The 144,179-nt window shown below is 35.3% G+C and overlaps 1 protein-coding gene across 1 annotated transcript; it reads left to right on the top strand.

Annotated features, from left to right (window-relative positions):
- The first annotated feature begins 35,146 nt into the window (after positions 1-35,146).
- Positions 35,147-116,435, top strand: LOC123563024 (alpha-(1,6)-fucosyltransferase-like). The gene is made up of 9 exons (XM_045355583.1): positions 35,147-35,505; positions 40,603-40,725; positions 53,431-53,533; positions 53,673-53,724; positions 79,182-79,364; positions 81,489-81,723; positions 82,351-82,530; positions 107,910-108,063; positions 115,618-116,435. The coding sequence occupies exons 1-9, from the start codon at positions 35,498-35,500 to the stop codon at positions 115,771-115,773; spliced, it is 1,194 nt and encodes a 397-aa protein (XP_045211518.1). The 5' UTR covers positions 35,147-35,497; the 3' UTR covers positions 115,774-116,435.
- Positions 116,436-144,179: the final 27,744 nt, after the last annotated feature.

Genomic DNA, 144,179 nt, shown 5'->3' with positions numbered 1-144,179 from the left:
TAACGAATCAAAATTATTTGAACAATCGTGGTAAAGAGTCACACAAGGACCATTTGTTCAAAATTATTCTAAAATCGGGCCAGTAGTTTCAAATAGAAAGATTTTAAAAATTTCCACTGTATACATATAGCATGTCCAGAAATGAGACCATGTTTTGAAGAGTATTGTCCCTTGATTATGAAGCCAGATCGGTTAAATTTGGTTGTTTCCCTTTATACCATCTTAACGCGAGTATCGACTTTATTGTTAATCTCTCTTATCTTGATAATCTTGACCTTACACTGGTTTTGTTAATTAGGGGTATTGCGACAGCATTGTGAAACTTTTTACACAAGCGGAGTTTATACCTTGCCCGAGGCAATTTGCAGTGTATTCCTCAAATTGGTGATTTTGAATGATAATCGGGTTTTTGTTTCAAATTTGTGAGCCGGGAAGGATGTTCCATTTTAGATATGTATATAAACTTTTGATTATATCTTTCGGGGGCAAAATATATGTGAATCATAAATTAAAAGTTAATTAATTAAAAAATATTTTTTGAAATTTAAATATTTTTATTCAAACATGTAATTTGAAATAACAGTTTTAACCTAATTTGACAAAGACGGAATTAGATTGACGTACATGTCTATCACCTGATATACATAGCATTCTTATTTCTTCAAATTGGTGATTTTGAATGATAATCTGGAAAGTCTTTAAAAATTGTTAGGAAGCATATAATTCCCGTTACGCAACGTGGCCTATAAAAGCATTTTACCTTACAATAATGTGAATTTGGATTTTGAACGGTAAGATAAATTATCACAATTGATAACTCAATATCCATAATTTAGATTTTAACTTTAAGGTGTTTATGCAAGAGCCGTAATAATTGTCCCTTTAGGCCGCGGGGCATGTCAGACAAACAGATACTAATCCAATTAGTAACGGTAATAAACAGAAATATGTCAGCATTCGGTTAACTTACTGTCAAACACGTTATTTGACTTTATCATACGTATGTAATCATTACAAAAAGATAAGATAAGAAATTTTTAACAACAATATTATAATACTTACAAACAAGACACATGAAATTTACACCCGACCCAATGGACTTGTTATATTTACATGTACAATATTCAAGTTTGAATATGAACATGTAGTTCTATATGTTAATCAATTTTATGTTATGTTACGTTTTAATGCAATAAATAATTATAGTTGTGAAAATGGTATTAAATGAATTAAAAAATGGAATATTTTTATTTAAATATGTAATTTAAAATATCTTTATTTTTATTTAATCTGACAAAGTAATGACATTAAACACGGAATTAGACTGACACACATGTCTATCTAATTCAGTTTATCTGGTGTCATCAGTATACGTGTACTGTGACGGGCAAAATTTTCCAAGTTAGTAAAATCAGTGATATTCAAACCTTTAGGGAAGCAAGAAGACATAAAAATAATTTAAAAATAAACTTATTGAAAGAGAGATTAACTTTTCTAGTTTACTTCAATAACTTAATAAATGTTGTGAGATGATTATAAATATCAGAATAAATCATTCTAAAAGACCATGTAAAGCTTAAAATCTGTCATTTCCTACAGAAATCAATGGGACTCGGGATCAAAATTAGTTACTTATTTCAAACGCTTAGGGAAGCAAGAAGATCATATTTTATTTTATTAAAAATTGTATTGAAAGAAAGTGCAAATATTGCAGATTACTTCAATAACTTAATAAATATTGTCAGATGATGCTTTTGGTGTCATTTGATGTGTTAAGGTTTTTCTCCTTCTATATTTCAATAGGCGTAAATTGACCGATAATGGCTAATCGATACACTCGATAACTTATTTTCAAGGGGGACAATTTTGCCAATAAGCCAGCAAATTGGCTTAGATTTCTGGGTATGGGAAAAAATACCACGCCCACCAAGTAGCCATGTTTATGTATAATTTGAACAACCTGGGTAGAGGATGACATAAGGACCATTCGTGTGAAATTATTTCAAAAATCGGTTTAGGAGATGTCGTTTGAACACTTTTATACTTTTAGCTCTGGCGATCCCTATGTGCAATCAAGCGGAACTGTTTGAATACCATTTTGTTAGACGACCATCAAAAAAAACATTCATGCCAAGTTTCATCAAAATTAATTCGGTGGTTATGGAGCATACAGCTTTTAAACACAATTGTTAACGATGAAAGGACGCACGCATGACGGACTTAACGTGATCATACCTCACCATGAGAACTTTGTGCTCAGGTGAGCTAAAAGTAACAGAAAAACAAACCAGCAACTATTAACAATAACAAAATTTAATTCACAAAAGTAACAATCTAATGTGCAAACATAGTCCAAATCCTGTCCAGGTCAAATTATCAATCAAAGAGTAATAATTCCGAAGTATTCGCAAATCAAAACTGCATATAAAGAATTAGTTTGATTTCCAATAAGCGACCCAATGTGCCGTCGATCTTCCGTATCGTGCATAGACCTAACTGTATCATAGAAATATATACAAAATGTCCGTCATATTAAATAATTAACTTCAAAGGATTTTTTCTTTCATCCCAATGCTTAGCTCAATGCACTGGGGACAGATATGCAGATCCTAGATTCGAACCTCTGGTGCATGGAGATAAGTTGGCAGTTATGTTTTATAATGCAAAGGAGACCAATGACTGACTAGGTTGACTATGATATTATTTAAAAACGGCGTTTTTCACTGTAAACAAACAGAATCTTTTTCTCTTTACCTTTTATGAAACATGTACTTATAACTGTTTTAGCGAAGCAGTTCATGACTTATGTTGTATCTTTGATAGGTCTCTAATATTTGGAAAAATATATTATATGGTATATATAAATTATCTGTATCTATTCGTACTGTTTAACAGCTAACTTTGTAAGCTTTAACTTCTTTGCAGAGGATTATGTTAGCCATGTCACTAGAAAAATAAACTTTTTCAGAGCAACAGCCCCTATACTATAAATTTCCTATTTCACGCGGTTATACTATACGGATTGAGCATTTTATCAAAAAAGAAGATTTCAAACTACTTTTCAACGTTAAATCGAGTATGTCCAAAATATTATCATTGTTAAAACGTTCATGGTTATTCGTAAATATTTAGTGACATCAGGTTTTACTTAAAAATTTTCTGTAGTTATATGTACTTCGGCAAAACTTTTCTTTCCCGCGTTATGTGATATGTTAAAGTAATATTCATCATTTTCACATATAATACGCTTTTCATATGTGCTCATGACGGCTTAAATCAGCAGTATTTGTTTCGAAAGACCGATTGGTTCGAAATGACAAATATATGAACGACTGAAATATACTTAAAAGTAAAAGAAAGTGTGCACATTTTAAATTTGATTATTCTCAGATCTAAAAGAAGTATCAGTCTACAATTTGCAACATACTTTTCTGGAATCATGTACTTCTGATCTTCCTTCAATTTTTCGATAAAAACTGGGTGGAGTCAAGATAATTAGCGATAGTGAACTTTTGCACAATTAGCATGTGCTGCTGTAAGAAACATTCATGTCTACAAAAACATGTTTTACTGATTTCTTTTACCTTTGTTGAAAGGAAAAACACATAAGATTTCAAATCTGTGCTGTAATAAAATGCCACAACTTAGTGAAAATCAGCGAATTAATAATGCTTCAACGGGGTGACAACGTTATTTACGTCAACAGAACTTTTAGGTGCCCAAGTAATGTAATAATTCTTTTGCACCAGCAATTAAAGCAAACTGGTTGAGTTGCTGTACAACATAGATCTAGCAGACCTTTGATGACAGCCGAATAACATTCCCCGTGACGTCATTCTACTGTTACTTAGGCCTAATCGTTGCCATATCAATGCTTGAATAAACACTAGAGGTGGTCACATTTAAACGAAATGGTGATTGAGGACAGGCATAATTTTTATCATCTGACAAGAAAGAGATTTATAACTTCCGTTGTTAACCACTGCTGACTTTGAATAGCCAAGGATCCCTAGAAATGGCAAAATTTTGAAAATATTTGAACAACATCAAATATGCGACACAAAGCATTGAATTTTGGTACCAAACATAATATACTTTTAGACAAAATAATCTACTTCGGACAACATAATCTCTTTCAGTTGACAAAAACCTGAGTGCACACTTTCTTTTGCGTTTGAGTGCATAAGTGACTTACATATAGGCAAACATTTATTTGCCTGCATGTTTTAGATATGTAAACTGTAAAGACAATTTTATGAAACAGTTTCACGCATAGATAACAAATACGAAATAGCCTGTGGTGGGAGTTTATACAGGTACTTGATAATGCCATTTAGATATATAGGATTTATTTCTCGCTTTCATATCTGTTTAGGAAAATATGTACAAAGTCATGTGCATAGATACGTGTTTTTTCATGTATTATGATTAAGTTGCAAGAAATATTTCAATCTGATTAAAGGAAGTATAAAGGACCCTATCAATTTAATTCTACAATGATAGTTAGTATTGATTTCGAGGCCTGAGAAATCTCATTGCACTACGCACTTTCGTGATCTGTGGTAGTAGCGTTATGTATTTCTGTAATCGGTGGTAGCGAACGTAATTCAATGCAATAGTGACGGTAAATATGAAAATCTGAGCTCTACACTGAAATAATTTCGCGTCGCGTAGCACAGTTTTAGGGAATTTTTGAATTTAAATCATTTCCGAAAGTTTGTTTAAAAAACGAGATTTTAGAAAATACTAAATTACGTAACTGGAAATGATAGGTAGGCAGATAATAGTTGTAGTGCAATGTATTTGTACAATGGCCCTACAATTTTATGCATTCAATCACCAGAAAGAAAACATTTTTATCATTTTTGTTATTTTTTCTTTATTAGCTTACGGCCCCTTAGAAATGCGTGTCTAATAGGCCTCTTTAAAGATTTGTATGTGTGTCTATTTACATAAAAGTGTAAACATGTCTAAATTGATTATCATATTGAACATCATGTTAACTTAAGACCACCGTTTTGTATTGAATTAAAATATCTCTATATATTTTTCGGATTTCTATGAATATACTGAAATTTATACCCTTAATTGTTACTTCAATGGTTCAAATTTGTCCCGATTATGTTACTCTAGTTGGTATATATTCTTGATTTAAGATGGTACAATGAAAACGTTAAATTGCAAACCTTTTATTCATTATAAATGCAGAAGTTGTAAAATTTTGACTTGTCTCAAATATTCATACGTCCTTGCACCCACAAAAAAAAAACAAGGAAGAATATCCAACAGGGAAAGCCACGTTCAAAACACGCAGCCTCCCCAAAGACACACACGAACAACCCTCGCACACAACACAGAAAATGAAACACCAAAGGACAAAACAAACAAATATAGGAACACAGTGGGGCACCGCCTTAGAACGGTCAGTGGCAAGACCACCACTGGGGAGTTTAAACCGGTTTATAGTGCACCAAACCTCACTCTTACCCCCACCATGTTCCCAAGTCACAAGAGTGTAAATGAAAACAATCCCCGCCAGGTGAAACCCTAACATACGTAAAGGCAACAGCAGGTATGTAAAACACAAAGATGCTCTAACTTGTAGATATAATATAACAAGAGCTCGTCGAACACGAAATGCCAATTTAAATTTGTTAAAACGAAACAATATTCCGATGAAACGAGGCAACCGATATCTGTATTTAATGGGGAAATATCAGAATATAAAAGCTACAATACAGTGACTATAAATACTACGATAAATCTGATAATAAAGAATTAAACAATTTTAGTTATGTAAGGGACATTTATCTTTATTATTACGAGTAATTGCTAGCTAATTTATAGGCTGTGGTAAGACAAAGCTTTTAAAAGAACTTCTTTTAGCAAATACTAGAGACAGTTTACTGTAAGCTTAAGCTTACAATACCCATAAAGCAACATTTATTCATTAAAAAATCTTAGTGGAACGAAAACAGATTATTACATTGCTGCGATGTCAAACAAAGAACGATACTATTGTTTTCCTGTTGTGACTGTTACGTATGTAGGGATTCACACTGTAGAGATGAGATTTGTTTTTTCGGAGATTAATTGGACATATGTCGGCTTTCCAGGGCACCCGGGTTGAATCATCAACCTTCCGTAAGTCAGTTTAATGACTTCTTCACATGAAAAATTCAACGTCCCGAAAGAGACACGAACCAACATCGGTGAGTGGCAAATTATTCAATATATGACCTAGCCTAACTTTTTCTCTAACTCAATCACTACAGAAGGACACTTACCTAATATTTATTTATTTAACAAAATATGTAACCTGTCGTCCGCAACATACACTGCCAAAAAAGAGTTAATATACGGGAGTGTACGGGATCCCGTATATTACCCGTATACGGGAAGAAATACGGGAACACTAAAATACGGGCGTGTACAGGGCTTGCATATTTAAAAGTCCGTATACTGATAAAATACGGATTTCCGTATACTATGAAATACGGAATTCTTAGTATACGATATCCCGTATATTATTGAAATACGGGAAATTCTAAAAAGGGCTATTCTGATCGTATACAACACCGTTTATTCCCGTATATGCCTGGTGTACGGGAATACATAAATCCGTATATTACGAAAATACGGGACGTATATTTCCCGTATATGTTTCATATACAACCCCGTATATTTCCTGTATATTCTGGATATACAGGATATGTATAGTTTGTATATTTCGAAAATACAGGGATTAAATTTCCCTAATATTCTTCGTATACAACTCCGTATATTTCCCGTATATGCCGGAAATACGGGATTTAAATAATTTGTATATTTCGAAAATACGATACGTATATGTCCCGTATATACTTCGTATACGACTCCGTATTATTCCCGTATATGCCAGAAATACGGAATTTAAATAATTTGTATATTTTGAAAATACGGGACTTATATTTCCCGTATATTCTTTGTATACAACTCCGTATATTTCCCGTATATTCTGGATATACAAAGATACGTAATAGTTTTGTATATTTCGAAAATACAGGGATTAAATTTCCTGTATATTCTTCGTATACAACCCCTATATTTTGTGTATATGCCGGGAAATACGGGATTTAAATAATTTGTATATTTCGAAAATACGGGACGTATATGTCCCGTATATGCTTGGTATACAACTCCGTATATTTTCCGTATATGCCGGAAATACGGGATTTAGATAATTCAAAGAATACGGGATGCAATCAATATGTGTAGTGAAAATTATATTCTCCGGCCATTTCAAAAGTCAAACGTTTTGCATGTTTTCGAACTTGTACTTTGCCGTATGTGGCGGAAATACGGGATTCAGAAATGTGTATATAATCATACATAGTAATGTTTGGCAAAAATATAAATGATTATAATCTGGTCATTAAAAGGTTAAAGCAATAAAAGGAAATTCTGTTCTCCAAGTTTTTGCTAGTGTTATATGACACTTTTAGGCTAAAATTGCAGCAAAGATTCATGGGTTTATGATACATTGTTGTTTTATATACATTATGATAGAGCTTTTGAAAATCTATATATACTTTGAATTAAAGCACAAGTGTGACCTTGATCTTGAAGCGAGCAATCCGAAACATGCGCTCTGCACGTCGTCTCGATGTTGTTGACATTTATGCTAAATTTCTTTAAATCCTTCAAGCAGTTCAAGAGTAGTTATATTTACAGAGCGGGCGTGAAACAATATTATATAACTTTTGACCTCTATGTATGACCTTAATATTGAAGCGAGCCATTAAAACGTTGTTTCGATATGGTGAACATTTGTGGCAAGATTTCTTCGAAATCCTTGAAGGGTTCAAGAGTTACAGAGCGGTTACAGAAAAGCTAACGGACAGACGGACACCAGCGTCATGTCATTACACGCACCCTTTGGGCGTATAAAAATCAACGACATTGATTAATTCATCCTTCCTTCCATGTTTCGAACTTTCTACAATGTACAATATATATTCCTTCGTGTTTTCATAATTTCTACATTCAGTGTATACAGACAAAGAATCCAGTCCCGATATTCACTAAATTTTTCATTCATAACCTTTATTAGACTGAACACGTTTCTCACGGGGTACCAAAGGTAAACTGCGTTAATTATAAAACTTTATTTAAGCGGTCGTACAAATTCCTCCGTGGTGTGCTGGTGAAGATGTTTAGGGGCTTTATATTGCCTAGACAATCCGGGTTCGATTCCCAACTCATAAATATCTTTTGCTTTGTTTAACATTCTTTTAATAAAAAAAGTGTGCAAAGAATAGCTTGTTCTAATGTTCATAATATGACCAATTTTCATTTTTAAAGAAAGATCACATTAGCTAAAATCTGGTGTCAAGGCCCTTTAATATTGATAGAAGATGATGGATTTCTTGTAGTAAACTCGTTCAAAAAATGCCTAACTGTTATCATGGTTTGGTAACAACAGGACGAGCATGTTTTATATCAGTATAAGAGATGCATATGTTCTGGCTGTTGTTGTGGTTCGATAATAACTGCTGGATGACTGTAAATATGAGTACTACAGATAACCATGCCCTAACTGTTTTCATGGTTTGGTATCAACAGGAAGAGCATGGTATATATCAGTATTACAGATAACCATGTTCTGGGTTTTTTTTCTTCAGTAACAGCAGTGGGAGCATGATAAATATGAATACTGTAGATAATCATGCTCCAACTGTTGTCATGGTTTGGTAACAACAGGAAGATTATGGTATATATCAGTATTACAGATGACCATGTTCTGTCTGTTGTTGTGGTTCAGTAACAACAGTCGGAGCATGGTAAATATGAGTACTATACAGAACCATGACCCAATTGTTCCCATGGTTTGGTAGCAACAGGAAGAGCATGGTATATATAAGTATTACAGATGACGATGTTCTGGCTGTTGTTGTGGTTCAGTAACAACAGAGAGATTATAGTAAATATGAGTACTGTAGATAACCATGCTCTAAATGTTTTCATGGTTTGGTAACAACAGGAAGAGCATGTTATATATCAGTATTACAGATGAACATGTTCTGGCTGTTGTTGTGGTTCAGCAACAACAGTGGAAGCATGGTAAATATTAGTACTTTAGATAACCATGCCCCAACTGTTGCCATGGTTTGGTATAAACAGGAAGAGCATGGTATATATCAGTATTACAGATGACCATGTTTTGGCTGTTGTTGTGGTTAAGTAACAACAGTGGGAGCATGGTAAATATGAGTACTATAGATAACCATGACCCAACTGTTGTCATGGATTTGTAACAACAGGAAGAGCATGGTATATATAAGTATCACAGATGACAATTTGCTGGCTGTTGTTGTGGTTCAGTAACAACAGAGGGATCATGGTAAATATGAGTACTGAAGATAACTATGCTCCAACTGTTGTCATGGATTGGTAACAACAGGAAGAGCATGGTATATATCAGTATTACAGATGACCATGTACTGGCATTTTTTTGTGGTTCAAGAGCGATAATGTAACTTGGTAAAATAATGACTACTATAATAACCATGCCCCAACAGTTGTCCATGGTTTGGTAACAACAGAATAGCATGGGTAAATAGCAGTATTACAGATGACCATGTTCTGGGCTGTTGTTCTTGTTCAGTAACAACAGAGGAAACATGGTTAATATGAGTACTGGTAGATAGTCATGCTCCAACGGTTGTCATGGTTTGGTAACAACATGAAGAGCATGGTATATATCAATAACAACAGATGACCAGTTCTGCATGTTGTTGGTGGTTCAGTAACAAAAGGGGAGCATTGTAAATATGCGTATTATAGATAACAAGGACCCAAACTTGGTCTTGGTTTGTAACAACAGGTAAGCATGGTAATATTTGTTTTACAGATGACGATGTTCGGACTGTTGTTGTGGTTCAGTAACAACAGAGGATCATGGGATATATGACACTGTAGATAATCATGCTCACTAGTGTGTCAAAGGTATTGGTAACAACAGGAAGAGCATGGTATATATCAGTATTACAGATGACAATGTTCTGGCTGTGTTGTGGTTCAGTAAAATCAGAGGTATCATGGTAAATATGAGCACTGTAGATACCATGCTCGCAACTGTGTTCATGTTTGGTAACAACAGTAAGCATGGTATATATATTTTTACAGGATGACGATTTCTGAACTGTTTGTGTCAATTAACACAATGGAAGCATTGTAAATATGAGTACTAATAGATAACCAGGACCACAACTGTTGTCATGGGTTTGGTACAACAGGAGAGAGCATGAAATATAATTAAGTACTAAAGATGACGATGTTCTGGCTGTTGTTGTGGTTCAGTAACAACAGAGGGATCATGGTATTATGAGCACTGTAGATAACCATGCTCACGACAACTGTGTCATGTTGTAATCAAAACAAAAGCATGGTATATATCAGTATTACAGATGACCACGTTCTTGCAGTTTTTGTGGTTCAGGAACAATAGTGGAACCTTGGTAAATATGAACAATATAGATAACAATGCCCCAACTGTTGTCATCGTTGTGGTAACAACAGGAAGAGCAAGGTAAATATCAGTATTAGAGATGACCATGTTCTGACTGTTCTTCTGGTTCAGTAACAAAAGTGGGAGCATGAGTAGTATAGATAAACATGCCCCAACTGTTGCCATGTTTTTGTATCTACAGGAAGAGCACGGTATATATCAGAATTACATATGACCATGTTCTGGCTGATGTTGTGGTTAAGTAACAACAGTGGGAGCATGGTAAATATGAGTTCTTTAGACAACATGCCCCAACAGTTATAATGGTTCTGTAAAAAAAAGAAAGAGGATGGTATATATAAGTATTGCAGATAACGATATTCTGGCTGTTGTTGTGGTTCAGTAACAACAGACGGATCATGGCAAATAGGAATATTTCTGTAGATAATCCATGCTCAACTGTGCAGGGTTTGATAGCAAACAGGAAGAGCACGTATAATCAGTATTTACAGATAACCATGGTTCGGGCTGGGTTGGGTGGGTTTCAGGAACAACAGTGGACACTGGTAAATATAAATACTATAGATAACCATGCCCCAACCGTATCATGAGGTTTAGTAACAACTAGGACGAGCATGGTATAAATCAGTATTACAGATGACCATGTTCTGCTGGCTGTGTTGTGGTTCAGTAACATTATTGGAAGCTTGTTAAATATGAGTACTATAGATAACCATGCCCCAACATGTTGCCATGGTTTGTTATCAACAGGAAGATCATGGTATATATCCAGTATTACATGATGACCATGTCTGGCTGTTTTTTGTTGGTCGATAACAACTTGCTGGATCACGTAAATATGAGTACTTATAGATAAACAATACCCTAACTATGTCATGGTTTGGGAACAACAAGATGAGCATGGTAATTATAAGTATTACAGATGACGAATGTTCTGGCTGTTGTGTGGTTCGATAACAATGCTGGCTCACGGTAAAACTGAGTGGCTATAGATAACCATACCCTTAACAGTTATCAGTTTAGTAACAACTGGACGAGCATGGTAAATATAGGTGTTTATAGAGGAGCGATTGTTCTTGGCTGTTGTTGTGGGTTCCAGTAAAACAGACCGGAGCATGTAAATATGAGAACTAATAGATAACCATGACCCAACTGTTTGTACAAGGTTGTAACAACAGAAGAGCAATGTATATATCATATTACAGATAACCATGTTCTGGCTGTTTTTTGGTTCAGGAACAATAGTGGAAACTTGGTAAATATGAATACCATAGATACCGCATGTGCCCCAACAGTTATCATGGTTTAGTAACAACAGGACGAGCATGTATATATTTATTATTACAGATGACCATGTCTGGCTGTTGTGTGGTCAGTAACAATAGTGAAGCATGGTAAATTTGAGTACTATAAGATAACCATGCCCCAACTGTTGCCATGGTTGGGGTAAGCAACAGGAAAGAGCATGATATAGATCATATTACAGATGACCATGTTCTGGCTGTTTTGTTGTTCGATAACAACATCTGATCACGTAAAGATAGTACTATAATAAACATACCCTAACTGTTGTCATGGTTGGTAACAACAGGAAGAGCAAGGTAAATATCAAGTATAGAGTGACGAATGTTTCTGGCAGTTTGTGGTTCGATAACATACTTCCTGGGATCACGGTAAAATTGAGTGCAATAAGATAACCATACCCTAACAGTTATCATGGTTTAGTAACAACAGTCGAGCATGTGGCATATATCAAGTATTACAGATGACCATTTCTGGCTTTGTTGTGGTTCATAATCAATATGAAGCATGGTAAATATGAAGTACTATAGATAACCATGCCCCAACTGATGCCATGGTTGATATCAACGAGAAGAGCATTGTATATATCATTATTACAGATGAACCATGTTCTGGCTGTTGTTTTTGTTAGAGTAACAACAGTGGAGCATTGTAAATATAATACTATAATAATCCATGACCCTACTGTTGTCAAGGTTTGGGTAACAACAGGAAGAGCAAGTATATAATACTATTACAGATGACTGATGTCTGGCTGTTGTTGTGGTTCAGGTCAACAACAAGGGATCATGGTAATTATGAGTTCTGCAGATAACCATGCTCCAACGGTTGTCATGGTTTGAAACCACATGAAGAGCAATGGTTTTATCAGTATTACATATGACCATTTTCATTGCTTTTTTGTGTTCAGGACAATAGTGTAACTTGGTAAATATGAATACAATATAAAGACCAAGCCCCAACGTGTCAATGGTTTGGTAAACAACAGGAAGAGCATAATAAATATCAGTTTTACAGATGACCAATGTTTATGGCTGTTGTTCTGGTTACGTAACAACTGTGAGGGCATGGTAAATAAGAGTACTTTAGATAACAATGGCAACAGTATCTTGATTTAGTAACAACCGGACGAGCAATGGTAGATATCAGTATTACAATATGACCATTTCTGCAGTTGTTGTGATTCGTAACAACAATGGAGCAGGTAAATGGGTTCTATAGATTACCATGACCCTACTGTTTCTTGGTTGGTAACAACAGGGTAGAGCATGTATATATATGTTGTAAGACCAGGTGACGAATGTTTCTGACAACTGTTTGATGAGGTTCAGTAACAACAAGGGATCATGGTAAATAGGAGAACTGTAGATAATCACATGCACCAACTGTTGTCATTGTTTGTAACAACAGATGAGCATGTATATAGTCAGATTACAGATGACCTGTTCTTGGCTGTTGTTTGATTCATAACAACAGTGGAGCATGTCAATATGGGTACTATAATAACCAAGACCAACTGTTGTCATGGTTTGGTAACAACAGTAGAGCTGTAATATATATGTTTTACAGATGACGATGTTCTGACTGTTGTTGAGGTTCAGTAACAACAGAGGGGTCATGATAAATAGATGACTGGGGTAAAACATGCTCCGACTGTTTCATGGTTTGGTACAACAGGAAGAGCAATGTATACACAGTATTACAGAATTGACCTGTTTTCTGGCTGTCTTGTTTTTGATTCAGTTACAACAGTTGGCAAGCAATGTAAATAATGAGTACTATAGATAACCATGACCCAACTGTTGTCAGGGTTTGGTACAAAAGGAAAAGCATGGTATAAATCAGTATTACTAAGATACCACGTCTGGCAGTTTTTGTTGTTCAGAACAATAGTGGAACTTGTAAATATATATATATAGATAACAATGCCCAACTGTTTTGTCATGGTTTGGTAACACCAAAAGCATGGTAAATATCATTAATACAGATGACCATGTTCTGCAGGTTGTTTCTGGTTCAGTAACAAAAGTGGGAGATGAAGTAGTATAATAACGCCGACGCCCCAACTGTTGCCAAATTTTGGTATCTACAGAAAGCACGTATATATCAAATTACAGATGACCATGTTCCTGGCTGTTGTTGTGTTAAGTAACAACAGTGTAGCATGGTAAATAAGAGTACTTTAACAACCATGCCCCAACACTATAATGGTTTCTGTAAACAACAGGAGAAGATGAATATATATAAGTATTAACAGATGGACGATGTTCTGGCTGTGTGTGGTTCAGTCACCACAGACGGATCATGTAAATAGGATACTGGTGATAATCATGCTCCAACTGTTGCCATGGGTTTGATAACAACAGGAAGAGCACGTATATTCATATTACAGATAACCATGTTCTGGCTGTTTTGTGGTTCAGTAACAACAGTTGGGAGCATGGTAAATATAAGTACAATAGATAACCATGACGCCAACTGTTGTCATGTTTTGGTAACAACAGGAAGAGCTTTTATATATCAGAATTACCAGATAACCATGTGCAGGCTGTTTTTATATGGTTCAGGAACAATAGTGGAACTTGTAAATATGAATACTATAGATAACAATTGCCCAACAGTTATCATGGTTTAGTAACTACAGGAAGAGCATGGTATATATCAGTATTTCAGATGACCATGTTCTGGTTGTTTTTGTTGTTCGATAACAACTGCTGGATCACGGTAAATATGAGTACTATAGATAAACATACCCTAACTGTTGTCATGGTTTGGTAACAACAGGAAGAGCATGGTAAATATCAGTATTACAGATGACGATGTTCTGGCTGTTGTTGTGGTTCGATAACAACTGCTGGATCACTGTAAAAGCTAGTGCTATAGATAACCAGCCCTATCTGGTTGTCATTGTTTGGTAACAACAGGGAAGAGCATGGTTAATCATAATACAGATGAATATGTTCTAGCTGTTGTTTGTGGTTCGATATATATGAGTTCTATTAATAAAAAGCTCTAAACTGTTTGCTGACAACAGCTGGAGGATGGTATATATCAGTACTATAGATTATCATGACCACCAAGAGCAACAATTGGAACATGATTTACATGAATGATATAAATAACCATGCACCGTGCTGTAGTTATGGTTCGGTAGCAGCAACTGTAACATGATATATGAGTACTATAGGAAGAGAGTATTATTATCGTACTTATTTAAACATGACCCAACTGTAGTTGTGGTTCGTAAGCAAAGAGAATTGAGTACGGTATATATGATTAATATATATAACCATGGCTCGACCTGTTGCATGGTTTGGGTTAAACCGGAAGAGCATGGGATTATATCAGTATTTCCGATGACTATTTCTGGCTGTTTTTTGGTTCGATAATCACTGCTTGATCAAGGTAAATATAAGTACTATAGATAACCTGCCCTAACTGTTGACCCATGGTTTAATGAACAGGAAGAGCACGGTATATATCGTATTACAAAATAGCCTTGTTCTGGCTGTTGTTTTTCTTCAATAAAGAGCTTTGGTAAACGGATGAATCCCAAAAATGCTAAGATAAAAAGGGACATGAATTTATTATTTACCAGATTTTTAAATCGCTCTTTTCATCTATAAAATAAACGTCATCCAAACGCGGTACAAACTGCATATCACAGAATGATATGGACATACAATACAAACTCGACACGAAAAATATATCAACAATAAGAAGGTATTTAGCCAGAATCAGGTTTAACTCTGCATTTTAATTGTTACTAGATATTTTAAAGAGCAATAAACAATAGGAAAATAAGTTCATTGCAAAGATTGTTTTTCAGTGAAAAGTGATTTCAATAAGACCTTGAAGAAAAGTGTGTTTTCAATGATCGTTTTGAAAGCATCCAAGCTTTTAGCATCTCTAATGGTAGCCGGAAAGCATTCCAATAACTCGGTGCATGAGAAAAACCTACTACCACACCGAATCTCACAGTTGGGGGGGGCGGTGTGGAACAACTAGTTGTTTTTGAGTTGTTCTTGGATCTCAAATTTCTTGCTGGCTGAAATAGTTTCCAGCAAGTCTTTAACATAGATCGGGATTGTCAGAGGCAGGGTGGTCGGGTATGTCAGTGAACTAGAATCTTAAGTCCACTCTATGATTAACCTGATTTTAAATCTCACACGATTTGCGCACATAAAAGTGGAAAAACTATAAGAAGTTCGGAAAATTACAGAAGGTTAACCTGAAATGAATATATTTTCTATGACCTACATTTCCACTGTAAAAACTGAAATCATCAGGAAAAGCACATTCTATTAAATCTGAATATAACGCCGATCTTCAATGCAAAACTGTCTTGCCAGTTATATAAGAAAGAAGGACAAGGTTTAATCAGCGGATGGTGCTGATGGAACGCATATCTTCGAATTCCATCATATATCAAGAATATTCTTTCTGAAAAGCAGCCAGAGACTGCCTATCCAGAACAACATGTTGGAAGTAATGTGATAACTCTGAGATTGAATAGTTGTTATAAAGTACAAAACAGTTTTAAGAGTACTATATACTAGAAACACGGAATACGTTTTTTTACTTATCTAGAATGGACTGTTAAAACTGTGGTGTACTTGTTATACAATTAAACATAAATCAGTAATTTATACACCTTTTACTCAACATTCTATTTGTACTAAGTGCACCTATTCCTTTGTCTTTGTAAATCATGTCATAGTGTTTTGATAGTTTTTTTTATTTTATTTTTTGTTTATTTTTTTTGTTATAAGAGCACTTGTACAGTATGTCATCCAAGAAAATCAACTCTTCTTGCAATTTTTTAGAGTACTGAGTGCACTAAACCACATTTGAACCTTCGAAATTATTTTGCATTTTTGTTTGTATGCCCAGATTGAGTTAAGTACAGTTTCAAACTTAAAACAATTTAATTTGTGAGAAGTCCTTTTATAGTCTTCCTATATTATAACAACAAATTGACAATAATAATAACTAAATCATAACCTAAATATTCCCATTTCAAATAAAAAGTTTTATGTGTCCTAAAACCTTCTTTTTGCGTTTCATTCCACTATATGAAAAATGACTAATACCGTTCTGGTTTTAACCCCTCGATATCAGATACAAGATAAACATGTTCTGGCTGTTGTGTGTGGTTCGGTAACAACAGCTGGAGCAAGGTATTTATGAGTACTATAAGATAACCATCACCGACTTTTAAATGGTTCGGTAATAACATCTACAGCATGGTATGATTCTGATACAGACAATGCCTCCCAGCTGTTGTAATCACAACCAGACAACCAGTTGGTGCCTAATTATCTTTATTTCTGAAACAGGATGCTCCGGGCGGTTTGTACCGGACCATGACAACATTCCATAGCATGTTAATCTATAGTACTGACACAAACAATGATCTAATTGTTGTTACACAACCATGCGAATAGTTGGGTCCTGAGTATCTATGTTATTGATACAGACCGTACTTCTAGCTGCTGTTACACAAACATGACAACAGTTGCGGGCCTGTTTATCTATAGTACTAATATAGACGATACTCTAGATCTTGTAACACAACCATGAAGGAAACCATGCTCTATCTGTTGTTACTGGTCAATGACACCAGTTGGAGCAGTTAATCTATTGACTGATACAGAACATGCTCTAGCATTTGCGCTACGCGGACATGACAAGTCCGAAGGAGTTTATTTACTGATACAAACCATGCTGTAGCTGTTATTCACAACCACGACAAAGTTGGGAACTTGGTTATCTACCAATACTAATAAATATGCAATCATGCTGTAGATCTGTGTTACTGGACCATGACAACACCGAGAATATTATATATAGTACTGTACATACAATGCTCCGCCAGCTGTTTGTAACGGCAACCTTGTCAATAGTTTTGGGCCCTGTTTATCCTATAGTACTTTATACAGACCATGCTCTAACCTGTTCTTACACAAACCATGAGAACAGTTTGGGACCAGTTATCTTAAGCAATGAATACTGACCATGCTCCGTCTATTGTTCGGACCATGACAACAGTCAGAGCATGTTAACCTATATACCGGATACAGATCATGCTTTTACTTTATTTACTTATTTTGTTGGTTTAACGTCGCACAGACACAATTAATAGTCATATGGCGACTTTCGCTTTTTGATGGTGAGGAAGACCCAAGTTGCCCTTCCGCTGCATTAATCATCACAGCGGGGACCTGGTAGAACCATCGATCTTACCGTACGCCAGCTTGATGGCTTTCCCGTCACATGAAGAATTCAAACGGCCCCGCTTTAGGCTCGAACCCACCATCGACCATGCTCTACTGATGTTTCACAACCATGACAACCGTTAGGGCCTTGTTTATCCCACGTAGGATGCAGAACATGCTCCACCTGTAGTATCACACCAGCGACCATACTTGGGCCTTGTTAGCTATAGTACTGTACAGAAGGATCTCCAAAAGATTGTTGTAATAGAACCATGAAAACAGTTGGGCCCCTGGTTACATTTAGTGCTGATACAAACCATGCCTAGCTTTTGTTCCATAGCCAAGAAAACATTCCGGTCCTGGTTATTTATAGTACTGATACAAACAATACTCTGTCTGTTTTACCAGGTACCCTGACACAGCCGGGGCAAACCTTTAACTATTGTACAGATATAGACCTTGCTCAAGCTCGTGATTGCTTCGGACAATGACAACAGCCTTAGCAGGTTATTGTACTGATACAGATCAGTCCCTCTGGCTGTTGAAACACAAACCATGGGGGAAGTTGGGTCCCTCGGTATCTACAGTACTAATACAGACCATGTTGTAATTGTAGCTGTATGTAACCGGACCATGACCACAGCCGTAGCTTGTTCATTCTATAGTACTATACAGACCATGCTCCAGCCTGTTGTTTCCAGGATCATGACAAACAGCCGGTGCATGATAACTATAGTACTGAAACCTATTATGCTACATGCCTGTTTAACGCAACCTTGACAAATGATGGGGACCTGTTCTTCTACAGTACAAATACAAACAGAAAAAAAGACCATGCTCTATCTGTTCTTACACAACCTGCGATCAGTTAGGACCAGGTTATCGTTAGTCTGATACCCCCCAAGGATTATTTTATGCTCCGGATCTTGGTACCAGACCATGACCACAGTAAGAGCATGTTTACTTACAGAACTCACACAGAACATGCTCTAACTATGTTACCCAACCATGACAGACAGTTGGGTCTAGTTATCTATAGTACAGAATACAGACAATACTTCAGCGTGTTTAACACAACCATGACAACATTTGGGTCTGGTTTATCAACGTAATGATACAGACCATAATGTAGCTGGTTGCAAACAACCATGACAGCAGTTGGGGCCTGTATCTAGAGTACTGATACAGACCATACTAAATCGGTTGTCCCACAACCAATGGCAATAGTTTGGGGCCTTGTTATCTAAGTACTGATTCCGTGAGAACATGCTGCTCCAGCGTTGTACAACAACCATAACAACAGCTGGGCCAGGGTAATCTAATGTACAGATACGGACCATGATGTAGCAGTTGTAAAACCACCATAACAAAAGTTTGGGCATGGTTTATCTAAAGTACTGATAAAGACAATGCTCCAGCTGTTGTAACACAACCCTGAAAGCCGTTTGGGGCCTGGTTTTATATAGTACAGATACAAGATCATTCCTTTAGCTGTTTTACACAACCATGACAAACAGTAGGGACTCTTGTTTTCCTACTGGATAGTACGTGATACATACCGTGCTCTTTCGTTTGTAACCGAATCATGACAACAGCTGAGCAGTTTAACCTAGTACTGATATTATAACCATACTCCAGCTGTTGTATCACAACCATGAAAAGCAGTTGGGGCCTGTTATCTAAGTACAGATAAATGACCATCATCTAGCTGTTGTAACACAACCGTGACAATCAGTTGGGACAAGGTTTATCGATAGTACTATAACAGAATATTTTCCCGGCTATTGTTACCGGACCATGCCACAGTCAGATCCTGTTAATATATAAATACTGCTACAGACCACTTCCCTAACTATAGTTACACAATCATGACAACAGTTCCTGGGGTCTTGATTATCTATAGTACTAAGATACAGGCCATGCGTTAGCTGTTGTAACCGGACCATGACCACAGCCGGAGCATGGTCATCTATAGGGGCTAATACAGACCAAGCACCAGTTGTTGTTACACAACCTGACAACAGTTGGGGCCGATGTGAATTTATAGTACTAAATACAGACCATCTGCCATCTGTTATTACCGTTCCAGGACAACTGCGGAGCATTTTATCTTTTGCAACTGATATAGACCATGTTCTAGCTGTTTTTCTACCGGACCATGACACCCGCTGTAAACATGTTTATCTATTTACTGATGGGAGGCCATGCTCTAGCTGTTGGAACACAACCATGACAATAGTTGGGTCCTGGAGTACTAAACAGACAATGCTCAGTTGTTGTTACACAACTATGAGAATAGTTGGGACCTGGTTACTACATAACTGATGCAGACCATGCTGTAGCTGTTGGGTTTGGGTGACAATGACAACTCCGTAACCTGTTTTCTATAGTACTAATACAGACCATGCTCCCAGCTGTTGTAACACCACCCCTGACAAAAAGTTGGGGCCAGGTTATCGTTAGTACTAATACAGATTATTCCCGGCTATTGTTTACCGGACAATGGGCCCCAGTCAGAGCCTGTTTACCTATATTACTGCTACAGACCATGCCCTAACTATTTTTACACAATCATGACAACAGTTGGGGTCTGATATCCCATAGTACTGATACAGATCATGCTGTAGCTTTTGTAACACAACTATGCAACAGTTGGGGTCTGGTTTTCTAAAGTAAGAGCAGACCATGTTTTTACCTGTTGTAACACAACCATGACAATAATGGGGTCTGGATATCTAAAGAACTGGTAAGAGCACGATGTAGCTGTTGTAAAAACAACCATGACAAAAATTTGGGGAAAGGTTATCTAAAGTACTGATACAGACAATGCCCCCAGCTGTTGTAACACAACCAGACAAATTTTTGGGCATGGTTATCTAAAGTACTGATGCGACAATGTTCCAGCTGTTGAAACACAACCATGAAAGCAGTTGGGCCTGGTTATATTTAGTACAGATAACAGATCATGCCTAGCTGTTGTTACCAACCATGAGAATTTGTTTGGTCTTGTTATCTACATTATTGATTCAGACCATGCTGTAGCTGTTTAATAACCGGACACTGACATCAGCCGGAGCATGTTTATCTATACTATGATACAGACCATGCTCCAGCCGCTGTACCGATACATGACAACAGCCGGGGCATTCTATCTTTTGCAATGATATAGAACCTGCTACTACCTGTTGTTTCGGATCCATGAGAACAGCCGGAGCATGTTCATCTTAGTACTGATTACAACCAGCTCCAGCTATTGTTTTCCGGATTCATTACAACACCGGAGCATTGTTTATCTATGGTAATGATACATAATCATGCTCCAGCTAGTGTAACGCAACCTTGACAAATGTTGGGGCCTCTGTTTATCATAGTACTAATACAGACAATGTTCTAGCTATTGTAACACAACCATAACGTCAGTTTAATAGGGTCAGGTTATCATTAGTACTGAAACAGATTATGCTCCAGCAGTTGGTACCAGACCATGGCCAAAGTCAGAGAATGTTTACCTATAGTACTTTTTCAGAACATGTCTTACTATTGTAACCAACCATAACAACATTGGGGTCGGGTTATCTATAGTACTGATGCAGAACAATGCTGCAGCGTTGTAACACAAACCATGTGACAACATTTGGGGTCTGATTATCCTAAAGTAATGATGCAGACAATGATGTTGCCTGATTATATTTAGTAATACTGATACAGGACCATGCTCTAAGATTTTGTTACCGATTCAATGGAAAACGCCGCAGCATGTTTATCTATTGGAATGATTATAGACTATGCTCTAGCTATTGCTACGACAATGACGGACAGCCTTAGTATGTTAAAAAAATCTATTGTACTGATACAGACCATGTTTAGCTGTTATAACACAGCCATGAAGAAAAAGTTGAGTCGTTTGGTATCTATAGTATCTAATAAGGACCATGCTCTAGCTGTTGTGAAACAACCATGAGAATAGTTGTTGGGCCTTGTTACATTACTGATTAATAGACCATGCTGTAGCTGTTTTAACGGGCCATGACAACTGCAGGTGCATGTTTTCTATAGTACTAATTACAGGACAATCTGTTGTTACCAGTCAATGACAACAACTGGAGATTTAAACTTTTGTACACTGATATAGACCATGTTCTAGCTGTTGTTACCGGACCATGACAACAGCGGAGCTTGTTTATCTATTGTACTGATTTATACCATACTCCAGCTGTTTATAACAAAACATATGACAAAGTTGGGGTCTGGTTAAATCTATATGGTACATACCATGCTCTAGCTGTGTTACCGGTAATGACACCAGCCGCAGATGTTTATCTATTGTAGTGATATAAGACTATGATGTAGCTGTTGCTACCGGACAATGACTGAGAGCCTAGCAGGTTTATTCAATTGTACTGAACGACCATGTTTATGCTGTTGTTACCGGCCATGACACCAGCGGAGATTGTTAATATATTGTACTGATTTATACCATACTCAGCTGTTGTAACACAACCATGGTAAAACAGTTGGGGTTGGTTACTATCGTACTAATTACCAGACCCATGCTGTAGCTTTTGTTAAAACAACCCATTGGCACAACAGTTGGGGTCTGGTTAATCTATACTGGTACATACCATGCTTAGCTGTTCTTAAGGACAATGGCAACAGCGGGCAGCTGGCCTTATCTATTACCAAGATTCAGACCATGCTTCTAGGCCTTTGTAACACAACAAGCACAACAGCAGGACCAGGTTTTCGTTAGATCTAATACAGATATTCTCCGGCTATTGTTACCGGACCATGACCACGTCAGGAGGCTGTTTACATTATAGTAATGCTACAGACATGCCCTAACTGCTGTTCACACAATCATGACACAGTTTCAAATATGATTACTATAGTACTGGTTACAGGACATTGCCTGTAGCTTTTGTAAACAACCATGAAAGCAGTTGGACCTGGTTATATTTAGTATAGATACAGATCATGCTTTAGCTTTTGTTAAACCAAATCATGACACCAGCCGGAGCATGTTAGCTATTGTATGGATTTATACCATACTCCAACTGTTGTAAACACAACCATGGAATCAGTTGGGGTCTGGTTTTTCTATAGTAATGATTACAGACATGCTCTAGCTGTTGTTACCGGTCAATGACACCAGTCGCAGCCATGTTTATCTATTTGGTTTTTAAAATGGAATATAGACTATGCTTTAGCTGTTGCTACCGGACCAATGACTGGGCTGAGCATGTTTATCTTTGTATGATACAGACCATTGTGCTTGCTGTTGTTACGGACCATGACAACAGCGGAGATGTTATTCTATTGTACTGATTTATCACCATACTCCAGCTGTAGTAACACAACCATGAAAACAGTTGGGGTCTGGTTAACTATAGTACTAATACAGACCATTGCTGTAGCTTTTGTAACACAACCATGGGCAACAGTTGGGGTCCTGGTTATCTAAAGCTAATGATGTAGACCATGCTGTTCTGTTTGTAACACAGCCATGACAATAACTGGGATCTTGTGTTATCTAAAGTCCTGATACAGACAATGATGTAGTTCTATAACACAACCATGACAATTTTTGGGCATGGTTTCTAAAGAAAATATGATACAGCAATTGTTCCAGTGTTGTAAACAGCACCTTGAAGAATTTGGGACCTGGTTTATATTTAGCACAGATACAGATCATGCTCTAGCGTATTGTTAAGCCGGTTTCAAATGAAACAGCCCGAAGCATTTTATCTATTGTAATGGATATAGACCAAGTTTAGCTGTTGCTACCGGCCATGGACAAGAGCCAGAGCGTGTTTAATCTATTGTACTGATTATACCATACTCCAGCTGTTGTAGCACAACCATGAAAACAGTTGGGTTTGGTTATCTATAGTACTGATACAGACCATGCTCCAGCTGTTGTCGCGGTAATGACAACTGTGATGCATGTTTATCTAATGTATTGATTATAAGCACCATGTTCTAGCTGTTGCACCGGACCCTGACTAGAGCAGGTGCATGTTTAGTATTGTTACTGATTTTATACCATATCAGCTGTTGTAACAAACCATGAGAAAACAGTTGGGGTTTGGTTACTCTATAGTACTGATATAGGACTATGCTTAGCTGTTGCTTACCAGTCAATGAAACAGCCGCAGCATGTTTGCTATTGTAATGATTATAGAACTATGCTTAGTGTTTATAACACTTCCATAAGAATAGTTTGGTCGTTGGTATCTCATCAGTACTTATACACAACATGCTCTAAGTTGTTGTTACAAAACCATGACAACAGTTGGGCTGGTTATCTAATAGTACTGTACAGACCTACTTAAGATGGTGTTTCCGGACAATGTCATCAGTTGGAGCCTATTTATCTGTATTTATGATACAGATCTTGCTCTGGACCATGTACAAAACATGGGTGCATGGCTAAAGTGTAATTTTCAAAACAGTCAAATAACGGTTGTAGAAAAGAAATGAATGCAAATAATGATCACATTTTGCACAGTTAATTTTTGTGTTTTTTCCTATTCGAGATGCCATTATTATTTCAAATGGTTTGACCCGTGCGTAGTAAAGATTGTAGAGACCTTATATTCATATATTGTCAAACTAGTGAAGCAGCCATTTCTATGTATGTTGCCACCAAAAAGGAAAACTAAAGTCTTATAATACCGCGTTTTTAGCCTCGTAATGACTTACAGGCTGCTCCGTGAGGGGATATGTATGGGTTGAAAAAAAATTTACAGCGTGACCTTGGACTTGAACCCGGGGCATTTTGGTTAACAGGACCGAACTCTTTTGGAGACAGAGCTGTGCGGTCCCTTACACATTTTTATCCGCTCCAAAACATTAGTTTGAAATTTTAGAGAACGCGCATTCATTTTTCTCGTTAGTTATCACAAGGGCTGTGACTGTGAAAGGCTGCAATAACTAAAAAGGGATATGTAAAAAATAAGAATTTTAACAAATAAACTCACATTTAGGTTCAGGAAAAAACATGCTGTTTTGCTTCCTCTAAGTGCATGTCTAACTAAACAATTTAACGTGAATGCAATGATGTCTACAATAGGAAACACTAAGTTTACAGGGATGTTTTGTTGCATATGTTTTATATTGAATATTATTTTAAATGTTATGCCTGGCGATTTTTGTTTAATTTGTATGTATGTCTACTTGCATTTATATGAATTAAATATTTGGTAGGACATACTCAAAAACTTTCTTATTTTCAAGGTAATTAACTATTTTGAACAAAATAGCATTAAACGTTGCAGTTTTCATGGGGTATGTATATAAGAAAAAATATACGAATTCAATTTGCACTAACCAGTTCAGTTAAATGAAATTACTACATTGTTATTTCATCCGCAGACGTGTCCACTTGATAGTTTTCAAGGCCACATTAACCCAAATAAATGAGACATATCAGGCTAATAATCATTCTGTTGTATGTTACAAAACGTTGACAACCCTGCTAAGTCATACTGTACGGTAGGATACGTCACAATATGGAACTTAAATGATATGTAAATGTTGGAATTTCCGACATCTATAAAAAGTAACTAATTGACGCATGCGCAATTGCAACCATGCGCGGCCTGTTGTCGTTATCCCTCTACCCCTTAAAGGAGCATTATTCCGCATGTGAGTAAGAATATTGGTTAAGGAAGCAGTTGGGGCCTGGTATCTAGAGTACTGATACAGACCATTCTATATCGGTTGTCACACAACCATGGCAATAGTTGGGGCCTTGTTATCTAAAGTACTGATTCCGTGAGAACATGCTCCAGCTGTTGTAAAACAACCATAACAACAGCTGGGGCCAGGGTATCTAATGTACTGATACAGACCATGATGTAGCTGTTGTAAAACAACCATAACAAAAGTTTGGGCATGGTTATCTAAAGTACTGATAAAGACAATGCTCCAGCTGTTGTAACACAACCATGAAAGCAGTTGGGGCCTGGTTTTATATAGTACAGATACAGATCATTCTTTAGCTGTTGTTACACAACCATGACAACAGTTGGGACCTTGTTTTCTACTGTATAGTACTGATACAAACCGTGCTCTTTCTGTTGTAACCGAATCATGACAACAGCTGGAGCATTTTAACCATAGTACTGATTTATACCATACTCCAGCTGTTGTATCACAACCATGAAAGCAGTTGGGGCCTTGTTATCTATAGTACTGATAAAGACAATGCTCTAGTTGTTGTAACACAACAGTGACAACAGTTGGGACCAGGTTATCGATAGTACTAAAACAGATTATTTTCCGGCTATTGTTACCGGACCATGGCCACAGTCAGAGCCTGTTTATATATAATACTGCTACAGACTATTCCCTAACTATTGTTACACAATCATGACAACAGTTGGGGTCTGGTTATCTAAAGTAATGATGCAGACCATGTTGTACCTGTTGTAACACAACCATGACAATAATTGGGGTCTGGATATCTAAAGAACTGGTACAGAGCACGATGTAGCTGTTGTAACACAACCATGACAAATATTTGGGCATGGTTATCTAAAGTACTGATACAGACAATGCTCCAGCTGTTGTAACACAACCAGGACAAATTTTTGGGCATGGTTATCTAAAGTACTGATACAGACAATGTTCCAGCTGTTGTAACACAACCATGAAAGCAGTTGGGCCTGGTTATATTTAGTACAGATACAGATCATGTTCTAGCTGTTGTTACACAACCATGAGAATAGTTTGGGTCTTGTTATCTACATTATTGATTCAGACCATGCTGTAGCTGTTTTAACCGGACACTGACATCAGCCGGAGCATGTTTATCTATACTACTGATACAGACCATGCTCCAGCTGCTGTTACCGATACATGACAACAGCCGGGGCATTCTATCTTTTGCAATGATATAGACCATGCTCTACCTGTTGTTTCCGGATCATGAGAACAGCCGGAGCATGTTCATCTATAGTACTGATACAGACCATGCTCCAGCTATTGTTTCCGGATCATTACAACAACCGGAGCATGTTTATCTATGGTACTGATACATATCATGCTCCAGCTAGTGTAACGCAACCTTGACAATTGTTGGGGCCTGTTTATCTATAGTACTAATACAGACCATGTTCTAGCTGTTGTAACACAACCATAACATCAGTTTAATAGGGTCAGGTTATCATTAGTACTGAAACAGATTATGCTCCAGCTGTTGGTACCAGACCATGGCCACAGTCAGAGAATGTTTACCTATAGTACTTATACAGAACATGCTCTAACTATTGTAACCCAACCATAACAACAGTTGGGGTCTGGTTATCTATAGTACTGATGCAGACAATGCTGCAGCTGTTGTAACACAACCATGACAACATTTGGGGTCTGGTTATCTAAAGTAATGATGCAGACCATGATGTAGCCTGATTATATTTAGTACTGATACAGACCATGCTCTAGATTTTGTTACCGATCAATGACAACAGCCGCAGCATGTTTATCTATTGGAATGATATAGACTATGCTCTAGCTATTGCTACCGGACAATGACGACAGCCTTAGTATGTTTATCTATTGTACTGATACAGACCATGTTCTAGCTGTTATAACACAGCCATGAGAAAAGTTGAGTCGTTGGTATCTATAGTACTAATACAGACCATGCTGTAGCTGTTGTAACACAACCATGAGAATAGTTGGGGCCTTGTTACATTACTGATATAGACCATGCTGTAGCTGTTTTAACCGGACCATGACAACTGCCGGAGCATGTTCATCTATAGTACTAATACAGACCATCTGTTGTTACCAGTCAATGACAACAACTGGAGCATTTAACTTTTGCACTGATATAGACCATGTTCTAGCTGTTGTTACCGGACCATGACAACAGCCGGAGTATGTTTATCTATTGTACTGATTTATACCATACTCCAGCTGTTGTAACACAACAATGACAACAGTTGGGGTCTGGTTATATCTATACTGGTACATACCATGCTCTAGCTGTTGTTACCGGTCAATGACAACAGCCGCAGCATGTTTATCTATTGTAGTGATATAGACCATGCTCTAGCTGTTGCTACCGGACAATGGCAACAGCCGGAGCTGGCTTATCTATTGCAATGATACAGACCATGCTCTAGCCTTTGTAACACAACCACGACAACAGCTGGGACCAGGTTATCGTTAGTACTAATACAGATTATTCTCCGGCTATTGTTACCGGACCATGACCACAGTCAGAGCCTGTTTACATTATAGTACTGCTACAGACCATGCCCTAACTGCTGTTACACAATCATGACAACAGTTCAAATCTGATTATCTATAGTACTGATACAGACCATGCTGTAGCTTTTGTAACACAACCATGAAAGCAGTTGGGACCTGGTTATATTTAGTATAGATACAGATCATGCTTTAGCTGTTGTAACCAAATCATGACACCAGCCGGAGCATGTTTAGCTATTGTATGGATTTATACCATACTCCAACTGTTGTAACACAACCATGAAAACAGTTGGGGTCTGGTTTTCTATAGTACTGATACAGACCATGCTCTAGCTGTTGTTACCGGTCAATGACAACAGTCGCAGCATGTTTATCTATTGTAATGATATAGACTATGCTGTAGCTGTTGCTACCGGACAATGACTGAGCCTGAGCAGGTTTATCTATTGTACTGATACAGACCATGTTCTAGCTGTTGTTACCGGACCATGACAACAGCCGGAGCATGTTTATCTATTGTACTGATTTATACCATACTCCAGCTGTTGTAACACAACCATGAAAACAGTTGGGGTCTGGTTAACTATAGTACTAATACAGACCATGCTGTAGCTTTTGTAACACAACCATGACAACAGTTGGGGTCTGGTTATCTAAAGTAATGATGCAGACCATGCTGTTCCTGTTGTAACACAGCCATGACAATAACTGGGGTCTGTGTATCTAAAGTACTGATACAGACCATGATGTAGCTTCTGTAACACAACCATGACAAATTTTTGGGCATGGTTATCTAAAGTACTGATACAGACAATGTTCCAGCTGTTGTAACACAACCATGAAAGCATTTGGGACCTGGTTAAATTTAGCACAGATACAGATCATGCTCTAGCTGTTGTAACCGGTCAATGACAACAGCCGAAGCATGTTTATCTATTGTAATGATATAGACCATGTTCTAGCTGTTGCTACCGGACCATGACAAGAGCCAGAGCATGTTTATCTATTGTACTGATTTATACCATACTCCAGCTGTTGTAGCATAACCATGAAAACAGTTGGGGTTTGGTTATCTATAGTACTGATACAGACCATGCTCCAGCTGTTGTCACCGGTTAATGACAACAGCTGAAGCATGTTTATCTATTGTAATGATATAGACCATGTTCTAGCTGTTGCTACCGGACCATGACAAGAGCCGGAGCATGTTTATCTATTGTACTGATTTATACCATACTCCAGCTGTTGTAACACAACCATGAAAACAGTTGGGGTTTGGTTATCTATAGTACTGATATAGACTATGCTCTAGCTGTTGTTACCAGTCAATGACAACAGCCGCAGCATGTTTGTCTATTGTAATGATATAGACTATGCTCTAGCTATTGCTACCGGACAATGACAACAGCCGGAGCAGATTTGTCTATTGTACTGATACAGACCATGCTCTAGCTGTTATAACACAGCCATAAGAAAAGTTTGGTCGTTGGTATCTATAGTACTTATACACACCATGCTCTAAGTGTTGTTACACAACCATGACAACAGTTGGGGCCTGGTTATCTATAGTACTTGTACAGACCTACTTTAGATGTTGTTACCGGACCATGACATCAGTTGGAGCCTATTTATCTGTATTTATGATACAGATCTTGCTCTGACCATGACAACATGGGTGCATGGCTAAAGTAATTTCAAAACAGTACAAATAACGGTTGTAGAAAAAAAAATGATGCAAATATGATCAAATTTTGCACAGTTAACTTTTGTGTTTTTTCCCTATTCGATATAGCATTAATATTTCAAATGGTGCGTGCCGTAGAAAGAATTGTGAGACCTTATCTTCATATATATGTCAAATAGTGAAGCAGCCATTTCTATGTATGTTGCCACAAAAAGAAAACTAAAGTCTTATAATACCGCGTTTTTTGCCTCGTATATGACTTACAGGCTGCTCCGTGAGGGATATGTCACTGGGTGAAAAAAAAATGTACAGCGTGACCAGGACTCGAACCCGGGGCATTTTGGTTACAGGACGAACTCTTTTGACAGAGCTGTGCGGTCCCTTACACATTTTATCCGCTCCAAACATAGTTTGAATTTTAGAGAACGGCATTCATTTTTCTCGTTAGTTATCACAAGGGCTGTGACTGTGAAAGGCTGCAATAACTCAAAAAGGGATATGTAAAATAAGAATTTTAATCAAATAAACATCACAATTAGGTTCAGGAAAAACATGCTGTTTTGCTTCCTCTGAAGTGCATGTCTAACTAACAATTTTAACGTGAAAGCAATGATGTCTACAAAAGGAAACACTAAGTTACAGGATGTTTTGTTGCATATGTTTTATATTGAAATATTATTTTAAATGTTCTGCTGGCGATTTTTGTTTATTTGTATGTCTGTCTACTTGCTTTATATGAATTAAATATTTTGAGACATACCTCAAAACTTTCTATTTCAAGGTAATTAACTATTTTGAACAAAATTGCATTAAACGTTGCAGTTTCATGGGGTATGTATATAAGAAAAAATATACGAATTCAAATTGCACTAACCAGTTCCAGTTAAATGAAATTACTACATTGTTATTTCATCCGCAGACGTGTCCACTTGATAGTTTTCAAGGCCACATTAACCCAAATAAATGAGACATATCAGGCTAATAATCATTCTGTTGTATGTTACAAAACGTTGACAACCCTGCTAAGTCATACTGTACGGTAGGATACGTCACAATATGGAACTTAAATGATATGTAAATGTTGGAATTTCCGACATCTATGAAAAGTAACTAATTGACGCATGCGCATTTTGCAACCATGCGCGGCCTGTTGTCGTTATCCCTCTACCCCTTAAAGGAGCATTATTCCGCATGTGAGTAAGAATATTGGTTAAGGAACTGATAATAACATTGTGCAATTTTTTTGTAAGAAAAAAAAATGTTCATAATTTCTAGGTGGGTGGGGTAATGAAAAAATACTTTTGTGGGTGGAGTGAATATTTTTTATTTTTCTTCAAAACAAGCACGGGTTGATATTATTTTTTTGGTTTAGATTTTTTTGTCTTAGTTCTAGCTTACATAATATAAAACATGGAAAAATTCTGTCCGCTAGACTTTTCATATCAATAAGAAATACTTCGTGTTTTTCTCAATTTCAGATACATTCGACATCTGTCAAGAGTAATTTTTCTGAGTTAATATATCTATATGTTGACATTTTATGCATAGATATAGTGATGTTATAAATTCGGATGCATAAACAGTAACATCAGAGTGAAACGTTGAATAAATAATTGTTTGCAGTAGTTTTATTATGACATGTATGTACTGTTTCTTCAGACAAAAATACCGATTTGGTGTTCTTGATAAACTTTGAATATTGAAAAAAGAAGCACGGGTACCTATTATTTTTATTTTTTTATTTTAACTTGTCATACATCAATCTATAAATATGCAAAGTTACAAAAAATTCTGTCCGCTAGAAATAATTGTGAAAAACATCTTTAATATTTATTTCTTAAAACTGCAATATAAAAAAAGTCTGAAATATGGGATATATTGGTTTATCATTATCAAAAACGCAACACGTTTTGGCCTAGGATATTTCGGCCAGGCAAACTTTCTCGATAATATATTTTGGCCAAACATAAGTTGTGGTTCCATACCGTGTAAAATATGGAGATTATTCTAAAGAATGTTATAATATAATTGAACAAATGAAACTGGTGATAAAAAATAATCGGTAAGGATTGATTTCTCGGAAGCACAGATCACCACAAACACAGCCTCAGAGCCACAAAAGAAGCTGGAACGGAAAAATGTTACGAACGTGTTTCTTCAAAAATACAAGTACATTTTAAGTTCGTGCAAAAAATAGATAGAGGGGAGAAAGGGATAGGGGTAGCTAATGGGGGAGGGAGAGGTTGAAGGGGAACAAGGACGAATAAGCAAACAGGAATGCTACGTTCCTTAATTACAGTTACACTATAACGTGAACTACAGTAGCACAAAACTAATGTACAAAGGACAAACACACCCACAACTAACTTACATAGACAAACATACAAGCAAAATATAACTGTAGGCACAGCCCAAGACACACTGACGAATAAGCACACAAACACACACACAAGCCGGAAAGAAACAAAACAATCGAACACCGCCTTAGGATTCGGTAGCCAAAATTGAAGTGGACTTGATACCTTACTCATAGTTAAAGGGGAGGGAATGCCAAAACAAGGGAGCGCAGTTGCAAGGGGAAAGGATAGGGCAATAAAGGAAGTGAGGAGAACAAAGGAAAGGAAACGCTAACAACAAACAATACAACACAAAATACAAGACAGACAGAAAACAGGTTGAAAATAGGGTACGGTCAGTAACCTGTATAAAACCGACTCATGTTATTTCTTTTTATTTTTAAGTATTTACATGTATTTACTTTATAAGCACTGGTTGACCATATCAGATGTTACAAATAATTTGATAGCACCTGTTTATATTTATCAGTAAATAATTACAACATTCAATTTATTTCCCTTAAGAACTTTTAACTACCGATAATGATTTTCATATTACTTTATTCTTTTAGCGTAATACACATGTAACATTTTATTGACATCTATATATACCCTGAAATCCCGAAAATAAGCTGCGGCTTTTTTTAAAGATTTCTTAAGTATTTGGTGGCTTAATTTAAATCCGGTGAACTTTTGAGTACATATATTCGGCAACGGTTTAAAAACCGGCGTATTATCTAGTACCAAAATACTGCAGAGACGGATGTCATATTGCTTTTTAGTAAAAACATAGACTTCGGTAAATGCTTATACTTCGGACATACCTATTTTGTTTACAATTTCTTAATGAAAATAATCCGATACTAACATATTAACTCGTTAAAAAGTTTTGTCTGGCCTAACAAACAAATACACCTATGATTTAATCGCCCAAAAATTGACTCAACGTGAACAAACAAGTCGTGTGTAGTTGCATAATTTAAAAATTTTTGAACGATTTTTTTATAAGACGGCACTTTCATTTGAAAACAAGTCGGTAGGTTGGTGGTAAAAACATTTGACGCATAACAATTGACAGCTTAATTTTGAGTGCGGCTAATTTATGAGCCCTTTTTGTATTTAGTGAAATGATGGCTTATTTTTTAAACCGGCTTATTTTCAAAACCGGCTTATTTTCGGGATTCCAGGGAATGTATTTTATTGCCATTTTAATACAGAGAAATGTGTTTGGAGACTTGTTACTATTTTAACGCGGATCATTCCTACACTTATTCACATTGGACAGTATCAATATAAAAGGTATTATTAATATGCTGTCAGCTTATTATACTTTTTATGATGATACTGTTTACTAGTAACTTCTGTTTATTATAGTCGGTAGCTTGACCCCCGAAAGGGGCGACTTGGGTATTCCTACATCCTCAAAGATGGAAAAACGAAATTATGACCTATAATTGTGTCAGTGCAATGCTAAACCCAAAAAGACAAACATGTATTTTATTGCCATTTCAATATAAAGAAATGTGTTTGGAGACTTGTGTTAGCTGACTTCTATTTTAACGCGGATCATTCCTACACTAGTTTATTATAGTCGGTAGCGTGAATCCCGGGTAGGGGAGACTAGGGTTTTCCTCCATCCTCAAAGCTGGAAAAACAAAATATGACATATAATTGTGTCAGTGCAATGTTAAACCCAAAGAGACAAAAGAAAACCTCCTTAAAGGCCTAGATCCACTACTATATTAGTGCCCCCCCCCCCATCCAAATCCAATAAGCAACTCCCATCTTATCTGCTGCTTATCAGCGATTACGTAACAGTAGCTGATAAGAGGGCAATTAGCACAACAGGGTCCCAACTACATCATGAAGATTTGTGCAGTGGCGTTTAAAGAAATTAATATTCCTTCAGTGAATGTGGAATAATAATAATAATTATTATCATTTTGATATTAAATAGATAATAATTTTTGTTATTTTCATTTTATTATCATTATTATATGTATTACAAATGAAATAATAAGAAATACATTAACAATATTAAAAATAATAATGACGATAAAACACATGTATAGTGAAAACTCAATGATTTCTTTGTGTTGAATATTCAATATTTTTCAATATCATAACTATTATGCAAAAAAGGGCATATTGATGAAGGTGATCCTTCCATTATATTTATAAAGAATTCTTACAATAAGAATGGAAATTGATTCTCTCATATTCATGCAATCACCATTATTTGAATATAATATTACTAGGTAAAATCAAATTATTGTGTTCCACCTATTCTGAATTTTCAATTTCAGTAAGTTACCAAAAGTGTACTTTTTTCAAGCTTTACTTTGTAACACAGAAATGCAAATTCGGTTTTCAATCTTAGACAAATGTTATTTACAATATTCTGCAACCTTTAAACAAAACTTTTAGATGAGTGAAAGTTTTCTGAAATATCACACGTCTCCTGATAGAATTTGAAAAAAAAAGAGAATAAAAACTTGCTTTTTTCCTAAAATAAAGTTTCTTATCATTTTATTATTGTGTTTGATCAACAAATATTTTTTTCATTACATAAAAATGCCAAAAAAGGGTTTAACTTTAAAAGTTAACAATATTTATGTTTCCCCTTTTCACTAATTGATACACTTGTAAAGTAGACTGACTCCCCAATAAACAATGACTTTATTGGAACCATACTGTGATAGTCATTAGCCCCCAAAATTGCTGGTGAAGACACTGCCCACTGCAAAGATCTAGGCCTTTTAGCCCCAATCTAGATGTAATGTTGTTTTTACCATATCACACATGATATATAAAACTCAAACGTGTTTACCATGAATGTAGACATTACAATGAAATGAAGTATCACTAAGGTATTGATATAGTAGAATTCTTAAATATGCTAAGACCTGGACAATTGTATTACTCATATGATACAAGAGTGCGTGATTCAACGAACATGATAAAGGTTGTTTAAATGTGCTAAAATCTGGAAAGTGATATTACGGATTTGTTTCAACAGTGTGCTATACTTCTGTACGAGATGTGTAAAATATTAACAGTAATACATTTAATTTGTTATATGCTTAAACACAGCGACTTCATAAATGCGAGTTTTTATGTTATATTCGTGATCGTTTATAAATTATTCTCAGATTTATCAAAATGGATAATAACTGTTGAAGATAATAGTGATCAATTATTCAGGAATTAAAAGAGGTCACTGCCAATGAACAGGTAAGTTAACAAAATATTTTTACATGTAAATAACAACTTCCATTTGCTGTCACAATGTTAGTGACTATTGTATTAAAACATAAAATATAATAATATTATTAATTTGAATTCATGACGCACTTATCGAATTAAATAAACTATCGCTTAATATTAATTATCGTCAGTTATATGTATTCAAATGAAAGCAGGTTTGCATAGTCAATTTTCGTTTTGAAAGGTAATATCTTATGCAATAAAACAACTTTCATTAACAAGTTCGTGATATTGCCAGCAAGACTATGAAAATTACCGAAGTTATACATGGATACACATCGACAAGAGTGTTATATATTTCAACAAATACATGACTTTTTATGCAAACATTACAGTCCTCTAATTGACGAATTAATCAACTAGAACTGAAAGCGATTCTACTTTAGAATGCTTCAGCCAACTTTGTTGCATTCTTTGCTTCCAAAGGATCTTTTTTACAGATTTTATTAACTATCACAACAGCAATCTTTAAGTGCCGTGTGGCGGCTGTAAAATGTCTCCCCGTACTTGTTGTTATATTTTCTGGTCTTTTGGGATCATGGAGTTCATTCAACATATGTGTAATAGAGTTCCGCTCAAGCCGGTGCTAGGGGGCGTGAGAGGTGTTGCACATTTCACAATCTGACTAAAGTACATATCCTATTACGCTACGCATAGGTTAGAAGATCAAGTACTTTAGTCAGATTGGCACATTTCATTACCTCTCATGAACAGACTCAATCAAATCGAGTCTGCTATTATTCTTCTTGGTTGCATTCTTTGCTTCCAAGGATCTTATTTACAGATTTTATTAACTATCACAACAGCAATCTTTAAGTGCCGTGTGGCTGCTGTAAAATGTCTCCCCGTACTTGGATCCAGTGTTGTTATATTTTCTGGTCTTTTGGAATCATGGTGTTCATTCAACATATGTGTAATAGAGTTCCGCTCAAGCCGGTGCTAGGGGGCGTGAGAGGTGTTGCACATTTCATTACCTCTCATGAGCAGACTCAATCAAACCGAGTCTGCTATTATTCTTCTTGGTTGCATTCTTTGCTTCCAAAGGATCTTTTTACAGATTTTATTTACAAACATCAGAATACCTTCTTAACAGAAAAGACGATCACATCTCGAAAAGTTTCATCAACATCTTTACATTCTTACTGATATTATTTGATTACGATCATGGATGATAAATTCTCCTGCGCTATATACAATACAGTGTCTTTATGATCAAAACAATATTTCATACTGCAACAAAGGACGAATGTATACCGTTTGACTTCGGGCGAATATTGGCTTCCAGCCTCTGCACTTGAATAACGGAATTCTAGGAGGAAGTTTTAATGAATTCGCTTTGTTACAGTCGGATTTCGCAACTGGCATTCATTTATTTATTTAAATGGTGCTCTACCCTAGCGTTTTCTTAGTTGTGCTCGAAAGCCCGATGTGCGCCTGACACTGATTTACTTTAAAGCAGTGTCTATAATTAAGACAATTTTAAATTTAAGGCATTTGTTTTTTAATTTCTCGTATTTAGGGTATTTCTGCAGGTTTGGATTAAAATCTTTTCTACACTGTAGAATTAAATTAAACTCTGATTTTTCAAAACTTCAGAATATACCTAGACGATTCAGCAAATAAAAAGGATAGGGTCGTGTGCTTGATTTTTTTGCTTGACTGATTTGAAAAATATGGACCTCACGCAATATCTCATAATGGGAGTCTATGGGAAAATCATAACTTTCACAACATTTGCACGAATATAAATTTTTCTACAATGTAGATTTTGATGAAACTTCTCATATTTGTATATAAAGACATGGTCTATAATTTGATGAAATAAAATGTATAGGTCCGTGTGCTTATTTTTAAGACATTTGACCATGATTAAAATGAATCGGACATTTCACGAAAATTTTAAGATATTATTTTAAATTATTTAGCATGTAATATGTTTTAACACCATATTTTGACTTTAGAAATATAGCAACAGTATCACTGTAATAAAATTACTCACAGGTTCCGATTAATTCATAAAATAATTTTCATTTCCATACGTCGTATCCAGGATTTATTCTACATTTCCCGGATAAATGGACGTTACGCCATCACTTCCGGTTAGTCAAACGTGCAGAACTACCTTAAAGGCAATCATGGTTATAGATCCATACAAACTCGAACCTCTCTTTATGTTATTTGTTGCGGTTCACATCAATTTAATCAATATACTAATTTAAGTAATTTGATAAACACTCATTAGGTAGGTTTAGATAATAGTGTCGTTAATATGCCTTTTGTTGGATACTAAAAAATGAAAAAGATCGAAATCTATTACATCTGAACGAGGTGCAGCATAAAAAGAGATTTAAATGCTTTTACCAAAAATAAAAAGAAAAACAAACAGGCGACGATTCAAATGAACAAAAAATAAAGAAATGCATTATATTGGCGCCTGCTGCAAACTATTAATCCTTAACGATGATCCCTGCCAACTATGCATTGCGGTTTTCATGTTAATTGGACATTTTTGACACGAATCGCATTTCACCTGTTGCAAACTGATAATCCGTACTGCGAACCCCACCCTGCCAATTATATTCTTGTTAACACGCACTAAACAAACACAACAGAACAAACGTTTAATTTTGCCTAAGTAGCGCGCTTAGATTGCTAAAATTCAATGACAACAAATATGCACTAATTTACGAATTTGATTTTCACATTCGAATATCCGTCCCCATTTAGCAAGAGCGCTGGGGTATGTAATGTTCTTTCAACACAGTTTTAAGCATAACAAGCAATAAATCGGGTCATTCTAGGGAGAAATATTTTTAAAGAATATACTTAGTATTAGACGGAATTCGATGAGCAATAATTTCAAACTTACACGTTATGATATGACCGGTCGTTTGATAATACTAGTAATATTAGATTCGTTTCAATTACAGCTGACTGAAATATTAAGCCTTATATTTAAATCCGATGTAATTTTATTATAATTAAATATTTCGTTTGTAACGGATCCCCTGTGCTTCTCAAAGTAGTTAGGACAAATCTACAGTTTTTGGTCTCTGATAATACTAGTAAAATCAATAAAAATACCTCTTCTTTTATTTAGGAAACATAATTTGTGTTGCCTTATATCTCTGAATTATACATATATGAAACTACCAGTATAATACAGACGGTGAATTGTATGTCTGTATGTACTTTTCATGTTCTGGTGAAAGAAATACTGCGTCATAATGTAGAGGTAGCACTATTTAATAAAATGTTAAAATGTCTATCAGAAGAATAGACCGCAAATATCATATTCAGTTCGATTGAGTTGAAGTATGCAACCTCATCCAACCCTTCCGCGGAGTTTAATTAGGAAACAAGAGCTGTCTCCATAGGATGACACATGTCCCCGATGGCACTTTGAATGAATAGTTATGGCCGATGTTAGAGTTTAGGACCTTTGACCTACGGACCTGGGTCTTGCGCGCGACACGTCGTCTTACTGTGGTACACATTCATGCGTAGTTATTTTAAATTCCATGCATGAATGACAAAGATATGGACCGGACACGCCCATCATTGCACTATCATGAAATATGACCTTTAACGTCTAAGGCTGACCTTGACTTTTGAGCTACGGGTCTGGGTTTTGCGCGCGACACGTCGTCTTACTGTTGTACACATTCATGCCCAATAATTTTAAAATCCATGCATGAATGACAAAGATATGGACCGGACACGCCCATCAATGCACTATCATGAAATATGACCTCTAACGTCTAACTGTGACCTTGACCTTTGAGCTACGGACCTGGGTCTTGCGCGCAACACATCGTCTTACTGTGGTACACATTCATGCCAAGTTATTTGAAAATCCATCCATGGATGACAAAGATATGGACCGGACACGAATGCACTATCATGAAAAGTGACCTTTAACGTCTAAGTGTGACCTTGACCTTTGAGCTACGGACCTGGGTCTTGCGCACGAAACGTCGTCTTACTGTGGTACACATTCATGCCAAGTTATTTGAAAATCCATCCATGGATGACAAAGATATGGACCGGACACGAAAATTGCGGACCGACCGACAGACCAACAGACCGACAGACTGACAGATGGTTCAAAAACTATATGCCTCCCTTCGGGGGCATAAAAATAGACTTCCTGATCCTAAAAACACCTGAAAAGTTAACAGCAGAGAGTCTAAGTTAGGAGATATTCTCACAACTATCACATGGCATTTAAAGACTATTGTAACGATAGGTAATGAAGCATACAATGTAATCAAGAAAGCGTGGACTGGGTTATACAGTGATAGTTCACGACTGGTATATTGGTCTGACACAAATATGAAAAAAATACAATTACAAGATGTTAGCATCATCTGACTTTATGATATACATATTAAAGGGTGGTTAATCAAATTGGATGTTTGATGGTTCAACAAAAGATCATGTTCACTTATTTCTGTTCACTACTTAAAATCTTATTTTGCTGTCCTGGTTGCCCAATTAAGATTGAATTATCTTAACATATCTGCGAATTAGGTAAACAAAATTAGCCAAATGAATGTTGAAATATAAGAACTACAGTAAAATCAATTATTTGGACTGCACTATATTTTTCACATGTTGTTTCAGTAAATCGTTTATTCAGTGCCTTCATAAACCAAATAATAATGTGCCAAAAATGATATGGATTCCAACTGCTTTAAATGTTAGATATGTACTTTCGATGAAAATATTACATATGGTGATCACTCGGTGAAATATGTAATGATCTTACATTGAAAAAATATCCTCTTTTTATTCAAACAACGCATTAATGAAATTACGTGTTTGCCCAACTGGTAGGAATTCCAGGATTTTACTTTAATGACGTATCGTTAATCATACTCTCTTAATAAAAATACATCAAGAGAAAGTCACCATATTGTAACATCAGTTTATTATCAGTATTTCTATATTTCAAGGTTTTTTACTCTTTTGTTTTTGCAATGTTTATGTTAGATGACAACAAAAATGACTTGTTTCGTTGATTTTGGTATAGAAATAGATACCATTTTCATATTTTTATAGGCTTAACAAATACACTTTCATCCTAATATTTCTGCTACTTGTTGCTGGTATATGGCAGGGGCAATACGCTGGACGATTTACACACGATGCTATGAAAGGATTTCTTAAAAGTCTAGAAATAATGTAAGTATGACGTTGGTTGAATAACAATCATTTGCGAAACACACATACATTAGATAAGTGCGTGGGATAGGGGTTAGGGGAGGGCAAAGGAATGCTAAAGGGTTAATTTTCTAAAAGCAGATAACACAAAAACTACAGCGGGAGCTTCACATAACAATGTAGGCTCGCCGAAAGAAAACGCATTGTAGAAAAATATAGCAGCAAAGCGGCCTTTAGTTGTAGGATTTCGAATTGTATAACTGATTGGCTATGTACACGTTGTTGTCATAACACATTTCGTTGTCTTATCTTTTCGCGCGCAAACTTGAAGTATCGAACTTTTGGAAGTTTTGTTGTGAGGTTTTCATGTGTGCAGCAAGGCGACAAGCGAAAACATGTACGCACTATAATAGAAAATTAGCACAACAGAACATATCATTTTTATTTCTTTAAGACGTATCAAACAGTTTTGCATTTTCACGCGCATCATGACTAAATAAAATGTTATTTTATTAAATCGCATTGACATGCATACCAACGCGAAACATTATTTAGTTTGTCTTCGTTCGTGCGCCAGAGCGACAACAAAGAGTTTGTTCTCTCAAACATAAAAACAATTTGTTTCTGTAGAATTCAATGTTTCGCCGCTGCTTATTGATAATTTCGTTTTCTTGCACTGGGTCTTAAGTGAATAGGACTAAAGAACTTCCAAAAGTTCTTTCTGGTGCGTTGAAATACGCGCAAGAGCGCCAAACCGAAATTTGCTATATAAGACGAATGAACGACAATGAAACATAATGAGGTTTCCGTAATCGGCCATCATTATTGATAATAGTAATATACCCTCTTTGTTTGGATGCATTTGGAAAATCAACTCGGGATATCATATACAGCTGAATATCCCAAAGGAGGTCCTAAAGTGATTTACTAACCATGCTGGATTTCATTTTACAAACAATGAGAACTCAGTCAGATTACACAACTATTTATATATTTTTCACTGTCTGGAAAATCATCTTTGTCTGGAATTCATCCTTTAGTATGAAGATATGGCCATGAGTTTAGATTATTAGACTAAATGAGCACATAATTTAGGCTTTAATTTTCGGATGTATGGCCATTTTATTTCAAAATTCGTGTTTCTCTACAAATGACCGTAGTTTCGTAGGAATCGTGTCACTTATCGTGAAAATAAAACCCTTTTAGTCATTTACTTCATTCTTTTATTTGAATTCTTATCCATTGAGTTATATAAGTATCTAAAATAACACTGACGTCTGATAAACTATTCCGATATTGGAATGTAAAACAGTAGTAATATACATTTCAATTACAATGAAATAAATGAAAATGGTAAGAAATATCACAATGACTAAAACGACAATTTACGATATGTATAAAGCGGGACTAGAAAAATCAAGACCACTTTTTAAAAACATAAGTGATCTTTGTAAATGGAAATACTAATTTAACCTCCCGCACAGCTATACTTTAAAATTAATAATCAATTCTAATGCTGAATCATAATTAAACTCCTCACAGATTTTATTGAATATTTCAGGATTAATTCACTGCTTTTATACGACTTTTATATCATGATGATAAACGTTTTTGAGAGATAGAGATTCGTGGCGAATTTCTGAGAATAGAATGCTCTGTTACGTTCCTTTACAGCAAAGTGTGCTTCCCTCATAGACGGTTTAAGACGGACACCAACATTTCGATGTGTTGTAATTGTATCATAAAATGGTTTCATGTCGAACGTTTCTCGTTATCATAAATGGCCAACATAGATAGATTCGTCAAGTAAACTTTAATGAGGGGTGTTTTAGGTGTATGCAAACGAAAGGTTTGTTTGCTCTTACATACATATTTCGTATTTGTTTTTAAATGGCACTGTTACGAGCGCACAATTGGCAATACCGATATATTTATTTTGGACAAAATAAAATGTTCCTCCTGTATCATAAATTACAAAACATAATCAAGGTTTGATCTAATCGAAGATAATAATGTTTTAAAAGGCTGTGGTTATTTCCGGATTCGTATTGCAAAATAATAGCTTAAAATGAAGAGAAGTGAAAGCTTGACTCTAAGTTAGTTTGTAAATAGTAAAGAAACGTGTCTAATTCTACCACATCAACTAAACATTTTTGTACCGTCTAGATAAATGAGTAATAATATGGTTCCATTCACAAACATTAAAGCATTGAGGTTTCTGTATGAAACACTGAAAGCAAAACCAGTAACCTAAATTGGTAGCGTTGTTTGATTTTACACTATAATTAATTTAAAATCACATCAAAGCTAATAGACATTTTAACGTTACCGAGTTAATACTAAAGTCTGTCCCATTCCATCGGTTGACATCAACTTAGATGCACGGTGACAAAACTGGTGCAGCTATCGGTAAAGTAAGTAGCGTTAACTGGACTACAAAAAAGTCACCTTCGAGAATTTCAAGGATTTTTCTCTAAGTACTCGAATTGCTAAATGAATGCCACATATATTTTTCCAACGGCATCTCACTGTTGTAAAAAGTCGGCCGCCATTGGCGCTTATTCTCTAAAAAGGAGGAGAGTATGACAGGTCACGTGAATTACTTGGGGAGCAACTCAAAATGGATTTTAAAATGAATAATCATCCTTTTGTACTGAAATACCTTGAAAGATCAATAGGTTTAATAGTTCGTATATTCAAAACAAATTTCAAATGCAAGGAAGACAAATTTACTTACTTGCAACTTGCAAATTCCAAGTTAACTGTATGCTGTATCCCAAATTCCAATTTACAAATTAATCACTTTCCCATTAATGTTTCCACCGTCCAATCGGAATACAACATCATATTTTGTTCGAAAACCACACTCAGTCAATGGCTCTCTAGATGATATTCAGGCACCAATTGCACCATACATATGAAACAATCCCTTGATTACACCAGTTTTCATACGCATGGTTAAAAAAATAACCTGTATTCTACGATTTAAAAAATCCTTCCTTCCCATTGAATTTATTTCAAAGAATTATCCTCGATATGTCACCCTTTCCAAAATTAGTTTCCATAAAACTACTGCTTTGAAAACACACTACACTTTTCTATCGCGTCCGATTTGAAAGTGACATCACAAATGACATAACACTGAATGACGTCACAGTAGACTTGCCTTGCTGTTCATCCACCTATAAATCCGTAATGTTCAGAGCGTGACTTGCGGATCAAATGCTATAGAGCCAGATCTAGTTTTAATATTGTCAATTGTTTTCCTGCTAAAAATCGCTCTAAAATCACAATTTCGAAAACTTTTAATTTTACCAATATGTTTTAATTGAGCAGAAAGTTTGTTTTTATGGTAAAAATGATGAGCTTAAAATAAGTTCACCTAGATTTTATATCACAGTGGTCACTGTTTTGTTAGGACAATACGATCATTTCTATATGTCCAACTGGGATAGTTTTGGTTTGTTAAAAGTTGCGTGACGTCGCATGAGACTATGTAATGAGCCTTTGAAAACAATTTATTGATGGTACGTACATGCGCAGATCCAGAGGGTAGGGTCCTGGAGTCCGGACCCTCCTAGAAAATCCTAAAATAGGAAAAAGAGATGGAAAGAAAATGGTTTTTCGAAAAGGCAACATTAGGGACCGCATTCAAAGTGTATATGGCTGCTCTACTGAGAGCGCTTATTCATATTCATGTTAATTATCTCAAAGATACAAATAATTTTACCTCTTAAGGTGAAATAGCACTTTGTATTTTTTTTACAACCCGCATATGATTTTGATATCATATTAAAGTAGAAGTTATCCCCGGCAAGAATGTGTAACTGTTTTTTTTTTGTTATTAGTGAAACGTTTTAGCTATGACGTCGCAAACATTACCATGCACGTCTGTTTTGGCGCCACGTTAAAAAGCGATAAAAAATCGGTTTATTTTCTCTCATTTGTTTTATTTTTCAATTTACGGCAATGAAATTTACATCTTTATGTGTGTTATACAAAGGTCTACGGCGCTGGATAGTAGTTGTCACTTTTGTTTTCAAAACGATGGAAAAAATGAAGAAAAACGACATTCTCAAAATTTTAGTTTTATTGAAAAAATCGCACACTCGTTAAATTAACGGGAAAACGGCTCGAAATTTTTTTGCCAAAATTTTATATATTTAAGATAAAATTATGTTTAATAAAATTTCAAAAAATTGAAAACTTTTACCATCTAGTATTCTTTTTAATCACTGATTTTGTCCCCTATCCGACGAACAAAAAGTGACGTCAAAGTGCATTCTTAGATACAACGCGGGTATGGTTTCTTAAGAATAATCTATATACTTAAAAAGGCATGTATGCACTGAATATTCCCCTATAAATGTGCTTCATTTTTATCAATTCTTAATTGTTTTATAATAAAAATCTTTCGTGTATGAATTTCATAACAATTCTGTTTCAAGATCTTATTAAATCTGGCAAAAATGTGCCGTCATGTAGGCAATCAGTCATCTATAAATACACCAATTTTTTATTTTTTACGAAAAGAAAATTGTTTGAAAATTTTAATAGCTGAAGAATGTAAAAGCTGAAGAACGTTAAAGAAGGATCTCGGGCCCGCCCGCCCGCTTCGCTCAGTAGTGATAGCGCAGATCTGCGGATCGCGGGTTCGTGAGTTCGAGCCCTGAGCGAGGCGTACGTTCTCCGTGACGATATGATACACGGCTACTAAACGCTAGCGCCACCACCAAATTGTGGTGATAAGGAAAAGAGCTATCGACATTTCCGTGGTGCAGCTATCGCCCGTTTCTACTTGTAAACACGTGAGTAAAATTTATATTTGATCTTATATTTTTACTGATAGAACTTTTTTCGAAATTCGGGGAATGTAGTTCCGTGTAACAACACTTTTACTAGAGGTTGGCTGTAATTTCATTAAAATATTATGCAAATTGTGGTGCCAGGAGCTTTTCTCCTGAATTTGACAGTGGCATATTTTCATATATGCTAGTATTCGAACACCGTTCCGATGATAAGACACACTGTTAAAACATACCTACACATGCAAATCGTATAGAACTGAATAACACGTATTCCAGTACACCAAAGAATTACGAAAAACACAGTTAAAAAGTTAAAACACGACTATTTTTAAAAATGGTGGCGCTATCACCCAAGTGGTGGCGCTATACAGTAGTGGTGGCGCTGTTGTATATGATTAGTGGCTGATATATTCAATTTTAAAATATGAAAATGTCTGACTGCAAGCCGCGGAAATTTCTACAATTATTGATGTTACCAACCTATCCCACACTATACCCAAATTACGTTACTCAACAAAATACATGTAGTAACCTGTACATGATCGCAAAATAATCTACATGTATATGGATTCAGATTGTGCATCTAAGCTGTATTGATTAATTATATTTAATCGATTGGAATTGAAAATGTACTATCGACATTTCTGTAATTTTAGAAAGAATTGTGAAAGTATGGTCTTTCGTTTACAATGCATGCTAACGACGTAAAAATACAAAGGCAAGTAACTTTCAGAATCTAAATATAACAAATAAATTCTACACAAATCTTTGTTTGAAATAAAAGTATTGCTACTATTTTTCATGACCTGAATTTAAAGTACACTTACGTTTGTATTTAGGTAGAATATTTAAAGGTTAGAAAATAATTCTACATTAACATTTTAAACAAAGGAAATTTACTTTGACTACAAGAGTCCCAAGGGTCTGTGAGTATTTTGTTCTTTTTTTTTCTTGGATAGAGAATGTTTCATAAAGATAAATAAACTATGATCGTGTTTTTCTTTCTTTAATAACATGATTCCTTGCAGGAATATTATCAGTTAGAGAATGTTGGTGTTTGTTTGGTTACGGATGCGTCAGCAGTTCGTATTACTGAATGCCGTAACAGCGCCACCACTACTGTATAGTGCCATCACTAGAGTTATAGCGCCACCACTTTTAAAAATCCTGGAATATTTCTTCTAACCCGAGATTCTATTATTCATGGTGTGTGCCTATATAGTTATTTATCATTTCTACACTATTTGCATGCGCAGGTATGTTCTTACAGTGTGTCCATTAATCGAAATGGTGTTCGAATACTGGCCGATATGAAAATGTGCGATTGTCAGATTCGGGAGAATAGCTCCTGACACCACAATTTGCATATTATTTTAATAAAATCACAGCCAACCGCTAGTTAAAGTGTTGTTACACGGAACTACATTCTCCGATTTTTGAAAAAAGTTCTATCAATAAAAATATAAGATAAAATATAAATTTTACTCACGTGTTTACATTTTCAAACTGGCGATAGCTGCACCACGGAAATATCGATAGCTCTTTTCCTTATCACCACAATTTGGTGGTGGCGCTAGCGTTTAGTAGCCGTGTGATAAAAGACAGTGTCGGAAATCATTCTTCCACACCTTCGATTCATGGGGCGAAGTTGGCAGCTACTTAGCGGAGAACATGTTTGTACTGGTACAGAATCCAGGAAGACTGTTTGGTCAACTGTCCACCGTTACATGACTGAAATACTGTTGAAAAACCCAAGACAAACAAACAAAAGAAGAATCTCATGACAACAGTGAGGTCACATGAACATATGACATAACAGATTCAATCAAGTGTAGTGATAAAAACAATGTCTTACAGGAAGCCTTTTCCGCAGGTAAATTATCTTTTTTTCTTAAATGTGGTAGTGTTTGACAATACCTTGTTTTCCTTTAAATTATAAAACTTTGCAGTGATAGATATATACATGTTTAGATTTTATACATGTACTTTTACCTTTGCCAGTAACTTAAGTAAGAGCTCGTGCTTTATTTTGTTGAGCGCCAGAGTTTTGATCATTTCAGTTTCAGTTCACGCTTATTATTACATTGATAAATAAAATTCAGACGTAAGTATACATTTGTGATTAAAAACTTTTTCAAGCGGATGTACTACGGATATACTACGGTAGTATGTTTAGGACATGCATCTATTTTTTTGAAGGTTAAATTATTTCGCGCGCACGACATCTTATCTCGTGGTCACGACAACTTATCTCGTGTGCAAGAAATATTATCTGGAGAGCACGACATTTTGGCATTTTAAAATTAGCATGGCGCACCGGCCTTCCGCAGTCTCATTACTATACTACTAAAAACGAAACCCGCTTCCAAAATGATTAAAATGGAATTGCTAAATAATAAATTATAGCCTGATATATAAAAGATTAGCCGCTGTGCCATTTAGTGATTTGGCCTATCATCACCAACCCTCCTACCCAACCCCTCCGTCCTCTCCCCCAACTCCAAAAAAAAAAAAAAAAAACAAAGATAAAAAGCATTGTTTCAAGTTTGGCCTTCCGGAATAACAAAATACGATTGTATTAATCAAACCTGAGATAAAAAGTGATGAAATTAATGAATAGTTATGATATATTTGTCTGTCGCCGACGAAATATTACTACTATATCCCCACTTACCTGACCCCCACCCCATATCCTTCAGTCCATCGGTGAGTCCAACAGTGACACGACGTGTGACTTTTAAATAGCAAACTTTTTCATGTCATATAGATACAGGGAAATATTCATGCGTGAGTGCATGCAAGCGTGTGTACGTGCGTGCATACGTCCGTCCGTCCAGCTAATTTGTGTCCAGATCATAACATCATGCGGCGTCGTATATTTTGAAAATACTTTATGCTTTACTCAGTGAGATCGATTCTCGGGAGCAAACATAGGACCTCTATCTCTAAGGTAAATGTAACACTTGACTGAGGGTGTTAGACAAAGGTTGTGCTCGCAAAAATCATCACACTGAAGCAAGCATGTAGCATTTTCCCAATGTGGAGCAACAAAAATTAAACAGACAGATGTTGAGAATTACGTCACACCGACACAATTTTAGTCTTATAGCGGCTTTCCAGCTTTTGATGATGGAGGAGACCCCATGTTCCCGTCTGTGCATTATTCAAGGGAAGAGATAAGATGTCATGCGCAGGAGATTATATGCGCGCATGACACACAAAATAAGATGTCATGCGTGAGCAGGGAATACGCATAATATTAACTGAGAAGGTCGGAAAAAGTGCTAGTGTAACTAACAGATCATAAATAATGAACTCATTGTCATTATATTTTGATAGGAAATGAAAATGTAATGTGCAATTTTAATGTACGTTTCAGCGCTATTGTAAGTGCACATATACGAGTAGCATTTCATTTCCAAATTTCGTACTTTTTTAAACTCCCAGTTGTTGAAATTCAGAATAGGACAGCTTGTGCAATTTCATTGTACACGCTTAAAATGCACCCGTAAAACATAAATCTGATAAGTATGGAAGCTCTGGGGGGCAAAAGTTAGAAGTCAGAAATGGGAAGTACGGAAATCAATTGTCCCTCCATAGGCTTCCATAGATAAGTTATACTTTTAACTATGTGTAGCGGGCAAAACGATAGAATTTATTTGTAAAAATTGTGCAATTTTTTTTTAACATCCAAAGAAGTTAACTGCACGTACGTGTAACAGTTTGGGATCGATGCATTGCGTGGAACAACCTATATCGAATGTTTAATCAAATGCAATAATTCTATAAGACTATATGTCTTTCATTCTTATCCTTTCCTAATTATCTTGTTCAAACTATGATGTATGTATTTAATTTGTATATGTATTACTGGGAATAAAATATGTTTAAACTAAATGCAATAATACATTTTTCCCAACTGTTATGAAAATGAGTTAATGCAGATACTGCTTGAGTTCTTTTCATTCGATAGCCATTTTTGATTTATTCTAAAAAAGTTGTGATTTGTAAGACATTTTTCACTTATGTTCAGTGGTTTATTTCTCCTATAAGATGATTTGTTTTCCAGTAAAAAAATTTCTGAATAAAAAACAGAATAGAATTTTATTATTACCTCCACACAGGAAGAGTATGTAATATGTCACGTTATACATGCATAAATACACTTAACATAAAGTAACTTTTTAAAGAACAATACATAATGCAAAAATACTTGAAGCTTGATACTTTGCTATTTCTGTCATATGCACATACAAACAAATCGTGAGTGAAAACGTATTGTATCTGTTCATCCATATTATTCTACTGACGCAACATTAATTAGATAGAGTTTATATTTTGACGTCACATTTTACTGACGTATATGTTTAATAAATCATTAATTAAAAAATAACTGGATGGTAAAAGTACTTAATTTTTTAATATTCTATCAAACATAAATTTATCTTGAAAATATAAAAATTTGGCAAAAAAATTTCAAGCCGTTTATCCGTTAATTTGACAAGTGTGCCATTTTTTTCTAAAAACTAAAAAATTGAGATTGTCGTTTTTCTTCATTTTTTTCATAATTTTGAAAATAGAAGTGACAAATACTGTCTAGCGCCGTAGACCTTTGTATATCACACATAAAGATATAAGTTTCATTGCTGTAAATAGAAAAATAAATAAATGAGAGAAAATGAACCGATTTTTATCGCATTTTAACGTGGCGCCAAAACAGACGTGCATGGTAATGTTTGCGCCGTCATAGCTAAAACGTTTCACTAGTAACTAAGGAAACAGTTACACATTCACGCCGGGGATAACTTCTACTTTAATCTGATATCAAAATCATATGCGGGTTGTAAAAAAATTACAAAGTGCTATTCCACCTTAATTTAACAGGTGAGCTCATAAAAATGTGAAAATAAGGGTTAGGGTTAGGGATGTTTTAAATGCTCCTAAAATGTCCCAGAATGCCGGAAATGAAGCGCTGAATTTCAAAATATTCAGGGGGAACATGACCCGCTATTTTATCTTTCAGCCTGTTCAACAAATACTTATTGACAACTCTTTACTTGTAAACGGCTAACATCCACTTAAATAACCTCAAATTATTAAGTATATACAGACACATGTTTGTCATAGTAAGGGTTCGGTTGGAACACCACTTGGGGAAAATGGCTGGATCCGCGCATGATGTCTACGCACGGTGTCCCGGTAGGGACATCGCCGCATAACGTACGTGAGCTCGAAACAACGTAAGAACGAGACTACGATGTTTAAAAGTCGAAACCACGAAACTATGATGCTAAAAGTTGAAATCATTTCGTATTTTCACCATCGTGGTTTCGCGGTTTAGACTTTTTAGCATCTTAGTTGCGACTTCCCACTATCGTAGTTTTGAGTTTTCACCGTCATAGTTTCGAGTTTTCATCATCATATTTTCGACTTTTCACAATTGTAGGTTCGGCTTTTCATCATCAAAGTCTTTACATTTCAACATCGTGTACCGCTTTCCTGATACCCATGCACACAGGTTTACAAGGTAATCGGGTTCGTTTGAATATGAAGGATTATTTTTGTACATGCATTAATATGCAATTGTTTAGGTAGATATTTCGACCTTCATGAATTGGAGACTGAATAGAACTATAAAACATATATGTATCTAAAGTCACATTTACGAACCAACATTACACATGCAGTGGTAATCCGTGTTTTATCTCTCCATGATTTCAAAAAGGAGGCAATCTTTATGTAATAGAAGTAAAACAAGTTATAAAACACAAATGAGTAATATTTTGGCAAGAACTTAGGTATAACAGTTACTATCATAATAATGAACTTTCAGACCTCTATTGACGTTATGAAAGATCCTCAGTTTTCAATTTGGCAGTGGCTAGGTAGCCGGTTCTACCGGAACCTTTAATCTAAAGGTCTAGGTAGCCGGCTCCATATCTACATATCATACATGAACACAAGTCAATAATCTTGATTGGTTCTTATTGTTTGTTTGAACAAAATAATTAACTCTTTATTCTAAGGCAATTATACTGTGAAAGATAATTTCAAAAGACCTAATTCTACTGTGAAAGAAAATTTCAAAAGACCTAATTCTAAAGGATCGCCGATAATTGACATCATCTATCAAAGATGTTTTTCAACATATAACAAACTACAAAAATTTATTAAAAACTTTATTTTAGGGGGCTATAAACATGCCGATGACGATAACGACACTCTGATCATTTGTTGATAAGTAAACAAAAAATATCGGCCGATATGATATGAGCGAGTAAATACGGCGAAATAAACAGGTAAATCACGAAAAGACCCTAAATAATTAATCACAAGAAATGTAATTTATTTAACTAATATAATGATCCTTTATAATACAGTTTATCAAAGCCGGCTACCTTTACTAACATATTCATATACAAAATGTATATATCTAGAGCCGGCTACCTAGCCACTGCCTTTCAAGCATTGTAGTTCTATGGATTACATCCCGAAAATAAACCGATAAAAAAATATTTTTGGGAGAAATGAAAAACATGCCCAGAGATATGGACCTGCATTATATAAAAACGTATGTTGGGCATCATAACGCATATCATTACTTTAAAAATGATTTAACCAGATTGGTTGGACAGACTTTAGGTTGAGATTTAAGCTTACCAGATCACAAAGTGTTCAAGGTAAGCTATTGTAATCATTCACCATCAGTCCGCAAATCACATGTTTGTAAACCATTTCTGCAAACGACATTATCTTAAAAGGATCGGCTGGTATTCATGAATTTTTTCCTGATGTTCAATAATCTCTTTTTATGCTGTTCAAAACGCTCCTTTGGTAAGTTGCTCTCAGATCCAGGGTGAATAATAAGAAAATCATCTAATCCGAAAACGATGGTTAATTGTAAAATATTTTTTTTTAAAAAAAAATACAACATCATGATTTTCAGACAACTCTGGTCTGATTTTAAAATAATTGCATCTAAATATTTCAGGGACAACCTTCTCTCAAGAGTTCTTGTCCAGTTTCGAACTTCAGTTTAGGTGATCTTAACCTAGATTGTTCTTGATTCAGATTTATAAACACGTGACTGTTTTTCTAGGTGTATAATATGTGAGGCCTGGTCAAAACACTGATCTGACTTTAGAGTTTTAACAATCATGAAGCATGATCATTTGTCCGTATATGATTACATTGTAAAGTTTTTAAGTCTTCTTGTCAGAAACTTTATTCCTGATATAATAGTCGGGTGATATTTGAACAAAACTCTTTATATTATTTCTAGTTTTAGATACGTGGTCACATCTCTTTGTTTTGTCAGAAATGTTTCGTGTCAAAATTCTTCAAACCGTGTAATGTGTTGAATGATAAAGTGCCATCATATGAAATCGTATGAAGTCTGCACGTATATCAATAAAGGCATAAACTATTCTTATGTATATATTCATAGTTAATGTTAACATAATGAAATGGTGCATGTGTATTCGATACATTGATGTACGGTTCTTTGTCAGAATTATAAATTCTACCCTAAAAGATATTGGTACTCTATCCGTAAATTATATTTCAATCTTTTCTGTTGAATTAAAATAATTATTTTTAACTTTGTTATTGCAAATTAAATTGATACAGAAAGCATGTAGGTAAACTTAACTAGAACAAATGTTTAAACATTCCATTTACAAGCCATCCATACTGACAGGCTAACGTAACTGCTACACACGCATTAAAAATATGAATTAATGATGAACATATTTATTCCATCTCACATTGAACGAAAACAATGTCCAACAGGAAAGCAACATTGAAAGAACGTTGATGCCAATAGAAAACAAGTTTTTGTGAATCGGATTTTAACATTTTATTATGTTTCTATCATTAGTATAAGATACCTCATTTGACAAATTTTCTTATTTTTCAGTTTGAAAAAAAGTGATGATGACTTGCATAAAACTACGAATGAGAGTGTAGACGAATACAAGAAAATAGCAGAGCTTGTACAAAAAAGGATTAATGAGTTGCAGGTGTTATTTTCAAAAGTATTTTACATATCTGCATTATCCTATTTTCAAAACTGTTTTTTTTTATTATTACAACACATTTTTGTTATTAACTACTCTGTTATGTTTGTTATAATTCTTCTAAGTCATTTTTTTTTTTCAGAATCCTGTAAAATGTGAGTCTGCAAGGAAAGTTGTCTGCGACCTCCCACCAAGTAAGATGAATTTCATAAAAAAAAAGAAATTGAGATACTATACATATAATAATAAGATAATTATCATGACTATATAATCGTTATGTTTGATGCATTATTTCTCTGGTAACAACATTACTTAGCTGACACATAAGATATCGGTCTACCTAATCAAATTAGCATTGATGTGTTCTACCATTTAAAACTGGGAGCTTTCTTAACAACCAACATTTTATTTCGTGACATTAATTATCATACTAACTTATATATTCAGTAAAGTTATATACAGTAATTGAGGATTTTTTACATTTGAAGTAAATGCCAAAAGACAAAAAAAAAATAATGAATGATAGGCGCATATCTTTAAAGTAATATGCTAGTAAAACGAACAATGTTGAATGACTTCTTAATTCTAAAACTTGTATGTCGAAATTGAGTATATAGGTTTTACTGCACATCGAATACAACTGTCGGAGAATTGTGTGGTTATAACGTAAGAATAAAGCGTTGTGTACCAAGTTCGACCTTTTATTTACTCTTTGTATACAAACTGATGACGACTGACGTTATTGACGTTAAAACGTATAAGTGACCATGACGCGCCAAATAAGAGTGCAGTAATAGCACGCCAGTTCACGACATACTGGGGGCCGCAAAAGTAACATTTCACATGAACACTTAAAGTACTTAATTATAGTAGTAACTATGATCACTTGTAAATTCTTAGTAAAATTCAATGAAAGGATTAAAGGTAATGAAGTTATTACTCTCTATAGCGAAATCACACAGTCTCTAATTAATCATCACTTAGTCTCTTTCTCTGAACCTATGAAATTCATCACAACTTACAGTCTCTGTCTCTATATTCATCTGAAATTGTATTTGACACAACCTTAAAAGTCTCTATCGTATATTTGAAATACTTCGCGACTTAAACTGTTTAAGAGTCTCTATCTCAGAATATTCGCTCACTTTAAATATATTCACATAAAGCACGTGTAAATTACAGTCCATCAAATTAATTACCGACAAATAGAATAAAGACACAGTTTATTCATTTTCGGAGTCACGAATAACTTTAAGGGGATAAAACTTCACCACTGGTCTGGTTGAACTTCCATTTTTTGGGTCCGAATTTTGGCTGCACGGGTAATTCCATCATTTCCCGGAAGTAATTCCTCGACCACAGCTAATTTCCAACGAGTCCTTGGGCAATCGCCGTGGATCTGCACAATGTCTCCTACTTTGCTACTTTGGGAGTTACGTCCGGTGGTTTGGTAGTGTTCACGAAGTGAGGTGAGGTATTCCGATTTCCATCTTTTCCAGAAATGTTGAATAGCCGTCGCTACGACTTTCGCCCGCTTGTTGAAATTAATATTTCCCATGTTGATTTGATGACTACTGAAGTCATTATCTTAGTCGGAATACGGCAATGATGTTATTCTTCGGCCATACAAGAGATGTGCCGGAGTTAATGATTCCGGGTCGTCGAAGTTGGATGAAATGTTAGTTAAGGGACGGTCATTCATGATCGCTTCTATTTCTGTGACGATAGTTTGAAGTGTTTCAAAGCTTTCCCTAGTATCTTTTTCAATGTAGTTTTTGTAACACCAATTAAGCGCTCCCAAAAACCTCCGTACCACGGTGCTTTGCATGGGATGAATTTCCATTCAATTCCTCTCCTATTAAGCATAACCATCACGGAAGAATATTCAAACAGACGCTTCAAGTAGTTTGATTCAGACAAATATGTTGCGGCGTTATCTGAGATAATAACTTCGGCATCGACTTCCGGCTGGCGAATCGGCGAAATGGTTGTATAAAGGAATCCTCTGATAAGTTAGGAACTACTTCCAGATGTACAGCTCTAGTTACAGCACATGTGAAAAGGCATATGTAGACGTTGATTTCACTTCCGGTATTGTCTTTGACGTAAAGAGCGCCTGTGAAATCAACCCCTGTGACACTGAATGGCGGCGACTCTTTCACTCTTATCTTCGGTAGTGGTGGTGTATCTGGTGCTGTGTAAGGTCTCCAAGTAACTCGGCGGCAAATTACGCATTTACGCAAAACTGACTTAGTGCATTGTCTTATGGCGGGTATCCAGTATTTCTGTCGAAGTAGCGTAGAATTAATTCCTGAATGCAATTGATTTTCATGAGCATCAGTTACAATCAAGCGGGTCAGTGGATGCTTCTTTGGTAAAAGGTACGAGAACTTTGTGACGTCGGCCAATGAGGCATTATGTATTCTTCCATTGCAGCGAATAAGTCCATAGTCGTCTAAGAAAAGCCTTAAGTGCCTGATTATGGGTGACCTACACGTCATTTTGGACTGTATCTCCGATATTTCCGAAGAATATGTTACAGCTTAGCATGATAACAACCATTTGTTTTCTGCATCGCAAAGTTCTCTCACTGACAAAGTACTTACCTGTCTGTCACTTAGTAGTTTCTTGCAGTTTGAAATAAATCTCAGAACATAAGCTGTAACACGGAGTAGTTTACGGTAACTGCTGTATCTTTCTATGTTCATAACATCGTGAATTCCTTGCTGAATTGTACACTGTAGATTGGCTATATTTGTTGGCGGTAATCTGTCATCTTCTGTAAATGTCGTCTACTCGATCTCTGGCGTTTGTAAATTTGAAGGGGCATGTTCCCATCTTGGCCAGCGAGATTTCTCGAGAATCCAAGTCGGTCCTGTCTCCCAGAGATTATTGCTGATAAACTGATCTGTAGAAATCCCGCGTGTAAGAAGATCGGCAGGATTATCACATGTGGGACAGTATTTCCATTCATATTGTTGGGTAAGGCTTTGTATTTCAATGACGCGATTTTGGACGAATCTTTGAAGTGGCTTGTTTGTGTTTAACCAGTAAAGCACAATTTGACTATCTGACCAAAATGTTACTTAGCTAGACGTGCGCCAACTAATGTTGCCATAAGCTCAAGTTGCGGTAATGTAAGCGATTTTAGTGGCGCTACTCGATTTTTTGCCATCACCAGTTTTGAATCAGATTTGTTGCAGATGTATGCTGTGGCCCAATCGGATTTTGTGATGACGTCAACAAAAATGTGCAAATATGTGTCACATTCTGTCGTATTTCTTTTTTCAGTGTCAGAAGGATCGATTAAGAGCTTCCTTGAAAACTTGACATCTGTAACTGTATTTAAGTCGTTTGCAAGGACTGTCCAGGTTTGCTGAATATGTGAAGGCAATGGTATGTCCCAGTCGTAATTTAACTTCCACAATTCTTGAAGCAGCAGTTTTGCGCGTACCATCACTGGACTAAGTAGCCCAAGGATGTCATAAATGCGTGATGAATATCGCAAAATGGTTCTCTTAGTAACAGTCTCTAACAATGGGATTTCTCGTCTGACAAATGACACCTGGTCGGCAACTGGTTCCCAGCGCATACCAAGTACTTTAGTAACCTCATCATTGTCCAATACTCCTTCCGCTGCAGCTTGAGACCTAAGGGCGGCACTATTTGATGTCCACGAACGAAGATTCATTCCGGCTTTCGACATAAGACTCCGTGCTTCTCCGAAATAGGTAAGTAAATCAACTTGTAGTTGGAAACTTGAAAGAACATTGTCAACGTATAAGTCTCTCTGCATGGTTTCAGCGGCTTTGACAGATTCGTGTAACTTCAGATGTTTTAAGAGCGTAGCATTTAGTATAAATGGGGAGCACGTTGCGCCAAATAATACTGCTTTAAACCGGTATGTACACAGTGGACTGTCGGGGTTGGCGCGGTCATTAAGCTATAGGAATCGTGTCACGTCACGATCATTCGGATGAAGGCCTACATGTAGAAATGCCTTTTCTATATCTGTACAAACAGCATATTTGTGCATGCGAAATCTCACTAAGATGGATGTCAATTCGTTCATAATAGGTGGCGTGGATTATAAACAGTCATTCAGGCTTAGATGGTTACGGGACTGGCGACAGCTGCAATCATATACGATCCGAATGGGTGTTGTGGAGGAGTCCTTCTTGACTGGGTGGGGAATGTAATGCACTTGCGACGGGGTATCAGCTAAATTATCTATCTTCTCAATGAATCCTCTTTGTTCTTGATCCGCAATGATGTCTCCATATTTCTTCAGAATATGAGGTTGACTACTTAGTCTTCTAATAGTATTTTCTGCCCTTTTCCTGGTAATATCATAATGTGTCGGCAATGGCGGGTGATCGTCTTTCCATGGAAGTTTTGCAGAATATCTACCATCAGTGAATTCTATCGATGTTTGCTGGCACTGTTCTAAGTGAGCAGTGAACTTCTGGTTCACCGGGTCAGTTGTAATACCCATACTCTCTAGGTTCCAGAATAGTTCCAAATCACTTTCTTCCGCACGATGTGATGTTATAACATTAAAGATGTGGTCTATGTGCTCACGCGTGTCAGCTTCGATTATCGGTCCGGATAACAGATAACCGATTTTCGATATTACGGCAGTCGGTCCATTTCCGCGGATAATGTGATCCTCTACTACGCCCCAGTAAAAATCTGCACCAATCAACATTGAGACTGAGAATGGACTATCATCTGTGACGGTATGGGCTAACTTTAAACCCTGAAAATATGGTAATTTGCTTGCAGCATAATGAGCGCGATTACTGCTAGGTGTCGCTATTGTCGGCACAATCAATACACGTATCGGTATTTTCTGGTGAGAGTCGGCGACCAAATACACAGTTGCGCAGTCTAAATACTGTATCTTGTTACTTGTACTTTCGAAAGATGACAAATTCAGTGCTTCTGTAGACTCACAGCGTACATGTAGTTTCTGTGCTAAGTCCTCTGTGATGAAGGAACGTTGCGCCCCTTCGTCGAAAAGAATAATGGCATCCATATATGTATCCATAGAGTTCACTGCGGTGACAGCCGTTTTCAGTAATACACCAGAGCTTGTATGACGTGACGATGAATGTAGCACGGTTGTTTCCGGTTCTGTTTCATGTACTTCCGGTGTTGAACTGTTAAGACTTGTAACTGTCTGTTTGTTACATATACTGATATGATGCTTTTTTGACAGTAGCGACATCTATGTTTTGAATGACACATTGACACTTGATGTTTTCCGAGACAATTAAAGCAAAGTCTTCTCTGTTTAACTATTCTCATCCTAGCATTAACATCAATAAACTTCTAACATTCGATTGAGCTATGGCTTTTCTCACAAAATGCACATCGAATAGGATTTTTGTGAACATGATTAAAGTTTACCCGTTTGGTGCTGTTCGATTTGTTCTTCTTTGTAAAATGACGCTGTTGGTCCAAATGCATCAACATTTGCTGTACTTAATGAATCACCGGCTTCCATTATGTTAATTTCTTTATTGATTGCATGCCTAAGTTCGTCGAGCTGCCAGTTGTTTTCACCATGTTCGCGAGCTATATGCTTTCTCATTTCAACTGGTAACTTATCAGTAATAATCGGCACTAATAAACTGCCATATGTCTCTTGAAATTGACCTAGGGATTCCAAACCACGAATATATGTCTCCATTTCATCATAGAAATGTCTAAGACTATACAATGTATTGGAAGGCGCAGGTAATTGGAGCAATGCTTGCATGGTTGCATGAGTGATTTTATGTTGCTGTCCGAACCTCTGTTTTAGAAGTTCGATGGCACGAGTGTAATTTGCATTTGTCATTGCGAATCCATCAATAGCTCTGGCTGCAGTATGCTCAAGTTGAGATTTTAGATAACTAAATTTTTGAACATCGGTGAGATTAACATTGTAATGTATTGTCGACTCAAAGGAGTCCCAAAATGTCTGCCATTCTAAGATGCTGCCACTAAATGTTGGAAGTGAAAGCTTCGGCAGTCTGTGGTATTGGGAATTCGAAGGAATATCAGACTGGTTGTAAATCTGCAACCCTTGGTTGGCTGGTGTTACGTTATCTACTTCACTGAAGTGTGGCTGGTTATCTTGGGGATGTTGTGGTGGCGGATGCCTCTCGGTTCTCAATTCCCCTTGATCATCATGAAAAGCTCTCAGTTGTCGCAGGTTGATTTCCATGTCTAAAGAAAACTTTTCTGCTTGAACTATTTCTTCTTTTATCCCAATATCGCGTCGAACTCTGTCGCGCTGATCTCTCGTTTGCATCCTCGATTTTTGTAATATAATTTCTGATGACTCTCTTATGACCTTCTCTCAGCGACTAAAGTTTTTGAAGATTCATGGTTTTGTCACGACACCAATAATGTCGGAGAATTGTGTGGTTATAACGTAAGAATAAAGCGTTGTGTACCAAGTTCGACCTTTTATTTACTCTTTGTATACAAACTGATGTCGTCTGACGTTATGACGTTAAAACGTATAAGTGACCATGGCGCGCCAAATAAGAGTGCAGTAATAGCACGCCAATTCACGACATAACACCTAACTCGGTTTCGTGTAAACGTCTGGTGCCGTATTCATAAAGCATCTTAAGTATAAGTACAAGAAATTGATTATTTACTTAAGTATTACTTAAGTAAGAAATTTATTTTACTTAAGTATATTTGTTATTCATAAAACAACTTAATAAGTAATTCTTGGCTTTTATTGTGGACGAAAACATTAAAAACAACAACATTAATTTCAGACAGATACAACATGCACAATTATGTTTTAAGTGCTTTTATCTGAAAAACAACACTTTAATCGTACTCACGACACTATTTTGTTTTCTGACTTAAGTCATTTCTTACGTATCTTAAGTTTAAGGAGGTAGGTTACCTTAATATTTGTATGTGCGCATGCCCAACAGGAAGCTATCGTGACGATTTACGACGACGTTTACGACAAACTAAATGTGTTTGTATATCCATTTTTCTGAATACAAATCCTGAACCTGTCTCCGATCTGATGCTTAATCGTTTAATAAGGCAGAAATAATGAATGAATTGCTACAGAAACGCTTCAAAACATTGTTGTCATCAAATGACGTCATTGACGTCATGACGTTACGTGTCAGTTACCGCGTAAAAATTGATAGCTTTTATTTTGAAAGTACGTAATTCTGTGTATTTTCTTTATCTGAAATATTTTTAAACAGCCACCATTTGCTGAAATATTTTTATGAGTCTTTCGCTCTGAATAATGATCAATATTTTGTTTCTTTTATGTAGTTATATTGAAATGTTATGCAGAATGTAAGAAAATGGATGATGGTAACTGATGTTATTGGGAATATAGCTGGGTGGAAAGTTACTTTTTACGGCCATTTTTAAATAACAATCGGGCAGTTTGATTTGTAATACATATTTTTCAGTTTCCGTTGATAATTTTTTACCTATATACTAAATCTAAAGTCTGAAATTGTTCAAATTTCAGTAGAAAATTATGGTTTCTTGAATTAAATTGATGTTACTATGGAAACGAAGCCTGTGACCTATATTTCTAAATGTAAAATTCAAACAGGGTTGAAACTGGTCTATTTAAGGAACACAGCTTGGGCTTTTTATTTTCATTTCAACAATATCCATGAGAATAATAGCAACGTGCAGAACGAATGTTTCATAAAAAATGCCAGACGATGGGTACTGCTGTAAGTATTTTAAGCTTTGAAATTTGTTTAAGTATGTGCAAATAACACGAAAATATTATGTACGTTAGAAATAAGATGTTTTAAAGCTACATTAACAAGAAAGATTATTTTATTTAATATTTTTATACGAAATTACGATAAAAATTAAGATATAAGCTATTTTAAACATCTCTGTTGCCCTGGTTACTTCAAACTTTAAGAAAAATAGGGTACCATGTAAAGTGCTTGGTATTTTGCTAATCATATTATCCAGATATTCCATGTTGGTCAGAAACAGACTGTCACTAAAGCCGTCGAAAAACCCGTTTTCATACGCAGTTGTTTAAAAAATGAGAGAAAATGCGTTGCCATGGAAACACGAGCCCCGCGACATATACATTTTAAGCTTATATTAGAAAGCTAACGCGCATACTAGTAAAATTATCAATTATGCAGATTTCTACGGATAACAATGAAACCAAAATACACGAAAAAGTGTTAAATATCCGTACTTTCCTTCTTCTTTCAATATAATATACCTTTGGAGAGTCATGTACTTCAAACCTTGATAAAAACTGTACATGAAGGGACAGACATAAACGAAATTGAGATTGTAGCAGTTAAAACATTAAATTACACGAAATACAAAAAATTGCTGTGGTTCAACTAATTTGAATTTACCCTGGTAACAAGGTAGCCTACGTCCTTAAGCTGTTTTATGAATAAGACTGAAAAACAACACTTTAATCGTACTCATGACGCTATTTTGTTTTCTGACTTAAGTCATTTCTTACGTATCTTACGTTTAAGCTGTTTTATGAATAAGACTTAAGTTTTTACTTAGACTTAAGCTGAAATCACAACAAACTTAAGTAAAATCTTCAACTTAAGTCAAAACTTATACTTAAGATGCTTTATGAATACGGCCCCTGGTCTGATTGTGAGCCAATATGGACTGTTGTGGAAGTGCAAGCTATCGTCCACGCCCTCTAGCCCCGGGTTAAAACTTATTTTTTGTGACTTAAGTAGTTTTCATCAAAACTAATAAAAGAAATTAGAAAACATTGATTTATGCAAACTTAACGAAAGCATCACGATGAAGGAACAAGTTGTTTACGTCATTGTAATTTGATCACCGTGCGAATGGTTCGTGCAAATGACTGTTTCCGAGGAGGTGTTATACCTGATAGTATGGTCATAATCATGTCAAATTTGCAGCGCATTTAACAAAAATATTTCGAATCATGGTTGTATATTTCTTGTTTTGCTTAAAAAATCCTTCATTTTGAACAGCCCTCTTGCATGTTAAAAGTAAAAAATAATATTAAGAGACATCCACAGATGTGTTAATACTGCGGTGTACATGGGCCATTTAATGATGCACAGAGCGCAATTCCATGAAAAGAGGCGTATGTCTCCGTTAAAATAATGGAATTGAACTTAACGATAAAATAATAAGCGGGACGAAACAAAGTGGAATTTAGAGAGAGAAATTTAGGGAGAGAATCCAAGGATTTAGAGCATATAAATCACATAAACTGCCAAAAGATAAAGTTAAAGATCTATCGGCATTTATACTTTGCACGAGGCTAACGGGGCAGTTTTATCCACAAAGGCTAAAATGTGAGAACTAAAAGATTAAACAGTACATCAACAATATGTAAATTTCGTGCTGACGTATCTGGAGAAATCAAAATATATCAACTCTGACTACGGGGGCATTTTACGATCACCACACTGCTGTAATAATAAAATAGAAAAGAGGAAAACCACAGGTCGCACAAAACTACAACAATGAAAATCTTGAACGCTCGGTCTGATTGAGCCTGTTATTGGACTTTAATGGAAGAGCAAGATAGAGGCCACACCCTCTAGCAACCAGTTGACCAATACGCAGCATTTACACATGTTAAAAGTACAAAATAAAATTAAAAGACATCCGCAGATGTATTCATATAGCGGTGAACATTTGACATTCAATGATGCACAGAGTGAAATTCCGTGAAAAGCGGCATATGATCCTGGTTTAAAATAATGGGTTCACCCTATACGAGAAAACAATAAGTGGACTTACACAAACTGGAATATAGAGGGAGGAACCGAGGTTAAGGAGCCCGCATATCACAAAAACTGCCAAAAGAGAAAATGAAAATTTGTTTGTTTGTTTGTTTTGGGTTTAACGCCGTTTTGTTTTCAACAGTATTTCAGTCATGTAACGGCGGGCAGTTTACCTAACCAGTGTTCCTGGATTCTGTACCAGTACAAACCTGTTCTCCGCAAGTAACTGCAAACTTCCCCACATAAATCAGAGGTGATGGACGAATGATTTAAGACACAATGTCTTTTATCAAATCGTCACGGAGAACACATGCCCCGCCCAAGAATCGAACTCACGACCCCGCGATCCGTAGACCGACTCTCTCCCTATTGAGCTAAGTGGGTGGAAAAAATGAAAAGGTAGGCACCATATCCAAGGGTATATTACACAATACCCAATATTGATAAAGCCGAAATACCCAAGCTGAAAAATTAATCAGGTCATTTACACTACATTAATGTCGTGTTGAACTATCTGGAGGGGGTTTCGTTTGAATATACGGAGAGACATTTTACGACCGCCACCGACTAAAAGAACCCTATCGTGATAATAAAATAGACCAACACATTGAAGACCTATGGTCGCTTAACATGACAAAAATGATAACGCTGAAGGCTCATTTTTATTTACCACGCCATTTAGCCACGTGTTTAGCAGAACGCAACATTATAAAAGTGCAAACAACACATTTTGAGAATCCCCATATGTGTTTATACGGCGGTTTACACTGAGTTCCAAGTTAAAATAATGGGTTTTCCAAGACTAAACAAACTTGAATTTAAACCGGGAATCCAGGGATCCAATGTTATCGCGCCTGCATATCACAGAATCTTCCAAAAGGCAAAGCAGGTATCATATCAAAGGGGTTGTCTGCATTTCTCTCACTTCTTTGTGCGTGAAGTACAAATATTTAACCTTGAAAAATGCGCACGTCACTACATATGAAGATGAAGTGTTCAACGTTTCAATGTTAATCGGCGCTGATTACTATTGGCAGATCGTAGAAGACCACATTATTCGCGTCAACGGATCGACAGCTGTTAAATCTAAGCATGGTTATCTCCTGTCCCGACCAGTACCTTACCGTTTAGTCTAACGAGTCATAGAGAGTTTGAGATTTCAACCTTCGCCTTCCCCTTCAACATCTCTCATATATATTGGGGTAAAACGTCACCGATATGCGTGTATTTAATTTATATCAGATGTTGCTACTAAAGTTTTCCATGTAATATCAAGTAAGTCTAAGACTTCTCTTTATTACTATGTGAAATAAAAAGCTTAATTTCAGGATTTCTGCTCATTAAGTTATCCGATTATCCATATGTAAAATTAGACTAAATTTGATGTGAAACACTTCCAATAAGTATGGGAATAATGGAGTTTTGTATGGATAATGATTTTAACTAAATACATTGAATTGAACCTGGACGTATGAAGTTATCAACTGATTATGAGAAACTTTGAGATTTTGTTCAAACTTTAACTTCTACGGCATATTTGTGTCCTCAGGCGGCATCGATTATACAAGATGGGCCTTTTTGTCGTATGAAGTAAAGTTTTAAACGTCCGAAGATGTGATATAACAAAAGTCAAAACTTCAGTCTTTTTACATCTACTCTGTCCACATACTCGGCATCAAAGACTGAAATATGTATGGAGGCACATGGCATGACAGTCATTTTACTTGAAAATTGAATAATAACGCGCGATTATCATTTGGGGCAACATTTTATTTTCACTCCCAAATAAAATCAATCCGTTTCTGTCGGACACTTAATACGACAATTGCAATTTAATTATAACCATAAAATGGTACTAGTAAGACGAAAAATTCTTCTGAAGTATCAGACAATTTCAGATCTATGATATGATGATGCGAGAAGTTTCCTGTTAGCCGTCAGACATGGTGTTAATCGTAATCAGTAATCGTAATCGATTGTAATCAAATACATTTTGTCAAATACTCGACTGTAATCAGTAATTAAAGTCCATTTCGATTACTTGTAATCGTAATTTAATCGATTGCAGACCTAAAATTTGGTTTATCAGTGATTACATTTTCGATTACTTTCGATTACATCTATGTATTTTATTTAACTAACCCCACAAAATACAATGTCCTTGTTCTTATTATTGTCTTGAAACAAAAACATACCCAAAACAATTAATCTTATCTTTCCATGACGTATCATGAGAGAAGTTCTATGTCACTTTTGTTAAGAGTTTGGTAGTACATGAATCAGTTTCTGAATGTGGAGAAAGCTCTGAAATGTTACCATGTCGTTGAAAAATCATTACAATATTCCAGAGCAGTTTCCTTCTGGAGGAACAGTGAAACTAAAACTTGCTAAGAGATTTTTGATAGTACTGGCTACATCTGCCCCTGTTGAGAGGTTGTTTTCCATTGCTGAAAAAAAATCAGCCAGGAGGGTGTAGATTGGATGACTCAACCTTTAAAAAACTAATGATGATAAAGTGTAAATCGAACAAATGAAATAATGGACTGCAACAATCTTGATTACGTGCACAGCGTGATCCAGAAACTTTGCTACTTTATATAAGTAAAAGCACAATGTACATAATAACATTTATGTTCTATTTTGCATATATAATTGTAATTTACATGTATACTGTCATGTTTATATGTTTCCTAGTTGAATAAATTCGAGTAATCGAATGTAATCATTTTGTAATCATGATTACTTTACTCAAAGTAATTGAAAGTAATCGATTAAAGACTCCAATGAAAGTAATTGACTGATAATTGATTACACCAAATATGTCCATGTAATCAATTAATAATCGATTACACATGTCAGTAATTGACCACCATGTCTGTTAGCCGTATGGGATTACTCCATTCTTTACATGCACGGACCCACAGCCTGGCAAAGGGGCATTGTGGGTCAATCCCCCCTTTGATTCTTACATTTTACAAAGAAAATAGGTCTTGAAACTCGGTGTGACCCACTCCCCCACCTCCCCACCCTCAATGAAATGGGTGACCCCCCTATTTAATGTTAGTGTCCCTCTAACCAAAATTCCTTGATCTGCACATGATTTACTTATGAAATAGTGTATTCAAACAACTACGTGTATATGCCCACCTGTTATTTTGTGCGACAATTTTCGTCTCCATCTAACATTTCTTGATTGTTTCGCTAGACAATTGGTGACTTCGCACGATTATATTGTGCTGTCTGAGAGCTTGGCATTATACAGAGTCATACAGAGTGTCATGCTGCCAAAACGTATGATATCACGAGAGTATCTTACATTTGTTTCAAAGCTTGTTAAATGTTACTTTAATGTATTCATAAATTGTGTATATTGGCTCATGTTATCAACGCATCTTTTAAAGAATTCGATGTACAAGGTACCAATTCAAAGTAAAAATAACCTTTAAGAAAAACTATGAAATACTAGTCAACATCATGACGCATTAATATGTCCTTTATATTTTGTGGTCATGCATTTTGTGTTTGCTTTATCGCATATATTAAACTTAACTTCAAAGTATATCGAGGAATGCAATTATAATAGTTGGTGTCTCATGTTTTCGTTTAAAAAATGATAACTGTATTATCTTTCAAGAACACCATCAACAATAGAATACGTTGATATGATTATCATTTTTATTTCGTACGACGGCATGCTGTAAGAATTAAGTGAGCGAAATGTTGCACTGTAAATCGTTCATATCATATAAAACCTAAATGTTCGGAGCAACACCGTTGCATTGTTCACATTTTTTTTTTGTTTTTTGTTGTTTTTTTTTATCTATCGTAATCGCACTAATATCCATGCGATGGTTATATTAACTGAAATGTTTTTATTTAATTTTCATTTTTAAAACCTCTTGTAAAAGTCCTGCCCTTTCGGACAATTGATATCAAAATGCACGAAAAAAAAAATCATAATTACGGATAAATTGAATGTGCGGATTAAAAGAAATAAGGTTCATTCTAAAGTTTGAAATCTCAAGGAATTTTAATCGAACTTCAACTTCATACGTTAACTTCGCAAGAGACGTTGAAGGGGAAGGCGAAGGTTGAAATCTCAAACTCTCTATTATGTGTGTTATCACTTCATGCGCATCAGACGAACTTGCGCTGGAGCTTTAAGGTATGGAAATCGTACCCTATTCATATATTCAGGCTGACGGTCACATACAGAAATAAAACAATACTTCAATCTCATATGATAATGGTAAATATGTTGCTATGTTGCCGTGGAAACATGAGCAAGCGCCTCTCCCATCCGACTACACCGTTACGCACAGAGAATACCGAAAGAAGACTCCTAAAGACCCGAATGCTTTTGACATACACTAAGAACATTGAAGAACCAGAAAGACGAGGTATTATTGAAAAGTTTCCGACGAAGGCATTTCCGATTCTCGGTGAGTTCATTATAAACCTCATCACTACGTCAGTAAAGACTCATCGACAACACTAGTGAGGATCGTTTACGATTGCAGGTGCTGACAGTCACGAGATCATACCAGTCTCAACGATTGTTAAAATCAACCCCACCTGCTCCGAACGACATTACATCACATTTAGTACGATTCAAACTAAATAAATTTGCAGTTACCACGGAAAGAGAAAAGACATTTTTGAATATCGTACTTCACTAGAAACACCGAAACGTTATGCCTTTCTCTGTATAAACAATCCAAGTGATGAAAAAAGCATCTGATAACAAATCGTTTCAAAGCAATTCGATTTGGTGCTACGTGCTCTCCATTCATTCTGAGGGCAACAATCAGCAACTATTCTGAACTAAATAGAGAAGTGAAAGCAGCCGGAATCCTATCACGTGATCTATACGTTGACAACGCCTTGCCGAGTTTTAATACGGAAACAGAACTGCTTACGTAGTACCAAGAAGCAAGAAAACTTATAGAAACCGGAAGTGAATCTAACAACGTTCTACTACACGTATTCGTAGATGCAAGCGTTATATCATACGGTGCTGCAGCCTACATCCTGAATCATAAGGAAACACGACTTGTCATGGCAAAAATAAAAAAAAAGAATAGAATCGCACCAGTCAAGAAGCTCACACTTTCCCTAGCTAGAATTAATGGCAGCAGTTATCGGAGCTCGACTCTACGACCATTTACAGATGACAGTTGAAGTAAAGAACGTTACCTCCTGGTCAAACAGTCAGATTGTACTACACTTATTGGAAACAACTTACTCGCTTCGTTAGAAACAGAGTAGAAGATATAAACTGACAACTACACATACATGGAGATACTGCCTGAAATGTTAGCCAGCTGACTCTCTGAAAAGAGGTATCTCGGCATGTAAATTCAGGAGAAGGGATTCAGAACCCTCATGGTTAAATAAACTGAAGAAAATTGGCCAGTCTGGGACGGCAAAATCTCCTCTGAGAAACTTGAAACTACTACAGACGACACCCGATACCAGTGTACAGTGCTTTGCAAACGACGCGGTTACAACAAAAATACTGAGTAACGTAATCCATATCCAGCACTACAGTAAATACCACAGTAATATGTAACAGCGTTGTTACTCACATAAACACCATCGACTGAGAGACCTTACCGGCACCTTACTGCACGTGAAATTGACATTGCACGGTTGAAATGAATGAAAATTGTGAAGTAAGCTACATATCAAATTGGCCTGCAAGATTTAAAGTTCTAAGTTATAACAGGCAGTTATACGGCAATTCCGACTTTTCTTTGATAGCGACAATTTCATACGCTGTGGCGGCATAATTTTTAACCCGCAGATACCGGTAGTTGGGAAATTTCCTTACGTACTACGTGACAAACATAACTTCACAAAGCTATTGATGCAGGCGACACACGAGAGACTACTTCATGTTAGAATCGCATCAGTTCTAACACATTTACGACAACTGTAATGGATGCCAGGAATCGGTCGCTGCGTAAATTCCGAATGATGCACCGGACTCTACACCAGTTCCTTAATACAGGTTGAAGATGTAATCCCATTTCGAATTACAGACGTTGACTTCACTTGTCACCGATACGTTTGTGGACAAGGTGGCAGAAAATCTTAAGCATATTTTTGCTTGTTTACATGCGCTTTTACTCGTGCACTCCACCTAGAAGTAGTCTTTGACATGTCTATAATGTTCAGATATTCGTTACCGGGAATAATGGATTCAGACAACTATACCACGTTTGAGACAACGTCTCAAGAGATCCGTTGTTTATTCAGCTCACGTAATCTAAACGATTCACTGTCGAACAAAGGCACGGAATGGCGATTTATCGCGAGAAAAACTCCATGGTACGGCGGCTGGTGGGAGTGGTTAATAAACATGGCGAAAGAGCATTGGAGAAAGTACTAGGTCGTTCGTACACTTCAAATATTTTTTATTTATTTTCACAGTTTGTGATTTTGAAGACTATTAATATTTTTTGTAGAGACTCATATTTATCTATATCAAAATATGCTTCTTATATATTTAACTAACCATACTTGTATTAAATTAGTGAATGGATTACTTTTGCCAACCCCCAGAATGTCGATGTTTTACGTAGTTATTTTGTACTAACGTCCTCGTTTATGCAACGATACTTAATATAAACAAAAGTAAATAGATATTGATCCTGGGAAACGCTTAATTATTCCTTTCCACAGTATGATCCTGACAGGGATAATCAAATAATACCAAAGGTTATTAAACGGAGTATTGGAACCAACTTGGCCGAACTTTGCAACCTGAGAAATTACAAAATACTGAAAGATAACATTATACCTCTGGTTGAATGAACAAGTAGAAGCTTTTTGACTGCCGCACGGCACAAACAACGATGCTGTGATATTAAAATAGAACAAAAATGTAAGGCACAGGTCGCAGAAAACAACACAATTAAAAACGCTGCAGGCTAAGTTTGATCGAGCCTTTTCAAGGAAGATCGGGCTACCCTCCAGGTCATCTCGACATGGGTTGAGCAGAAAGCAACATGTACACTTGCCGAAATTACGAAATACGATATATATTTATTTTTACGTAGGAGTACTTGCACCTTCAATGTTACACATTAATGCAATTCCATGAAGGGCAGCAAATGCTCATTACATAAAACAACGGGATTTTCCTAAACGGAAAAATAATGAGTGGAACTAAACAGACGTGAATTTAGAGAGAGGATCTGGGGTTGCATATCACCGAATCGACCAAAAGAAAACAAAAGGAAAACTCAGACATCAATATCAAAAGCTAATAAAGCGGGTATATTTGAAAAATCCAGGCCGAAATGGTTGGGCTGAAAATTTAAACAAAACTTTAACACAATAAAAAATGTTGTGGTGAACGATCTGAAGGGATCGAAATATATCAGCTTTGATTTAATGATCGATGAGTCTTTAACGACCGTCATATGGCACAAACAACGCTGCTGTGATGATAAAATGGAAAATAAATTCAAAACCACAGGTCACCTTTCAATACAAAAATGAATATGTTGCAGGCTCTGTTTTGTTGAACCTGATCAAAGATAGTAGTGAAAGTGCAAACTACCTTCCATAACCTCTAGCCATGGGTTTAGCAGAACTAAACATTCATTCATGTTAAAAGTACAAAATACAATTTAGAGACATCAGCAGACTTAATCGTATGGCAGAGTACATAGAACCTACACTGATACTCAGAATCAATTCAAGAAATGCGGCGTTTAGTCCTCAGTTAAAATAATGTGCTTGTACTAAACGAGGAAACAATATGCGAAAGTAAAATAACTGGAATTCCGAAAGGGTATCCGAGGTTTGGGATACCCGCTTTCACTGAATCTCTCGAAATATAAGAGTTGATTAAACAATAGATTATGTTAAAAAGGCGAGGGATTGCAACCAAACCAAAATCGTTCAGCTAAAAAATTAAACAGTGCATTAACACAACATAAATGTCATGCTGAACGATCTGAAGAGATCGAAATATTACGGCTTAAATTAAAAGTTCAGGGAGACAATTAACGGCCTTTACACGTCATAAACAAAGCTGATGTGATTATAAAATAGAAAATAAAAAACAGGTCACACAATACGACAGTATGAAAATGTTGCAGGCTTAGTTAAAGCAAATCTCAAGTCATGGGTTGAGCAGATCTCAAAACCTAACATATTGATAAGAACAGAATACAGTTTAAAGGAATCCGAAGATGAAATACATGAAATATCCAATGATATACAGAGTGTAATTCCTTGAAAAAGCGGAGTATGGTCCCTAGTTAGAATGAAGTGGTTGCCTAATGAGACAGCACTGAGCGGGAATAAATGATTGAATTTAGAGTTGGCATCCGAGGTTGTTCAGCAAACGGCATATCCATAGGGTTGATTAAATAATACACAGGGCTTATAAAGAGGCTGCATTTGAACCATCAAGGCCTGTAGATATCGAAATATAACAGCCTATATTGAATAATTGGAAGACGTTTTCGGACGCTACACGGCACAAGCAACACTGATATGCTAATAAAAAAGAGGAAAAACACTGCTCATCCAAAATGACAAAATGAAATGTTGAAAGCTATTTTTAATTAAGCCTGTTCATAGACGTTCAAGCATTGTCTACACCAAGGGTGGAGCAGAACTCAATATGCATACATGTTAAAAGTAGAAAATACAATTCAGAAACATCCGCCCGATGAATTCTTACGGAGGTGTATATCGAACCTTCAATGAAACACAGACTGCATTTCCAGGAAAGCGGCGTATTGTCGCTAGTTAAAATAAAAGGAGAAAACAAAAATGGGGACTAAATAAACTGGAATTTAAAGAATGGATCTGATGTTTTGGAGCCTGTATATCACAGAAACTGTCAAAGGACAAAATTCAAAAGCAGGCAGTTTATCCATGGGTTTCTTTAGCAATACCAAAGGTTATTATTGCGAGATGATAGAACCATCCAGGCGGAAATTATCAAGCTGTGAAATTAAACATTACTTTTATACAACATAAATGTCATGCTAAACGATCTGTAGATATAGAAATATAACAGACCTGATTGAGTGTAGGGATAGAACTGTTACGACCGCCACAAAGCTGCTGTGATATTAAAATAGAAAAACCCTTGAAAGCAGGTGCTATATTCAAAGGGTGATTGACTAATATCAAAGGGTAACAAAGCGGAGGTATTGCAACCAGGTTCAAGCTGAGAAATTAAACAGTACATTGACATATCTCTTTCTTGCTGAATGATCTGTGGAGATCGAAATATACCAGCCCTGATTTATTGTATGAGAAGACGTGTACGCCCGTAAAACGGCACAAACAATGCTGCTGTGATAACAAAATTAATAACAAAACAATGGAAAAACCACAGTTTGCCCAGCACGACAGAAAAAAATGTTGCTAACTCTGTTTGATTGAGCCTGTTTATAGTGAAAGTGCAGGCTTACTTTCCAGGTCATCTAGCCACTAGTTGAGCAGAACTCAACATTTATACAGTCGAGTCCACTTAATACGAACTCGCTTGATACGAATTTTCGGATTAAACGAACAAAGTCCGAATTCCCCGGCCGAGTCCTTCTATTTTCTTTGTAAAATTATTTCGGTAATAGCGAACTCGCTTCATATGAATAATCGGTAGATACGAACACATTTTGGAAGTCCCAATAAGCTTAAATATTATACTTTTCCATCTTTTGATACGAATTAATTTTAGAAGTTCGGGCCATTATAAAATGTGTTGAAAATAATAATATGGTCAACCTTGTGCCGCGTGGTAATTGGACAAAGGAGTGGTTCACACTTATTCACAAACAATCACTCGGTCCTTTGTGTATCATTTCAATATAAAACAATTTAATCCATTGAGAGGTCAAGATTTAAAGAGGTGTAAATAATTCTAAACACATTATTGACGTTCTAGTGCCGATACAGGTAGGCTGTGTCTTGCAAAATATACAAACTTTTATCCCTCTTAGAATGACTGTATTATAGTACAAGCTTCAATGTTGGCGGTGGATATAATTTGGCACTCTGGACATCGACCGCACATTAAAATTTAAATTAATAGGTTTTACGTGTTTAAGTATGACGTTTGTTGAGTAATTTCAATGTTATCTGGGTAAATTAACTTAATCAGTTTAAAACTATTAACTAATTTCATATATCGGAATCTATTCACCGGTGATACCGGTGATACTGCCCAACTTGCTCGGACAAATTATCTGGTCATACATTCATTAATACGAATTTCGTTTGATACGAACATATTTCTTAGGTCCGGATGAGTTCGTATAAAGCGAGTTTGACTGTATATGATACAATAACAAAACACAGTTTAGAAATATTCATAGGTGTATTCATATTGCTATGTACATGGAAAATTCAAATATACACAGAGTGTATTTCCATGAAAAGCGGCGTAATGTCCCCAGTTAAAATATTTGGTATGACCCAAGCGTGAAAACAATGAACTTGAATTTAGAGAGACCATTCAAGGTTATGTAGTCTGCATTTCACAGACACCGTCGTAAGAGAGCTAGCATCATGTTCAAGCGGTGACTATACATTACCAAAGCCTAATAAAGCGAGACTAAACATTATGATGATAAGGAACAATTAAATTTTACACGATTTATCATCTTTCCTCTAAAAGATCGATTCGCAATTTAACTGCAAATAAGATAACTCTCTGATCAGTAAGTTTCAAGACAAAATGCAATAAAATGCTATAAAATTATATGCTATAATAAAGAACAAAATCACTATTTTTTCGCCCGTATTAGAAAAAAACAACAAGAAAAACGGACGTATTATGGAATAGTGCGTCTGCCATCTAACCGTCCGCCCATACTGATTTCCTCTGAGTCCAACTCGATAATCATTCAAGGTACAGCATTTACAAGTGATATGTAAATAAATGACGATAAGGCAATCTAAATATAGTCGGGGGTCAATGGACAGTGTCATAGATTCAGTTAAATGTCAAATTTGTCATTTATATGTTTTACAGGAACATAACTTGATATTATTTCAAGGCATCGGCTTCGATCTTGGTATAGGTAGCAATAAGAAAACGTGTAGAGTTATGAACCCTGTTGGTCAAAGGTCATGATCAAAGCATTATCATATATATTTGTCATGTTTTGTATTATAAGCATAGCAAAATATAAATTCAAGGTGTTGACTTTAAATGTGAAATATAGATGGGTCTCATGAGGTGATTCGACGATTGCAACGATTCGCATTACATTATTCTCCCTCCCCTACCAAGAAAACGAACTTTTATATATATATTTCATAATTTTATATTTTAGTGCATGAACAAGTTCTATTGGTCAGAGATTAAGTTTACACACTGAGTTTAAATCTATACAATAGGTATTATGTCCTAGGCACAGCTTCTGAACTTTTCAATGTATTGATTTTAAAAGATGGACACACACACACTCCACGGAAAAGGAAAACAAAGATTAGTTTCTTTTGCCTTGGTATTCCATCTCCGATGCTTGCACAATTACCACAACGCCCTGCCAACTTAAGTCACTCTTCCCGCACACTTAACAGAAACAATTTTTTTAAAGAACTCGATACGGTTTACATTGAAAAATGGCCTTTCTTGCAATTTGCTTAAATTAAAACAGCAAAAAGTATCATTCTTTTAAACTATAATCTTAAGAAATATTACAAAATCTTAAAAAAATGCTCCTTTTATACGCCGATATTTAACCCGACTATCCAAACAAAAATATACCTTTATGTGTCATTTTAACGTTACGTGAAACGTTATTCAACCTTGCGTATAGTTTAAAAGAAGTAACGGGTCGCTTTCGAAAAATTATATTATGCAGGTTACATGATAGAGTTCTTAAATATTTTATTTATTACTTTACACACTGTTACTAACGTAGAAACATAACCCTCTTCTTTGATTCCGATAAGAATATATTAAATAAAAAAAAAAGTAATTTATGATGTTGATGACTGCATTATTGCCGTGCCAAACCTGTTTGCGGAGTCGATACGACTGACATGTATTTCAGTGTAAGTATCAATGTAAATTTACTATATATAATATATTTCAGCGATTTAGGTGCCAGAAACATAAATAAGTCATACAATATGTTATTTTAAAACAAACTAATTTACGCGTAGGGAGCAGCTTGATTATATTTCCTTCGGACAAAGATTTGCAGACCCGTTATATTTATTTAAGAATGCTTGAATTTCCGTAAGAAAAAAAATCGCACTTGTTTCATTCAGTTCATAGACATGATTTTCAACGTTTTCTTTTAAGGTTCACCACCGAAGAATGTCAGATGCAGACGCAATGTTTTGGTTACTTATAAAATATAACTGATTTGAAAGAACTATTTTCAAGAAAAACTGCTAACAAACTTCAGTGCTATGACGTTTTACCATCTAGTGGATAACTTACAGTTTTTCCTCTTAGTTAAAAGATAATTTTAATACGTTTTGATAGTGTTACGAATTAACAAGCAGACTTTTATGTGTGAAATGTCTTAAGTTATTTCGATCTTAAATATTTCTGTATAAGTGTTGAGATCGTCCACGTTAGCTCTCTTATTAAAGTACAACATTCTAAATTACTGGTCACAGTTTTGATTGCTTGATTTGTACTGTTCGATAAATGAATTGTCAAGAGTTTGAAATAATTTTACTCTTTAGAGCATTTTTCTTACAGAGCAAATCGAAATTTCTTTAAGATAAATAAAATTTTAAAGCCTGAAGAAAAGATATAGCTTGTTAAAAAGTTTAGAGAACGCTTATATGAGGTCAGATCTTCGCAAAATACGCGACATCCGCAAACAGTAAACTTTACAAAATTTGTTATATGATAAAGGATATTCATTGATCTACATGACCATGTAAAAATTAAAGGTTTAGCTGTTGTGGATATCGTTAATTTGTTTATTATATACCAAATGTCACTGTTGTTCTTGCGTTATATAGCTTTTCCCACACAAATAAAGTAATCAGTGACGTCACAACGGGTAATGTTCTTTTCACCACGGTATTCAATATATGACTGTAGATGTACTAGCCATACTTGTTGAAATATTGAATTTTAGTTTTGCCATTTTTAGGCCAATTTATATAGGGAAGCGTACCAAGCCCTTTCATTTCATTCTCCTAGATTTAGAACTTTAGGGAGTATGTTTATTATAAACCAATATTTTATTGTAGTTTTATTGTATTTATTAATTTTGATTTAATTTCTTAATTCATCTGGATAAGAGTATCAATGGCAAGGTACCGTACAACACAATTATTAACTCCCTGAGGCCGTAACATACCTGCTGCGACGAGATAAGAATTACCACCTGACGTCGAAGAACATTTATATCATCTTATCGTAATCACACTCGCATGCAGTCAATTGAAAACATGCAGGGAAACATTAATAATTGGGTGTAAATTAAGATAAACCTACAAGCTCTTTATATTTGAACAAATACTTGTACAGAAGAATGAACAGACTCAATCAAACCGAGTCTTCTATTATTATTCTTGGTTGCATTCTTTGCTTCCAAAGGATCTTTTAACAGATTTTATTGTATATTCTATTTCGTCTTACGGCCTTCGTGATATATTCTTACGCATAAGAACTCAAAAACACGTGTTACTCTGTGATTAACAAAGCTTCCGAACTTCTTTTTTATTTCTTTATTAATAAGTTAGTGACGCAATCAGCATGATCTCGGTGCTGCGACTATACACGTCCATAGCCGTCCTGGTGAGTTCTGAGTACGCGCGTATAGTCGCTACAGGGGTAAAAAATATAATGCCTATAGTCGCATTTCGGCCCCAGTGAGTTAAGGTATTTTTAAGTGCAGACAAACAATATTTCAATAAAACGTCAAACAGAACGCGCATAGATTTTTCTTAAATACAAAAACGATTTTTTTATAAGATATTATCAAAGAATATTTCCCTTTTTTCCTTTTAACGTCTTTATGTATCTTTTGAGCCACCATCTTAGCAGCACAAAAATAGTATAGATCGCAAAAAGCTATTCAACAAACCATGTATTGTTAATGTCTCAACAGACATGAATCTAATTTTGAAGTGAATGGAATGCATATACTTATTTTCCCCTGTATTCTTCACATCTTTGTTTCTGCACACCATTGTACATTGATATGAACAGCCGTGAGATAAATACCGAAAATTAAAGATACCTCGTCGTTTACTGAAGATTGACAATCACGGTGTCTTTTTGCATGGCAAGCAACTGAAAAAAAGTGACTTCTAATGGCTGCTTTAGTGAAAGTGAATATGTTGATATATTCAGAAGAGGCAATATCTGTTCCAGCTGAAAATATGTACTCAAATAAAAAGATACAACTTGTTATTGGTGAAGATGATAATGAAATGAGCAAAGGTCATATAATGTCTAAATAAAGATACTAAGTCGCTTATGTCGGCAGTTTCTGTTCAATGGAGCAGCAAGTTTGATTTGAAATGTAATTGTTATTAGCTATTAAAAGCTTCTCTCTGTAACCTTATATGTTTACCATGCACTAGGATCGCAAAGATGATACTATGAACATAAACGTCATGAATACGTTTGGAAGTCCTATAAAGGTTTAAATGAACTGGAAATAAGTCAAACATCCGTCCTCATTAAGCAATATTAGTTTGAATTTGGAAAGTAATACACATATTTGTCTGATTAAATCTGCTTATGGAATCAGGATATTGCTTGATTTACGCCATTAATTCAACCTGTTTTAGAAGAGCCAATATTGTGAGCAAACAAAATCGATTAATTTAAAATGCAACAAAGATACAAAGTGTATATCCTACTCTGATGTGAAACAAATAAGGAAAATGGATTATACACTATTTTATTATCGTACAAAAGCAGAAAATGGAATTACATAAAGTTGCTAATTTAGATAAACGAGCATACGAACATATAGTTATAATGTGTATGTAAAATTGCGTTTACTTGAATATTGACTGAGTTTATGGGAATGAAGAAGCAATATGACTGACCCCAATGCAGTATTAGCGCTCGTCATAATTGACTGAAATATGAGACATATATTAAGTACAGTATAATTAATTTAGAAAAACTTATCATTTGCATTTACTTGTAATGCCGTTATTGCTCTTTTGAAATACTTGTGTTGTGCAGCTTATTTCAAAATATGCATTTCTTTGGGATCTAAGTGTGCAAATTTGTCGAAAGTTTGATTTTTAATAGACTTTTGAAGGCTTTTGGTGCCGGTCTTTGTTCCAAATACGAAATCAAGTGTTAATACTACCTTAACAACAATTCGCGCAACTTGGGTGACAAATTACATCTCGGTATTCTGTTTCTTTATCCAATCGTCGATAGCATCAATTCCGAAATATGCAGTAGTGCAAAATAAACAAACGTTTCAATTTACGATTAGAGGTTTTATATTTTCACAATATCTATATATATATGCACATTCTAGACAAAAAAAAAAACCCACCGAAATCGTAAATGCATCGCTGTTTTATTTTTTGTCTTATGTAACTATAGCTTCATTTGCACACATGCCTTATTTTATAAATAAACAGAAAACAATACACAAACGCCGTTCATCCTTTATAATATATGTACGTCATGCGCTCAAATAGTCTTACGGTGTCAGCCATACATTGGCTTTATAAATGTGATATATTTTTTATCATACCTGTTTATTTATTTACATATAAAGAAGTATGTGCATAACTATCTGTAAATATGGTTCCTGTAATAATATAAATTATTGACTTTGTTGACTGTTGACTCTGGTTTTAATTCACAATCGTTTAATTTGAAATCAACAGTTACATTCCCGACCTATATAAGGAAAGTGAGTTCCTAAAGAAACATATTTTAAATGCTTCAGATGGTCTTGGAAGTCAAGTGCATCTGTTAACAATTTGTTTTACTGTGGGCTTTCTGACTGAAAGGACAGTTATACCGAGATACGGAATGTCACAATACACTGGACCAGGATTGGAAGCACTAGTTTTACCATTTAGCAACACGTGCACGACTACAATGAACCAAACAGTTCTGGAAGTATTTAGTAAGAACATATTTAAAATAGTTAAAGAAAGTTTGTGGTCGGCGCAATACGTGCCAAACGGTTAAGGAAGTAGTTTGCACCATCTGGCTACGGTTAATGTTGGACGCGCTTTATCGTGTTTTCATATTTTTTCATTCATTTTTCTTTGTGTAGTTTTTTTTCTGTAATTGTATATTTACTATTTTCACTGTATATACATATACTTCCACATAATGACAAAATATTTACCTCTAAATCAAACATACACCACAAACATTCTGTCTACAAACATAACTAAATCTGCATTGGTTTGCATCGAGCTTTATTACATATACGCAGGTATATATAATGAATACATATACCGAAAGTATTTTAATGCTTATGCTTGTTTCTGAAATATCTTCAGGGCAAGTATCTGCTTGGTTTCTTCATTCAAATCGCCCTTCACTGTCTAAAAAATTCATATAGCATGTATCCATTTGCTTCTGCCCTCCTAACATCACAGCCAACCAAGTTTTCATCGGGTTTATCCAGCAAGACACCTAATATGTAGCTTGATCCAAATTCCAAATTACAGATTCTAAAACCATAGTCTTTATTTCACCCTTACAGTATGTCTTGTCAATTCTTATTTTTGCCACAGGAACTTATCTGGTACGCCCGTTTATTGCTATCATCATACAGTTTCTCTCTAATATTTTATCATCTTCGACAAACTTTTGTTCTGACAACTGCTTACTCGCACTCTGTATCTTTAAATAGGTTTACTTCCTGGTCTCCGATATAACACTTCTTCCAGTTCAACTTCCCATCAACTTCTAAGGATTTAAAGGTGCAACTTCTAGTAACTACTGTAACTCAGTTCCCATTAGCAAGCTTGAACCTTCCGTTTTCTTTGAAACATTCGAACGAGCTTTCCGGAGTATGTTAATGCACATGTCCGGTATTTTCTTATCATGTGGTTTACCTACTTGTTTATTTTCTTTCTGTGCTGTACGTCGATTCTGTGGTGACGGATCATGCCTATCGTAGTAACCTCCTACATCTTACCCTGTGTTCATCATCGCAGCTGTACCATATCGCTTCCTGTTTTGTTCACGGCAGACTTTTGCGATGTGGCCTTCTTATTGCAAATGATACAAGTGGTTTTATTGAGCACCGATTTTTCGTAGGATAGCGGAATGTTTATTTTGAAGATTCCTAGGCCAAGTTTAAATCTGGGTCATGAAGGGTCAAGAACTAGGTCACCACTCAAATCAAAGGAAAAGCTTTTTTACACTGTACAGGCCACATTTATAATCTTATCTTCATGAAACATGGTCAGAATTTTTATCTTGATGTGTCCAAGGCTAAGTTTAACAAGTGAGCGATATATGGCCATCATGGCCCTCTTGTCTGTATCTTTTATGTATACCTTTTATTACTGTATATACATATTACTTCAATATGGTGATGTGATAATTACACATTAAGGAAACATACGATTCATTTTGTGTACAAACATAACTAAGTATTACAATACGTATGCTCGGCCCGCAGAAGCTTTCAACAAGTGCCATTTAAAACCAAACTTCAGTCTCCAATGATCAGATAATAATATGTTTCTGAAATAATTCACAACCAAACTTCACCAAATCAATGTATACACTTCTAAATCTCAAAGAAACCGACACCACAACAAATCGTTCAACGACCAACCAAATTATAAACATTAAATTATCACCAGTCGTTTAATATAGCGACATGTAAATACAGAATCACTTTTTTTCACTGCTGCCATTGTATTAACAACACATAGTTGAGCGGCGTTTTGTTAAAATAATAAGAGTTATTCTATCAGATATAACGGAAAACTTATTTTAAGAAATTCAAACGGAAGCAACAATGTTCGAAAAAACCGCATCAATGTAAAATGCAAATCTGTTCAGAAGTGTCCGTAGAGATGCATATAAATGAATGTATTCCCCCAAGATGGTCCACCGCTTTAAAACGTTCACACTGATGAGCCATTTACGGCCAACCAAGTTTGTGATTATTTTACTAAAATTTATGAAAATCCTAGCGAGCGTGTGAAATTATTTTATAATTTTACGATATATAACTCGAAAATCTGTTAAAATATCAATGTCTTATTTTTTATTGTAGGTTTGTACAAAACAGAAGATATACAAGTTATAAAAGCTAACTACCAAACCTTCTACGTAGATTTACAACGAACTCTACCTAAGTATATAACAGATGTTATCGAACATTTTCATTCTAATCCATCACTTTGGTGGGCTGGCCAGATTGCTACTTATATCCTCCGACCAAACAAACGCTTACAACATCTTATTGCAAAGAAAAAGAGAGAATTGAGATTTCAGAATGTATCTGTCGGGTAAGTTCACACAAAACTGAAGAAACTTGTTCACATTATTTTGGTTTATGTCAATTAAGATTTCATTTCAAGGCAACCTATTCCTATAAAGAATAGACGTTGTTGTTCAAAAGAAATTTGTTTAATTTGTATGGTTTGGTTTAACTTGTATGGCGTCTTTCAGGACTCTGGCCTAAAGAACAAGAAATAATTGAGCTTCTCCGGGTATTGTTTCAGTCCCGGCTGAGCTCCTTTGTTGAATCACAAAAGGTTGATACTTTTTACATGAAATAATTCTGCATTCGAAGACCTTTGTTTGTTTGTTTTGGTTTTAACGCCGTTTCTCAACAGTATTTCAGTCATGTAACGGCAGACAGTTTACCTAACCAGTGTTCCTGGATTCTGTACCGGTACAAACCTGTTCTCCGCAAGTAACTGCCAACTTCTCCACATAAATTGTCAGAGGTGGAGGACGAGTTATTTCAGACATAATGTCTTTTATCAAATCGTCACAGAGAACATACGCCCGGTTATATAATCACTTCAAACAGAAAATGTTATAGGAATGTAAAGGCGAGTATTACAGAATCTTCTGTCATTATCTATATCTTACGCACTCTTCTTGAAATTCCATTGAAATTATTTTAGACTCCATGTTCGAAGAACGGACAAAATTTCGGAAGCTCTATACCACAATTTAACAGAATACATGAAGTTTGCTGAAAAATGGTACATTGCATACGAAAAAAGAGCCGGAAAAACTGGTATACGACGAAAAATCTATTTGGCTACAGATGATCCTAGTGTTGTTACAGAGGCTAGACGAGAGTAAATATACATACACACATTCTAAACAATGTTCACACAAATTATATATATATAGGCCGTTCCATGATAAAACCTTTATTAATGAATGAAATATCAATGTTGCGTAATAAGTAATTTCAAATACTGTAAAGTTATTGTTTTTCTTGCATCTTGTAATACTACTGTTATGTAAGGCAAATCAAATTCTACAATATTTTACAAATAAATGTTATTTGTTTTTATTGCAACGGGTATTCCAAATCACCAATGCATCGTGAAAATATAGAGGAATGTAGAAGAAAGACACTGAGAAAAATATACGGTTTAAGAATTTTTCAATAAGAGCATTTTAAACTGTTCTTAAATATTCAAACGTATGACTTTTAGTAAGTGATATGCTAAATTGGTTGCATTAATGACTTAAAAAGCACACACTATGTCCCGCGAAATCATACTGCTTTCATGGCGTTATTAAATCGTTGTGATATTCTGGCACTCTTGTTTATATTTATATATGTTATGAAACAATCAACAACTGTAGGTTTTTGTATATGCACACTTTAATCCGAGTCCTCTGGTAAAACAAATTGTATATATAATACAATATTGATTTTACATTATTGACAGATATCAGTTCATTATGTTATATTGCAGAAGAGAAAATATGTTGCCTTCCAGTAGGGAATTTAGCATTGCATGTGAATCTTTCATTCACTTGTTTCTCATCTCTTTGTGACACTGACATGTCTTGTTTGTAATTTGTTGTTCTGGTATTACATATCCACAACTCCATTCAAATAGTTCTTTATTGTAATCATAAGGACCTATAATGTACCATTCTTGTGCTTTTTTCATCGCTGGATATTCGTTCAAGTTCAGATTTAAAAATGTTTCTATTGTTTCGTATCTTCATATATGATTTTTATTATTCCTATATGATATGGATTTGTTATTGAAGCTAAGGCACAAGTCAATTTTGTTGTAATCCTAGACTTAATACGTCTGTTAACATTCTTTATATACGTACTAAAATAATTTATTCAGTTATGTGGTAAAGTGGTATACAAGGTAGAAAAATCGTATGTACTGACTGTAGATACCTTGTAATTATTAATTTTAAACTTATCAAGGACTTCGCCAGATTTTTTTATCGACCATTTAGTAAGTGTTTACCAGAGTTTTCGTATACTTTATTGCAGTGTCTTTTCATGTATGTGGGCTTTAACAGCAGTTGTACATAATGTTATTTGTTTTTAATATTTGTAATGGTACAAGAGCTTTAATTAGCGATGAAGCGAGCTTTATTTGGTTGTTAACGCAATTTAGGAACCCAGTACATGGTTGGAAGTTTACTTTGTTGATCTTCGATACGGACTTTCAAATTAGAAAATTCAGTGATGTGATCAGTGACAAAATTATTTTCAGCAAAAAGACTCCATGCATAAGCTTTAGTGCCATTTAGTTCGTTTTTAAAGCATTAATATTATGTAGGCGTCAAATGATGATAATATTATTGGCCGCATTGTCTGCTGGAACTAAGTCAAAATGAAATTCTTGGATTTCCTTTTTTTAAATGTCTTAAAGTAAACTTTGGTTTTGTTGGAAGTAGGTTTTGATTCATTTGTTTGATAAAAGTTTATCTGAGAATCAAAGATTTTGAAAATATTTCGTTTCCAAGGCGCTAATGTATTGGAATCAGCAACATCAAGACGACACCATTTAACACTAAAAGTTTCGATTGATTACGCAATCTGACCACAACAAGCATCAAAATCAATAGTTGAAGGAATTCTATATGTAGGTCCTTTAAAGAATAAATTACGAATACGCTTGTCTTTAATAATATAAAAATAACCAGTTTTGACATTCGCAGTAAGAAGGGGTATTTGTTTGAACATCTAGGTCGGAAACAATTTTATTGTAATTGAGTACAACATTTCTTGTTTGATTGAGTGTCAATATGTGAGCGAAGGACGTGCTGTGTGTTACTTTTAATAAGGTAATATTATGAAACATTGTTTTAAGGATCTAAATAACTTCCTCGTCTAGCTTTTTAAAGTGACTAACCCACACATCGTGGTGTGAGAATTTATCAAATCAAACGTTTAACTATATTGACATTTAAGTGTCATATTCCATGTTCTAACAATGTTTTTTCCATCGAATTCTATCAAAAATCGTTGTTTTTGTGATAAATGAAAGATAAAAACATTCGTCTACCATTTCTGACAAGGGTTTTCCGGTTTATAATAAAACATAAACGGAATCCCCTACCTTCAGCGAGCACCTTGCAAACATCAGGTGACAGTGAGAACATGATAATCAATAGAGCGTACAGGTATAGGTATCGCGTAGTGTAATGGCGTTTTGAAAATGTAACCAGATAAAACAAATTTATCAAATGAAGTCAGCACACTATTGTCCTTAGCATGCGCGGATCCAGCCAATATCTTCAGAGGATGTCCGACCGAACTCTCACTATGACAAAAATGAGTTCTGATACACTACATAATTTGATGTGACTTGTGCGGATACTAGCCGGTTACAAGTGCAGGGTTGCCGATAAGTTTTTGTTGAACATGCTGAAATAGAAAAGTAGCCGAACAGCTAGAGGGTCCCGGGGCATGCCTGCTTCATTTAATGCATTTTGAGGCATTTTAGAAGCATTTAAGAACACATTTTCTGCTCGTCCAAAGCCCTGAAAATTTCACTTCCAGTTCCAGACTCAGAGATACTTAAAAACTGAAACAATAAATTTACAACAATCCAAGAAGTAACAATAACACAAACATTTTTGCAACTAATTGATAAAAGCGCATGCCTTAAATTAGGCATGAATCACGAATAAATAAATCGTCAAGTGTATTGTAAACCTTTCCAAGAATTGATCTAATGGCATGTAAATATTGTGATGTCATGATGAACGCTCCACAGTGGCGATATTAAGGTATTAGGTCACTAATAGTAATGTTTACAAAATGGCATTTGCTTGGTATATTCTGAAAGGTAACCGTGTTTTGCACTATTTTGCCAATTTTAAACAATTTTTACCGTGCCGTTTTTTTTATAAATTTTGAATAACTTATGGTATCTCCTCAAGTTCAAGTAGAGACAAATTTCAAAGTGATAGCCGCTATCCAAAACGTTTGCAGAGAACTCATTTTACCATTAATTTCAATAGAAGAAACATCAAACTATTGGTAAACAATTATAAAACACAAAATAAAAATGTCAATGTCATTTTTTCTATGGTGCCTCAAGTAAACAGATTTAATGAGACAGAATTCATACTTCAACATTGAAAAAATAAGGTCGAATGATGTGTTTCTGTTTAGGATTTTGCTTACTCCATTTAAAAATAACCTTAGAGAAGATGTAAAACCTACCTAAATTTCTTCCACAATATATAATCTAAGAGTGAAAGCAAAATAGAGAACTTTCACCGCATGTAACTCAATATTTTCAAAGATGTGTAACTCTACCCTTTCTGTTTAAGTAGTAAATTCACTTTGAACACCAAGAAATCGCTTATAAGATTCATATTTTTCCATTTTTGTACAAAAAATCAATAATAAGTCTTGAAAGAAGTAAAAACTTAATAGTAAAAAAGGAAAATAAGGGAAAAAAGGTCCCAGTAGGGCTTGAACCTACGCACCCCTAAGAACTGCAGTAAAAGTAGGTTTATGATAGGAATTGAATACTCTTCAAAAAGGAGGTTCTCTATTAGTGATCTAATACCTTAAGTGATATTGTCTATGTGATAAATGTGGAGACAAGCATATTTAAAGAAATGAGTTGAGATTACAGTTTTTTTTCATGCAACATCAAAACTGGATCTGTAGTATGATTTGGAAGGGAACTGATGTAAAATTAGTCCATCAATATGTAAAGTGCTTAATTTTGATATCAGAAAGAAAGATACATTCAGTGAAACTTTAATTTAAAAATATATTAACTTTTAATAGTAGATGCTGATTCTAATAGAACTTCTTGTTTTAATATCTTACCCAGTATTTGATAAATGTTATTTTACGATATACCAAAAGGGAAAAACGTCCCAATTCTCCATATAAAGCTATTAAATTTGTCGATTCTTTAACTCCTAAAACTCGTCGTATAAACTTTGTATAAATTAGTTCGATATCGGTGGCTTCGTGATTGGCCCATATTTCAGAACTGAAATTAAGTATTAATCCCAGAAGTGAATCGAATAATTTACATTTCTGAAAAATCGGCAATTGTATATTATTCAATATTGAAAAAAAATTATGTAAAGCAAAGGAAGCGTGCTGCGCAAATCTTTTTTGACTTCCATATTAATTACCGTTTTTGAAAAGCGTGAGTCTAAGATTTTAAACGTCTCAACAAAATCTATTTTACAAATATAAATGTAAAAATCGTATTGAGTGTGATGTCGACCCTTTTCGAAAATCATTTTGTTTTTGAAGTATTAATTTTCAATTCCCAGCGTGTGCAATAGTTTTCTAAGTCATTAAGCCTTGACTTGATCGTCTGCAAATAATATTAAGAACAATTTTAGTTCATTAATTGTAAATATATTGTCAAGATTCGTGTTAATATTATCAATAATATCGTTCGCAAAAAAAAACATTAAGAGCAGAGGGGAACTCGGGTCCCCTTGTTTTAAGCCTAATCGTGAATCAAACATTTCTGAATAAGTGGAATTACATCTTACACAAGCTTTCACTGAAAATACATTGACCGGACAGCTTTGACGAATTGACGAATTGACTACTTACATCTTCCATTAATAATTTTGCCACAAAAAAAAAAAAAGATCGATCTATCTTGTCGAAGCACTTTTCGTAGTCGCTAAAATACAGTAAAGTTTATCCCCGCTGTCTAAAACCTTAACAACTATTGTGTGGAACAGAAAAATACAGTCTACCACTGACTTTCCTTTCTGAAATCCAAATTGACTTTTAAAGATTTTTTAGTTCCCTCTTTTTAAACACTGGTGCGATGATGCCTCTACCCCATGACTTTGAATGTTCACCTTTTGTAAATAATCTATTATAAAGATTTAATAAAAATTGTAATAGAATGTCATACGATGCTTTAAAGCAATTCAGCTATGAGGTTATCGGGGCCGGCAGATTTATTGTTATTTTGTGAGAATACTGCATTGCGGAGGTCTGATTCCGTAATTTCACCGTCTAATTCATGATCGATTAATATATTTTGCTCTAAGACAGGTTCAACTTTTCCGTCTTTCTGGATATCTTTGCCAAATAATGCTTAAAATTTTCAAATAGACCATCTACTGTATGTGTTTTAGACTGAATTTGATTTATTTGCACTTTTAACTTATATCGCATGTACAAGTAGCTGCGCGGACAAATCGTTTACCTGTCAATCTCGATGTTGATTGATCGAGTACTTCATCGGACCTTATTTATTTTTCAAATTTTATCTACAGCGCCGTCAAGCCATCTATTGATATCCAGCGTATATCTTCGTTTTATCCGCTCTATTATTAGAAGCAAAATAAACGCGCGCACAGTGAATGGTTTGCTGCCCACGTGATGAAAGTGTCATAAATACAATCGCGTCTTATTCTATATTTATATCAATGTTTTCAGTTAACAGATGTTATGATATTTAACTACAAAACTGCTCTTGCAAACTTATATATAACCAAGAAACTGCATTAAACTATCATAAGTAGTCAGAGCGGTGGTAAAGGTAAAGAAGAAAATAATCAAATTACCCAGTCCTTATTGAATTAAAGAACTCTACATGTTCCGTCATACACAACCAGAAAGGAAAGTGTCCAACTGTCGAAGGAGGATTACTGTACATGGGGTGTGTCTAAGAACCATTTTTTTAAAGATTAAATACTTATACTTAAAACAAATACAGCTGAAAACTTGCCATTGCAGTTTTGTTAGTCGCATTTCAATGCGATTCACAGTGCAAATCTAGTTTTAATATACCTTTCCGCAGAATTTTTTCTGTTCAAATATCCCTGGCGTGATGTATTGTGATATGCAGAAATAACGTCTGTCTAAATATGATGAGAAAAGGCTCAATATGACAGTCCTTAAATAGCATCATAAAATCAAATCTGTGGTTATTGGTACACATTGTTTTTCCATACGCAAGTGAAATGAAAGGACTGCTTTAAAGTAAAGAAGTACGTCTAGAATAGGTATGCTTAGCAATCAAGACAGGGCAAAGTTGGCAAATCAACTCTTGATTGCACTGTTTAACAACTCTTGGAAGCAGAAACGTAAAGAAGTTCAAAAACGACAACCAGTTCAGGGTGCATAGCAAGTCTTAAGAGTGTTTAGTTTTAGGACATTAAATAAAGCAGCGAACATTCTAGTTCCCTCCTTTGTAAAGAGGGCTATATTGTAAATTGATTTCAAAATTGTAATAGCCATACACCTTAATGTATATACTATAACGATAGCAACGGTGTTCGATTACAGTTTCTCTAAAAATCTTAATTATAAATCTTTATATTCAGCCTGTATTCCGTACTGATTTTACACCTGAAAACGGCGACCTGAGGCTTTCAACTATTTCTATGTATCCGTAATTAGAACATGACTCAGATAGCGCGATGTATTATGAATTGCAGCTCTGTCTGTCTGCGTTTCTTGAGAAAGGCTCAACATAAAATTTCATTCATAACATATATGTATGTATATGCAACTAGTAACATAGTTTTATCAAAAAAGTACGCGAGAAAATATTTTCAAAAAGGGCAAATTGAGTACCTGAAGATGCCTTGTAATTATTAATCTTAATTTATCATTGATTTTGCCAGAAGTTTTAACTAACTAGAATAAGTGTCAGATAAAGATTGAATATTTATCCTTGTTTTTACGAGGTTTACCAGAGATTTCGCTTTCACTACATTATTTTCTCATGTGGGCGTTTACTGTCTCATGACACGAAATACCTTTGAAAAATTATGCACAGGACAACCATTGCACCAAATGTACATGGCAGAACTTCTGTTGCGAAACTTAATTCTGACATTAATTGAAATACGTTCTACATAAGTTGTGGTCTTACGTGAAACGCAGTTATATTATCCATTCTGTTTTCCAAACAAGGCAATATTGAAAAAAATCGTTTTCACGAAAATACGTTGTCGAAACAAGTAATTACCATTTTTCACTTACACTTTTGTAAATCCTTTGAATAGGTGAATATTTAGCCGTTACAGCAAATCGTTTATGATATAAATGCCACGATCACTTTTACAATTATGGCCTCGCATTTAGCAATTATAAGAAAACACAAATGTAGGTCTGTTGGAATAAGACACAATAGTAATATTAAACGCTAATCTAAAATCAATATGTATCTTACAGTTCTAGATGTAATTCATCAAACCCGAGCACATAGAGTAGACACTTCTTGCCCTCTCGTCTCACTTCTTTATAGGTTCAGTCTCTTTAAATACTAGACAGGTAAGGTAACTGGTACATTACTCAAACAGATCCTTTATATTCTGTATCATATGCTGTTCAATGTAAAAAAATAAAGTCAATACATTCATCGTCCACATATTGGCACTCGGTCAGAATAACAATGACAGGTACCTCTATTCTATATGAATTCCACAACTCTGATTACACATTCATGAAAATACTAAACGATCCTCTGTTTAAGGGTTATTATTAATAGTTAAATTGTTTCATTGTCTTTCTATATTTCTTCATTATGTAATTACATTGCTTACTTGTAAACAGTGGTGCCATGATTGCTTATTTATGTACATCTTTATTCAGGAAAAGGACAACCGTAAGCTAATTAGCTTTCTGTCCAAATCCCTTATCTCAGTTGTTGTATATTATTGGTGTAATAACTTATAAAAAATATGTTTAAACCAACCGCACCTCTCAAGGTTACACATGCTTATTTATAGGTCCAATACATATTTTGCGGTAAAACTGTATTTCTTACTTTAAATTTCATCAATGTAGCAGACATTAAATGTGATAAAATGAAATGTTTTATTACCTGGTTTAGGCATAACAAATTACGGGGTACGGGTTAGAAGCCTAATCGATTGTCATCAGCAAGCGTAGAGCGGATGCATGTAAATATTCAACACATTATGGTGTCCGGTTAATTTAATGGTAGATTCACCAGACGTTTAATCGGAATAGAATAACTGTAATGCATTTTCTATTTTATCTCAACTACACAGATCACATTGTCTCGTTTATTGGTCTCATGCAGCTATTTCACTTCAGTTAAGCTAGAATTATCGTCAAGCTTTAAAGAGTCCCATGTATTTTACACAAAAATACACCTATTCAAACCGAAAATCTAAAAAATAGATGTATGGGAGTTTAGATCGTTTCAAAGTTCAAATAATTATCGAAAACTATAATGGGTATTTCTGCTACAATCACGTAAAACAGTTTTATACGTACACTTTCAAAAATTGACATTTTATAAGTAAGGAGGGGTAAATTATGATACATTCTTTTCAACCCGCAGCATGTAAACGCATACTTCAAAACCAGACAATTTGATATTGTCTTAAATCGGGAAAAATCTTCAGCCAGACCGGGACTCGAACTCCGTCCTCGGAATACCGTTCTTTTGCTCTAACGACTGAGCTTCCCGACCACCTATACACTTTCTCCTTGTTTTAGTATTCAAGTCCTATACCGTGACATACTACCCCGCAATATGAATTTCGACCTCGAATTTCTAATAATTAGAGAAATGGTAGACATGATCTTGGAGTATATTTGTCAAATTCCACCGTTGGGCGCTAAATATCACAGAGTGAGAGAAATGTGCAGCCAGACAGGAAATCGAACCCTGGGCCTTATACCGTTCCTACACACTTTCTCCCCGTTTTAATATTCCAGTCCTTTACCGTGACAATATCATGCTGGTTTAATTTGTCCTTTGATAATGCAATATGATCCTGATTTTAAGATATGATATGAAACTATCAAAAGAGAATGTTTGTTTTTTTATGATTTGAAATATTTAAGATTTGGCATATTATATTGTTTATCGCATCTTTTCGTTTTACGTTTCTTTCATTAATACCAATACTGACTACCTCTTAACTGAACTGATTTTTGAGAGTTTTCTTATTAAGAGATATGTATAGTTTATTCAATAGTTATTGCACGTAGTACAGTTTTAATGTTTCAGCATGAATATTGCAGAAACAATATAGATTTGATTTTGTTAGTTTATATTTAAAGCGCGCTTGCTTATCTCAGTAGGGAGAGCGTTGGTCTACGGATCGCAGGGTCGCGAGACCGATCACCAGACGGGGCTTATGTTCTCTGTGACGATTTGATAAAAACAATTGTGTCTGAAATCATTCGTCCGTTACCTCTGATAATCTATGTGGGGAAGTTGGCAGTTACTTGCGAAGAACAGGTCTGTACTAGTACAGAATCCAGAAACACTGGTTAGGTAAACTGTCCGCCGTATCATGACTGATATACTGTTAAACAAGAGAGCCATGTTGGCCCTATATCTCTCACTAGAGGTAATCTGGCCTACTGACCTAGTTTTTGACCCCAAATTACCAAGTTTTGAATTTTGCCTTAAGATTGTCAAGAAAATCATTCCGATCAATTTTCATATAGAATGATTCACAACAGTTTCCTTTAGAGAGTTCATCAACTTTTCCTTTGATTTGAACATGTGGCCTAGTTTTTGACCCCAAATAAACCAGATTAAAAGTAGATCTAGAGATTATCAAGACAAATATTCTGACCAAATTTCATACATATTGAGTAAAAATTGTGGCCAACAATCTGTTCATTTGATCTGGCCTACTGACCTAGTTTTCTACCCCTCATGACTTAGTTCGAACTTATCCTAGAAATCATTAAGACAAACATTCTGTCAAAGTTTCCTCAATATTGGGTCACAACTGCGGCCTTTAGATTGTTCACAATCTTTTTATTTGATCTGGCCTACTGACCTACTTTTTCAGCCCACATATTTCAGAAATCTAGATTCAGGATTATAAAAGATTGGGTAATAACTGTGGCCTCTAGAGTCTCTACAAGCTTTTCGTTTGATTCGACCATTTGACCTAGGTTTTGACCTCACATAACACAGATTCGAACATGACCTATAGATTATCAAGACAAAGATTCTGATTAATTTTCATGCGTTTCAAACTTAAATTGTGGTATTTATGATGTTGACAAAATTTTCCTTTGATCTGGCCTATTTTTGACCCCCAAAAAACCAGTTTTAAACTTGGCCTATAAATCATCAAGAGAAACATTCCGGCCAAGTTTCATAAATATTGGATCACAACTGTGACCTCTATAGTGTTTACAATCTTTTCCTTTGATTTGCCATGTCACCTGCTTTTTGACCCCACATGACCCAGATTCAAACTTGACCTAGAAATCACCAAACATTCTGATTAAGTTTCATGAATATTTGGTCACAACTATGACCTCTAGAGTGTTCTCAAGCTTTTCCTTTGGTCTGGACTACTGACCTAGTTTCTGTCCCCGTATGACCCAGATTCAAACTTGACCTAGAAATCACCAAACATTCTGATTAAGTTTCATGAATATTTGGTCACAACTATGACCTCTAGAGTGTTCTCAAGCTTTTCCTTTGGTCTGGACTACTGACCTAGTTTCTGTCCCCGTATGACCCAGGTTTGAACTTGACCTAGAAATGATCAAGACAAATAGTTTGACTAAGTTTCATAAAGATCAAAACAGTGTCCTCTAGCGTGTTCACAAGCTTTTCATTTGATTTGATCGCGTGACCTAGTTTTTGACCCCACATAACCCAGATTCGAACATGACCTAGAAATCATCAAGAAAATCTTTTTTTTCAAGTTTTATAAATTTTGGGTCACGACTGTTTCCTCTAGAATGTTCACAAGCTTTTCCTGTGATCTGGCCTACTGACTTAGTTTTTTACCCCACATAAACCAGTTTCAAACTTGACCTAGAAATCATCAAGACTTACATTCTGACCAAGTTTCATAAAGATTGGATCACAAATATAGCCTCTAGAGTGTTCACAAGGCAAATCTTGACGCACGACGGACGACTGATGACACACGACGGAGGACGCCGACGGACGCCTGACAATGACCGGTCACAACCGCACCTTGAGCTATAAAAGGGGTTAAAAGTTGTGTGATATGCATACTCCATGTCCACAGATCCCCTCTCTAAATTCCAGTTGTTTGGTTCTACCCATTGATTTCTCCTTTAGGGCACCTCCATTATTTCATCAGATTTTCATGGAATTGCATCATTGAAAGTTCCTTGTGAACCGCCATATGAATACATCTGAGGATTTCTCTAAGTTACTATTTGGGACCTATAACATGTTTAAATGTTGACGTCTGCTCAACCCGGGGCTCGCACTTCCACTACCGTCCGGGGACAGGCTCAATCAAACTGAACCTGCATCATCTTCATTAATGTCAAGTTCAGTGACCGGTGGTTTTCCACTTTTTTATTTTGGCAACTTAAGTGATATTGTAACAGTTACTTTTCCAATTAATGTAAGTATTTTGCTATGTTCCTATTGGTTTAAACAGGTAGTAAAATTTTGAAGCGTAGGCATTAGGTTTAAACATTATGGTCTCTTTCTTATTAAATTATTGTATTTGTAAATACCATTCCTATTGTTTCAGCTGATTCGGGTGTCCAATTAAACATATTATCTTTACAGTAAAAGAGGTTGGTATCTTTTAGTGATTCTAAGTATGTTAGTTTTATTAATATTAAGTTTCAATCCAGAGACAAACTCAAAGTTCGAAATAACATCTATTAAGTTTGCAAATGGTTGTATTGAGCAATTATTGATAAAGATTTCATCGTTTGCAGATAGGGATTGTTTTATTTCAACGTTACTAACTGTTATTCTTTAATGATTTTATCAATGACAATGAAAATTCCTTTATTGATATATAGGCCACCAGCCCAAAACAACATATTGTTTACACAATAATTATTATGCTGTACAGAGCAGTGTAAATTTTACAAGTAGGTTTCAAACAATATAATAGAGAGTTTGAGATTTCAACCTTCGTCTTCCCCTTCAACGTCTCTCATATAAATATTGGGTAAAACGTCACCGATATGCGTGTATTTTATTTATATCAGACGTTGCTACTAAAGTTTTCCCTGTAATATCAAGCAAGCCTAAGACTTCGCTTTATTACTATGTGAAATAAAAAGCTAAGTTTCAGGATTTCTGCTTATTAGGTTATTCGATTATCAATATGTATAATTGGACTAAATTTGATGCGAAACACTGTCAATAAGTATAAGAATAATGAAGTTTTGTTTGGCTAATGTTTTTTAACTTAATGCATTGAATTGAACCGGGAAGTATGAAGTTATCAACTGATTTTGAGAAACTTTGAGATTTTGTTCAAACTTTAACTTCTATGGCATATTTGTGTCCTCATGCGGTATTTATTATAACAGATGGGCGTTTTTGTGGTAAGAAGTGAAGTTTTGAACGTCCAAAGATGTGATATCACGAAAGTCAAAACTTCAGTCTTTGTACATCTACTCTGTTCACATACTCGGCATCAAAGACTGAAATCTGGATGGAGACACATGGCATGACAGTCATTTTACTTGAAAAATGAATGATAACGCGCGATTATCATTTGGTGGACCATTTTATTTTAACCTCCAAATAAAATCAATCCGTTTCTGCCGGACACTTATTAAGACAGTTACGTTTTAATTATAAGAAAAATAGAAGTATCAGATAATTTCAGAGCTATGAAATCATGATTCGAGAAGTTTCCTGTTAGCCGTATGAGATAACTCCATTCTTTACATGCACGGACCCACAGCCTGGCCGAGGGGCATTATGGGTCAATCCCCCTTTGATTCTTACATTTTACAAAGAAAATCGGTCTTGAAACTCGGTGTGACTAACCCGCTCCCCCCCCCCCCCTCACCTCCCCCGTGAATGGGTGACACCTCTTTAAAGTTGGTGTCCCGCTAATCAAAATTCCTTGATCTGCACATGCTTTACTTATGAAGTATTATATTCAAACAAATACGTGTATATGCCTACAGGTTATTTTGTGCGACAATTTTCGTCTTCACCTAGCAGTTCTTGACTGTTTCGCTAGACACATGGTGACTTGGCACGATTATATTGTGCTGTCTGAGAGTTTGGCATTATACAGAGTCATACAGAGTGTCATGATGCCAAAACGTATGATAGTCACGAGAGTATCTTACATATTTTTTCAAATCGCTTGTAAAATGTATTCATAAATTCTGTATATTGTCTCATGTTATCAACATATCTTTTAAAAGGTTAGATTTTCAACAGGTACATTCTAAGTAAAACGCGTCTTTTAAGAAATTCGATGTACAAAGTACCAATTCAAAGTAAAAAAAACTTTAAGAGAAACTATGAAATAATAGTCAACAGTCTTTTGTGTTTGCTTTATCTCATATATTTAACTTAACTTCAAAGTATATAGAGAAATGCATTTGTAGTAGTTGGTGTCTCATGTGTTTGTTTAAAAATTATTAACTGTAGTATCTTTCCAGAACACCATCAACAATAGAATACGTTGATATGATTATCATTTTTATTTCCTCTCATGTATAATTTACAATCGTGCATTGTATACTGACATCATTTATATAAAATGATTTTTTTTTGTAATCGCACTAATATCCATGCGATGATTCTATTGATTGAAATGTTTTTATTTAATTTCATTTTTAAAACCTCTTGTAAAGGTCTTGCACTTTCGGACAATTGATATCAAAATGCACGAGAAAAACGATCATAATTACAGATAAATTGAATGGGCGGATTAAAAGAAGTACGATTCATTCTAAAGTTTGAAATCTCGAGGAATTTTAATCGAACTTTAACTTCATACGTTAACTTCGCATCAGACGTTGAAGGGGAAGGCGAAGGTTGAAATCTCAAACTCTCTAATATCAAACATGTACACTTACTTTCACATCATAGTCATATCCTTTCCATCTTTGACTATTACTTATATGATGTGCTAACTGTTTAGGAATTATAACTTAATAACCATATTTTCTAGCATGTTTCGCTTTTTAGCTCACCTTGTCACTATTTGATCGCCCTTCGTCCGTCGTCCGTCCGTCCGTCGTCCGTTGTGAACACAATAGAGACCACATTTTGCAAGCAATTTTGATCAAACTTGTACAAAATTGTATTGGCATGATATCTGAGTTATTGCCCCTTAAAGGGCCAGACTTTGCATGCATGCGTCAAAAATTTCTTGTCTGCCCGATAGTGGTTTCATTTATAATTTTATTTTAACCAAACTTGCACATAACGTGTATCACCATAAGATCTTAGTTCCTTTCTTGAACTGGCCTGATGCCATTATGGATTTTAGAGTGATGGCCCCTGAAAGGGCCAGAATTAGCTATTTTGACCTTGTCTGCACAATAGCAGCTTCATTTACGATTTGAATTTAATCAAACTTGCACAAAACTTGTGCAACTACAAGATCTCGGTTTCTTTCTTCAACCGGCCAGATCCCATAATGGGTTACAGAGTTATGGCCCCTGAAAGGGCCAAAATTAGCTATTTGGACCATGTCTGCACAATAGCAGCTTCATTTATGATTTGATTTTAACCAAACTTGCACACAACTTGTATCACCATAATATCCTGGTTCCTGTCTTGAACTGGCAAGATTCCATTATGGGTTCCAGAGTCATGACCCCTGATAGGGCCAGAATTAGCTATTTTTGACTTTGTCTGCACACTAGCAGCTTCATTTATGATTTGAATTTAATCAGACTTGCACTAAATTTTTGCCACTATAAGATCTTGTTTCCTTTCTTGAACTGGCCAGATTTCTTAATGGGTTCCAGAGTTATGGCCCCTGAAAGGGCCGAAATTAGCTATTTTGACGTTGTCTGCACAATAGCAGATTCATTTATGGTTTGATTTTAACAAAACTTGCACACAACTTGTATCGCCATAAGATCCGGATTCCTTTTTATACGCCGGAAGTGACGTATTTTGTTATCGCCTCGGTGTCCATCAGTCTGTCTGTCTGTTAGTTAGCAATTTCCCTTCCGCTCTGTAACTCTTGAACCCCTTGAAGGATTTTAGGTGTGTAACGATACATCGAAATATCGATGCATTGCGATACTGAGTGCCCCGATAGTATGCATCGATAGAAAAGCCACGATCCAATAACAAACGGCGATAGTTCCTTCAACAATCGATAGATTCGATAGTTTTGAAATTTTAGTAAATACAGAAATAATTAATAATTTATAAACCAAGAAACAGAGCCAGCTATTATTTGCGCCTTTGAAAATGTTTACGTCTCCATTACAATAATTAGCCTCACGGAATTAAACTACATTAAAGGACTGAGAAGTCTGGGAGATAATTAATAAATTTAGTTTCTTAGATACTTTGATTAAATATATTTAAACAACCTGTTAATCTTAAATAAGAAAAAGTACTATGGACATTGACAAAGTAGGCTACTTTAATGATATAGCAAACTGTTCGGTAGGGCCCTTCATTTAGTGCTGGTACACCTTAGTCCGATCCGTCAATTTTCGTCTTTTTCGATGCTTTGGGTTATTAAACACGTTGACATTCGCAACGAAATGGCCGATTCGTTTGAGTATATCTTGCATATGTTTATTGTTTTACTTATTGTTTCAAAGCCAAGGAAGGCAAGAAATGGCAAATTGTAAAAAATATTAACTTTCCCTTTATTTCTGTCCATTTCAGTTATACAAACATCTCAATGTGTATTAACAGCAATTATAAACAGTGCCATGTCTTACACTGTGTAATAATGCCAGTTGGTAGTTTTACTGTATAAAACATGGTGGCCGATAACTATTGCAATAGTATCGCAATAGTAGCCTGCAATAGAATACAGATGGTACTTTTTGCCCAGATCTCAGAGAATTTCTCTCTTTTCCCCTAATCCATGCATGTAATTTTATGACCATTTAATGGACATTAGTTAATCAAAAGCTGTTTATTCAGACAAGGTGCAAATTGATATGATCAGTGGCAATGCCTCACCTAACTATGGTCTAAGAAACCACTGCATGGCTATCCTATCTGCAGAAATAAGACTGACCAGATACATGATTTTATATTTTATTTATTCACTTGTTGAAACTTAAGTTTCCAACAATGATACACATTTGCTTTCCAGTCTGTCTGAGTACAAACTGTTAAACCAAATGCATAAAATAATACTTGAATTTAACTGTTCTTGATTTTGTTTTATTCTTTACGAACACAGCACTGTTTTTAAAAAATAATCATAATATAATAAATTTAAGCAGCATAAAGTTACTGGAATTATAGCTGTAAAAATATAAAAAAGGTTTTATAGATGGTATAAAGTTTTATGGTACATCCGACTTCATTTGCATGAACTCAGAATGATCAAATAGCCTGCTATACTCTTGAACTTCACCTTTGGTCCTTATAAAACCTCTTCATATGGTATACAATTAATGTAACTGTTTTTGAATAAGCATAAAACTGTATTTTATAGCATTCCCATACTTTCTTTAGTCAGTGGCTTAGTAAAATATGCAGTACATCGTGTTTCTCTAGCAAGTCTTACCTAATTATTATATTTGAAATTCAGTTGGTTCGAACTACCTATGTCTCGAATAAATTTCCATTAGCCGAGCAAGTTGGAGCACTTGAACAAAGTTGGACTGTACACAATTTCGCTGAAAAATCATTAAATTATATATGAATATTTACTGGTACATCTCAGTATCAAAACTTTCAAAACAGCAACATCTTAATTAAAGATACATGTTTTTTTTTCTTCAAAATAATGTAAACTACGTAACCGATGTGAATTATAAGGATATTTCATTCTTATTTTTAACAGAATTCGCTCATCTGACTTTGACTGTTTGACCATAATTATATATGCCACGTTAAATAATGAATGGTTACCTCTGTGTTAAGTATAAACTAGTGGCCCGTAAAAGGGACCTAGAGCCATCATTTGGACGAACTTGGGAGAAGACTACTAGTAATTTTACAATAATGCCAGACACCAAGTTTGATGAAGTTCCGTGCAGTGGTTCACGAGGAGAATTTGTTTCAATATATTTCTAATTTTAACTCTAGTGGCTGCTGAAAGAGGCAAAAATCCCTATTTTGAACACACTTCAGAGAAGACCTTATTATGACGCTACAGAGCAAGTTTGATGAAGATTTATCGAGCAGTTCAAGCGATAAATGAGTTTAAAGGTAATACTATTTCTAGCTATAGCGGCCCCTAAAATGGGGCGAGTACACATTTGGAAGTATTTTTGCAGAAGACCTTATAATAATGCTTCAAACCAAGCGTGGTGAAGATCCATCAGGCGATTTTTTAAGAGAATTTCTATTTTTAGTTTTGCGTACAAGGGGCTGAGCTCCCAAATTTGTACAAATTTCAAAGAGTCTGATGAAAATCAATGAAGACATTCATGAGAAGTTGTATAAAGCTTTTCCTGTTTTCAGCTGTAACTGCCCCTAAAAGCAGTAACGTAGACCCATTTGAATTCTCTTCTTGGAAATGGGAGTTGCAAGAGTGCTGTAGGCCAAGTTTAGTGTATTCTGGTCAAGTTTCAAAGGAGATGTTTATGAAACTTAGTTATTTTCAGATCATAAATCATTGAAATACATAAGAATTAGTTGTTTTACTGTTTTTTTTTCATTCAAAATTAGAAAGCGAAATGGGGTATTGGATGTAAACTTCCTTAATTGTAAAACTTTATATTTTACGACCATTAGGTATCTATTCATGTCCGTGGTGTATTAATTTGGTCAAAACTGCAAGAAAATATTTATTGTCCGCCGAGTTTGATTCTCAACTCGGGCTCGTTTTTTTTTTTTTTTTTTTTCTTTTGACTGGCATTTTGAATTAGTTTAGAGACCAAAAGTCATGTTCTAATGTTCATAACATCACCAAATTTTAATTTAAAAAAAAATGATCATTTTAGCCAAATTCTGATGGTTGGTGCCTTTAATACTTTTTCAATAAATGAAGCTGAAACCCTGTTAAAACTAGATTGCTTTCTCAAAGGGACCTGGCTCAAAAGTTTGGCCAAATATGATTATATTATGAATTGTATAATATGACTGTTTATTTCTGCTTTTTTTTTAACTAGATGCCCACGGGCAACATCTCGAGCCCGCCAGCTGTCAAAAGGACTAAGAGTTGCACATGACACCCTGTCTTATTGAGGCAAACATTTTTGCCAAGTAAAAATGATTGCAAAAAGTTACAATATAAGTTATTTATAGTAACAACAAAGGGAAGTAAATCTTTAGAAAAAATCTAAGTCTAACAAAAATCCTTACCAGTAGAGATAGGTCAAAATTTACCTCAAAATTGGATGTAACGTGCATACTGTACTACAGAAAAGTAGTCTTGATTTTTCCCTACGACCAGTAATAAAAAAGTTACAATATAAGCTATTTATAGTAACAACAAAGGGAAGTAATTCTAGCTTCTTTCACATGACACTCCGTCTCATCATGGTGAACATTTGTGCCAAGTTACATCAAAATCCCTCCATGCATGAAAAAGAAATGCTCCGGACAAAGTCATTCTTGTATCTGACCTTTGACATCTAAGTGTGACCTTGATCTTAGACGTAGGGTCCTGGTTCTTGTGCATGACACTCCGTCACATGGTTGTGAACATTTATGCCTAGTTACATCAAATTCCCTAGCTACAGAAGAAATGCTTCTGACAAAGTCATTATTGAATTTATCATTTGACCTCCAACTATGACATTGACCTTTAAGATAGGGACCTGCGGTTTGCGCATGATACTCCGACTCACTGAGGTTAACACTCATGCCAAATATAAACGAGATTGCTCCATGCATGTCAAAGTTATGGTCCGGACAAAAAAATTCGGACGCACGCACGCACGCATATACACCCAACAGCCATTTGGACAACTATGTCTTCGCTTCCGCAAACGGGTTCGACAAAAATCCACATGATGCTCTATGCATTTGATCTTGGTCATGCAGTTTAATTAGGAAATAGAATATGGAAATTCATGTAAATAGAATTCTTTACATTTTCAGATGATATAAAATATCAAACTCAATGCTTAATAAGAAAATACAAAATGCATAAGATCTATAATTATTTTACTTAAAGTTTTCATTTGCCACAATTTTGAACTATAAACACAACTTTTTGAAATAAATTTCACAATATTGATTATAAATAACACAGACTTCTTCTTGTAACAGATTGAAGCTGTAACAATACATGTACAGATCAAAATGATCCAGAAACAAATACACCACAATAACTCACTATTGTGGTGACCTGTGGTCCCATTACTCTACAGGGGTCAGGAATTTTACTGCTATGGTGATCAGGTTAATTGCTTCACAAGTAAGCAGGGGCCCTAGCAGTTTCTACTAGGAAAACTGGGCAAAAAGTACATATTGAATAGTATCGCAAAAGTTTTTCAGCAATATCAATAGTATTGCAATGGTCAAAATTGGCCTCAATAGTCAGCCCTAAAGGATTTCAAAGAAACCTGATACAAATGTTCACATCGTCGTAACAACGTGCAGAGCGCATGTTTCAGATGGCTCACTTCAAGTTCAAGGTCACACTTAGGTGTCAAAGGTCATATGACTTTGTTTTGTGTGTATATTGCCCTGCATTTGCGTTGCATTGCAGTGCTCTTTTTAGCTCACCTGTCAAAAAGTGACAAGGTGAGCTTTTATGATCGCACGGCGTCCGTCGTCCGTCGTCAGTGCGTCCGTCCGTACGAGGTTAACCAAATGGGACCGTTTCGTCTAGCATCAGTACCACTTACAAGAATGAATTGATACTAATACAGATGTAAACTGTGACCATTCCTCATCTTCAAAAATCACCTTACCTCAGTTTGACATTGACCTTGACCTCGTTTTGGACTTAGGTGCAAAATCTATTGACAAGGATGCCACTGGGGCATCAAGCGTTTATTGAACGCAGCTCCTTGTTATGAATATGTGTCGGATATAAAAATTAGTCTCATATTATTTAACAAATGCCTTGTCAGTAAAGCTTGTGTTCTTAAAATGTTAAATAAGATTTTAAATCATAAGCAAGAGAAATAGCTTAATTGTTTAAATGTTCAGACAAGGCTGATCTGAGGTCAGATCCTTCAAAAATACCTGTTTCTAGTTTATATCAAAATATAACTCTTTTTTTTTCTCACATTATTTTTAGGCCATTCTGTTAGGAAAGCATACCAAGTGATGATGTTATAAGTAGTAATATATATATATCTACACTCATGTATCTTAAAAATAGTCTTCAAGTGCTATCATATTGAAATTTGTGCAATTTATAACTCTATTTACCTACTTACAGCAGTCATGCACAGAACTGTCAGGAAGTACCTGAGTGTGCGCAGGTGTTGTAAGTTGAGATACAACATTAATGCGCAACGAAAATAATACAAGTTGAGATACAACTTTTGTGCATTTTCTGAATTTTGCTAGTTACATTGAGAATATGTTTATGATATTTTGTCATATAGTGAACATATCTAAAATAAAACATTTGATGTAAAAAAAAAAAATATTTTTAAAATCATAGTTACAACATTCATGCACCAAGCCCACGATTTATACCTTGTAAGAATTTTTTTCTTTTTGGTTAAATTTCTTCCCATTGTTGTTCCTGTCCTTTGGACTTAGATATTTTTTCTGAGGACTTAGATTTATTTTTAATTTCTTCCCTTTAAAAACTACTGGCCTGATTTGAAAATAGTTTTATTTGAAGTAACTTTAAGAAAATTTAAACTATATTTTTTCTTAATTCTTTTGATTGATCTTGATTATGATTTTTGACCTGCTTGCAATGATAACAGGTGAGCGATATAGGGCCATTATGGCCCACTTGTTTCTAAATTGCAGGTATAATTTATAATACGTTTTCCAGTGTTCATTTGAACTTTTACTGTGGTCGATAAAAGATGTTTGCAAGTTCTGCATATCTCTGTGTTTTAATTCAGCCGATGTGAAGTTTTAACCAGTAGCCTTAAATGAAACGAAAGAGAAAGGCATACTAACTAAACATAACACAAAATGTAGTAGGTAAAATGTGTACAAATTAAAAGATAATATCGCTTTATATGTTAAGATACTGCATGGTTCCCTTTAATGGAAAAGGGTACAAATATGTACATGTATGTCATTTGTTTAACAATTGGACAACTAGTAATTACATAATTCTAAACGAAATCAGTTTAAATATACAGCAACATCATCTGGTATGTAAAGTTTTTACATTAGGACAATATTGTAAAAATTCACTGGTAATTATATAATTCTACAAGAAACCAATGTAAATATATACATACAGTAACATCAAGTTAAGTTATTAGCCGTACTCACTACATGTGCAGTCACATATTTATTATTTGAGCTAATTTCTTAGCCCCGATCTGTGCTTAAATGCATAGTATAGAACGAATGCTATTTTTTTCAATACATTTTCTGAACTTGAGCTAAGCAATATATTAAATTTATTTATATTTGGCGGAACCCAATATTTACGTGGTATATACTGTTCTCTTAAAGCTGTGTAAGCTTTACAAATTAAAACAATATGAAATTCGGACTCAATAACAGTTCTCCTCCTGACATATTTCACAAAGTGTTTCCTCTCTAGGAATAGTTCTGTATCTTCCTCTTTCTATACCAAGATCATGGTTTGATATTTTTAATTTGGCCAATGCACTTCGAAATGTTCTTATATTTAACATATTAAGATGTTCTCCATGTTCAAAATTTGTTTTGAAACTGCTGTAACACAGAAGTTTAGAGCTGCTTGTTATATTTGCTGTCCAAACTTGGAGAAATTGGTCCTTTAGTCTTTGGATAAATACCTGTATGAATTTGCTTTTCATCAAATACATACTGATTGTGCCAAACATAGCCAAATCCATTTCTCGTAAGTAGGGTTTTGATTTCAGATGCCCAGTTGTCATGTCCTTGATCATGCATGTGTAGTAACATATGGTTACAGTTTTTTTACTAATCTATGATCTTTCATATTAAGGATTTTAAGCCTATATTTCAAGCACCCTTTTGTTGCTGTAATATACAGAGGATGTCTTCCACAATCGCCGAGTACGGCCATACTAGATGCTCTTTGTTTGACGCACATAATGCGCTTACACGCATAGTGATATACAATTTCAGTAGAATCCTTGTTTGTGTTCCAAATTTCAGCATCGTACAAGAGCACTGGTGTAACTCTGGTGTCAAATATATTAAAAGAAACACTTTTTTACAGTTGACCGTATTGATAAAGTTTGTTTAGTACAGATATAAGAATTCTCTTTCCTTTCAGTGCCTGTTCCGTAGCCATATTACACAAAGAATTTCTTTTAGTAAAGTTTAAACCTACATATGAAAAACATAACACTATTTAAATTAGCCTATTGTCGTAAGTCCAACGTTCCGTACGTGCTAATTTTCCTCCATTTTGAAAACCAAAATTTTAGTTTTTTTTGATATTACATTTAAGACCCTTTTCTTTGCAGAAATCACTCAAAAGATTTAAAAGTCTCTGTAGACCTGTAACTGTATCTGCAAGTACTTGTAAGTCATCTGCGAATAGTAATGATAAAATACGAGTTACGTCTGGAATAGATGTATACCAGTATATCCAGAAGAATTTATTCGTTCTATTAATTCGTTTATATAAAGTATAAAAAGTGCTTTTGTATAACAGAGTTTAGTATGAAAGTATTATCAACGACACTAAATCCTTCACGAAATTCAGCCTGTTCTTCGGCAATCTTACCGTATTGTATTTAAAAAAAAAAAGGTGGGGTGGGGGCGGTAAATTGGCAAGGAGAGAGAAATGGTCTTATGCCAACACTGAACTAGAGGTTGTAAATGGTTTTACCTATGTTGGAATTTATTTATTTCTCTAGTAGATTACCCTTGTACAAAATGGCCGAAGAAATGTCAATAAAAGCAAAAAAGGTACATATGCACATATTTGGTCCATTTCAAGGTATACCAGGTTTGAATCCAAAGTTGCATTTGTGCTTCTGTATGGATCAGAGTTATGGGGGTTAAAGAATCCACACTGTATAGAAACTGTACAAACATATACATGTAAACGCCTGTTGAAAGTACCAATTAGAGCATGTAACGACGCAATACTTGGAGATTTTGGAAGATTATCTATGTATATATATTCATCTAAACGCTGTATTAAATATTGGCTTCGTTTGCTAAATTTACCAAGAAATAGATAGATGAAATTGTGTTATGAAATGCTTGTTTACTATGACAGTCTAGTTTTTTGCAAATGGGTAACTAATATCAGAAAGAGCTTGTACACAAATGGTTTTGGTTACATATGGGAATCGCAAAATGTGACAAATAAAGAGCTTTTAGTTTCAAAATATATCGAGAGACTTAGAAATCAGTATATACAAGGCCGGAGGTCAAGGAGTATGTCTAGCAGTAATTATATCACTATATTAACTATAAAGGTGCTTGATATTGAAAAAATTATTTTAGATAGCGCTAATAGAAATATGTATTATGGATGTTAAATATATGCATTGGAATTAATTGTGTAAATGCATATCCCTGTATTCAATGTGTAAGCCGTACTTAACATATTGTATTATAATGCTTTCTTTGTATTGCAATGTATTTGTGTATGGGCCGGAGGCCTTCTTACGAAAATAACTTTGAAAATTTAAATTATCGTATATATTAATGTAAAAGTTTAATATAAACGTTTAATCGTCTTGTAATTATGCCAGTGTAAAGTTTTCCAAGGATGTCTTATAATGAAATCCCACGATAATTGTTTTGTCATCATTTTATAGACTACTGCATTTTCTTTAGTGAAAAATTAACTATAACATATTCTGTGTAGTACTTCATTTAAATGAAAAGAGTATACAGGATTTAACTAAAAGTTTAGCTAATATTTCATGTTAAATATGTAGAAATGTACACATGATGTCTCTGCGTGTACATCAAAATGATACATATTACTAATTTTATTAAACACCACTTCTTACGACGGGAAAAATGTATTCAAGATTTAACATATGTTCAGAAAAATGAAGCATTTCACCCAATTAAATCTAAAACAAATTTCATTACACTCCCTTGACCTACACTATAATTATTAAACATAATTGATCATCCATACATATACAGAACAAAACATTCTTTACCAGAGGTAGGTCAAAATATTCTTGCAACTTTGATGCACCATCCATATTTGTACCACTGAAAAATGTTTTTGTAAATTTGTATGGCAAGTATTAGAAAAGGGTATACATTTAGCTATTTGTAGGAACAATCACACACACACACACACACACACACACACACACACACACACATACGCACGCACGCACACACACACACACACACACACACACACACACACACAAAATATTTATTTAGTCTAAATATATTTTTCACCAGCTACATTTATGTCAAAATATACTCGGAAGTTTGAGTTACCATCTATGTTGTGCTATAGAAAAGTGATCATATTTTTATATAAAAATTGTAGGAAAAATATTGATCAACTTTTTATAGCACAACATAGATATGACAAGCAAAAAGTGTAAGCCTACAAAAAATGGATCTGCCATATAAAAAAAGATTGATCATAGCATGTCAAAGATATTGCTAAAATAAAACATACATATAATATCACCAGTACTATATCACAGGCCGTTTTTAAATTGTATAATGCATGCATGATTTTACCATAACATATTTAGCAATAATTCATTGTTAAGCTATGAATGTATATATTGATGTCACAAAGTGTAATTATAAAACACTTTATTGTCAGTTATAAGATATATACATGATAAAAAAGATAATAGGTAAGGGTAGATTTCTTGGAAGCATAGAGCACCAAAAACACAGCCTCAGAGCCAAAACTTTTATAAACTGTTTTTCAAATACGGACATGATATTACTTCCTGTTTCACACTAAATACTCCTCAAATGCTTTTGTGTGATCAAATATATGCTTAGGTCATAGACCAATAGAAAATTGCGTAGTTAATAATATTGACTAACATTTAATTAAATATGCATATATTAGTTCTTACATTTCAACTTGTTGTAATTGTTTACGGGAAAACTGTGTTCTTATAGAAAAATAACAGAACAAGTATTATTAGCTATGTTGTTAAATAGAGTCAATAATTCTCAAGCGGATGGTTATATTTGTTGTCTGCTCATGAACATAATGTCTACTGCCATCCTTGCAATCCGAAAACTTTAAACTTTGGCATAGACATCATGATTTGATATTCTGTATTCACGACCATTCTTGTATTCACACAATTTGATTTTTTGTTTGTTTTCCATTTCAGCTTCCCTGACTACATATTTATAAATGATATAAACAGTACAATTGCTGCAAATAATCGCAAAACCCGATATCAGTTTTCATCATTGATTGATATATTGTTGGACATATACTTGTTATCTGAATGCGATTATCTTGTCTGCACCATGTCTTCTAATGTAAGTCCAGACTTAAAATTTATTAAGTTATAGATGTTAACAAAACTTTAAAAATGCTTTTGTTCCATGTACATGTATGTATCCTTACTTTTGATCATTTAATTTTGCTTAGTTCATTTTCCATACAGTTTTCTACAGGTTATAGAACAAAATAAAATGACTTCATTTTTATAGCGTATGTCTGTAAGAGGTATGCAATAACGAGTAGCAAAGGGTAAAACGTACTAGAATCTAAGCTCGACGCTTAACACTATAAGGATACTTCTAGGACAGGTCAGTCTGTGTCAGTATAATGTGACTGGTAGGGTATCATGTCACATGTCCATAATATTTCAGTAAGACAGTATGATAAAGAGAGGCATTATGCACCTTCATTTGAACGAATTAAATATTGCTGAAAACGACGCTAAACACACACACATACACACACACGCACACACATACATTGCCTAGACATACAGAAAACTTTAGCTTGTGCTACGTTTGGTATCAAATCAAATATATTTCAAAGGACATATAGAAGTAACTCATCGTACTCGAGATTTGTTTTTCATACTTACGCAGGACCAGCTGAACCAATAAATTCGTCATTACGACAGTTTATAATTACACCTACAGTGAAACACCGCTCGCTCGAGCATCGATGACTCGAGCACCCGGGCTCGCTCGAACAATTCATGTGGTCCCGGCCGATTTCCTTCTATTTTCTATGTGAAATTGCCATGGCTGGGTCGAGCATCGATAACTCGATCGCTCGAGCATGACACCAGGTCCCTGTGTATTAATTTACTCTTTGTTGCTTATGGCAAACTCGAGCAGAGGTGCCAAAGTTTTCACACCTTCGGCGGTCAGAATGTATCGGTTAATTTAAAATTTTCGCTCGTCGTAAGAAGTGCATGGTCTATTCCACGACTATCTTAAATGTTTGTTTGTCGGTATATTTGATCTGATAATGAGATTAATTAATGATGAAAGGTGGAAGAAAAATTTTATTGATCAAAATTGTTATTAATTATTACTTTTTTCTGCGGGATCGAGAAGATAATTATGAGATCTTAATAGTTGTTTGCATGCAAATAAAGGAAATAAGATAGTATTTTCATAAAATTGAGACGATAATTATGAGATCTTAATTTGGAGTTGAAAATTGCGAATTCGATTACAGTATTTCAAATAAAAAAAAAAAATAAATAAAATGTCTTAGCTGTTTCTTCACATGTGCGATTTACGATCTATCATAAATAACTTTGTAATACGTTTTTTGAAAACTCACGAGTATGTTATTATTACGCATCACCGTTTCCTCTGCAAATGGTCTCGATGACTATTGGCAAAACAAACTTCAATTTTCTTCATATGTTGGTCAATGTTTGGGTCGCTCGAAGCCATGGATAACTCGAGCATTTTGCTCATCCCCTTGCGACCTCGAGCGAGCGGTGTTTCACTGTACTAACGTTCACTCTATTTTTGAATCTTATTCATAGGGATATCGTTGAGATCTTCCAACGGATTAATCGGCCTAGTATGATAAGACACCCCATGCAATTTTACGGGCATAATTTGACAATCAGTTTCACTAGTCGCGAATCCTTAAACATAACTTTGACTTCAAACATACTGAAAGCATGACATTGTTATTTGTGAAGTGCTAAGCACACGAAGCAGAATGTGGTTGTCAGAATAATTTGTATATTTAATATATTGATAACGTAACACATAAGCACAGATAGTGCTCGACTCCCTTTTTAGGTTGTCATGCTATAATTATTGTTGAATTGCTGTTAATAATAGAATTTGGGTCATTTGTGGCTGATTTGGGCTCATTAATGTGGATGGGTGGGTCCCAGCTTCGCACATTATGTTATATACAAAAGTTAAAGGGAACCAGATATTTGATAGAGCAAGTACTCGTTGTAAAACGTTATATTTAAATTTGGACCAATAAGAAACAAATTCTAAAAATAGCACGTCTGCTGGGGTATAAATAGGTAAATAGATATTTCATTCGGTATCCAGCGGTTGAAGAAGACACATCGAGGATTCAACTAATAATTTATCCCAGTACCTTGATAAGGAGACTATTGCAGTTACCCTGTCAGGGCGGATAAATTATATAAAAAAAAAAGTTTTAAGATCATAGACTAAAGAAGAGTTGCAGAATTTCAACAAGGTTTCGAGCTATAGGGCCAGCGCATAGGAGTTTTACCTAAAGGGTAGTTGAATGCTATAGACGATAGTAGATATAGGCTGAGCATCGGGAAGCTGAGACAGAGATCCAGAGTTTGGTAATCTTTTGAGATAGTAGGAGGGTTCCATCTTATAGACGATTCAGCGTTATTGGCGAAGTACAGCCAAGGCATAGGGGATATACCTATATGGTAGTTGAATGCTACATGTGATAGCATATAGGCGCTGAGCATCCAGGATTCGGGGCATTCATATAGAATTTTAACTTCAATTAAGAGGTCAGAGGCCGAGCATCTATGCGATAGGACTCGTATGTTGTTGATTCAAAGACATTGTCTGACGGGAACTTCAACAAAAAGACCAGTCAAGTATAGAGTCTCCAGCCTATAGGAGTTTGAGCTATTTAAGATTGTTAGTTTGAAATATTTAGTGATTTGCCTGATCCCTGAAATTGTCTAGCTCATAATTAAAATCATTTACGAATCATTGGTACACGAATCATTTTAGGCAAGGTAGCCAGAGGAAAATTCTATATATGAGATATTTGGTCTCACCAGCTCTACGTTTTAACAAAGGACATTCTACATTGTTTGCCAGCTAGTCTAAGACATAGTCACCTTAGCGATTGGACCCAAAATATTGTTCAAGATTCTAAAGGCGTAGGCACTTCTCTGGGTCAAATAACTCGTATCCTGACAATTTGGGGGTTCGTCCGGGATCTATATCCAAGGAGGTACAGAGACTAGTGGTTTTAACGTTTTGTTGGTGTACCAGAAGGCGCTGTGGCTGAAGATAGTCTTGTTCACATATAGTTGAGCTTGAGAGATAGTTCCAACTTAAAGTTTGAAGACGGACTACAATAAATGGGTAGCGGTGGGGAACGAATGGGCTTTTCGGGTACGGAACTGAGCGGTTATGTGGATAGAAAAGAAAAGGAATATACTGAACGTGAGGAACGTATGCTGAGACGAGATGAAGATAGGCAGAGATTTGAGGCTCAAGAAACTGAAAAAAAAACGATTGTTTGAGCTTGAACAGGCCGAGAAGTTACGGCATTATGAGGAAGACCAGGCAGAGAAGAAAGGATTATTTGAGTTGGAACGTTTAGAAAAGGAAAGAGCTTTAAAAGAGGAAGAACGAGTTTTTAAAACAGCTGGAGTTGGAAATGCTTAAAATAAAGACCATAGCCGGAGCATTACGAACTGATAAAGGTGCTGAGCACTTGAGCAGTAAAACATTGCGACCAAGGCTACCAAAGTTCGAGGAAAGTAAAGATGATATGGATGCATACCTCGAGCGATTTGAACGGTTTGCAAAAACCCAGGGATGGAAGGAAGAGATGTGGGCTGTAAGCCTCAGCTCATTACTCACAGGAAAAGGTCTGGACGTATATACAAGCATGCCTCCAGACCAAGCAAATGACTATACTGCATTAAAGAAAGCAGTTCTGAAGCGTTATCAGTTAACAGAAGCAGGTTTTAGATTGAAGTTTAGGGAATGCAAGCCAGAGCGTGGTGAAACTGTTTTTCAGTTTATGGCAAGGCTGGACAGGTATTTCAGTCGATGGACAGAGATTGCAGAAGTTGATAATACGTTTGAAATGCTGAAAGACCTTATGATCAGGGAACAGTTCATCCAAACTTGTTCCAAGGACCTTGCTTTATTCCTGATTTTCTTTGTATGGGAATGAAAGGAGTACATGTATGTGTGTGACTTTTGCAAAATAGGCACCAATTAACAGGACTGCAATGGCAATTTTTAATTCTGCACATATGACAAATTATAAAGGTTTAAAGCCTTAATATTCAATCAAAGATAATCTCTGCATGACCACGTTGAAATTAACTGAAGATGGCATTAAGGATCTATAGAGATATTCAACCCGTGCAAAAAAAAATATAATCAAGTTATATTTCACATTTCGAGACGCTGCTAACAGAAAAAATACCTTTTTACATAATAATTATCATAGTTACCGTTTCTTTTCAGTGATGCAGTGTTATAAATTTACATTTTGTTATAAATGTTCTTGCTAGTATAGTAGCTGCTGCATCCGTGTTCGCATGGGTTCAAAACATATCTCGGGATTAAAATAAAATAATTGTTATACAGAAAGAGTTAAATGAAGTAACTTTTTCAAAATAATATAAGTATTCCATAAAATAGAAAAAATATGTGCAATATACCATACATTCATTTTATGATGCGGGGTTATTCTGATTCATTGTATATTTCAATCCACATTTCCTTATTTTAGCAATTAAGACATGAATTATTATACATGTATAGAATTATTCATCTGTACAACAAGATATTAGCAGACTAGATGACAGGGGTTATTGTGACCATGGCCCAAATAAATCTGAGCATAAGAAGTCATGGAGACAAATTAACATGAGAGATGATCTCGGTAAAGGGTTTATACGTAGGACTGACAGAAACTATCGTGTAAAAGGAGGTTTTGGTGATAACAATTATTATGTCAACAGAAAAGATGACAAGTACTCTTACAATCAGAGAAATAAATGAATATCATTAATGACGACAGTAAAATAAAAAGGTCAGGAGATGAACTTTGTATGATATTCTTGAAATCATTATACTTTATGTAGAGTCTTTTAGAGATGTTTGATCTTTGATACTAATTTAATAAATATATTACTGAATGTATGTTAATAATAGCAGTGATACATGATTTGTAAAAATCGAGAAATAGTAAAAAGAAAGGAGCTTTTGTTTTGTACACAAATTATTCCTTAAGATTTTGAAAAACTGAAAGTACTTTCTTGAGAAGGGGGCTATTGTCAGAATAATTTGTATATTTAATATATTGATAACGTAACATATAAGCACAGATAGTGCTTGACTCCCTTTCTAGGTTGTCATTGCTATAATTATTGTTGAATTGCTGTTAATAATAGAATTTGGGTCATTTGTGGCTGATTTGGGTTCATTTTGTGGATGGGTGGGTCCCAGCTTCGCACATTATGTTATATACAAAAGTTAAAGGGAACCATATATTTGATAGAGCAAGTACACGTTGTGAAACGTTATGTTTAAATTTGGACCAATCAGAAACAAGTTCGAAACATAGCACGTCTGCTGGGGTATAAATTGGTAGATGGATGACAGAGAATTCATTCGGTATCCAGCGGTTGAAGAAGACACATCGAGGATTCAACTAATAATTTATCCCAGTACCTTGATAAGGAGTCTATTGCAGTTACCCTGTCAGGGCGGATAAATCATTCAAAACAACCAAACACGTTTGAAGTTCATAGACTAAAGAAGAGTTGCAGAATTTCAACAAGGTTTCGAGCTATAGGGCCAGCGCATAGGAGTTTTACCTTAAGGGTAGTTGAATGCTATATATGATAGCAGATATAGGCTGAGCATCGGGAAGCTGAGACAGAGACCCTGAGTTTGGTAATCTACTGAGATAGTAGGAGAGTTCCAGTATATAGACGATTCAGCGTTATTGGCGAAGTACAGCCAAGGCATAGGGGATATACCTATATGGTAGTTGAATGCTACATGTGATAGCATATAGGCGAAGAGCATCCAGGAGTCAGGGCATTCATACAGAGTTGTAACTTCAATTAGAAGGACAGAGACCGAATATCTATGCGATAGGACTCGTATGTTGTTGATTCAAAAACATTGTCTGACGGGAACTTCAACAAAAAGACCAGTCAAGTATAGAGTCTCCAGCCTATAGGAGTTTGAGCTATTTAAGATTGTTAGTTTGAAACATTTAGTGATTTGCCTGATCCCTGAAATTGTCTAGCTCATAATTAAAATCATTTACGAATCATTGGTACACGAATCATTTTAGGCAAGGTAGCCAGAGGAAAATTCTATATATGAGATATTTGGTCTCACCAGCTCTACGTTTTAACAAAGGACATTCTACATTGTTTGTCAGCTAGTCTAAGACATAGTCACCCTAGCGATTGGGCCCAAAACATTGTTCAAGATATTAAAGGCGTATGCACTTCCCTGGGTCATATAACTCGTATCCTGACAGGGGTTAAAATAAATGACACTTCAAAACTGTATTTCATTCGTAATTGTCTGTCGGAACTTGAAAAAAAAAATAACATACATCTTTAGCCTTACATACGTTTTTTTGGAACTTAATTAAGACCAAATGCCATATTCTACCTTATTTCAAACAAACACTGTACATATTTCAATTAATCTTGTATATGGAAACTGCGGTATGCTCTATTTGTATAATTGTTATCGGTTACAAATAAAATGGTAAAAGCCTTTTTCAATGCTGATTTTCAGATAATATGATATTGAAAATCTAAATATTCTTGAGCTCTTACAGGCTGTGACGGTTTATTCCACATTGTGACTATTTCTACCAAATTTTAGGGGTTGAAATACCCCCACCAGTCTAGGTACATTTTAATATATATAGAAATATCTTCAATTTGGCTGGTTGTCTTTTGTATTTAAAAGAAATATTTTATTAGGTGAAATTATTTATTTCGTTGTAACATGGTGATTTAATATTGGTAGATTTTCCCTTACCTTGTTAAAATGTTCCAAGTTTTTTCGTGTGTTAATAAAAGGAGTCATATTTTATCCTATTTTTCTTTGGCCTATCTCAGTTATTCTTGATCAATTAATAATGCTTTTGTGTACCATTTTCAATTAGTTCTGAAGGTATCTTTGGGACTTCAGGAATTCTTTCAATTATACGTGTAGTTTTATTATAACTGAATATACAGATTCACGATATATATATACATTGCTTTTGAACAATACTGATAATACAACGGGGTAAAAAGATTGAAGGAAATGTCGGTTGCAAAAGATGAAGATTAGACACTTTCTAAATGCAGCCTTTGTAAATGATACAGACGACAGTTTTACCTAATTGGTCTTTATTGATATCGTTATTGCCTGACGACGAGACCGTTATAATAATTCTTCTGACGCACCATTTTGATGGTAAAACCGGTTGGGATTTTAAGTCGTAATTTTACACTATAAAACATTTTTATGCCAAAACGGCAATTTCTTCTGTCTGTCTCCCCGATACGTATATATATGTTAGAAGCGGCCTGTATGAAGGACAGAGTATGTCATTATGTTACATTCTGACGTTAAATAAAAGTAACATAATCTTGCTACTTTATACTAAAAGTATAATTTTACAATTTTCCATTATAATATTTTGTCATAAAACAGCGTAGTAACAAGTCTTTTTATACTACAACTGTATTATTTAGTTAATTTAATGCAATTGTAAAATATAAGTTAATGAAGTTGACTTTTACTCTCTAATATATTTGTATAATTTTATAAACCTATAGTTGTCTTCATTTAAGCAGTTATATGCATCTCTTTCAGGTTTGTAGACTGGCTTTTGAAATGATGCAGCCTCGTTTTATAGATGCCTCTAAATATTCACACTCTCTTGACTGTGGATATTATATTCACAGATTGTATAGACTTAATTGTAAGATACCTTTAGGTAAAATTCGTTTCAAACGGTTTCTACTGTGAAATTATTCTTTGAGGACTTTCCGGTTTTACAATGATAAATAAAGTAAAACTTGTATTTAGTTACATGTAAATCGTTGGAGAAAGTCAGCACACTTGATTTTGAAACACGATTGGAATAAAAGATTATAATGCATGTATTCTATTGACATACAGTTTCTTGCATATGAAACAAAGCTGAGACGCCACATGAACATAGGATTTTTGACAATATATTAGAAATATCGTGTAATAAAATATTAAAATATTCCGTAGTAACGTACATTACCAAGCGAACATTTACAAGTATACCAAATCATCAGTATATATCTAAGATTATATCACGTTATTCATTTTTATAAATATAAGATATATCATAATAATTGACCGGTTTCCAATACAATCTGGTAGAACAAATTAATGGAGGGAGTTTTCTTTCAAAATATATTGATCATTGAGTACGAAACTTTATATTGGATATCGTTAGATGTTGCTATCTAAGACATTTCGAGGATTTTTTGTGACTTTCTTTACCTCTACTTAATTTGAACAAAATATACTTCTTCACATGTTTCCCAAAATCATTCTCCTGAATATAATTAACAAATATGTTTCATCAACATTTTACCAAACAGTTTAATGAAGTCAGGGGTTTATACTCAAGTTGTATGATTTATTATTAAACAATGCAGGCGCAAAATCTGTTTTTCGTAAAAGTGAATTTATACGTTCAGAACTTTGATCCTGTCTTATCAATATACTTACGAGATTGTTTCTCTTTTCTGAATCGTTACTATCCCGTAATAGTCTTGTAAGTCTGAGAATTGTCTCATGAAAATTGTCTTAGCTTCGATATCGCAAGTATCTTTATAAAATCATCGTTAATTTACGAGAGGGCCGGTAGACTCGTAAATACTTACGATATCGTAAGTAAAATGGCGGTATCAATATGAGCAGCCACGATGATTCTTCTATGTCGAATATCCGGCGGACCATACTGCGTTGTTTCCTGTGTTGACTGATCTGTACAATTGAAGGGACATACTGGTAAAGCTTCATTATAATTAATTATTGTAGAAATATTCGGTTACCTCATTAACATTTTTTTTGCAATGCATTCGTCATGTTTTTAGGGGTATACATGTACCCTATTTACCTCAGATCATTTTTATTTTATTTCTTATCATTTATACAAGTTTTACTGGACGGTTGAAATGCATGCTGGGCATCCAGTTACTGATAGATACTTCAGTAAGACACGTACATTACATTTTAGGTCAGTATTTGTTTAAACATAGAGAAATACTAAGTATTATGAGTGAACACACACCTTAATGTAATCATATCAGAATTTGTCAACTTGGTCAAAATTGCATTTTGTCAGTTGGCAAATTAATACTTTCAGCTTGATATTGTTTGTAAATTTGTTTACTTTGCCAACGCAAACCTAAAATGATGTAACTGTCAGTGTGATTTAAAACCAAACTCTTACCGGATTTGGCTAACTGATATATTATAAATGATCAAATATATCGTGTTTAACACATTGAAAGAGTAGTAAGGCTGTTTTTCGAGCCATATATACTATACTGTTTTTACTGAAAGTTCAAGTATCTTTTATGATTAATGGGTCTGTTTTGTGATCATTTAAAAAATACTTAAAAAACAAAATATGTTATTTTAAGTGAGATAAAGCCCTTGAAATGTTTCCAATAATTAAAATATACGAGTGTCGCTGTGCAAATTATGAGATATTCTGAAAATGATATTATTTCAAGAAAACATCACATTTGATATCCCTATACGCAAATAATAAGGAATGTGCGTTCCTAAATGCATAATGAAAAGAAAGTGGCGGTATGAATATTTTTTAAAATGTAGTGACGTCACCTGCGATGTGTTATTGAAATGGCGTCATTTACAGAAGAGTTTAGAAATCGTACAGCGGCGTTCATATTAAACTATACAGAATTTTTAAAAGCTTTCTGCAAGATGCAAGATCAATGCAACGTTCATAGAAACATTCCATCTCAAATTTCTACAAAAGTAAAGACATCCTAAAATGTTTCGACAGTCTTTTATGGTTCCACACAAAAGTGAACTTGGAAATCAGTAATTAAAATGTTATTCCACAAACACGATTATTTGTCATATAAGTCTTCGTAAATTTTAACAGTTGATCAGAAAGATCAGTTTACGGTTCTATCTGATCAATACAGCATAGTATTTCCCATGGCAATGAACTGAAAACTGAATAATTTGATCAAACGCCCGTTTTTATTAATAATAAACAACTCTGTTTTATACAACGTTTCGGCTTTATTCGCCTAAACTCAGCCAGAAAGAAAAAACTAAAAGCTAGAAAAGGTAAGACGTTCGCATATTTTTACCCAAGATACATATGTCAATCTACAAGATTTTACTGTTAAAAAAGTAAAAGGTGACGGCAACTGCTTCTGTGTAGCGGACGAAATGTATGGGCATGAAGAAAAACATGAAAATATTAGAAAGAAGGTTGTAATTCATATCGGAAATAATGTTAATTCGGCGATGATTGATGGGGATTGGGATTCACATACTTTAGATCGGATGTAGACAGATGGGAGCATTTCATCTTGGGCTACGGAAACCGAACTAGTAGCTAAGGCAAATGCGTTCCGATGTGTTCTTGTGTTTTATGATAGAAAAATACTTGGGCAAGTACCACTGAAATTTATTCCTAGGAGTAAAATTAAACCAAATCAACATATTTCTATGAAATTAGAAAACAGCCACTTTTACCTTTTGTATGCCAAGCCATTGAATAGAAAAAATCTCGCTGAAACAGACGGAGAAAATGACAAAAATGAACTACGCATATTTGATTGGTTTGATATGTCGTACGAAAAACATAACAGTTTCAGTAGAACAACAGAGACTACTAAAGATTATGAAACAGTCACATGTGACAAGAGTTATGTAAAAGAAAGACATGTCGGATCGAGCGAAAAGGAAGAAGTATTAGATAGTAGAAGTAGACAAGGTGATGCAGGTTTTGACAAAAGTGCAAAAGAGAAATATCAACGAAGCCTGGTAACAAATTTATCTTCTCGCGAATTATCGAATGGCGAAACGAAACTTTTGGCAAAAGGGTTTACATTTATTCCTACAAGAGACAAAATAGATATAACTAAATTGCAGACTGACCTGATGGAATGGGAAAGACGCATACGATTGAAAGCGTATTTTCATGAGAAAGAAGATGAAAACAGAAAACTAGAGCACCCATGGGACAAGAAAGAAAGCACATTTACGGGAGAATCTGGTCGAGACAGATGGCTTGACACCTACAAAGAGACGGTGAAAAATGATATATTGAACGGCATCAAGAGTAAGATTGAACCAAATTTCACACAAGATGAAAGAAAAGCGTTGTCTAGTTTACTAAATGATTCAAGCATTGTGATACGCCCTGCGGACAAAGGATCTGGGATAGTGGTAATTGATACAGAACGGAACGTAAAACAGCTAGAACGTGAAATAAATATAAGTGGTTCGTACAAACAAACATCAGGAGAAAGACTTTCGGAAGGAGAAAAACGGGTAAAAACTACGGCTGATAAAATGTACAAAAATGGTCTAATATCAAAAAACTTAAAGAACTACCTTATTCCAAAATACCCAACATGTGGAAAATTAAGGGGGAACCCGAAGCTCCACAAAAACGGACATCCATACCGAACGATTGTAAATGGTATAGGAACAGCTACAGAACAGATGGCAGAAGTGGCAGAAATGGAGCTTAACAGTTACGTAGAGAACACACCTAGTTACATATTATTAAGAGACATATCTGACTTCCTCCAAAAATGGGAAGAATTGCCAGCCCAACTACCCAAAGGGGCTATACTGTTCTGTTTTTACGTAATTAAATTATACCTGTCCATACCACAAATAGAGGGAATCATGGCGTGCAAAGAAGCTCTGCAATCACGGATATCGCCCAACATACCAGATGTAGCAGTTATTAACATGATAGAAACGGTTCTAGAAAATAATGTTTTCAAATTTGATAATACAGAGATTATTCAAACAAAAGATGTGGCCATTGGATCAAAACTAGGAATTAATTTTGCATGTACTTACGTGAGGAAATGGGACGAAGAACTTTCAAAGTATAAAAACATACCCTTTTCTGCAAGAGGTTCATCGATGATGGATTTGGAGTTTGGCTCCACGGTACAGAAGAACTGCAGAAATTCAGAAACTATGCGAACAACATACACCCTAGTATACAGGTAGAATTAAGATCAAGCACGGAAAAAATAGAATTCCTCGATACTTGGTTGAAAATAGTAGATGGTAAAATCCTCACTGATTTGTACATTAAACACATATATATGTCGTCCAGAAATCATCCCACCCCAATAATGTAATAAATGCCATTCCCTACGGACTAGGAATAAGATTAAAAAGAATATGTAGCCGCCAAGAAGATTTTCAAAATCATAGAAATCAGTTAAAGAGTAACCTAAGGCGAAAGGGAATATTCTGGTAAGTTCATTGAAGCAGCTTAAGAGGGTAGACGAGAAGGAGAAAGCGGCTATAATGAGAAGTAAACAGAAATCGAAAAATGGCATGAACAGGGTCCCTCTAGTCCTAACATTTACAAAGCAACTTCCAAATATACACAGTGTAATACGAAAGCACCTTCCAACGTTATATAAATCAATGCGCATGACAGGTGTATTCAAAGAACCGCCGATAATAGCATTTAGAAGAGACAGAAATCTAGCAGACATGCTAGTACACGGTAAATTGAATAAAGTTATGAAGAACAGACAGGAACATTCAAGCGAAATACGAATATGCCAGACAAACTGTGTAGCGTGCGACTTATAAAGCCGAGGTATGTAAGTTAACAACATCAATTCTAACGGTCAGTACTGCTGCGGGACAGTGAAAGTTATATATGGAATCACGTGTTCCGCATGTGAAGAGGTAGTGTATGTGGGAGAAACTGGAAGGACTTAAATTATACCTGTCCATACCACAAATAGAGGGAATCATGGCGTGCAAAGAAGCTCTGCAATCACGGATATCGCCCAACATACCAGATGATGCAGTTATTAACATGATAGAAACGGTTCTAGAAAATAATGTTTTCAAATTTGATAATACAGAGTATATTCAAACAAAAGGTGTGGCCATTGGATCAAAACTAGGAATTAATTTTGCATGTACTTACGTGAGGAAATGGGACGAAGAACTTTCAAAGTATGAGAAACAGCCCCTTTTCTACAAGAGGTTCATCGATGATGGATTTGGAGTTTGGCTCGACGGTACAGAAGAACTGCAGAAATTCAGAAACTATGCGAACAACATACACCCTAGTATACAGGTAGAATTAAGATCAAGCACGGAAAAAATAGAATTCCTCGATACTTGGTTGAAAATAGTAGATGGTAAAATCCTCACTGATTTGTACATTAAACACATATATATGTCGTCCAGAAATCATCCCACCCCAATAATGTAATAAATGCCATTCCCTACGGACTAGGAATAAGATTAAAAAGAATATGTAGCCGCCAAGAAGATTTTCAAAATCATAGAAATCAGTTAAAGAGTAACCTAAGGCGAAAGGGAATATTCTGGTAAGTTCATTGAAGCAACTTAAGAGGGTAGACGAGAAGGAGAAAGCGGCTATAATGAGAAGCAAACAGAAATCGAAAAATGGCATGAACAGGGTCCCTCTAGTCCTAACATTTACAAAGCAACTTCCAAATATACACAGTGTAATACGAAAGCACCTTCCAACGTTATATAAATCAACGCGCATGACAGGTGTATTCAAAGAACTGCCGATAATAGCATTTAGAAGAGACAGAAATCTAGCAGACATGCTAGTACACGGTAAATTGAATAAAGTTATGAAGAACAGACAGGAACATTCAAGCGAAATACGAATATGCCAGACAAACTGTGTAGCGTGCGACTTATAAAGCCGAGGTATGTAAGTTAACAACATCAATTCTAACGGTCAGTACTGCTGCGGGACAGTGAATGTTATATATGGAATCACGTGTTCCGCATGTGAAGAGGTAGTGTATGTGGGAGAAACTGGAAGGACTGCTAAGGATAGGCTGAAAGAGAACGAAGCTGACGTTAGGCACAACAGATTTAAACAGTAGCAGCGCATTTTAACAGTGATAACCACTCACCGGGCGCAGTGATTCTCGAGCGGGTGAGGGACACATCTCGTTTTTACAGACAAATAAAGAACAAGAATGGGTTAAGAAACTTGGTGCTAAAATAAACACTAAACAACAAGTACGATGATAAAAATAACTGGACAACATTTAGCTATAAACTTTGATCAGTCAAAGTAATAACTTTGATTAGTCAACATGTATTTTCTGTTTATTTTCATATATTATTATTATTATTATTATTGTATACGCATTTATCTAATTGTTTATTACTATATATTGTTTATTGCTATATAATTTTTTATTATTAGTATTATTTTTTATTATTTAAGCGATACAGTGTTTGACATTGGTATATATATATATAGAGAGAGAGAGAGAGAGAGAGAGAGAGAGAGAGAGTATGAGAAAAAATATATGTTCAAACAGTGTCAAAACTTTAATTATAAACCCGAGCGCTTTCGGCTTTTTAAAAAAGCCTTTTTCAAGGGTAGCATAATTCAAAACAACACAGCAACGGCGTAAATACCGCCTGTATAGTTCGATATATATTCGATATATATATATTAAATAGACACTAATAGGTTTTGTAGATTTAGTAGTTAGACACTAATAGGTTTTGTAGATTTAGTAGTTTTATAAGCGTTTAAAGAACATTTACTTAATCTTTTTGTCATAAGTTTTGATTATTCTATATATTTAATTTTTTTTCGATAAGTATATTTGATAGATATTTAATAGATTTCTTAAAGTTTATTTAGTCTATAGACTGTTTAAAATATATTTCTTAAGAATTAAAGGGAGGTAATTACATTTACAGTATTTGTATAATTTTTATCTTAAGATTAATTTTGTAATTTTGTAATAGTAAATAACATTAAATGTAATAATAGGTTTTACAGTTTTAGACTTTAATATATTATTTTAATTTTTAACCTTATAGGTCGTACAGTATAGCTTAAAATAAATAGTAGAAAATTGTCACGTTTAACAAACATTAACTACCGTTTTCAGAGTCCCATGAATCTTGGGTCTTATGACTTTGTCATATCTGCTTTTTTAATATTATGCTTTTCTGCTAGTCAACGTTTCTTTGGCGCGTTATAGTTTATTTTACGCTATGGACGTAACGTCATATCCGTAGTAGTGTTATTATTATTATTATTGAGAAAGCAACGAACATGGTCGAAATGAGATTTGATCATCTCAGAACATTTATACTTGATAAAGGCGAATAAAGCCGAAACGTTGTATAAAACAGAGTTGTTTATTATTAATTGACATCATCAATCCCTTTGGATTTTGTACTTACTGATCGCCCATTTTTATTCAAATATATATTCAGTGGCGTTGAACATAATTATAATAATTATAATAAGAAATATTATAACAATATTGATTGGTTATATTTGTTTCCAAGGACTGTTAACAAAAGTCAACAGAACCTGCAAACAATTGTGGGATCTTATTTGAAGTGTTTTGTGTTTAGATATTGAGAAAGTAATGCAATGTCTACGTACAGATGTATCCACTTTCTTTTTACGATCATCTGTTGGCATAAACCTTAAAAAAATCGCAATGTCTCTATTTTTTTGCTTGTTTGTTATCTAATTGTCTTACCCCTGGAAGTTTGTTTGATATTCCCGAAGACCGGTTGTTTCTTAGAATAATGACATCTACATAGTTACTGCCGAATGAAGTCTTGAAAAACACGTTAAAAGACTGACCGCTCTTCATATTACAGAGCTTTAACCTTAACAAAGGGAATTTGTTTTAAACGATATCTGACAGCTGCACTTTAAAAGTCAAATATCATGTCATCCTTTAACTGTATGACAACCATTTTCTCTGGATGAACTTCCTTTAGTTTCCTCAATATGCTTAATGCACTGAAGATATCAGACGTAAGAATGTACATTATCTATTTCTTGTATACTTAACTGACCTGATGTTCCAAACCTTTGGACGATTTTCTGTTACTTCAGTGTGGCTTTGCTGATATAACTTTACTGCGTAGCACATAATGCTTATTCTGTTCGGGGAATCAGACTACTTAGTTATCTTTGTAATGTTGGGATGATTTCCTAAACCTTTTCAGCACTGACATTTACGCTTGAACCACGGCTTGCAACTTGTTCATTCCACATGCTATTACATGCCTTTTATCAACCGAACAATGACCGGTCATATAAAACACACTTAGTTTCCGTTCATGAAAAAGTGGATACTTTAGTACGTGAATATTGCATTATTTTTTCATTATCAAAACACAAAAATACTTTAAATTAGATCACACAACCGTTTGCAGGTTATGTTATCAGTTCTTGAATAAAAATATATCCAATGAATTTCAGCAGAACTATATCAGGCTATGAAAGGAATTTCATCCTGAAATAAAAAAAAAACATTTTGTTTTGAAGTTGTACATCTATGGCCAGTGTCAATATGAATTGTAACTTTCATTATAGCACAGTCGTAAACGAATGGTGTGCACATTTTCGTAGCAGCAGTGAGGAATAGATAAATAAACAAAGTACTCTTTATACATTTCATTCTGTGTTACAAGCATGGCGTGAAGTGCCATTCTTTGGGCAATATTCAATCCGAAATTGTACATCCGAAATGTATACAGCAGATATAAGAATGGAAATAATAGTCAACATGCACAAGAGATATAAAGACAGAATGTATTGTTGTCTATCAAAGGCTGTAAAATAAAACTAACATTTTCTTCCAGTTTCCAGCAACATTGCTTTTATGCAAAATTTCAACATGTTTTGATTTCTTGTTGTTTCTTTTTACTTAGTGCAAATTAATTCTAAGATAACAAAAAGACATTTGACAGCTGTTCTTAACACTGATTGGCTGAAACAGTTTAATACTCTTAAATTGTTCTATGTGATGGGCCTTTGGCCTAACCTGACAAAAAAGTAGACATAAAGCAACGTACGTAGGCTGGATCTCAGTTTCTATGATATCAATGTTAAAATGAAAAGAGGAGTTGGAGCAAAGTAAGATTACTTCGGGTATACATTTACATCATTTTGTGTAAATAAATTTGGAGATAGGTGATTTTTAGAACCTTAAAAGTTATAACACACGTTAACACGATTTACTTCAAGCAATATTGTATTTTCTCATGTAAAATATCTCCTCATTGGTTTAGTTGCCTCTTTAAAATTATAGGTTAATTACTCCTAATGATTTGATTTTTTTTTTTTTTGCCAAAATTAACTTTTGCATATTTTCTATTAAAAATGAACTTAAAGGATACTTGATTTTGTAATACAGAGTGGAGACTGGGCTCATATTTGAAGTATTACGTATGCTACTAGGAGTGCCTATTTAAGAATTTCACTTTGAGTCTGTTACATATACATTTAGGACTTCATAATACACAGTGTTTAATTTCAATATTGGATTTATATGTTACATTTTTACTGATGAACTTGTTCATTAAACTGAAAGAACTGGACATTAACTGTTTGGAGTTCTCTGTGAATTAATTAACATTAAAGGTGTACGCTAGATCTCTTTGTATATGAGACGGGTGGATTTATAGAATAATAGAATTTTTTGGGGAAATTGCGTTTTCAACAGTTAATGACTCTTTTTCAGTACTTGTGATCTAAGACTTTTATTGCATATCTTTGTTTCCAAGGTGATTGTAATTCAATATCCAAAGTTTGAAGATTTTTTGTTATTGTTTGTTGTTATTGGGAAATATTTAGACGATCGATCTCATATACAGAGATATTGTATACGCCTATAAGTCTACAAATTGAGGACTAACCCTGCCTGTATGCTTAGCCACATGTTAGCTCTACCACTTGCCCAACTTCAAACATGGCCAGCTTGTAGGAGTTCGATCCACATCCCCATCTGTCAATAATGACTGGGTCAAATATCTAACGGTGAAACATGTCCCATTCATGGACTTCCTGATTAAAGTTACAAATTATTGGAGAGCTCTTGTTCGTATTTATAGTATGCATAATTAAGGACCAATTTGTGAATTTTTTACATAACGCATGTTCAAGTCTTATTTCACTGACCAGTATCAAAATAGTCAAATGAGCTTTTCCGTGTTACAGCTCTTATTTAACATTCAAATTAATTCAATATGCTTTATACTCTGACTTTTGATGCAATAATTGAATTGTAAAACTCTGATTAATAGGTATTTCTCTTATTTGAATAGTTCTAAAGGAATCCAGAAGTATAAATAGCTGCTTGTTTGAGGTTGGCCAACTTAACAATACATTATTGCTATATCTTAGAGGATATTTGGTTTGAAAAGTTATGACTGATAATTTCTTTTTAATTTATTTTCGAAGAATGGTTTATCGACCTCATGGTAAGCGTTAATTGTTTGCTCAGGATAACAGATGAAATGTGCGAAAATTTGGAATTTTAATTACATACATGCAGAACACAGTATAGAACAACATGTTACAGTTAAATGAACATCAGAAAGTAGTAGTGATTTGGAGATATGAATTAAAGAAATTATAGTATTATCGGAATAGGTTTGCGGTTAATCTAACGCATAAAACTCACTGTTGAAAGTGTTCACAATATGAACATTTAGTAGAGAAATACAATCATTAGCGGTTCGCACAAATTCACATGCAGATGTGAGTTTACGTAATGGTCTTTAATATATATCAAAATCCATATTTTTCAAAGAGGTATGCCACTGTCATGACTGTGTCAATTGAGAGCAGGCGATGACGATAACTTGTACTGTGGATGACTGTCAAGATAGGAATGTCTGATTGGCAACGAAGTATGCAAAATGATCTCTAAATGGGGAAACTTCATTGTGATAGCCTTGCTATGGTAACTGCAAATATTTGTAATTGTAACAATGCGCATATGTTTGAAATCAAAATGCCAGCACCTGCATTCATGATGCAATTGTACTGCAAATTGGAACTATGAAATAATACTAGCTCCAATAGTATTAAACTCAATCACAGAAATGCCAGTGAGCTGTCCTTGTGGATTAAGACGTTCCATTCAGGAAAACAGGAACAATGAAGTAGCGCATGCAGGCGACGGTGGATTATAGCGATGACTTACAAACATCATATACAAATACAATGAAAAATGAGTTACCGAAATATTGAATTCCATCTTGATTGTTAGATTTCGACAAATGTTGCACATTGTCTGATTTCAAGAGAGTGGACTTTGTTTTCATTTCTCTCAACTTAAGTAAAGTTCGTTCTTCTTTAGAAACCCTTTCATGACAAGTAATATTAAAATTACTATACTTATTTGTTTACCTACAACTGACTCTGTGAGTTAGTGTTAAAGTTTTATGAAAATTTGTCCCTATTTGTCCCATTGAAAGCGTAACATAACACACACAGGCCTGTTTTAAACTAGGCTTTGTGTTTCTTTATTGTTTCTTGTGTTTGCTTATAGCTTAACGTAACTATATAATCACCACAAAATAACGTCACGTTTTAGATCGGGACGGGGGTGTGGGGAGGTGGGGGGGGGGGGGTTGAAGAAAATTGGTCCTATTAAAGAACGAAATCGGTGACATACAAAAATGATTGTTTGTCATTCAAACAAAAGTAAATATATTTGCACATTTATGATTAAGATGTAAACACAATTCTTCAACTTCTAAAAAGAGTGAAACTCGAAAAACAGTCGGACAATTTTCCAGCAAAGCATTACGCTTTATGCAAGTCTGACGCTTTAATATGTTATTATCTTAATGTACTTCAAAGATCATTCACGAAAGGTATATCACAGGAAAGGGAATATTTAATCTTTATCAAATATATTAATTTTATACATTTCCGCTTGAAAACCTGGTAGAAACAATGATGATCAGCCAAAAAAGACTCCCTAAAAATGTTGTTACTGGCCAAGTCAGACAGCGTACCAAACAAAAGTGGCTTGGATTAGACCTAAACGGGAAACGGGAATAAATCAGAAAAAAATATTAATTTTCCTCCTTTGTTTTCATAAATGTATCTTAATTCTTCATAAAGATCCCACTCCTTAAATAAACAGCTATTATTTGCCGCTTTAACTAATGATCAATATTTTGCGGCTTGTATTCACTTGTATTGAAATGTTATGTAAGGATGTTATCGGAAATACCGTTTAGTGATTTATTTTAGGTCATTTTAAAAAATAGAATTGGGAAGTTTTATTTGTAATACCTATTTTGCCTTTTCCATTAATACGTTGGTATTTACCTAACACAGCTGGTCTAAAATTAGTCGAATTTCTTTCTCAAACGACTCGATTTAATTGCTAGTAGTAAAGGCTGGTGATATGGTACCGGTACCATATCACCAATCGGATAGGGCAGATAACTCTTTTTTTCGCAGTACCGGTACCATATCACCATCCAGCCTGTGCGTTGCTAGAGACCGCCATCCAGGGTACCATATCACCATTTAGGGTGCCAGATCACCATCCAGGGTACCATATCACCATTTAGGGTACTATAATTATTAATACCAGTAGACATTAGAGAGTATGAGATTTCCACCTTCACCTTCCCCTTCAACGTCTCTTGCGAAGTTAACGTATGAAGATGAAGTTCGATTAAAATTCCTTGAGATTTCAAACATTAGAATGAACCTTACTTCTTTTAATCCGCCAATTCAATTTATCCGTAATTATGATCGTTTTTTTTTTCGTGCATTTTGATACCAATTGTTCGAAAGGGCAGGAATTTTACAAGAGGTTTTAAAAATGAAAAAATGAAAATTAAATAAAAAAAAAACATTTCAATTAATATAATCATCGCATGGATATTAGAGCGATTACCAACAAAAAAAAAAAAAAAAAAAAAAAAAAAAAAAAAAAAAAAACACGATAAAACAATGTGAACAATGTAAAAACTCGTTAGTGTTGCTCCAAACATTTAGGTTTTATATAAAATTATGTCAGTATAGTCAGTATACAATGCACGATTGTAAATCATACATGAGAGGAAATAAAAATGATTATTACATACCTAAAATTATTTTCCACTGGGTTTCAATGGACCGCGATCGTGCAATATTTTTCCATATCATGTCCGCTTTCATATCGGACTAGTCCCAATCCGTGACTCTAGTTACCTCCCATGACGGTCCGTCCATTGCGGATCTCGTTTCTTTAGATTTTTGTTGCTATAGTGTGTTTGTTTAATTTGCAATTTATGCAACATTTTGTTTACTTTTCCACTTTGATTAATCTGGCCTATTAGATACTGGCACGTAGTAATTTATCAGACTGAAATGAAATGAAAGTTATAATTACGTCATGAGTTGGACTAATATAGGACGTTGAATGTTTTCTTAACGTTGTAATGGAAAGAATCGCGTGACGTCCATGGCATCCACGCGCACGTTGCGACAACAGGTTGACGTCATTTTCGCGGAAAATATTAATCCGCGTCAATTTGATTTGTTTATTGGGTTTTCGAAGAATTTTTTTCCGTATTCTTTCCTCTCTATCGTGACAGAACGATAATTTAGATATACATTAATCATTTGATAGTGGATATATACTAAAAAAGGTTATCAACTTTGTATGTGGATATATGCACTCGTTCTTTCGCGGACAATATTGCGCTCCTAAAGTCGCGCAATATTACCGCTGCAGAACTCGTGCATATATCCACATACAAAGTTAATAACCTATAATGATCATATCAACGTGATAATGACACTCTGTATGACTCTGTGTAATGCCAAACTCTCAGACAGCACAATATGATTTTAATATACTATTTTATATGTAAAGAATCTGCGGATCCAGGAATTTTGGTTAGAGGGACACCAACATTAAAGAAGGCGTCACCCATTTCAGTAGGGTAGGGTCACACCGAGTTTCAAGACCGACTTCCTTTGTAAAATGTAAGAATCAAAGGGGTAATTAACCCACAATGTCCCTCTGCCAAGCTCTGGTTCCGTGCATTTAAAGAATGGAGTTATCCCATACGGCTAACAGGAAACGTCTTTCATCATGATATCATAGATCTAAAATTGTCTGATACTTCAGAAGAATTTTCCGTCTTACTAGTACCATTATATGTTTATAATTAAAACGCAATTGTCGTATTAAGTGTCCGACAGAAACAAATTGTTTTTATTTGGATGTGAAAATAAAATGTTCCACCAAATGATAATCGCGCGTAATTATTTATTTTTCAAGTAAAATGACTGTCATGCCATGTGCCTCCATCCATATTTCAGTCTTTGATGCCGAGTATGTGGACAGAGTAGATGTAAAAAGAATGAAGTTTCGACTTTCGTGATATCACATCTTCGGACGTTCAAAACTTCACTTCATACGACAAAAAGGCCCATCTGGTATAATCGATACCGCCTGGGGACACAAATATGCCATAGAAGTTAAAGTATGAACAAAATCTCAAAGTTTCTCAAAATCAGTTGATAACTTCATACTTCCAGGTTCAATTCAATGTATTTAGTTAAAATCTTTAGTCATACAAAACTTCATTATTCTTATACCTATTGATAGTGTTTCGCATCAAATTTAGTCTAATTATATATATGGATAATCAAATAACTTAATAAGCAGAAATCCCGAAACTAAACTTTTTATTTCGCTTAGTAATAAAGAGAAGTCATAGGCGTACGTGATATTACATGGAAAACTTTAGTAGCAACGTGTGATATAAATAAAATACACGCATATCGGTGACGTTTTACCACAAAATATATATGCGAGACGTTGAAGGGGAAGGCGAAGTTTGAAATCTCAAACTCTCTAATAAGAGAAAATGTACTTTCTTTAATGAAATGGAGTGGCCCTGAAAAGGGCCGTTGTGTTTTTTGAGTTGTGTTTACTTCTTGGTCTTCTTGTGGTTGTTGATAGATTTCATGTGTGCACCTCTTCCTGTTGATCCAACTCGTTTGTTTGGCTCTGTATCATCCTGATCATCCGATAGAGGTCTTTTGTCCGACTGTGTACTGCCATCCTGCTCTTCATCCTTACTGTTTTCCTGCTGAGTCGTACCTGTCGTTGTTGGAGAAGTAAACAGGATAGGTACCGTAAGTTGATCTGCCTTGAATTTCACGCCACATTTCGTCCGATGATGTATTGGACTCTCATTGATAGTGGAGTTGAGTTTGACCAGATTTAAGTTGATAGTCTTGATCTCTTCCTGTATGGATGTTCCAACTTTACTGAGGTACTTCATATGTGCCTGCTGGTGTTGTGACTGTTGCAGAGCTTGTTGCTGTGGCTGCTGTTGATACTGTTGATATCGCTGTGTAGAATTCGTCTGTGGTGAGGTATAATATGAATCTATATGACATTTTGAGGTACCGATGTATACACGGGTTGATGATTCGGTGTATAGGTATACATCTGTGGTACTGTTTGTGTATACGGTTCAATGATATTTGTTGCCTCCATGACTTCTTCAAGTATAGATTTGGTAGAAGGTAAGATATCCTCCTACTTTCAAAAAAATGACGTAGACGTAGGATGCACCGCCTTTATATACCCTGCATAGAACCATGATGCAGATGTAACACGTGTTTTCATTGGTTGATCAAGAATAAGTGCTAACATGAGCTTAGATCCACGTAATTTTTTACATTTTCTCCTACAGTCTTTTTTCATAGTCAACATTTCCATCATAACATATTAGCATTGTATAGCCTAGGTATAGACCTTTCTAACAAGGGTCTATTCATTAAAATCGGGCGACTAATCAATGAGCCATCAGTAAAAAACGCTGCGTCAAGAAACACAAGCCATTTTAACGTTACATTTAGTAGTACAGAAAATGTATCGATGACGTCATTTATAGTACTCTTTATTAGGTTTGCGTGTCTTATATTTATATAGCGCTGTGCTCCATATGCTTCATTGCACTTTCTTGCGGTAACCTATACAATGGAGCTCGAGGACAGACTTGCATACATTGAGAGGAGCTACGACAGGTTAGTAATGGACATCTCATTACTCCGACAGGCCATCCAGGAGGCTGAGGTTGAGCGCCTGCAGAAAATGAAAAGCACGCCAACTCAGACAGAGGATGAAGAGGTATTCGAGTATACTGAGATGAGGTTGGAGGAGGAGCCAGCCGTGCCAAGAGCCAGAGCCAAGCTGCCAAAGAAGGGTCGGACTGGGAGACAGATGACGAGCCGGTGTAATGAAGTATTTCGACCCCCATAGAATAATGACCCCCCGGTCATTATTCTATAGAAAAAGTGACCCCCGGTCATAGTATTATGACCTCCAGATCATAGTACTATGACTCCCCCACGTGAAGTAAACTGAACCTCACGAAGAATATTGACTCCCATAAAAAAACGACCCCCGGTCATTTTGGTCAAATTTAGTGATAACTCATGTATCTAAGGCCTAATTGCTGCATTTTATGCCCCAACTCGGGGGAAGGGGGCATATAGATTTGCCCTTGTCCGTCCGTCCGTCCGACCATTAGCCCCAGATACCATCACTTGACACAGAAATCAGAGCATTCCGCAACGGGAAAAGGGATTTTATTTCTAGACGCTGTATCTTGGTGTATACATTTTTTTCAGGAAAATAACAATTCACAATACGTTCACAAAACACACCAGTGTCAATAATCCCTGCAAACTTCGGTATGAAGTAATTCTTCAGAAGAAAACTGCACAAGAAATTGCTAGCATAGAACTTAGTATTAATAGAAGTTGCAATACTTAGCAGTGGCAGTAAAGTACGGTAGCGGCTACAATAGAAAGTAGTAGTAGTAGTAGTAGTATGAATGAAAAAATACACTTGTGCGCCGGTGTAATGAAGTATTTCGACCCCCATAGAATAACGAAGTAGTAGTGGCAGTGGTAGTGGCAGTTGCAGTAGCAGTAGCAGCAGCAGCAGCAGCAGCAGAGGAATAAGTGACAGCAACAACAGCAGCAGGAGAAGAAGAGATAGATGTACAAGACGTATTAGTGGAAGCAGGTATAGTAGTATTAGTAGTAGCAGTTGTAGTAGTTGTAGTAGAAGTAGTAGTAGTAGTAGTAGAAGAAGAAGAAGTACATGTAGTAATAGCAATAGAAGTAGCGGCACCAGTAGTAGTAGTACAATCAAAATGTTAACTATTGGCAATGGAGGATATTAGAGTTGTAGATCTAGTAAAATTGTCCGTTAGGTTTGGTGGGGATCACCTTTTAATAGATATTACCGTCGAAAGTCTTTTTAGGAGCCGGTGTTTTACACGGAAAGAGTAACTTTTTTAAATAGAATAATGTCCGGGAATCGATATTGTATGAGAGTTCGAATGTAGTAATTTCGGCAGTGAGTATTTTACATGGAAGGAGTTACTTTTTCTATAGAATAATAACCGGGGTCGTTATTCTATGAGATTCGAAGGGAGTCATCTTTAGGGAGTCAGTCTTTTACTTTGAGGGGTCAGTTTTTCTATAGAATAATGACCGGGGGTCGTTATTCTATAGAGTTTTCAAAGGGAGTCAGTTTTTTATAAGGGGAGTCAATATTTTACAGGAAAGGAGTCACATTTTCTATAGAATAATGACCGGGGGGTCGCTATTCTATGGGGGTCGAAATACTTCATTACACCGGCATTCACTTTCCAAGGCGGTCCTTCAAAGAGGAAGGTCCTCCAGTACTGCCCGACCTGCCGTGGCATGCATTAGGTTTTGGAGGTCCTCTAAACCTAAAACCAACAGCACTTTTCAGGGCTACACACATCTTTTTAGAAAGATACCTACATTATATTGTCAAAAACAATTTAAAAAACAAAGTGGTCTAAGTCCCCAAGGGTAGTTTAGTAAGGCCTCTTCTGTTTGGTTAAAAATAAAATATGTAAACTTGATCCTGAATAGTCCGTTGTTTCTCTATCCAGTTCGTGCCTTTACTTTATATACAATGTTGCTAAAGGTATAGGATATTCCATTCACTATTGGCCTACGAAAACTTCTTCGTTTGATACGCCGGTTGATCAAGAAGGATCGGACCCTTGACTGGGTCTACGAAGAGATTGATAAGAGACGCGGTACAGAGTTAAACTTAACAACCTGTACCCGGACGTGACTGAGTTTAAGACTCAGACAATCAAGCTTAATAATTTATACCCGGACTTGTCTGAGTTCTATTAAGTTTGACTTTAAAAAAGGTCCTTTTAAGGACCAACAAACTATTATAGAGTAGAAAATACCTTGTATATTTTCAATTGAAAAAACAACAAACACCTATCTTTTTTTCTAAACTATTTTATTTAAGATACAACTTTTAAAGAAAAAATATATACAACTATGTTAAAAGTCAATGTCACTGTTTTTTATAACTTTGGCTGCTTCTGCTTGGGTTCTCCCTGGCTCTTTTTACTATTAGCTTTTCGTTTGGATATGAAACGCTTCTTATCCTCCTTCATAGTCTCCTATTCCTCTGTTTGTGGTAGGTATCCTTATTCTCTACCGTATTCTCCTGAGGCACTGTTGGTATGATCAGATCGAATGTACTATATGCTCCAGGTGTATTTGTTCTCTTAATACCTTGTATACCAGCAGTTGGTTTCTGTGGAACAAAATCTTGTAGCGGATCGACAGAGGGTATAGAGCCAAAACCCAAGTTTACGGTGTTTTCCATTTGTACTTGCGTGATAGTACTGGTGGTATGCTGTCAGAGAATCCTCCAATAGGTGGAAATAATGGTCTACTACGGGTTGAAGTCGCCTGTGTCTCCTATCGTCTACTTGTCGAGTGGGACATTTGTTAGCAAAATGTCCTAATTCGTTGCAGTTGTAACATCTCAGATTCTTCGTGTAGCTTTGCTCGTTGGGACATTGACTAGCAAAATGTCTTTCCTCGTTGCAATTATAACAAACGTCCTTTCCATTGTTGCAGATCAGGCAGTTCATAACCTTGATATGCTTCTTTAATTTATCCAACAACACGTCCCTTGGTTGTTGATAGTACATGGTATCAGCCCCATCTACTTTCTCTACAGGTGCGGAAGTTTTGCTTTCCATCTTGTCTCTTCTGATTTCAGAGATCAACTGATGTTGACGTGCTGACAGTCCCCGTATTCATAGGATTTTTCAAGGTCATTATACCAGCTCGGTTTCTGTCAGTATAAAAGGACAGTCATCAAGGGATTTGTATCGTTTCTGCCTAGGCAAATATGCCAGCACCACGTAAACTAGTACCTTACTCATATACTTCGAGTAGCAGTGAAGATGAAGAAGAAGAACTAAAGAAGCATCGTTTATCATTAACTAAAAAGAAACAAATATTAGCTAGTAGAAAAGGACGGCGTGAGGGTTTAAAGAAAAACGTAAACAAGCAAGTCAAGATGAACACGATGAGAAACGACACGACCTGGCAAGCAACAAATTTAACATTACACCTAAAATGGAGCGAAAATCAAGAAAATTCAAGACGCAAAGTAAAGTGTACGATGTTACATTCAAACCCTATGACCAGCCGTATGACTTTACCTACGAACTATTCAATGCTATTGTAGACAAGATGAAAGAGGAGTGTCAGACCAAGCCAAGAGACAAAGTTCGAGTCTCAATTAATCATCCCGGTTTGAAACTTTGAATACACGTCCCATTTGACAATGCATCAGCAGTGGCCGGAGAAACTTTGCTTCAAGAAATTGAAAATGTCATGCAAAGCAATGAAGATTTCAAGATTCATGATGGTCAACTGCATGCTGAAATTACTCATATTTCAATGCCCGAATGATCCGGCAAATCAAGACAAAATATGCAACATGGATCGCATGTCAGTATAGAGAACATGATTCAACTTAAACGGAATGTCATACAAATTGACAATCCTAATGACAACATGTGTTTGGCACGATCAATTGTTGTAGGTATATGCCATGCACAAAAATTAATGACCGAGGAATGGAAGAAACGACGGAACATGATACGACAATCCAAGAAAACTTTACAACAGAAGGCAGCTCAGACGTTATTGGATAGTGTTGCAATCGGACGTGATCAGCCGTGCGGAATAGAGGAGTACCAGAAAATCCAGACCAAACTCTACCCAGACTACATTATCAAGGTTCACACTCAACATGGTAAAGGTGAACCTTTGTTTAACTCACCCACTATGAGGAAAGGGAGTAAAGTGATACACGTATACCATCACGGAGGACATTACGACATTATCACTTCGATCAAGCGATTCTACGGATATAGTTATTATTGTAAAAACTGTGACATTGGCTATAACAATTTGGAACAGCACAAGTGAAAAAACAGTTATCAGTGTTATTCAATGGAACTCTGTGAACCTGGCAGGCAGGTTATTTGTAGTGACTGTAGGATTACTTTTAAAAGTATTGAATGTTATCACAAACATAAGCAAATCACAGGACACAAAAAGAAAAGTATTTGTGAATCTATATGGCAATATCAAACATGTCATAGAATTGTTGTAGGTAGGAATTGAGATCATGTTTGTTTAGGGTCAAAGAAATGTAGGTATTGTAAGGACTGTTGGACCAAACCATGAATGTCATATACCAAAATATGTTTCACCTGAATCTGAAGGTCCTTCAGATTACATCTTTTTTATTTTGAGAGTCGGTACGATACAAGTGCGCACATACCAAATTTTTGTTGTGCTCAACGCTTTTGCGATGAATGTATCCGTAAGGACATAACGGAACCGTGCGATCACTGCGACACGTTACCTGAACCCAGGGAAATGTTGTTTAGGGGTGATAATACCGTGGCTGAATTTTGTACTTGGTTATTTAAACCAACCTACAAAGGATCCACGGTCATAGCTCACAATTTTCAAGATTATTACGGGCAGTTTATCTTGCGGTATATTGTCAATCATACCACAACCAAACCCGAGGTCATCATGAATGGAAGCAAACTCATTTCACTGAAATGTCTTGGACTGAGAATTATTGATTTTTTTAATTTTCTCAGTATGCCATTGTCAGCTTTTCCCAAAACGTTTGGTCTAACTGAAATGGCAAAAGGCTATTTTCCACATTGGGCTAACAAAGCTGAATTCCAGAATTATGTGGGACATTACTAGACTCAGAGTACTATCATCCTGACAGTATGAAACCCGAAGCCCGTGATGCCTTTATAGAATGGCATCAGGAAAAGGTCAACACACATTCCGTCTTTGATTTTCAAATGGAGATAGAAAAGTATTGCCGATCAGATGTAGATATTTTTAGGAGGGGTTATGGTGAATTTCAACATCAGTTAATGGCCAGTGGCGGCATCAATCCTTTTACCGAATGTGTCACCTTGGCTAAAGTCTGTTATTGTGCCCATCGCAAAAACACATTACCAGACAACAGTTTGGGCATCATTTCAGACGCAGGATATCCAAACAAGACCCGTTATTCCATTGAAGGCGTACGATGGTTACAGGCCGAGGCAACTACCACAGGAAAACCCATTCGTCATGCACTGAACTGTGGAGAAGTCCGTATAGGTCACTATTCTGTTGATGGGTACAATGCAGAGACCAATACGGTGTATGAGTTTCTAGGGTGCTGGACTCATGGGTGTGAAGCATGCTATCCAAAGCGTGAAGTCAAGAATCCTTACTTAAAGACTATGAATACATTGTATGTAGAGACCTTTTCAAGATTTGAAGCTTTGCAAAACCAAGGGTACCACATTGAATACATTTGGGAATGTAAATTTGACCAAAAGTGCAAGGAAGACCCTGAGTATAAGAGTTTATTTTGATCTGTTCTATCCCCATATGGAACCGATTAAACCCCGTGATGCCCTGTTTGGTGGACGTACCAATGCAGTCACCCTATACCATGAAGTAGATGAAAGCACCAATCAAGAGATCAAGTACGCTGATATTTATTCACTGTATCCCTATGTGAACAAATACAAAGAATATTTCCTCCATCAACCTGTCATTCTAAGTCAGGGGGAAACTGATATGACAAATCTTAAGCAATACAGGGGTTTGGTTAAGTGCAAAGTGCTTCTTCCTCAGGATTTATGGTTACCCGTCCTATCCATGCATTGCAACAAGAAAATGGTGTACACCTTGTGCCGTACATGTGCAGAGAAAGAACTTCAGACGTGCTCTCATTCAGAGGAGGAAAGGGTCTTGGTTGGGGTTTGGACCTCAGTGGAATTGAATAAGGCTTTAGATCTAGGTTACAAGATCCTTGAAGTGTATCAAATCTGTCACCTCAAGGAATGGAGCGACACTGTCTATAAGGAATACATCAATAAGTACTTGAAAAGGAAACAGGAGGCCAGTGGTTATCCCAACTGGGTCAAGACTCAAGCAGATAAAGATAAGTTCAAAAGCGACTATTTTCAGGCCGAATGTGTCATCCTTGAATATGTGGAGAAGAATCCAGGCAAAAGGGCCGTGGCAAAAACCATTTACGACCCTGATAAATACAACATCCCCATTACAGACAGTCGATTGGAAAAGTGGATTGATGTAGTACCCAATGGAAGAATCGTTAAGTATGTTGTCCTGGGTTCTAAAAACTACGGGTACGAGTACATTGTCAATGGGGAACGCCACACAGTGTGCAAGGTCAAAGGCATTACCCTGGATTACAGTACCACCCAAAAAGTCAATTGCAATAGTATGATACAAGCTGTCCAAAACAGGAAATCTTTTTCAGAACTCATGGAATATCCATACCGTATCAAAGGACACACAGATCGGAAGGTCACCAGTGAACTCCAGACTAAGACTTTCCGTTATGTGTATACTAAACGTGTCGTGGTGGATCAATATAAGACCGTGCCTTACGGATATCTTCAGTCGTAGACATGACATCAATGAGTCGGACGTACATTTTTGAATGAATCAGAACTGACTTCAGCATTGTAACCAACAAGTCATAAATAAAAGTGCGTTGTATAACATTATCAAAAACAGAAGAAGTTGTGTTATATTTTTGACTTCAAGATGGAAAATAGCTCGGGAGTATTCGAGAACATGATGAATTCCTTCGCTACTGAACTCAAGGAAGTGTGTCCAGTACATCACAAAGTATGGGCGTATGAAGCACATCACAGTAAAGTACATCTTGGCTTTTCAGCAGACACTTTTGTAGAATTATTCACAGCTTATATAAGAAACAGGACGGATTTAAAAGTAGACTTCTCCATCGCCACACTGGTGATTCGTATACGGACATGTGGGAGAATTTGCCAGATAATTTTTTTGGTAGATATATCAATTGCATTGTGCGATTTTCTGCAAGCAAAGAAGTGTCTCAACGTCAAGTACAAGGACATAACAATTGTAAGGACAGAGTTGGATATGAGTTTCTCTACATGGATATACATCCTCCGAAAAACATGAGTAAATATCTTTCTGACATCGAACTTGAGTGGTGTGAACACAGTTTGCAACCATATTCGTTTTGTACGTGTAACATCACGACGGAACCCAAAATGATGGATGGAGATGATAAAGTCTACGTCAACATTCTGACTATGTTATGTGATCAACATGCAAATCGACAACGGTAAATACTAGCCGCACAACACACAAACGTATCATTCGTAAACATGATGTCAAACAAGGCAGCTGTGTTGTCTCTCAAATTCAAAGAGTTGATGGAATTGCATGGGGGTGACATTACTCCTAAACATCATGATAAAACATTGAACATAGCGTTGATTATATCAGTATGTGATGAAACAGTTGTTTTGTCAAGCCAGGGTAAATAAGAATTCAGACATCACTAGGTCATGCATGGTGTCATTCAGATTGTGAAGAAATACTTATTTGTTGACGAGTCGGTACTTTTACCGCTAGCACTTCGGCAAGGAGCAGTCATACAGGGTTGGAACAATTTCACGGAAGGTGAAAAAAACGATCTCAAGTGAATTAAATATTGGAACATTTACCAAAGATCAAGTCACTTTTGTGGGTGCATTATATGGTTGCATCAGAATTGCTGTTCCTGAATGACCAGTACAGATTACAACAACATGTCAGACAGTAAAGAGAAGAAAATCTTTACACCTGGAGAAAAAATCGCTCATGTCATCAACTTGATGTGATTAATGGATAAAGCATCAAGCAAACAGGAAAAAATGACACTTATGATATTGATGACTGTGCGTATGATGAAAGATCTTGACAGTTTAAACTGGTTATGTGAACTTCATAACTGTGACATTGAAAACATTAAATTGCAGTGGTATATGGATGACAAGATAGAAGACATTTATTTGTTAAATAATTGTTAACTATTGTTTTTGTTGTGAATATTGTTTTTGTCAACATTGTTCTTGTCAGTATAAATAAACATGTAGAAAAAGAATATCTTGTCATTATTATTTAAACCATCATGGAAGAAAGTAGTTTACTATTTCAACATCCTTGCAATAGTTTCATTTCTGGACCAAGTGGGTCTGGTAAAACACAATTTGTCAAACAATTGATTGAGTTTAAAACGGATGTGTTTCAAACTGTACCACAACAAGTGTAGTGGAGTTACAAAGAATGGCAGTCGACCTACGCTATGTTGCAAGAAAGAGAAGGATCTTATATCAAGTTTGTCAATGGAATCCCAGACGACGAGGAGATTGTCAGCGATACCAGTATTCCTCATTTGGTGGTTTTTGACGACATGCTCGGCGATAAAGATGAAGAAAAAATCAAACTTTGGTTTACCAGAAAAAGGACATCAACGTAATACGCGAGGCGTTCAATTTGTAATGTTACTCAGTATGTAGTTCCGTAACCGCTGGTTATTTAAAGATGCGGTTTTCGGCACATTATAGAGAATTTTATTGGAAATACAATGCTATATAAATTATAAAAATCGACAGGTTCAAAGTAAAAATATAATCATTTTAGTGAGGTATACTCAGGTATACCGGACTATTCTTATAATTAAGGTTTGTCCTGGGCATTCGGAGTCTCAGAAAAATAGAATAACTTGTAAAATCACAAAATGTTATTATTTTTCTACAAAGAACAGCAATTTGTGATGATTTTGTATTTGTTTTAAACTATTTATATCGTTTTTAATTTTACAACACAACTAAAATATCTAAACTCCAGGTTGTTTCCATTTGGAATGGGTGTTGAGGGCGATTAATCAAAGTTGTAACTAGTTTCGCAATCGAGAGTTAAGATACTAGTATCAACTTAAAATACAAGAATTTTTTAAACGATGAATATCGCGCCTGACAAAATTGCAGAGGCTTATATTACTCACTTTATCATTTTTCGAGTAAAAATATACACACTCAATTTAAAACTATTATAAACCTTTTTATTTTAGTTTTCATATATTTTTGTGAAGATCACGATTTGTTTTATCTTTTTAAACTGAAAATTTAACTAAAATTCTAGTGGTTGAATAGTAGAATCAAGGAATTGCATATTACAATCTCACTATTTTGGACATAAAATTGTCCAGTATACCCGAGTACACCTCACTCAAATTATAATATTTTTATTTTGAATATACCGATTTTTATAATTAAAATAGCCATGTGTTGCCAATAATTCTCTCTAAATAATAAGCGGTTACGAAACTACATATGGAGTAACATTACATATTGAACGCCCCTCGTAACAGTGTGATTTATATCACACAGAACCTGTTTCAACAATCCAAGCAAGCAGAACAATGAGTCTGAATGCGCATTACATGATTCTGTTTCAAAATACTAGAGATAAAGGACAAATCAAAGTATTTGCAAGTCAAGTTCAATTGTCACATTTAGTCCATGCCTATCGAGATGCCATTTCAGTTCCTAACGGATATTTAGTGATTAATTTTTATCCAAGAACGCCCGAGTCCTACAGACTGAGAACAGATATCTTTCATCGTTGGGTTACTGGAGGAAATAGAAGACCTGTTGTGTACACGGGACTAGTATAAAAGAACAATACATAGGAAGAAGGTATTCACTTCAAGACAATTCGTCATGGATTACACACCCAAAGCTGTCATCAGAGCGTTGGAATCGCTCAGCCAGAAAAAAATATTTAAAAATGACAACAGTTATTACAAGCGAGTCTGCATGAAATAATCAAATGGTTTACGTTAGCAGCCAAGATCATCAGACAGAAACAGATTCAACTGCCTAAACAGACTTTGAATTTCATGAACAGAAATCAACAAGAGATTCAACAGTTAGCAGACGCCATCGGGATGCCGAAACCAAACGTAAATTGATATTAAAACCAGGAGGCAGTGGATTTCTTAGAGGTGTTTTGATTCGAAGTCTACTTCGTAGGGACAGACAAAAGACTTTGAGAAAATTTGACAAGGCTGTCAAGAAAAGATCTGTCAAAACGCCACCAGCCAAGAAAGGTAAAAAGAGAACTGTCAAAACACCAGTAGCCAAGAAAGGTAAAAAGAGATCTGTTAAAACACCAGCCAAGAAACACAAATCACCGTTGAAAGTCAAAATACAAGTCAAGAAATCATCGGGCAAGACCACAGGGAGGACACTTCCACCACCCATGAGGAAACTCGATGATCGGTTTGTGACTGTAAGACGAAAATCTTCACCAAGACAAGACTCGCCTTTGAGACCACTCAGTCGTGTCTCTGATGTGATTGACCAGACAACACCAGTCAGATCACCTCTCTCACCTATCAGTATCAACTCTGGATTTCAAACTCCAAGTCCCATGCTATCGAGATCCAAGAGTACCACCCTATCCTCTGTTCCTAATACTCCTAAGTCAAGATTTGATAACGTGGTGGTGAATCATCATGATGGTTTAACCTATTCGACTCCAAACGGTAAATGGACTGTAAGCAAATTAATACCAGGAGAAACTTCGTTCTCGTCTTCGTCCCGAAACTCAACCCCAAGATCGTTTTTGTCCATTACTTCGTCTGGAACTCCATCTTGGGCAAGCTCACCATCTTCCTCATTTACAGGGTATCCGAGTGAAATGTTAGCCCGATTTTCACCACTAAATCGACAAGTATCTACACTTAGATCAAGTTCGATTAGTGATGCTGCTAAGACAGCCTTTGATGCCCTGTCGCCTATATAAGCCCAAGTATTCACAGAAACAACATCATTTGGTTGTTGGGACAGTCACGAAGATGTTATGCAAAAGAATGGCAAAACATAAAACACCGTTGATCAAGAAACATGGGGCCATGATATTAGCTTTAGGCAAAGAAACTAATCAAGGAAGCGCCTAAAGATCTAATCAACTGTGTGGGAGAATGCTGCCAAAATATTTTAAAAGGGAATGTATCTCTATCAGAAGCTCAGAAGCGCCAGTTGCATCCAAGGCGTCAACAACTTCGGAAGTTGGCAAACAAAATGATTCCCATCTAGAAGAAAAAACAAAATTTAAATCAGAAAGGAGGATTCTTACCACTGTTAGCTTTTGCGCTAGCACCTGTGCTCAACAACAGTCTTGGAAAATAGATATATAAAATATGAAAAAGATGGCCATTGTTCCGTTTAAAATACTGGAAGAGATGAAAGCAGAGCAACAGCAACGTCCAAGATTACCACCAAACCCTGACATCACACAAACATCAGAGCTGCAGAAAGAGTTGGGTCTGTAATTCATCGAGTAGATTTGTCTGAAAGTGAAAAAGCTCAATTATACGGCCAAACGTTACAGAAATTTCAACTGGCTCATAAAAAGGCAGTGCAACCGTCATCAAAATTTCAGCAGCAGGAGCAAACTGTACAAACAAAGAAAAAGCCTGAGACTTTGCATGATCGTATTATTGATAGAGTGCCTATAACCATGCGTAGTAAGGCCAAATTTCTTCTTCAAATGTTGAAAGACCATCCGAGCATGAGTTGGAATGCTCAGGGAAATTTAGAAGTCAATGGAAAACCTATTCACGGATCTAATATGATTGATTTAGTCAATGATGTCCAGAGGCGATGTAAAGGATCCAACCCAAGAGGATGGCAAGAATTCTCTCGAGGTCTGAGAGAATCTAATGTCCCTCAGGAATATGTTGGCAAAAGACAGCGCTGGTTATGGATGCAGAGAGACGGGTCCGAGGATGAAGAGTATGTGGATGAATTTTTTGAGACCAGTTCCTACTTACCGCATACACCACCTGAGTTTATAAAACGTGAACCCAGAACTTCAACGTCCCAGTCGTGGGAGGCTTATTAACATGGACAGTAAAAGAGAAGATGCGCTTTATAAAATTTACTACGATCCAAAAACATCCTGCAAGATTTTCGGGCGTACAAAAGCTGTATCGGTCAGCTCGAAAACAGGTCAAATCTTTATATTTAGATCAAGTCAGGTAATGGTTGCAGGAGCAGAAAACCTA

Source organism: Mercenaria mercenaria, chromosome 2 (genome assembly GCF_021730395.1).
Source record: "Mercenaria mercenaria strain notata chromosome 2, MADL_Memer_1, whole genome shotgun sequence".
NCBI classification, from domain to species: Eukaryota; Metazoa; Mollusca; class Bivalvia; order Venerida; family Veneridae; genus Mercenaria; species Mercenaria mercenaria.
This window is presented reverse-complemented; position numbering and strand designations above follow the sequence as displayed.

Bases quoted from the DNA above. Each gene is read 5' to 3' on its own strand.
- LOC123563024 (XM_045355583.1), top strand. The intron at 53,534-53,672 runs GTGTTATTTTCA...TTTTTTTTTCAG, and splicing joins AAAGGATTAATGAGTTGCAG to AATCCTGTAAAATGTGAGTC. The intron at 81,724-82,350 runs GTAAGTTCACAC...AAATTATTTTAG, and splicing joins TTTCAGAATGTATCTGTCGG to ACTCCATGTTCGAAGAACGG.